Source organism: Phyllostomus discolor, chromosome 11, assembly GCF_004126475.2.
Source record: "Phyllostomus discolor isolate MPI-MPIP mPhyDis1 chromosome 11, mPhyDis1.pri.v3, whole genome shotgun sequence".
In the NCBI taxonomy this organism is placed as follows: Eukaryota; Metazoa; Chordata; class Mammalia; order Chiroptera; family Phyllostomidae; genus Phyllostomus; species Phyllostomus discolor.
The window spans coordinates 94,640,185-94,762,080 of record NC_040913.2 but is presented as its reverse complement, the minus strand read 5'-3'; the positions used below and the strand labels follow the sequence as shown (position 1 = coordinate 94,762,080).

The window sequence follows — 121,896 nt, the reverse complement described above, 5'->3', positions numbered from 1 at the left end:
ATGGGGGACGCGGGGGGGATGGGGAGCTGGAAGGCGAGGCTGCGCCTCCCGCGACATCACCTTCCGGCCCTGCCAAGCCACGGAAGGCCACAGCGGATGTTCCCTGGGGAGTTACCCGGGGACAATGAGCTTCCGGCTCCAGCAAGCTTTAAAAAGCGCCTCGGAAACGTAGGGAATCAGCGCTTTCCCTAAGGCCCAGGACTTGGCGGGACGAGGGCAGGGCACCCTCCCAGGAGCCAGGGCGTCTCAGGCGGCAAGGCGGGTCGAGGAGGGAAGGGGCGGCACCCTGGGGGTGATCGATCCCGCGCCCCCCGCCCACGCGTGCGCGGCCGGGCGGGGCGTTGGGCTGCGGGGTTGGGGGGAGAGGCTCGGGCGGCCACGTGGCCTCTCAGGAATGCGCGGGCGCGGGGGCGGGGCGAGGCCGAGGAACGGGCAGGTACTTCAGCCAATGGGCTCCTGGTATCGTCAGGGCAGGCCAATCACGACGTGGGGGTGGAGCTGCCTCCCTCTGGGCGGGGCCGGAGCGCATCCCCGGGCGGTGGACGCGGGGCGGGGAGAGGGGCGCTCGGAGGTACGGCGGTGGGGGTCCGGGCGGGGTGAGTGCGGGCCGGGAGGGAGGGAGACCGGGAGTCTCTGTCGGTTGGTCGCGGGCTCGGCCCCCCCAACTTTAGTGGGGTGCCCCCTGTTCCCACCAATGACGGTGCAGGTAACGGGGCCGCGAGCAGTCCCCCAACTTCAGCTGGTGGCCCCTGTCTTCCGGGCACAGTGCAGGTAATGGGCCAGGCCCTGGGAGTAGCCCCCCGTTTTTCGCGGGGTGTCCTAGTCCCGCGGGGACCACGGTGATGGGCCCGAGACTCCAAGGACAGTGGGGAACGTGCAGCCGGGACCCGGGCGCTGGAGGCGGGAGGAAGCGCGACCCCACTGACGCGGCGTGGGGATGAGTAGAGGCGTTTGGGTGGGGGGCCGTCCCTGGTAGTGAGTGCCCTGTGAAGGCGCAGCCCGCGGCCCCCCTGAGACGGAGGAGGTAGTTACTGGAACTCCTGCGTGCCAGGCGTCCCCTCCCAGGTACCTGCCGCTGCAGCGAAGGGGTGCAGCCGCTGGCCGGCAGGTGCCCTGGTGCCCCCGCCCGGGCCCTGCGCCCGCTGGGGGACCCCAGGTGTGGGACCTAGAAATCCGAGTGGGCGCCTCGGCTTTTCGTAGGCTGTCAGTGCCCTGCGAAAGCAGCAGCCGTGTTCCGTGCAGTGACCTGTGCAGGAGGTGGAACGCGCTCCGTTCGCCCGTGCAGTGGGCTTCCGTTCCGCCCTCCGGGTGCGCCGCAGAGCAAGCGGAGTCGCCGCGGTGCGCCCGGAATTCCTGAGTGTCCCTCCAGCGGGGCCGCTGCAGGAGATAACGTTTTCTCGGTTCATGGAGGCTTACAATATAGCTTCAATATCTCTCGTGTAGGAAGTGACTCGTACGGACCAGAGTGCTGCGGTTAACTGTTCGTGTACTCTAGAATATAATTTGCCCCCTGAGCCCTGACGGCTGTGTTTGCTTGGCCCTGGGTCATGGCCGGGCGGCCATTATCTGCGGTTCCGGACCCCGTGGCCTTGGAGTCAGACACAGACCTCTGTGCCTGGCTGCTGGGCAGCGAGAGAAGTCGCCCGGCGCCCGTTTTGTGACTGGTGAGCGCCTCCCTCGGAGTTTGTTAGACAGTCGGGCAGGAGGTGCGGTGCACGTACTCACAGGAGCTTTCTATCTTGTGAAAGCTGAGCCTGACTTTGCAGTTTCACCAAACTCGTCATCTTGATATTTGGGGATGCACATTTTTTCTTTTTTGGGAGGGGAAGGGGTTGGGGGGAGGTTAGAGGAAAGTTCCTGGGGAATTCTGGATGGAGGCGGCCTGGGCCCCCCCGGGGGGGGGGTGGCGGCCTGGGCGGAGCACCTGTCACCTCGGGTTGCTCTGGGGTCGGCCGGAGGTCGATGCACGAAAAGGCTCTTCTGACGGGAGTCGCTCGGCCTGAGAGAGAGCAAGAGAGAACGATGTGGTGGTTTGGGCTGTGCCACTCCGTGAAAACGTCGTCATAAAAACTTGGGAGCCCTGTTGTGCGGGACGCTCTCCTCCTGTTGCACAGGATCCTAGACGAGCGCCAGCGCTGGCCCAGGCGGGAAGGCGGTGGAGCGGAGCGGAGCAGGGCAGACGGGGGACGCGGGCGTTAAACATTCATGAGGCAGATCGCCGCCCTGGGTGCAGCCTCCTGGAAGTGTGGTTTCGGGGGAACCAGGGGACGGGGTTCGGGGAGCTTTGTGGGTGAGGGGAATTCCGGGTCCCAGGAAACTGGGCGAGGTCCCAGAGATAAGGCCGAGGTTTCGCTCAGCAAGGGGTGTGGCTCCGGGCCAGGCCCCGGCCCAGAGGGTGGCCCTGCCTGTCCCGAGCCTCAGGTGCAGACTCGGGTGTCCCGTGTCGTGAGTGGGCCCTGCCTGAGAGCAGGTGAGGTGCAGAGCTGGCAAAGGGCCTTCTCTTGCCCCCCCCCCCCCCCGGCCTGTTCTTCCTAACCCCAAGTCAGCCTTTCCAGAGCTGCCAGGCCTCAGGCCTAGAAGGTCAAGTTTGCTTCTTCATTTGCTTTTGTGTGTGAGTTTTCAGAATGACCAGTCGTTTCATGGAGGTGACCGGTCCCAGGGGTGCTGGCCATTCTTCTGCTCCCCACCCGTCTTTGGATCCTGGCAGGTGCGCACACCTGCTAGCAGAGAGGGCTCTCTGTGGGCTGTCGAAGTTTTCTGTTTTCATTAAACAGTGTTTAAAGGCTTTAACATAGTAAAAGGAATTTTTTTAAGGTTTAAAGCTTTTCTCTTCCGTGAACCCTCTTCCGATACCAGAAGTGGCTTTTAAAGTGGACTTTGCTGTCCCAGCTGTGACCACCGAGCACTGCCCTGGCCCGAGGGGGTGTGGAGAGGGCTGCACGTTCAGGGTCCGAGGTCGGCGGGGTGCACTGTGTTTCGGGGGAGCAGCCGGGCACCGGCTTCCCATGGGGCTGCCTACTCGGGGTGCAGTCGAGGCCCCAGGATCTGGACTCCATGAGTCCCTGGGGAAGCAAAGGAACGAGTCCTCCCCACCCTGATGGCCGGGCAGCGAGGCCCCGGGGTCTCCCGGGCCCAGGCTGTGCTCCTGACCCGGGCCAGGCGTGTGGTGTCTGCCGTGGGGACCAGACCCTCACACTGGGCTGTCACTGTCGTTTGTAAAGAAAGCAGTGTGCACACTCGAACTCCGGAGCCCTGTACACACACGCGTGTTGGGCTCCTGGGTATCCGTCACTGGGACGGAGAGAGAGCCGAGCGGACCGGAGAGGCCAGGGCTGCACTTGGTGAGCCTGTGCTGTGCACAGCTGCTGCGTGCGTCGTTTGCCTTGTTTCTCTGGTGGGGAAAGGGCTGCGGCCTCCGCCAGGGCTCTCCCAGGGCTCTGACTGTTGGAACCCGTGGGAGAGTTTGGAGTGAGAGGGTCGACGTAGAGGGGTCCTCACACCCGTGTGCACCCTGGCCCTGGCGGGCCTGGGTCTCCGGAAGCTGCAGTTGGGGCTGAGCACAGGGTGCTGCTTGGCTGGGGCTGATGGCCTTCAGCCTGGGAGTGCGGGGCACCTGCTGAGCAGAGCAGCCAGGACAGGGTTCCCGTGGGGGCCGAGGGTCGCCTCAGCCCAGCGCCGCAAGACGAGCGCAGCAGCTCGGAGGCCAGAGCACCTTGGCGTCCAGGTGCTGCGCTCTGGCGGAAGGCACGCGGTGTGCAGGTCTGAGCCTGGCCCCCGGCCAGCCCAGGCAGCTGCCAGGTGACGGGCCCGGTGAGTGGCGTGCGGCAGGCGGAGTTCAGCCTCCCGTTCGTTCATCAGGTGGCAGCAGCCCGCTGGGCTGGTGGGCGCCCAGACCCAGGCGGGCCGCCCAGGACTCCAGAGCCTGGCCCCACCGGTGCGTGGGGCAGCGTGCAGGTGGGGGGTGGGGTCAGTGCCCTCCCCCCCGGCCCTCTGTGCTTTCCCGCCCGCTGCTGTGCCGTCGGGGTCCCTGGAGGTCCGGGAAGGCGGCCTCTGCAGGCAAGGCTTCGGGAGCAGACCGTGCCGGCCACCGCGGGGAGCTGGGCCGGTGCGACGGTGCAGCCCCGCAAGCAGGGCGCCGCCTGTCTCTGTGAGGGCAGCCGGGAGGGGCCCACCTCCTGCTGACGCAGCTGGCGTCGCACGGACGCTCAGACCGGGTTTCCCGCCGGCATGGGGCGGGGGGATGACGTGCAGAGAAGAGAGGAAGAAGCGGACGCCCAGAGGGTGGTCTAGGAAAGGGGTCAGCTTCGGCTTGATCAGTCCTCACTCAGAACCCACGGTTTCGGTCGGAGGAGGAAGAGGACACAGGTGTCACTTGCGTGCCCCGCTCTCCTCCCAGCCTGGGGCCTGGAGCCGGGCGGAGGAGACTTGGGGGGTGGGTGGGGCAGGGTCCGGCCGTGACCCCGGGGCAGAAGCAGGCCCTGGCTCCCACACCCGGTGAAGGCCAGTTCGGTGAGGACCGGCCGGCAGGACTCTGCCGGGTTTCGCCCCCAGGTTATTTCTGGGGGTTCCCAGGCCTTGTGACCCGCAGGCGGAGCCCCGACCCGGAACCAGCGTCTCCCCCCACGCCCCTGCCCCCGGGCTGTCCCTGGGGTGCTCTGCCGGCCTTGGGCAGCTCCCCGACCTGCTCTGACCGCCTGTCTCCTCCCTCAGGGCTGCCCCAGGCCCAGGCCTCAGAGCCGCGGCATGGACCCACCGGAGCCGCCCACCCCTGCGCCCCAAGGTAAGGACTGCACCCCGCAGGAGGCCTGCCAGCGGAGACCCCGCCAGTGACAGTGACAGTGTGGTGATGGCGAGGGGGCAGTGGCTGTGACGGGAGATGACACGACGATGGCTTCTCTCTGGGGACTCCCTGCCCTTGGGGCAGCAGGCTGTGGGGCTGGCCTGGCTGCTCCTCGTCTGAGGGGCCGTGTCCGAGCCATGCGTCCCCAGCTCTGGTCCTGTCCCCTTGGCCCGCGTGCCTGTGTCTGTGCCAGGACCACATGCAGGGGACGCTGGCACCTCACCCGGGAGCCTCAGAGACACAGGTGACGGGGACAGAGGGGGGTGGCCTCAGAGGGGGCGGCTTTGTTCTGGGGGACATCGCTGTCCAGCACAGGCCGAGGCCACCCCGGTGACACCCAGAACCAGGGGGAGGCCGGGAGGGACTTGTGAGCAGCCCCTTGTCGGGGGAGTGGTGGCAGCTGCCGCCTCTAAAACACTTTCTCTTCTCGTCGTCTTCGCTTTCAAACAACGAGAGACGAGATACAAACAGTAGCCTGCACGGGAGAGAAGAGAAACGCCCTGTCCCAGCTGAAGCGCTCACATTGTAACCACCGCTTCCCAGGCCCGGGAACAGAACGCGCGTCTCGTATCTCTGGCCTTAGCAGTGGGCGTTCTGTCACTCTCTTCTCACGGCGCTCGCTGGCGGCACGTCTCTGGAGGCTGTTCCCGGTCGGGGCGGTCTCGGGGCGGTGCGTGCCCGAGCCCCGCAGCCAGCTCCCCTGTGCGGGGGCAGGCCCAGGTCACTTGGGCAGGCTGGGGGCTGCTGCGGGCGGTTGGAACGGGCTCAGGGCAGAGGATGGGGGCTCGCCCCCCCCCCCTCGCTGCTCCCTCTGCTCTGGCGGCCTGGACTCCTCACAGACTCGCGTCCAACCGGGTGGGAGACATCGCTTTGTGACTTGTGTGACTTACAGTGAGAGGGGAAACCTTTGTCACTGAAATAGGCCACCTGACTTCCTTTCCTTGGGCGCCGTGCCGGGCACACCAGCTCGAAGGCAGCAGAGTGGGTGCCCGTGGGGCTCTGGCTGCACCGTCTCCGGTGTTAAGGGTGTGAGGGAGGGCGGCACCCACGTCCCTGGAGCCACGCTGGGCGCACGAGGTCAGGGTGCAGCTGGCGTGTCTGGGGGGGGAGTGGCAGGGACCGCAGCCTGAGGTGGGGAGAGAACGGGACCTGCAGGTGCGGGGCCGGGAAGGGGGCCCCTGGCTCCAGCTCTGAGGGTCCGTGGAAGGACCGGCAGTGTTGCGGTCTGGAGTCAGGGCCGACCCTCGGAGCGAGGCCCCGTCCTGCCACCTGGGAACATGGGAGCCACACCAGGAGGCGGGGACAGGGCTGGGTGGTTGCTGTGGACGTCACAAGCCGCCAGGCGCCCGAGATGGGGGACTCTCTGGGCATCGGAAGCAGAAGAACCAGTGACCAGCTGATGCCCGGTGCTGGGGCCGCCGAGTCCAGGGGGTGGTCAGGGGAGTGAAGCTTCCGGCCGCCAGAGGAAGGTCGTTCCCGGGAGGGACAGAGGGGAGCAGGCCGTGCTGCCGCAGGACCTGTGGGCCCATCCGGGGCCGCTGGAGGCTTCCCGGTCAGTTGGTCGCTGCCTCCTTCCAGCGCAGCCCCGGGGTCAGCGAGGGCTTCGCCTGTCCCGGGCCGCTCAGCCACATCGGCGTGTGTCACACGCATGATTTGGAAGCAAACCTGGCAGAAAACCCGCTCGCCAAGTGACTGCAGAGTTGCAGGTCCACCGAAAGCCTCCGCAGCAGAGTGGGGATCACTGGCCACCGCAGCGAGGGTGCGCTGCCTCTCTGCCCTCCCGCCTGGTGCTGGCCGTCCACCCTCCGAGCCCCTCGGCCTTACTTTTTACAAAACACGTTTCATAAGAATCACTTTGAGGCTTATTGATGTAATTGTTCAAGTTCGGCCACAAAACGTGACTTCTGAAGGTGAGCGCGTCATTCTGACTCGAAGCCCGGCCTTCGCCGCCTGCTCCCCAGCGGTGCGGTGCCCCGCTGGGATCTGAGCGATCCGGGGTTCACCGTGTCAGCGTCTCGGGTGTGGAGGGGGCTTTTCTGTCCTTCCGCCTCCTTCCTTCCCTGACTGTGAGTTGCAGGCCTTAGGAGAGGAGACCGAGCCGCTGACCGCCAGCCGGACCGGGCGGGCAGTGGTCCGACGGGTGCAGTGGGGCGGCTCTGTCACCCCGTGGAGGCGTTTTTTCAGGAGTGTGAAGATGGTTTTGCTGGTAATGAGTGTGAACCCGTCGTTTCTTTATTTAAACTGTAGAAGATGAAGCCAAATTCGACGCCAACAACAACGAGGAGGAGGAGGAGGAGGAAGAAGGAGAGCAGTTCGATTTCGACAGCGGAGACGAGGCTCCGGAGGCAGACAGGTGCGCGCCGGGCGCCCCTGTGGCCAGTCCTGAGGGGACAGCCGCCACTGCCAGCTCAGGTGAGTCCTGGGGACCCGGCCACCCCCCTCACCTCCCTGTGGGTGGGGCCCCACTGGGGAGGGGGTGTCCCCAGCGCAGGCTGTGACGCCTCGGTGCCGTGGCCGGAGCGGAGGTGACTCCGTGGACCTTGGCGTAGCTTCTCCGACTCAGTGCCGTGTCCAGGATTTTCGTCTCGCCCATGGACCTTCTTTTCTGTTTGGAGGGAACAGGTGTGCCCAGCCTGTCCCAAAGGCGGCCTCAGCAGCGCCCCCCAGTGGCCCCTGAGATAGTTTCAGGCTGACGCGGTTGGAGACGGGTTCAGTGCTGCAGTTCACTTGCTGTTTCGGCCTTGGGGGGGGGCCCGGCGGGCGCACTCACGGCCGATGGGCTGGGCGGGCTGGGCGGGCGGAGTGGCAGCGCTGCGTGCGCAGTGGGCCCTCGGGAGCCAGCGGTCCCGCCGTCCGGCAGCTCTGACGCACTCGTGTCTGTGGGCGGGCGTTCCGGGAGCTGCCAGGCCCGGTGCCCACCTGCCCTGGCGTGTGCCCTCCCCAGAGTCGGGTGCTCCGTCCACGCCCAGAGACCTGGGACCCGCCGGGGTCAGGGGTCAGCGCTGCAGGAGCCGGGGGGCCTGATGCCGTGTTTGCCTCCAGGAGGGGAAGCTGGGACAGGAGCCGACGGGGGCCTGCCGGCGGAGCCGACCAAGCTGGGGGTCCCCGCGAGAGTCAACCCCTACTCCGTCATCGACATCACGCCCTTCCAGGAGGAGCAGCCCCCGCCCCCCTCCCCTGAGGCCCAGGAGGAGGGCGCCAGCCCACCGGTGCCCAGCGGGTACTCCGTGCCCGTGCCCTGCGGCTACGCCGTACCCTCCAGCTTGCCCGCCCTCCTGCCCGCCTACTCCAGCCCCGTGGTTGTGCGCGCTGCGTCCCCGGACGAGGAAGGTAGGCCCCCCCGTCCCTTGTGACCCCTGTGACCCCTGTGACCCGCGCCTGTCCTGTCCTTACAAAGGTGGACGCTGGGCCCCGGCCATTTCCTCCTGGGCCAGGATCACTGTGCAGGGGGTCTCGGAGCCTATTGTGGGGGAAACCCTGAGGCAGAGTCTGACCTGGGATCCCCCCACCCGACCTCCTTGTCCCCCAGGGTCCCCAAGGCTGTGGGCACGGGTGCATTTATCTCCTTTTATTGTAAAGAGTCCTTCTGTGCACACGCTCCCACGCCGGCCCCTGACCAGGAGCCTGCCTGCTGGGGCCGGCCTGCGGGGCTGGGGTCTCCGTTCCCGGGACCTCGGGGCCCAGAAGGCTGGGTCTCCCCCCAGGCCTTCCTTCGGACAGACCTGTGCTCCCTGGGGACACGCCCGGCCACTCAGGGGCCTCGAGAACCATAGAGTTAGTGCCCTAAGCTTCCCGGTGGGCCGCCTGGCAGACCCCTGCCGCCGGGGACAGGTGACCTCACTGGGGACGGGGGCGTCCCCGCGGGTGTGCCCTCCAAGCTCTCCTGGACCCGGGTCCCCTGCAGAGCGGCCCAGAGCGGCCGGGAATGGCTCCTGGCACCGAACAGGTTCCTTCTGAGAGGCCGTGGGACAGCTGCCCAGAGGCTGTGGCAGCCGGTGGGCGAGCACCGCGGCCTTTGTCCCGAGCTGTCCCCGTCACCGGACGTGAGAGGGACTGCGCGTGTGCACGGGTGGGAACGCCTGTGCCTGCGTGGCCATCGCCGTCGCCCTTTCCCGGGAGAACTGCCGAAGCGGGCCAGCAGGGGGCGCTGCTTCCCTCCGACTCTTCTGTCTCGGCTCCCCCTGTGGGGGGTGGGGGGGTACCCCAGAGCACCTCGGATGCCAGTCTGTGCTGCAAGCCCCCGGGAGCACGTTTCGTCGGGACGCTGGAAAACCCCGACGCCGGCACCTCACCCTCTCCTTGCTAGGATAAGCTCATCGTGGACGAGAAACAAAACTCGCGTCGTGTTAAAGAGGAAAATCAACGTGACGAGCGTTCTCGTCGGCACCGAGTGACACACAGTTTTTTCCTCCTGGCAGAAGCCCCCGAAGCGGCAGACGGCGGCCAGTGTCCTTCTCCGAGCTCGGAGGACCCCGCGGCGAACAGGTGCCTGCTGCTCCCACGGGGCCTTCCCAGCGCCCGAGGGTCTCTCTGGAGGGCCGGGCGCTGCTGACCTGCCCTGGGCCCGGGGGGGCGGCCCTCGCCTCCCTGTGCGCCCGGCACTCGCCCCCTCGCCCAGCCCCCGGGGCCCCCCCCGAGCGCCGGGACTCGGAGAGACACCGGGTGACCCCGCCTGGGAACGAGGGATGGGCGCACGGCCCCCCGGCCCCCCGAGTGGAGACGCTCAGGGCCCTTCAACGGGAAGCTCGTCTTTAACTCTGTCGGAGCCGGGGCTCACCTGGGACCCTCGGCCTCAGGGTGTGGGAGCGTCTGCATCCCCTGGGGACAGGCAGCAGCCCGGCGGGGGGGGGTCGCCGGGTGGCGACTGACGGTTTGCCTTCCCGCAGCGAGGACCGGGCCCACGCCGAGGACAGCGCCCTGGCCCGCTGGGTGGCGGACCCGGCCAACACCGCGTGGATGGAGAGTAAGCAGCCCGCCCGGGGGGGGGGCGGGGCCGAGGCGTCAGGGTCCCCGAGGAGCCTGGTGCCCGGAGTCGGGCTCAGCGCTCAGGCGTGTGGGTGTGTTCACCGCACAACTCCGCACGCAGCCCCGGCCCCACCCGGGCGTCCCCCCCTAGCACCCTCCGCCGGCCGAGGGGGGGCGCTCCGAGTTTATTTGAGCAAACCAGCGTCGCACATAACGCAGTTGGGGAAGTTCTGTCCCGAGAGCTCAGCGTTCCCGTACGTCCGTGCGGCTGCCTCCTGGACCTGGGCACACAGCCTCGCGGCCGGTCCCCGGTCTGTGGGACGTCTCCCCGTCACACGGCCGCGAGGGGGCTGCCCCTGGGGGTCTGACACTCCGAGTTTTCTAGGTCAGGACACGTTAATGTCAGGAACGTGAGGGTCTTGAAAGAACCACACACAGAGGGGCAGTCGAACCTCGCAGGATGGCACCAGTCGCCCTGGGCGCCGTGCAGCTGCCTGTTGTTGGAGGCGTTTCAGGGCGGGCCCCTGCAGGGCGGTTTCCTTCGGTCCCAGGGGGACGCCCTGGCCCGGGCAGGGCACCGCACTTTGGGGAGGCCCCCGTGGCCGCTCTGCAGGCCAACTGTCGAGTGACCGTGACGCGGTGGGGGGACGGGCGGCGGCCCTGGGGCGGGTGACGGGTGCTGGGCTGCCCCTGCCCGGTGGTGGAAGCCTCCCTCCTCTCGTTCCAGACCCGGAGGAAGCCGTCTACGACGACGTGCCGCGGGAGACCTCCGACTCGGAGCCAGGTGCGCTCTGCCCGGGGCGAGCGGTGGGGGCCGCCGCCTCGCAGCCGCTCCCCCTGGGCACATGGACACACCTGCGTGCTGCGTGTGTGTGCTGTGTGCGTGTGCGTTACTGTGTCTCGGTGCTACCATGTGCTGTGTGTGCACACACACAAGCGTGTCCGTGTCACAACACTCCATCGAGGGTCTTTGCCTTAGTCCCCCCAACGAGGCAGAAGGACTTGAAGGTACGGCAGGTGTGAAAGGTGAGAGGGTGGACCCGTGGATTCCGGGAAGGACCAGCGTGCGTCTGACCAGCGAGAAGACAGAAGCAGGGATCACCGAGGTTCCCTGGAGTTGAAGGCAGACGTTCCAGGTTGTGGGAGACACTGAGTGCAGCTCTGAAGTGGCTGAGCACCCGTCAGCCCGTCCCCGGGCCCGTGCGCTGGGTGCTCCCGGCCCCGCCCCCACAGGGAGCCCCGGAAAGGCCACAGAGAGGGAGCAGGTTGCCCTCGGAGGGACCGGAATTTGGAAAGACGAGCAGCACCCGGAGGCGGTGCAGAGCAGCGGGCGCATGAGGGGGTGGGTCTGTGGGTCGGTCGGCGGGACCCAGCGCCGAGCACCCAGCAGCCAGGGCCGGGCTCGGGCGGGTGTCGGCGGGCGTGGCGGCTGCCCCCGGGTCCCCAGGTCCTCGGGTGAGCGCGTCCTTCAGGGGGAGGGCGCAGGGCTGATTTTGTACGCGGTCATGCAGGTGTGCGTGTTGCGGGTCATCGCTGAGGGAACGGAAATGGGTAAACTTGTGAACTGGCAGAGCCAAGCCCGGGGCAGACAGAGAGAGCGTGCAGTAGGAAGGCAGGGCGTGTTGTGTGGGAACAGGGCAGAGTTAGCCAGAGGCGTCGGCCCTCACAGAGGCCGTGGACGACGGACCCCAGGCGCCGGCACACGGAGTCCTCAGGTCGGACGGCGTGGCAGCGCCAGGCGTGGGCTGCGGCGGCCGCGTGAGCACACGGGGCGTTTGTGCACGGGGAGCGTGGGCCAGTCCTGCCCGTGGTCCCGCCGGGGAGGCTGTGCGGTGTGCACACCAGACGTCCCCAGAGCCCCCACCGGGGCGTGTCACAGCCTGGACTCGCGTGCACCTGCCGACACGGCCTGGAGCACGTGAGCAACACAGGACGGACGGCGCCGGAGGTCGGTGGGTCTGATGGAAAGCCGTCTCCGGGCCGGGGGTATAAGGTCAGTGAACTTCAGCCGGACACGGCAGGCGGCCCGCGTACAGGCGCACGCAGAGCCCTGCAGCTGGCGGTTCCGGACGCGCAGTTTTCCAAGCGCACGGGGCGCTTCTAACCCCGGCCTGTGTGGCCGTGGGCCCCGGCGCAAGTGCCGACAGGTGCCGAAGACTCACTCGGTGCTCAGGCCTCGCTCCTCGGGGAGCACCCGGCCCGTGAAACTCAGCCCCAACATCAGAAGGTGAGAAGTCAGCCCGACACCTCTCACGGCCGAGGGCGACGCCAGAGCAGAAGCCAGAGAGCGTTTCGACTCGAAGGATCACGAAAACATCGCGTAAAATGTTGTGGGTGGATCTCAGTGGGTAAGGAGCCAGAGAGGTCGCCAGAGAGGTTGGGGCAGCTGCTCAGAAGAGGAGGTGGAAAACCAGGAGCTCAGACTCCGACTCGGCCCGGGAAGAGGAGCCCAGGGAGAGCGTGGAGGGAGGAAGCGAGGGCGACCCAGCCCCAAACCGGGAGGCGGAGCGGAGGGGCCACCAGCAGCGTCAGGAGTGGCTCCCGGGAGGGTGCAGAGCAGAGCGAAGGGGCCCGCAGGGCGTTGGGGGGCCCAGGGGGTCAGGGAGGGGTCGGCCAGGAGGGGGTAGCTGTGGGAGGAGTGGAGGACAACCAGGAGACGGGATTCTGTAAACTTTTTGTGGATGAACCAAAACACTTAGCAAATTAGATGCTTCTTAATGACTCGAGGTGTCGAGTCCACTGCTCGGCCCGTCAGCCGGCAGCCGGCCCTCCTGGACCCGCATGTGGCCCCCCTGAGACCACAGGGTGGGGGCGGCCCCTCTGTGACACCGGCCCCTGCGGCAGGAAGGGGACGCCCAGCCCCCACGTCAGGATGTCAGCCTAAACTTACAAGCCTGCCGCCGCCGGAAGCCTGATGCCGAATTCCCCAGACAATGCCAGGAAGTCTGGGCCAGCGGTCCCCACGCCAGCCCGGAGAGCCCTCTGAGCACTCGGGGTCCCCTGCCCCCACCGGCAGGCACTGTCCACTGCACCTGCAGCGCCCCGGGAGCCGGCCGCCGGCAGGGACCCATGGCCTCCTCCCAGAGTCCCCTGCAGGTCAGGGGCCACTCGGCGTCGGGAGTGCGAGAGGGAACAGCCGGGGAGAGGTCACGACCCTGGAACCTGCCGCAGAGGTCCCGGCAGAAGCCGGTGCCCACCCAGTACTCGTCCTCTGGGGCCTGTGGACGCGGCTGCGCGCCCCCCCCCCCCCCCCCCGGGAGGACCAACACCCGCCCGTGGGCCTCGTCACAGGCAGAACACCCTGCGGCTCGCGGGTCAGCACGCCCCCGGGCGGCCCCCGCCTCTGTGCTGCCCGCGCGGTGTGGGTGCGACCGGCCGGGGAGGCCTCTCCCGCAGAGGGGCGGCGGGGGCGCCCGAGGCCTGGACACCAAGGAGGGTCCCCTCCGTGGGGAGGCCTTTGTCGCCGGGCCTGGCGTGTTCGTCACCTGTTCTGGGGTGACTGGTGCGAAGAAGCTGTTTCGGTGCGGTCGTAGGTCGTCCGAGAGCCTCCGTAGCCCTTCTGTTCATTTGTTTGCACAAAAGCAGAGTTTACTGTTGGTCTGCGGCGAGCCTCTGTTCATAGTTGAGTCCGTCCCCCTGTCCGTCTGTCCCCCTGTCCGTCTGTCCAGTGTGCGTATGCTCGTGCCCTTCCGTTTGTCTGAACACACGTTGTCCTATGTGGGAAGCCCTCTGTGGCTAGCAGGGCGTTTGGCACGGCTGTGGCTTCTGGGGAGCGCTGGGGCCCGGGGGGCAGATGGGGGCGGGGCTCTCAGAGCTCCCAGACACTGGGCCGAGCCGGCAGGCCCCCCTGACGCCCTGCCCTCCGGGGGGGCCGGCCTGAGGCTGCTGGGCCACTCCTTCTGGCTTGCTGTCAGGCCTGCTCGCCCCTCTCGCCCGGTGTGAAGTGACAGGCATGGACGGTGGCGAGTGGCCTGCTCACGGCTGACGGCGCTGTGGCCTTCGCGCACCAGGTGAGCTGATCTACGACGACGTGGAGAACGGGGACGAAGGCGGGGACAGCTCCCTGGAGCGCGGGTGGAGCTCCAGCGAGTTCGAGAGCTACGAGGAGCAGAGCGACCCCGAGTGCAGGAACGGGGTCCCCGGGTCCTTCCTGCGCAGCAGCCACCGGAAGCAGGTGAGTGCGCTGCCGGCTGCGGGCGCAGGAAGGGGGCCGCCCGCCCGGGGGGCGTTGCTGCCCGTGGCGCCTAAATGAGTGTTTCCCGCGGCGGGGCGTGTGGCCTGGGGGAGGCTCCAGATGCCGCGGAGGGAGGGTGCCCACCTCGCAGGGAGACTGTGGCCGTGGCAGGGCAGGGCGGTTCCGCTGTCGCCGGCCGAGTCGCTGGGGAGCCCTAAGGAAGCAGCCGTCCTCAGTGTTTTAACGGAGTAGTGTGATTTTCTGACTGTAAGACACACTTTGCCCCCAAGTTCGGGAGGGAAGGAGGGGGAGCATCTTATAGTCCGAGTGTAGCTTACCTGGCTGGCCGTGGGCAGGGGCGGGTGGAGCGGGGTCACAGGAGGCAGGAGCAGGGTCGCTGCTGCATTTTCCTCCCAAATTTGGGGCAGGGAAGTGCGTCTTATAGTCTGAAAAATACGGTCAACAGCTCTCCTCTGAGTGTGTGCTGTGTACACGGGTCCCACTTCGCACGCCGACGGACCCGTGCTGGTCCGCCCACGACCCCGTGAGACGCCACGGTCCTCGGGGGGGGTGCACCCACGCTGGGGGGTGCCTGGGGCTCAGGGTTTCCGGCACACATGACGAGGTGTGGAACAGAACACGTTACGAGTGCTGGGAAGGGCGGACGCCCCGAGCTGCCCTTCGAGGGGCCGGGAGGGGGCACCCCGAGCTGTAGGTGCAGAGAGGGGCACAGAGGCTCAGCGTGAGCTCTGGACAGGGCGGTGCCCGTCCCCGAGGCTGGCGTCTGCGTGAGGCCCCGGGCCCTCGGAGGGCACTGGCTGTGCCCCCCACGCCGTCGCAGTGGGCCTCGGCAGCTGTCGGGGGGCTGTAGGGGTGTTGGCGTGCTCGGCCCTTCCATGCAGGGTGGGATGGGAGGCAGCCACGGGCAGCCGGGCGGGCCGGGCTGGTCGTGGTGGATGCAGCCCGAGACCTAAGGCCTCGCCATCGCGGCTGAATCCACGCGTGAACTCCGCCCTGCGCGCACTCAGGGACCAGACCTGCGGACTGGTGGGGGCGGCCTCCCGGTGTCTGCCCCAGTAGGCTGCTGTGGGTTGCTCGGCTCCACCCTATCCCAGAAACTGGTTTCACGAACCTCCAGCAGGATCGGGCATGTATGTGGGTGTGGGTGGGTGGGTGTGTGGTGGTCAGTGCGACCCCTCAGAGTTCTGACTTGCCTCTCCCAGGCCCTCAGCTGTCTTCCGCCCCCAGGACTGTCCCAGGTGGGCCTTGGCCAGGGAGAGGGTAAGTGTGGTCACGCTCGGCCCCATGCAGCTGGGCCCCGCACTCTGGGTTTGTCTCGAGACTGAAGGTGACGCTTTGAAGGTGAAACCATCCCGGTTTCAGCGGGATGGAGTGGTCAGTGGGTGCCGTAGGAGGGTGGGCAAAACCCCCTTAGATTTCGTCTTCATCGTCCTGGCTGTCTGTAGCCAGAACCGACTGGGTCAGCGTCGGCCACCGAGGGGCCCGCTGGGTGGTGGTTGCACAGGCTGTGCCCCCCTTGCTGTCCTGCTGGTCCCTGTGCCTGGGCACCCCGCCCGCAACGGCCAGCGAGCTGGTCCTGGCTCCCTGTGGAGGGCACCCACACGGGTTCGGGGTGAAGACGCCGGGTCTGGGGAAGAGAGTGAGGCGCGGGCCTGGGCGGGGCAGCCATGGGGCGGGGGGCCTCAGGCATTGCAAGGCCGCACCTGCCCGAGTCCATCTGCAGGGCGCTGTGGTTCGGGCTGAAGGGTGCTGGGTCGCAGGGGCCCAGGCGGCGTGGCAGCATCAGGAGGGGCCGGGGAGCAGCCCTGGGGCTGGCGGGTGCAGGGGTCCCGCTGGGAGCTGATCACGCTCCGTGGCAGGGCGCACGCTCGGGGGCCGTTCTGGGGCAGCGCCTGCGGCTCGGGAGGTAAAGGGCCTGCCCGGACGGTCGGGCTGCGGGCATGATGTGTGGCGTCACCTGCAAGCTGCTCCCCAGGGGCGACGGGGAGCAAACCGCACCCCTGAACCCACACCTGACCCCCCAGACTCAGGCCGGGACGGGCCACCCTGCACCGCCCGCCCACCGGTCGCCCTGGAGGTGCCGGCTCCTCCCGGGCACGAGGCCACCCGGGCCTCCCCTGGTGCCCCGCACGTGAGGTGTTCTCAGGACCAGAAGTGACCCTGGGACTCGGGCTCACGGGAGGCGAGGTCGGCAAATGCACAGCAGTGGGGCGTGGGCTTCGTGACGCAGGGGCCCCCCCCACCCCGGGGGGGGGGCGGTCTGCCTGGTCGGCACCCCGCCACTGTCCCTCTGTCTGTCTGCGACCGCTGAGCTCTGTCTCCTCACTGCCGTGGGTGCTGGCACTCTGCGACTCAGGCCCTGGGGCGGGGGGCGGGGTGGGCCTGGCAGGTGTCTGCAGGGCCCTCCCTTCCCCGGGCTCTGCCATTGTCACCTGGGGGCGCTGTCTCCGCCCCCACAGGTCTGTTTGTCAGGGCCCCCCCCCCCCCCCCTAAAACAGAGGGCTGAGCTGTAGCGGAGCAGGAGCTTCTATAACTGGGTCGAAGGCGGGCTCTGTAGTTCCAGGCCCCCCCTCCCCCCCCACAAACCCACCAACCAGCCGCAATCCACACACGTGCAGCCACGGAGGCCCCCGACCGAACAGCCAGTGCCGGGGGTGGGCTTTCAGGCCGCACCCCTCGCCCAGGCCCCGCCCGGATGGAGGGGAGGAAAGAGCGTGCAGGCTGGTGCAGAGCCTCGGGCCCCTCACCCCGTCCCCGCCCCCCCCCTCCCCCCCCCCCCCGCAGATGCAGAAGCTGGTGCAGGCCGCCAAGGAGGGCACCAGGGACGGGCTGGAGAGGACCAAGGCTGCGGTGAAGAGGGGCCGCTCCTTCATCAGGACCAAGTCCTTCGTCTCCCAAGGTCGGCGGCTGCCCGGCCCCCACGCAGCGGGGGTGGGGGGGCCTGAGGGGTGGCGGCTGCTGCACTCGCGCCCTCGGGAGCCTGCTCCCCACTGGGCGGGGGCGCGGGGGCTGGGATGTGGGGCCCCGCGTCCTGCCGTTCTGTGGAACCGGTAGTTGACGAGTCTTCGTCTAAACTTTGTGATTTCGGGGGCCTGTGCTTTGTCAGACTCGAGGTGGGACGGGTCGGGAGATGCAGGACGTCCCTGGGGGCTCCTGACCCGGGGGCCGGGTGGCTCTCCGCCTCCCTGCGGAGCCTCTCCTGGTTCCTGGTTGTGGGAGTGAGGTTCGGGAACAACGGGCGGTGGTCCCCACGTGACCATCCGGACATTCCAGTGGCACCTGGGCCCTTTGAAGTCAGACTTGGGAAACTTCAACACCGGCCGGCGCCTCTCTCTCGGGATGTGGGGCGCGATTTCCTGGGCCCCCAGAAGCTGCTCCTCGGCCCCCACCGGGGGAGGAAGCGAAGAAACCCGCGGCTCCTGCCACGAGGGCGTGGGGCGGCGTCGGGGCGCCTGGCCTCCGAGTCAGACCGGCGCCGCCCCCTGTTGCGCAGACCGCAGCCCCGGCTGGGAGGACGAGCGGAGCCTGTTCATCGACGTGGACTGCCGGCACCCGGACGCCGTGCTGACCCCGATGCCCGACGGCCTGTCCCAGCAGCAGGTGGGACGCATGGCAGACCCCCGGGCTTCGCGCACATGGTGCCTGAGCGCCCCTGCTGCCCCGGCTCCCACTCCCCCGCCCCTTCCCCCGGGCTCCTCCCCTTCCACCAGGCTCCTCCCCCTGCCGGTCCTGCCTGGCGGGTGTGGGGTTAACCCGGCAGGGGCCTCGGGCACCCCAGGCCATGCGGGGCCCTGGGTCTGCCCCATCCGGGGCCCTTCAGTGTTTTGAGGGCCGCACCCCGAGTAACTCTGCGTGAGTGTGTGTGGGACTTAGGCTCTGGGGGAGGTTAGTTACACCGTGGGGGGGAGGAGAGCGTGTGTGCCGGATTTCTTTGGCTTTGTTTTTGTGTTTCTGTTAAACGGTCTTACACCAGTTTCAGGTCCTTTGACCCGATGTGTTAGCACTGTCCCAGGACTTTAAAAAATAAGTGTGGCTCCTAGATCAGACCCCCAAGAGTCTCACCCCAGACTTGAGGTAGTCAGCCTGGGACCTGGATGTGGGGGGAGGACTGGCCTAGGTCTGACCCTCTGTCCGTGTGTGGGGAGCGACTCCGGCCTGGGGACTGACTCCGTCCCGGGGGACCCGTCTCTGCCCGAGACCCAGCGAGTGAGGCGGGGTGGGGCTGTGGGGCGCAAGTTATGTGCATGACTTCCAACCCCAGACGCAGCCGCCCTGTCTGAAGGACGCCGGTTTCTTCCCTCAGTGTCCAGGGGCTTGCCTTTCCCTCCACTTTGTGACGGGAGTAAAGAAAAACCCCGCTGCCTTGTCAATGATCCTGCCACTAGGTGGCGCTGGGCCACCGCGAGGGGCAGGCACTCCCGGGGTGGCCGCACTGGGGCGTGGGTGTGTGTGCACGTGTGCATGCTCGCCTGTGCCTGTGCCCGAGCGTGTGGTTTAGCACCAGCCGGGCTGTGACTTGATCCATTTTCCACTCACTGGCACAATGAACCACCACACTGCTCAGCAGTGACAGCAGTGCCCGGTGTCATCATGGGCGCTGACCGGCACCGTGCGGCTGGAGACGGGCGAACTTCGGCAGGGAAATCCGAGCCCAAAGTGGGGTCCGAGTTTCAAAGGCCGTATCTCTGGCGGCCGCGAGCTCCGGGCCTGGAAATGACGTCAGCAACTCACTTACCGAGTTCTCTGCCAGGGGTGGGGGGGGTGTGTTTGTGAGGTCAGAGGTCATCACAAGAGTGCCCCCCCCCACCTCCCAAAAGGTTCTGTTTCCTTGCGGTTCTGGCGTAGTGGTTGTACTGGACAAGTTGTTTCCAACAGCACTGCTCCAGACGGGCAGTTTTTAATGCTTATTTACACATGAACTGTGTAGCGTTGGGCACCTACGTGACAATTAGTGAGTTCAGCTCGTTACTGTTGCACTAGTGAATGACTCCGTTAGGGCCGCTGTGGCCGACGTGTCTTGCTGGTGTTGCAGTTTATAATTTGAGGTTGAAAACTACGTCACTGTAGCAGCCGGAGACGTGCGGTTGGGCCTGTAATGCTGGTTACGTGAGCCTTTGGAGAGTCCTCTCACCTGCTGTTCTGAAAACAAAACCCGAAACACTTCATCACCAAGCCCCCAACGGGAGTGAAACGGACCTGGGTGAGGTCCCGCCCGTTGAGCTTTCCCGCCCGACAGGTGGTGAGGAGATGCATCCTGGGCTCCATCGTCGACAGTGAGAAGAGCTACGTGGACGCCCTCACCAGGATCCTGGAGGTACCTGCAGGCCCCGTGCGCGTCCCGTCAGCCTTTCCTCCCTCGTGTGTCTGCCACACACGTGCAGTTACATGCAGGCGTCGTGAAATGCTGGAATTTGCAGGATTCTCAAATTGTGCCTGTATACCAGGGGTGTCAGACTCACTGTCCCCAAGGGCCCCCACAGAAGCCTCGCGGTCGCCTTCCCACAGCCGAATGCAGTCTTAGGACTGTACGAATGTAACTGCTCCTTAAGGAGGGGCACGGAGCTGGGCGCCGCCCCAGGGTGGAAACAAGGTGCTGGGCGGATACAACGAGGTGGAGGCCTGTGGGCTTGGTGTGTGCCCCCTGTGCTGTGTACTGATGTCAAAGGTCAAGTGATACCCGTGAAAAGTCCACAGGACACGTTCGGGCACAGGACACTGGAGTCGTGAGCGTGTCGCACCCATCTCTGTCGCGTCCTCCGGGAAGGGGCTGCTCCCCCAGGGCCGCGGCGGCCGGGGGCTTCCAGAAAGACTCGCGTGCGGAGTGTCTGTTCTCCCCAGTCTGGGTCCTCGCCAGGCCAACCGGGGGGCCCGACTGTCCCTGCAGGGAACCCTTGGTTTCCATTGGCTCTCTTGTTTTCCCCTTCAAGTCCGACACATTCACTGAAAAACGTTCTGAAGAACGAAACACGTAAGGCTGTTGAAGCGGCTCCCCTCGCAGGCAGGGGCACGCTCTGACCGATGTGCCCGACCCGAAACCTCAGCCAGGGGACGCGAGAGCGACTGCGCCTCGCCCGCGGGTGCCTCCAGGTCCCCTGTCTGCCCCCCCCCCCCAGCAGTACGAGCGGCCGCTGGCCGAGATGGAGCCGCGGATGCTGAGCGACCGCAAGCTGAAGGTGGTGTTCCACCGCCTCAGGGAGGTGCTGCAGTGCCACCGCCTGTTCCAGATGGCGCTGGCGAGCCGCGTGGCCGAGTGGGACGACGTGGAGACCATCGGCGACGTCTTCGTGGCTTCGGTGAGGGAGCCGTGCCCCCCCCGGCCCCCAGTCTGGGCGTCTCCAGGGAGTCGGGGCCCCTCTGTGCTGCCCTGGGGGGGCTGCGCCCGGGGAGCATGGGGCGGCGGGGGCGGGGGGATTTGAGGAGGGGCGTTGCAGCCGCGGTCTCTGCACGCAGCCTGCCGCCGCGGTTCGGAACCAGGGTGCCCGGGGGTGCTGGGGTCGGTGGAGCGCGGTCCCTAGCCACGTGGCACCTCACGGGCTCGGCTGGGCCGTGGCACGCAGCCGGGAGGAAGTTTGTCTCAGGGCCGGCAGGGTCAGGGTCTCGGCGACGGAGGCCGGCTGGGTCGGGCCGGGCCCGCCTGGGCTGCGCGCGGCTGACTCCTCTCGGGCCCCCCCCCCCCGCCCCCGTGCTCCAGTTCTCCAAGTCCCTGGTGTTGGACGCCTACAGCGAGTACGTGAACAACCTCAGCGCCGCCGTGGCCGTCCTCAGGAGGACCTGCGCCGCGAAGCCCGCCTTCCTGGGGTTTCTGAAGGCAAGCGCCACGCCCCCCTGCCCCCGAGGCCCCCGCCCCCACGTGGGGGGTTCAACAGTGTCCGGCGGCAGGGTCCACGTCGCGGCACCCGACGTCTCCATGCGGAGCCTCGCTCCTTGCGAGGACCTCCGTCCCGGCCGTGCTGCTCTCGGTGTCGGGCGGGCGCTGCGGGTGGCCTTTGGGAATGCCCTTTACTGTCACATCCGTGAAATGGGCGGCCAGCTGGCTGGACGGGCACAGAGGGAAGGTCGGACCTCAGGCGAAATGCTGGGGCAGCAGAAGTCACTCTTGGGGTTCCGGTGCTCGGCTGCCGTCCCGGCCCTGCAGCCCCGACCCGGGGTTCTGCGCATCATTTTTCCTGTCCTTCCCTTCCCTCCTCTTCCCCCCCTCCCCTCCTCCCCTCCCCTCCTGTCCTCCCCTGCCGTCCCTCTCCCCTCCTGTCCTCCCCTCCCCCTTCCCTCCCCTCCTCTTCCTCCCCCTTCCCCCTCCCCTCCCCTCCTGTCCTCCCCTTCCCTCCCCTTCCCTCTCCCTTGTCTTCCCCCCTCCTCCCCCTTCCTTCTCCCTCCCCTCTCCCCTCCCCCCTCCCCTTCCCTTCTCCTCGTCACTACGCTCTTCCTGTGGCTGTTGACTCTCAGAAGGGAACTCAGTCCTGAGGGGACCGAGACTAACTCACGAAAGGACAGCCCCTGACACAGCAGTCGTGGCCCCCGTGGCGTGTCGTGTGCCTGAGGGCACGGGGTGGGGGGTGGAGACGTGTGTGCAGAGGTGGGGCGAGGTCCCCCAGACGCAGGCGCGGGTCCCTGAGCAGCACCGCCCCCCCCCCGGAGGCCCCAGTGTGGGCGTCCCCGACCGGGGCTCCCCGCTCCGCTGCCCGGAGGTGAGCGCGGCGCCTCTCCCTGCAGCAGGCCCAGGAGTCCAGCCCGGACCGCGTCACACTCTACAGCCTGATGACCAGGCCCATCCAGAGGTTCCCGCAGTTCATCCTGCTGCTCCAGGTACCGCGGCCCCAGCCCCGCCCCCGCCTGCGTCCGCCCGGTGCCTCAGCTCTGACACAGGCGCCCTGGGCAGCGGCTGGCCCCAGGGCCCAGGGCCTGTCCCGAGTCAGATGCCGGACGCAGTGGCAGGTCCCAGGTTGGCCAGGTCTGTCCAGCGTGGCCACCACGCTGGGGCCCCCACGCCCCTCCTCGGGCTGGAGGGGCTCCCAGAACCCTGGAGGGCACCGACCTTCACTGGCTTGGTACAGAGGCCGCCCCGTGGGGCCACCGGCTGTGTGGGCGGGGAGCGGGCGGGGCCTGCGGCTGCCAGCACCTGTATGGCCCCCCAACCCTGGACCCCCCCAGACCCTTCCTTGTTGTGGGGGCTGCCCTGTGGAGGCGTGTGACTGAGACATAGGTCACTGGCCATGCTGGTCACTTCAGTTCCCCACTGCGCGCTCCCCTCCCCAGACCTGGGGGCGGGGCTGACACTTCAGACCCCGAATCCCCTGGCTGCCAGCCGCACCCTGAAGCCACCTGGGGCCCTTCCAGAGTCGCCGCATCGGCGTCAACTTGGTTGTGGTTGGAAGGGGCCCCTCCCCCCACTGCTGAGAAGCCCCAGGGGGTCAGGGTCTCTGCCTAGAGCTGCCCTGGGGGGAAGCCACGGATGGTTTTTACAGGACGGCAGCTCGGGGCCCCGGGGAGCTGTCTGCACGGGGGACCGGGCACAAGGCAGTCCCCTCCCTCTGTCCTGGCGCAGAGCCAGGTGGGAGGCCCTGCCCCGGGCCTGGCTGACCCGCTGTGCCAGCCGGGGCTCGGTCCCCTGCTGTCCAAGGACTCTTCGCCGCTGGCAGTGCCGTGCGGTGTGAGGTGGCTTTGTGCTGCGGAGGGAGCTGTCGAAGGGTTCAGCCACGTCACGTTTCCTTCAGCGTGCGTGCTCCCCGGGTGTGTCTGTCTTTCCCAGAAGCAGCTGAGACATCGTCCCCGTCCTTGGCCCGCCAGGGCGGCTGGTGGGGCCGGGGGTCTGCAGGGCAAGACAGCGCGGCCCCCCACGGGCGGTCACCACTGCCTCTTTCTCCCGAAGGACATGCTGAAGAACACGTGCCCGGGGCACCCGGACCGGCTGCCCCTGCAGATGGCGCTGACGGAGCTGGAGACGCTGGCGGAGAAGCTGAACGAGAGGAAGCGGGAGGCGGACCAGCGCTGCGAGGTCAAGCAGATCGCGAAGGCCGTCAACGAGAGATACCTGAACAAGGTTGCCGGGCGTCCGTCTCAGGGCGGGGCTGGGGCCGGGGTGAGGCTGGGGCTGCTCCTGCTCACAGGCCGCTGACGGCCAGCCTCCGAGCGAGGGTGGCGGTGGGGGCTGGCTCCCCCGGCCCAGGGCCCCCGGGGCCGCTGGGGCCGCAGGCAGGTCCCGGCACCAGGCATGGCTTCAGCTCCAGAGTCTGTGGGTTCCCTAGAAGAGGAGGGGGTCACGGGCTCGTCAGCTCCTCAGACGGACCCAGGACCCCCGAAGGGTTAAGAGCAACTCTTTCGGCCAAGTTGTGCACTCACATGCAGGGCCGCCTTTCAGATGCTCACGAGTAACGCATCATACAGGTTTCACATTTTTTATTGGCACCTGTCGGTGCGCGGGGTGAGTGGACTGACCACATGAGGCTGGGCGGAGCGCAGGGCGGACGCTGGGGGCGAAGCTGGGCGCCAGCCTCCTGCTCGCAGAGCCGCTTGTCAGGGCAGTGGCCCGACTTGGGGCCGCTTCCCCGTGCTGTTCCCTGGGCCTCGGCGGGGAGAGGCTGGTCTATCTGAGCTGCTCTAGATAATGACACGGAATATCCACTATGGCCGAGTCACCCTTGTCTTTTGTCACTGGGTTCACTTCCGACCACGCAGTGACGCTCAGCAACGTAAGAGCTTTAACGCGTTCGGAGCCAGAGGTGATTCCGGCAGGACTTTTTACGAGCCGACGCTCACATCCAGCGGCAGTGTCTGTGCAGCCTCGCGCCGCCCCCCGGTCCTGGGGCGTCGGGAGGCCGTGCGGCTGAGAGAGGCTCGCAGCACAGGGGCTCGGGGGCCCTGCAGGGTGAGAGCGGGAGGTTCTGCCCCGAGTGAGGGTCTGGACTTCCTGGGGGGCCACCCTGTGCCAACAGTCCGGCCCCTCCATGGTGTGCCGTTGAACCGGTGAGCGCGGAGCACCTCCCCAGAGCCCAGGGTGTGTGGGGGCTCCGGGAAGGAAAACAGCTCACGGGTGTGGGCCGAGGGCCTTGGCTCAGGGCCGTGCCGTCTGCGGGGAAGGGAGAGCTTTCGCTCTGAAATGTGTTACAGAGTGGGGGGGGGGCGGGGGGTGCCTCAGCCGCGGGCCAGCGGGAGGAAGGGCCAGTGTCCTCGGAGCACCGCCCGCGTTCCAGGGACGGAGAGCAGGGAGTTCCCTCGTCTGGGGGTCGGTCGGCTCGGCCTCCGAGTGTGCTCGCAGGGAGTTAGGTCCCGCCCGTCTGGAGTCAGCGAGCCCCTGCCCATCAGCTTCCCGTTACAAAAAGCCGCCTTCCGAGCTCTCAGTGGGCTGTGGGCGGGAGTGGTGGGTCGCGTTACCGGAACCCTGGCAGGCGGAGGTTACGGGGACTGTGCCGGTCCTCTCGCGCTTCCGGTAAACTCGCGGTGGTGGTGACGACAGTGTCCGCCCCCCAGCTCCTCAGCAGCGGGAACCGGTACCTCATCCGGTCGGACGACGTGATCGAGACCGTGTACAACGACCGCGGGGAGATCACCAAAACCAAGGAGCGCCGGCTGCTCATGCTGAACGACGTGCTGATGTGCGTCTCGGCCGGCGCCCGGTAAGGACGCGGCGCCGCCCTCGTGCGGTCCGGGGGGGGGCTTCCCGCACCATGTGCAGACGCAGGAACCAACCCGGCTGCGACGGAGGGCAGACGCCCGAACCAGCCGGGCTTCTTTCCAGGGCCTGGCCGGGGTCCCCCCGTTCGTGCCGGCCGGCAGGACCCAGGGGCGTTCCGGTGGTTTCTCTGTAAACGTGAGGCTGGGGCTGGAGCCGGAAACCGAGTTTCCCCGTGACCCCGCTCAGCCCCCGTCCCCTTCCCCTTGTCCTCACCGTCCGTCCGGGCCTCTCCTCGGCCGCGTCTCCGTAACGGCGGTGCTCGGTGAGTGTGTTTCCCACGGCACCAAACTGGGCACGCTCACACGCGTGTAAGCCAGGGAGTGAGCACGTGCCCTTCGGCAGACCTTGAACAGGACACAGCTCCACGGCTGAAGTGTTCTCCGGCGCACAGGGCGCTGTCGTCGGCAGGGGCAGCTGAAAAGTCTCCAGATGTAGGGGAGCGACAGGGGATTCGAGGAGAACGGAAAATTTCCTGGTGCCGCCTCGGGGACCCAGCCGAAGGCCATTAGGGCCCCACAGGACGGTGGCGAGGGCCAGCTCCACGTCCAGGAGCTTTGGGAGCCGGCTGCTGATCCCCAGGGAGTGTGAAACCGCCTCCAGTGGGAGGGTTTACGCCGTGGGAGCTGGCCACCAGGCCGGTCGAAGCCCTGGGCTCCAGTGAGAGCCGCTGGTTGGGCGTTTTCACCACCGAAAACACCCTCACTCCCCTGCTGCCATGCAGACCTGGCCTGCCACCTGCCACGGTGGTGTCCAGTCGTGATGGCGGCCAGTCACCCCAAGCAGCTGGGCTTCTGAGAGTTTGATTCCAGTGCCCCCTTCCCGTGACTCTGTAAAAACGGTCATCCAGCCTGGGGGGAGTGGAGACCCCGGAGCCCCCCAGGCACAAGGCCCCTGTTCATGCAGGAGGAAGATGTGTCTGTGGGCAGCTCCGTGTTGGAATAAACACACACGCTCACACTTGGCCCACACAGCCCGGGCTCCGTGTCTGAGTGGCTCCTCCCATGGACTGGAAGTGGCCCTGGAAGCCGAGCCCTGCACTCTTGGGGGGTGGTGGCCGGTGCCCAGGGCTCCCAGAAAGTCAGGGGTTCTGGTGTGCAGCGCCCAGCACAATGCCTTTCTCTCTACGTTTTCATTGAAACACACACACCTTGAAGAGAAATCGGGTGTCGTCGTCACACGGAGAAGGAATGGAGGTGTCTCTCGCCCGCCTGGGGCCCCGCCGGGCCGTCCAGCGAGGCTCGTGTTTCTCCGCTTGCAGGCCACAGGAGAAAATGACCTGTGTGGGCCGTGGGACCTTTTTCACTTAATTTCTACGCTCTCGATGCGTACCTTGGCCACAGTAGGGTTTGGTTTTATTGTGAGGGCTGCACTGTGCCCGGGAATGAAGAAGGGACCTCAGAGTTAACCCGTGGGAAGCAACCCGAGACCCACTGTAGCCACGCTGGGGAGTTCCCATCAGCAGAACTGGCTGGGGCCCTTGGCGTCCGCTCAGACAGCCACCGGGCAGCGGCCGGCGGGTGCCCCTCGAGCTCTGTGGGGGGCGGGTCCTGCCAGCTCCTCTCCTGCGTTCTCTGGCACAGACGGTGGACAGTGCTCCCCCCGGCTCCTCTAACTGGGGGCCACCCGTGGGCAGGTGGCACGCCCGTGTCCTGGGGAAAGTGAGAGGCGTGAGGATTGGACAGCTCCCAGGTTCCCACGGGAGGTCGAAGGTCGGGGAGTCCCGTGTCTTCACGCTGTCGCCCGTGGTTGTCTGTCGCAGCACCTCGCACGACGGCCACACTCTCCTCTCGGCCGGCCAGAGGCACCTGCTGAAGTGGAGCGTGCCCCTGGGACACGCGGCCGTCGTGGAGTACGGCAGCCCGGAGGGCCCGGCTGAGCACCCGCCCGAGAGCCTGGCCGTGGTGGCCACCGCGAAGCCACGTAAGTGATGCCCCCGATGCCCCCGTGGTGACCTGGGACAGAGGGAGCCTCTAAGGCTGTCTGCAGACCCCGTGAAAGTGGGGAGCTGCGGGTGGCCCCGTCGCCACCGTCTGCTGGCCTTGTCACGGGCCGGGGGGGGGTGGAGGGCAGTGGGCACCCTTGGGTGCAGTGCCCTGCACCTGGCCCGGTTCCACTTCCCCAGTTCTGGTTCTGCCCTGAGGTCCCGTGAGCAGTCAGGAGCCCGGTCCTCGTCCCGCGTGCGCACTGACGGTGCAGGGCGAGGCCTGGGCCGCCCGACGCCTTCTCTCCCTCACCCGGCGGCGGCGGCCGTGACCCTGACGAGGTGACGGGAGGAGGGACGGGTGTCAGGGGACTCGGAGGTGCCTCCACAGTCGCCCCGAGTTCACGGCTGCAGACCGCCTGGTGCAGTGCCCATCACCCCCCTTCTCCGCCCTCCTTCCTGCGACCCAAACCGGACCAGGCCGGTGTCACTCCCGGGGGCCTCTGCCCCTGCGGCCCGTGAGGTGCCGTGGACGGGAGCTCCCCGAGGAGCGTTACACACTGGCAACAGCGTGCTCGGCGACCTTCCGGGGGCTGGGTTCTGCGTGCTCAGACGGCGCCGGGCAGACCGTCACCTCGCCCCCTCGGGGGCGCACTCACCGGGACTCAAGGAAGCCCGGCCCAGTCTGGGGTCCGCGGGGCCCGGAGCAGAGGGGCAGCAGAGTGTCCGGGGCTTGGTGCGGGGAGGGGGTGGGAGATGGGACGGGCACCTTCAGAGCTGCGGTCCCTCCGGATTGTCCGTGGGGTCCAGTCCCGTCCGCAGGAACGTAACCAACACCGAGGGGCTTCTTTCTCCCCCTGGGTCACGTGGGGCGGCGGGGGGGGGGGGGGCTCAGCCCTGCTCTGGCCGACGGCCTCGCTCTTTGGGGAGGGACGGGAGCATTTGAGCGTCTGCGTTGGACTTCCCACCCCGAGGCCCCCTCCAGCCTCGGTGACCCCTGTGGTCCACACTGGGGGCGGGGGGGGGGGCGAGGGCGGGGCTGCAGGAGGAAAACATGCGCATCGCGAGGCCCGTGACCTGTCTGTGCGGGAAGAAGAGGGCAGAGTCGGGGCTGGGGGTGGCGCTTTCCCGGGCAGGCCCGGCAGACGGGTCCCTGGTTGTCGGCTGGTCCTTTAGCGTTGTGGGGGGTCAGTTTAAGCTTCTAGACCCCCCCCTGCGGTTGTGTTGCTAAATGTCGTGCGTCTTCTGGAGCGATTTGAACTGTTCCGCCGGCCTCCTGAGCTGGGGCTGGGCGGAGAAGGCCCTCCCGCTACCCCAGCCCCCGGCCTTGTCAGCACCTTTGGGGGGCGGCCTGTCTCTTCCTGGTGGAGCGCAGAGGTCTGCCTTTCAGGGGGGCGGGGGCGGGGGTGGGGCACTCCAGAGGAATGCTCCTGTTTCTGTGCGTGTACAGTTATTTCAGAATAAAAAGTTACTAAAAAACTCCAAATGCTTGAGAACACCCACTTCTTAAGACCCCGAGGCTCCCTGGAGTTCCTCCCTGGGCTGCCATCCCCCCGCACCCGCCCACCGCCGGCGCGCGGGCCTGAGCGCGGCGCCTCGGTGTGCTTGCTCACAGACAAGGTCCACGCGGGGCCGGGGCAGCTGTACCAGGACCTGCAGAACCTGCTGCACGACCTCAACGTGGTCGGCCAGATCGCCCAGCTCGTCGGGGACCTCAAGGGGCAGTACCAGGTAGGTGGCCGCCGCCCAGCCCCTGGGCCCCGCGGGCTCCCGCTGCCTCTGGCTCAGGGTCAGCTCCCGTTCGCGCCGGCACTGGATCCCATTGTGTTTCCTCCGTGGACGGGGCGGGACGACGTCTCGGTGGGACCTCCCGCCCTTGCGCAGGCCTGGCTGGGTGCGCACCGTGCGGCCCTTCCCCTGGGGAAGCGGCTCTCTCGTCCTGGGACACGGGGCGCCTGCCGCCCCCGCCCCCACACCCTCCCTGTTCCCTCCGCAGAACCTGAACCAGGCCGTGGTCCACGACTGGACGGCCGGGCTGCAGCGGCTCGTCCTGCAGAAGGAGGAGGAGATCCGTGCGGCCGACTGCTGCCGGCTGCAGCTGCAGCTGCCGGGCAAGCAGGACAAGTGAGTGCCCGCTCAGAGCGGCCCGCGTGGCCCGCGGGAGGCGCTTGCTCACGTGGGTGCGGCTGCCGGCCTCGCATGGCAGGCGGGGCCCGCGGAGGGGAGCGGGCCCCTGCAACACAGGCTGTCCCTGTCCGCAGGTCCGGGAGGCCCACCTTCTTCACCGCCGTGTTCAGCACCTTCACACCGGCCGCCAAGGAGTCGTGGCTGAGCAGCCTGCAGCTGGCCAAGCTGGCCCTCGGTGAGAGCAGCCCCGCCCCCCGAGGCGGGCGTGTGTGCGGGCACGGGCACGCCTCAGACCCTTGCAGGGCTCCGCGAGGGGCGGCCTGTGTGCCCCAGAGGGCGAGGGAGGTGGTGCCGGGGCGGTAAACGGACAAGTCGGCCCCGGGGCCGAAGAACGCTTTCCGACAAGGAGGGTGATTCCAGCACGCGGGGTCGGCCGGGGTTTGTGTGGTGGTTCACGGGGTGCAGGGCGAGGCCCGCCCTGGTACTGCAACACAACGTCCACACCCACGGAGGCCGCGCACAGCCAGGAGCCCTGGGCCCAGCGGGTCGGGTGCTCACACCCGAGGGCCAGGGCTCGTCCCGGCCTCTGCTGCCCCCTCACCTGTGTGTGAGCCGAGGGGCAGGTGGGGCCGCCCGGTCCAGCCGCAGTGGGCTGGCTCCGTCGTCACGTTCCTGCTCCCACGTCCACTGGCCTTGTCCTTGTGTGGGCAGGTGCGTGGAACAAGCTGGTGTGTAGTGACTGACGTGTTAGTTCTGTGATTTGTACTCACAGACGTGAGTGCTCGGGACACCGGGCGTGTCTGCGTGTGCGTGTGCGGGGTTCTCTCAGGTGCCCGAGTCACACGCACTGGTAGTGAACTACTAACGGAAAATGAAGTCCGGAGAGGCAGGGGCCCTGGGAGCCGTGGCCAGTGGGAGGGACGGCCACAGGCCCCTCCATCCCCAGGACAGGTCAGGGCGGCACCAGCCAGGCTCCCGCGGCCCAGCCAGCAGGGGCCCGGCCGCTCTCCGAGGGGGGTCAGTCGAGCCTGAAAATAAGCCCCCTTACCCTACACGGATCCCGGGCCGGCAGCTGGGAGGGAGAACCCGCTTGGCGGGGGAAACCTCATTCCGAGTTAGAAAGCAGCTCTGAATGTAAATGTGTCCGTCACTTTACAAAAACGAAAAAGACTGAAGTAGCCCTGGGCATTCACGCAGCGAGGTCAGGGCCCTGGGTGTCCCCTGTCACTCCCAGTGGCCACGGCGCTGTCCCAAGCCGGGTGGCAGTGCACGTGGTGCGTGGCCTGTCCTGGAAAGGGGGGGCTGTCGCTGCTCCAGGGGCAGAGCAGCCCTCCCACCTCCCGCCACGGGGGCCGGTCCCCGTGCCCCCTGCCAGTCACTGCTGCCCCTGCTCCCCTCCCCTTCGCACGCGGCCAGAGGAGGACAACCACATGGGCTGGTTCTGCGTGGAGGACGATGGGAACCAGATTAAGAAGGAGAGACACCCCCTCCTCGTGGGACACGTGCCCGTGACGGTGGCCAAGCAGCAGGAGTTCAAGGTGACGGGCGGGAGGTCCTCGTCCAGCGGGGGAAGCGAGGGACCAGCGAGGGGCGGGGCCCCTCCTGCTCTGGGTGGTCAGCTACAGCCAGTGCTGGGGCCATGCATGAAGTGGGCGCGTGTGTGGAGCGGGGCGTGTGGGATGCGTGTGTGAAGCAGGTGAGTGTGTGAAGCAGAGTACACGTCACGCCGTCAGTGCCACTGTGTGAGTGGCGGGCAGCTTCCAATTGGCATCCAGGTGCCCAGTTGGAGGCCTCGTGTTGTGTGATGTGCCTGCTGTCTCCAGGGCGGCGCTTCCTTCACCTCTCTGTGTGAGGGCTCAGGCGCTCAGTGTGTCTGCAGCACGTCCCCGTGCGAGGGCTCGGGCGCGCAGTGTGTCTGCAGGAGAGAAGAGGTGTGAATTCTCCCTCTGCTCGGTGGCGACACCCACGCCCGGGGGCGGAGGGGCCCCCTCCCCGAGGGAGGGGCGGGTGGCCGGTGGGGGAAGGGCCGGGGCTCGCCCCCTCCCTCCCTCCAGGACCGGAGCCGGGTCCCACTCTGGGGGCCCCCCCGTCCCTGCGGGCTCTGGGGTCTGGAGGTAAAGACACTAAACGCGGAAGCAGCTCACTCAGGCGTTTGCGCCTGAAAATCTGGTTTCTGAGACCCGCGCCTTGCTCTCTGTGTCCTGGGGTTGGGTCAGTGGGGCCCCAACGCGGGGACGTCGTCATTTGTTCACACGCTGCGTCTCGGGCGCCTCCTCGTCCCGTTCTGACGCGGCCGGTGCCTCCGTGTCCCCGCAGATCGAATGTGCCGCCTATAACCCCGAGCCCCTCCCGGGCCGGGGGGCCCGGCCGGACCCGACAGCCGCCGCCCAGGGCTCCCTGTGGGTAAGTCGCCCGCGCTCGTCCCCCCGCGGCCTCGGGGGTCGGCGCCTGCCCAGGCACGGGGAGCCCAGGCCTGGCGCTGGGGCAGCCACCCTGGCTGACGTGCCCCAGGCCACATGTTTAAACTGGAGGTCACAGGCCCTGACGCGGGGGTGGGGGGGAGCTGTGGCTGTGGGAGAGGAAGTGGGGTTCTCGGGAATCAGCGTGCAGTTCTCCTGCTCTTCCCACCGGGAGCTTTGCCAGGCGAAACTCGGCCCAGAGACAGCCAGTGTAACCAACCAACGGGAGAGCCGTAACTTCGGTGTTTCCTCAGCTGGGGCGGCTCAGCTGCACGGGGTCCCCCGCCCCCGCGAGGCCCGGCTGGCTTCTCACCCTGGAAACTTAGCCGTGAAGTGGATTCGTTCCAAATAAAACACTGCCCTTGAACTATGCCACGTCGCCAGTGGGCATTTCTGGTTGGCGCCCCCCAGGGGTCCCCCAGAGGACCCTCTCCCCGAGGACCCCCGTGTCCTGCCCCTCGGCAGAGCTCTTGCAGGGTCAGGGCTGTCCGGTGGGGGGGCAGGAAGGAGTAACCTGTCACCGAGGCTGCTGCCTTCCAGCGAGAAGGGGGGTGGGCGTGCTGCCCTCAGGGTTCGGGACTTTCAGGAGGGACGCTGCCTTCGTGCATGGCCTCTGTGACTGGGGCCCCTCCCCCTCCTGGCCACACCCCCTGTCGCCCCCCCCCCCCCCCCCCATGCAGTGTGCCACCCTCCCCGGCACGGCCTCAAGGCAGGAAGCTTAGGCTCGGTGAGAGTCGGGGGGGCGCCACCACACCCCCGGAACCGGCTGGCCCTCGGGTCAGACTGCGCAGAACAGCCACGCCCCAACCCGCAGCCCCCTCGCACCCCAGCTGGCGCTGTCCTTCCAGAAACAGTCCCTTCTGTAACAGATCTGACTCCGCCCCCGTGGGAGGGGTTGCATCTGAGCTTAATGGCCTCGGTGACCCAGGGGCTCGGGGTCATGGGCCCTGGGCGGCAAGGCCCGTGGGGGAGGGCGGGCAGCAGCACATGGTGGGGCAGGCGCCATGGCCCCGCGGCCCCTCGGGGAGCGTCCCTGCCGCTAGCGCTGGGTGCTCTAGGGGGAGGACCCCGCGCCGACACCAGTCCCTGTGCGAGACTCTGCCCTGTGTCTGAGCACCCCGTGTAGGGCGAGGAGTGTGGTTTTTAAAGCATGTAATACTCGATTCAAAAAAAATCAAAACTCTGTTTTTATCAGAACTAAAGGGAAAACGGGACCTGATTAGAATGTGGAGAAGGGGGCTCTGAGCAGATTGTTTGGGCCTCCCTTCCGTTCCGGCGCGGCGGCCGTGTCGGGGCCTGGCGGGCCCTGCGGGGCTTCCTCGGCCATGGCCCACCTGCGTGCCTCCCTCCCCGCCCCACCCCCCCGCCAGGTGGGGAGCTGCGCCGGTCAGATGGGCCAGATCGCCGTCGTCTCGCTGCACAGCTCCAGCCCCAGAGTCACCGAGTGCTTCAACGTGGAGTCGCGCGTCCTGTGCATGGTGCACGTCCCTGCACCGTGGAGCCCGGAGCCCAGCCCCGCGGCGGAGCCGGGGAGCCCCACCGGGAGCGGGAGCGTGCTGGGCGTCCCCACCGTCTGCCTGGGGACCGAGGAGGGAAGGTGGGTCGCAGCCCCCGGCGCTGGCCCAGGGCGGGGCGGCAGTCCCTTCCGCCTGAGGGGCGGGCTCAGGGAACGGACCTGGCGGGCCCCCCACGTGCTGGCGAAGAGCGTGGCTCCTGCGTCTGGGGACGGACGGAGTCGCAGCCTGGCCGTGACCGAGCCCCACGGACGCGGCTTAGAGGAGCCGACGTGGTTTTCCTGGCGTGAATTTCCCCGTCCGAAGGCAGGACTCGCGGCTTCATGGCCCAGGGTTTTTCCTTTAAGATGCAAGGAAGAGGTCAGAGGGCGAGAGTGTCCAAGGGGCAGCTGGAGTTTGTGCCAGGACGGGGCGTGCGGTGCAGGGTGGGAGCAGGGCCGGCGGGCACCCCGACCGGAGGGTGCGGTGCCGGCAGCAGGCGGCCGGGTGCTCAGCCCGCCCCCCTCTCGCAGCATCTCCGTCTACAAGAGCAGCCCCGGCGCCAAGAAGGTGCGGCTGCAGCACTTCCTCGCCCCCGACAAGGCCGCGGTCCTGAGCCTGGCCTGCACGCCGCGTCGCCTGTACGCCGGCCTGGTCGACGGGGCCATGGCCATCTATGCCAAGGCACCAGGTGAGGGCGCACACGGCCGGGCACTGGCACCACAGACGCGCTCTGTCACAGCTCTGGGCCTGGGCGTCACGGGTGCGGGTGCCACGGGCGTGGTGTCTGGCCAGGCCACGTCCTGCCAGCGGACCGGCCTTCTCCCTGCGTCCCCCGGTGGCAGTGAGGGCTTGGTCTCCTCCCGTGCACACGAGGGCCCCCGTCCCTCGGTGGGCCCTGCCCTCGTGACCTCCCACGGCCCCCTGTCACACCACACAGGAATCTGGGGCGCACCTGTGGCCTCCGGGACCCCCTCCCAGAGTGGCCACGGCCAGGCCTGCTGCCCCACCCCTCACCCAGCCGTCTGTCTGGGCCCCCACCTGACCCTGAGTGGACTGTGGTGGTGCCGTTTCCAAGCTGGACTCGCGGCGCCTCCCCTGCCCACTGCGTCCAGCCGTCCCCCTCACCTCAGCAGCTGCCTTTGCACCCAGGAGGCCTCCTCACTCCTGCTCTGTGCCCCTCCTGTCCCCGACACCCTCCCTCTTCTGTCAGGAACGCCCACCCTCCCCCCCCCCCCCCTCACGCACGCAGATGAAATCCCACTCCTGTGCCCCCGCGAGCTGCCCGGGTCTGCCCGGCTGTCCCCAGCCGGGCTGGGTGGAAGGTTGCGAGCAGAGAAGGGACTCCCGGCCTGGGGACTGGCCCGTTCTCCCGGCCGGAGGGGCAGGGGGCACTGGTGGGTGAGTGGCCAGTCGGCTTGTAGGCACAGTTGCTTCGTTAGTGGTTACTGGGGAAGTTAGAGATTGATGTTAATGATTCTCAGGGCAGTTACATCAGCCACTGTTAGGATGTGTGTTAAATCTCGGTCTAACTAGTTCCGCGCTGCTCTCCGAGTTGCGCCGTGCTGGCCCGCACCACATATGAGCTGATAAACCTCACCGGCGGATCCCTGAAAATGCTCTCGAACCAGAGCGCCCACCGTGTGCTGGGCTTCAGGGGAGGAGCAAGCTCACGGTTTTCAGTGAAGCCCCGTTTCCCCCGTACAACACGGTGTACATCGAGGGACACTGTGAAGTACAGGCCGAGACGGGGACACTGAACGGCTTGCCCGGTCACTTTGGGTGCGAGTCCGTTAGTGGCGGTGACTCGGTCGTTCCGTGCATTGTTACCGCGAACAACAGGGTTCACCACCCTCTGGCTGCCAGGGGCTCGGCTGGGCTTTTAACCGTGTCTTCACGTTGTGAGTTCTCTCGGCCCCCTCTGAGGCTCGCGGCACCCTGGTCCCCCTTTCGCTGAGCAGGAAGCGCAGGCTTGGGGTGAATGATCTGTGCGGGGCGCACCGAGCGCGGGGCGGGGGTCGGCAGGGCTGCTCACCGGGGTCTGCGTGCCCCGTCGCTGGGTTGCCGGGGAACCCAGGACACCAGAAGGGACCGGAGCGTCAGAGCCTCGGGTGGCCCCCCGGTCGGTCATCTGCGGTCCTTCCCGGTCCCTGTGCGGCGGGGTGACCGCACGTGACGAAACTGAAAGAGGTGTTTCCTTTGAAGACGGGTCCTGGGAGCCCGAGCCGCAGGAAGTGGTGAGGCTGGGCGTGCTGCCGGTCCGGAGCCTGCTGACCACGGAGGACGCCCTGTGGGCCGCGTCCGGGGGCCGGGTTTCCATCGTGGGTGCGGAGACGCACACCGTGGAGGTGAGTGGTGGAGCCCCGGGGCCTGGCCGGGTCGCCGTCCAGGGCTGGCGTCCGCCTCTCTCTGCTTGCGGGCCCTTCAGAAGGGACGGTCAGAAGTTGCCACTTCCAAGCAGGGGCTGACAGACGGTAACGTCGGTTTTCACCGTCCTTTGGGAGTTTGTAGTTACATCGTGTGCTTTTTTATTAAAAGAAAGTTTACAGAAGTACCTAGCAGAAACGTAGCCTTCAGTGGCTGCTACTCATTGGTGCAACGAATGATCGTTTGAACAAGTGTAACACTCAAGAGCCAGAAATAGTGCGTTCGCCTGCCTGTGGTTGGGTTTCCTTTCACAGAGGAGAAAGTGCGATACAGTGGTCTGTCTTTGAGACGCTTCTGCAAAAACAGAGCCGTGGTTTTCCCACAATTCACGCCAAACAGCCGAAGGGCGGTTCCCATCCCTCCCACCGGGGCGCTGCCCGGCGGACGGAACGTTCCACCGTGACCTTATTCTAACCCAGACGGCACTTCCTCGGGCCCCAGGGGCTTCCCGCGTTGTAAATCTCGAAGACTCGGAGGGAATCGCTTTGGCTCTGAGTAAGAGTCTCCTTTCTGTGCAGCTTTAGTGCTGAAACGAGTGAGTGCGTTTAGGGAGGGAGGAGCAGAAAGCTGCTCCTCAAAAACATGAAATTTGTGGTGAGCCCCTGTTGCGCAGGGAGAGCTCCACGCAGGGGCTGGCGCAGCGTCCCCACGGGGGTGGGGGCGCCGTGGGGGGCGGGGCCAGAGTGGCCCCAGGTGGAGCGGGAGGCCAGGCGCCAGCACTGCTGGAGGCAGCAGCCCAGAGCGTGAAGGTGTCGGCGTGACTTCGTCCCAAGCAGCAGGTGGCGCGTCACAGTGGGGATGTGGGTGTGGCCCGCAGCCCTGGGCCCGCCACCCGGAGGTGCTGGGTCCGGCGGGCCGTTCGAGCCGGAGGGCAGGGGTGAAACTGGGCAGGGGCGTGCCTGCTCCTCCTCCCCGCGCCCCCGTCGGGTCCACAGGCGCAGACGGAAAACAGGGAAATGCTGAGTTGTCTCGCGACGACAGCTTCAAGCCCCCGGGTTTGGGGGGAGGGGACGGGGCTGCTGCTTTCTCTCCCGGCTACTTACGGCTGTCTGCCCTGGGCTCATGCAGCGCCTTCCTTCAAAAACAAAGTGCCTGAGTTAAAACACGGGTGCGTTCCGCAGGCACCCCGACATTCAGGAAGAGCCCTTCTTCCGGGTCTCTGGCGGGTGCCGGGAACAGACGGCGTCCCTCACACAGAGAAAGGCGCTGGACGCGTCCTGGGTCCCAGTCGCCCCGTGGAGCGACCTCGGCCCTCCTCTCGTGCGGCTGAAGCGCCGCTTTTCCAGCTGCTGGTCTTCCGGGGCGGGGGGGGGCGATGAAATGAGATGGGTGTTGTGTTTCCATCTCCTCGGAGTGCCGGGTTGGGAGGGCGCCCCCCCGTGGAGACCCCCGAGGGCGCGTGGACAGTGTGGGCGCCCGCCAGACACTGCCTGTGGGCAGGCAGGAGAGTCGCAGGAAGGACCTGGGCTCCACGCGGGTCAGAGGGTGCGGGGCTCGGCCGGCCGCCGCGGTCCAGTGCCCCCGGTGCCCACCCTCCCCTCTGCTCGTCCCCCCTGCCCCAGGGTCAGCTGGAGGCTCACCAGGAGGAGGGCATGGTGGTCTCGCACATGGCCATCGCTGGCGTGGGGATCTGGGTCGCCTTCACCTCGGGGTCCACGCTGCGTCTGTTTCACACGGAGACCCTGGAGCACCTGCAGGACATCAACATAGCCACCCCCGTCCACCACATGTTGCCAGGTAACCGGCAGGCAGGACCCGGGGGGGCGGGGCCCTGGCCCGGGGTCGGGGGCTCAGGCTGTCTGTCGGCTCTGGGTGGGGCTGGGGGGCTGGGTTGCTCCGCGTCCTCGCGCCCAGACGCAGTGTCCACCAGGCGGCTGTGGGCCGTGCAGACCCCACAGTGAAGCGCCGTCCCCTGGTCTGGCCCAGGGCACTCCTCGGCAGGCAGGCAGGCTGGCCCTGGGCAGGGCCCTGAATTCAGCTGGAGACAGGCCAGGGGGCCCCCTGGGGCAGGCACTTGGGTCCCCGCGTGTCCCAAGGGTGCCCACACGGGTGGTTGTGTGTGTGGCGACAACACAGAAGCTGTCCTGTGGCCTCTCGCCGGAGGGCCAGGTCCCAGGAGCTCCCGAGAGGGCGGCTTGCCCAGCCGGAAACTCCACACCAGCCGGGCCGCCCTGCGTGGGAGACCTGGGGTGGGCCTCCCTGTGGAGTTTCGTTCTGGAAGACTCTGCCCTTTCGCCCGGACTGCAGCGGCCAGAGCAGGCTCAGCGCGTGCCTGTCAGCCGCCCCGTCTGTCCCCAAGGGCTGGGCCCCGGTCCAGGGGCAGGAGCGGCTCCAGCCGCAGACAGCCCCGGGGACGTGCGTCAGGGCCCTGCTGTCTCCTGCCTCGGGGTGTGGTTCTGAGAAGGGTCCTTAAGGGGGACGGGCCGGGACCCCAGTTAGAGGAGCCCCTTGGCGTCTGCTCTGGTCACCCTCTTCCAGGGGAGGCGGGGCTGGTGGGTCGGCCAACACCTCTGTCTCTCGGAGACCAGTGGAACTTTTCCTGGTAGTGAATTATGACTCCGGGAGCAGTAGCCAGACTCAGAGGCACGACCCCTGGGCTCCCAGCGCCCTCCTGGGCTGATAACCCAGGTGACCGGCAGCCCGGCTGACCAGCTCCCTTCGCTGTGCGTTCAGGGTGCGAGCAGGGTTCCCCAGCCTCTCAGCTCTGGTGCCCCCGACGGCAAAGCCCAGAGCCGCGGCCGGGGCCAGGGGTCAGACCCCGTTCGTCTGTGGGTGCAAACGTGCGAGGCACGGAGGGTCACCTCTGGAATATGCTCTGAACCGAAGCAGCCGGGTCTTATCCACGCTGTGCCGCACCCGCGTAGGTGTCCCCTGCTGGCACAGGACCGGCAGCCGCACACGCGTGTGTCTCTGTGTACACGTGTGGGTATGCCTGCACATGTGCAAACACATGAGTGTGTGCTCCCGTGCATGCCTGCATGCATGTGCATGCGTGTGCACCCAGGGCTCCGGAGCTGAGCAGGGCAGAGCAGACGGCCCCCCGGTCTGCTGTCCGCCGAGGGGCCGTGCCAAGATGCACCCCACCCCCCTCGGCCTGGCCCTCCTCGTCCAGCCGACGGAAGTGCCACCGGGGCGGGGGGCTCTGAGCTCCGGCGACCCTGCTCCCTGGGAGGCTGCCGTTGGCCTGAGCTCGCGGGCCGGGTCTGCTGTGGTTCCGGACGGCACGCTGGCCCCTGGCCCCCGGCCCAGGCTCTGCCTGTCTGCCCCGCAGGGCACCAGCGGCTGTCTGCGACCAGCCTGCTCGTCTGCCACGGCTTGCTGATGGTCGGCACCAGCCTGGGGCTCGTGGTGGCCCTGCCCGTCCCTCGTCTGCAGGGCATCCCCAAGGTGACAGGTAAGGAGACGCCTCCCGGCTCCGACCTGGGGCCTCCTTGAGCTCCTTGGCCTGGGTCCTGTTACTGTCCAGGCAGTTGCTTAAACAATTTAAATCAGTAACATTTTTCATCTACTGTAAAGATCACATCTGTTCATTTGAGCCACCTTTTCCTATTTTGTAGCGTCACAGAATACACGCTGTAACTTACGGCGGAACGGAAGAGGCAGGGTCCTCACTGCACGTGTCATAGTGTCATAACGTCTTTGTTCCCCAGTCCTCCCCCGCCTCGGCGCCCCCGTCTCTGTGGGTGGTCCAGGGAGACGCACTCACCTTGGCTAGTGTCCACCTGCTGGTGTCTGCGATCAGACACGGGCTGGGAGCAGAGGCGCGGCCGCCCGTCCCCTTTCAGACCACCCTCGTGAAAGCTTTGTGCGCACTAACTGAAAACCCCCGAGAGCGCAGCCTGGCCGCCGTTGCTGTGTTAACTGTCACTCAGTGTCAGGGTTCTCGGCAGGATCTTGTCAGCCGTGCGAGCGGCAGGTGGGCGGGCCCCGTCCCCCCTGCCCGCGGCCCCCCGCAACGCTGAGCCTTTCCCCCGCAGGGAGGGGCATGGTGTCCTACCACGCGCACAACGGGCCCGTCAAGTTCCTGGTCGCGGCCACCGCTGCCCCCGCCGTGGCAGACAAGGACAAGCCCGGGGACAGCCCGCCCCCCGGCGCGGACCCCCAGGATGAGGACCGGAAGGAAGCGCCCCCCAGCGAGGGGGCCAGGCCCTGCCAGAGCCCGGGCAGCCCGGACGCCGTGTGGCTGGGGGCTTCGCCGGGCTGCGCGATACACGGCGCTGAGCTGTGCCCGTCCTCCGGGTCCCTGGAGCCCAGGCCCGAGGACGGCGTCGTCTGTGACCTCCTGCGGCACCCCAGCACCAGGCCGGGCCCCGGGCGGCGGGCCAGGACAGCGAGGGCCAGCTCGGTGCTGGTGGCGTGCGGGGGCCAGGGCCACCGGCGGGTGGGCAGGAGGGCCCGGCAGCCGCGGCCAGAGGAGCTGGCCTCCTCCCTCATGGTGTGGCAGATCCCCCTGCTCCATGTGTGAGGCCAGGCACCGGCCACGGCCGCGCCATCCAGGGACCGCTCCGCACGGGCTCCTGGGAAGATAGGTGCAGTGTTGCCGTGATGATGGCGTCCTCTGTCCGCGTGTCCTTCTCCCCGTGCGGAGCACCGGGCGAGGCTCCTCGAGGGGGCGGAGACGGCGATGCCCGAGCTGCCGGGGGCCTGGCCGCTGCAGCCCTGCCCCGGCCCGGCGCTCAGGGGGTCTGCAGCCACGGGCGTGTGGGGCACCAGAGCACGGTCAGCCCTGTAGGGGTCTGTCAACGGCCCTCAACACGCCTTCCTGACGCGGGTCCCCTGCGCGTGGTATTTATACCGTGCGCCCTCGGTTCCAGAGCAGCATTCGCAACGGTGAAGGAAGCCGGGTAATGGGGCCGTTGGCGGGTGTTACGGGCTGCCTGACATGAGCTGGGTTTCCCAAAGCGACACAGTGCACACGTTGTGTATTTTAACAAAGTAGTATTTTTATACTGCGTTTTCTCTATTAAAAATTAACAGATAATATTTTAGTCAACATACTATATTTTGTAAATGATGTTGGCCTTGAACCAAAACGCCCAGTGCCTGCCCCCATTCAGGCTCTGGAGCCGACCCCAGGTGTGCCCCCATCGGGCGGGCGTGGGCCCCCCCACCCCCCCGTCCAGTGGGTGAGGTGCCGACGGTCGTGGCCAGGTCTGCAGTGCCCTCGCCGGCGCCTGTGCGCCCGGAATGCCATGTGCTCTGCAGGGGGTGGCCGTGGGGCGCAGGCCCAGCCCCTGCCACCCAGCGGCCGGCTGCAGTGTCTCGGGGGGCGGACAGTCCGTGGGGGCAGCCGATCCACGTGGGCTCGGCCGTCCGAGTTCTGTGCACTGGACGACGGAAACACGGATGCGGCGTCCTCTGAGCGTCCGAGCGCCAGAAATGCGTTTCCTCTGAGCACTTTACAGCGACTAAACCCGCTAACCCTGTGACTGCGCCGGACACTTCCGAGGTGCACCTGTTGTTTGTGTGGCAGAGCCGGCCCCGGCCTCCCCAGACCGTTCGCTGCTGCCTTCCTGCACAAATAAAGCCTTTCCACTTGAAAATGCAGAGTCCGGGTTGCCGTTTCCTCCCACGAGACGCAGAGGGGCAGCTCTGCCCTGGAGACCCAGGGGCGGCCTCCGGTGCTTTCGGGGCCGGCGTCCCCGTCGCTGGGCTGAGGGGTGCTCGGGGCACAGCCAGCCCCGGGGGTGTGGAGCGGGGCCGGGGGGGGGGGGGGCGGCTCCAGAGACGCAAGCCCTCTGCCCCTCGGTCCCTGGGGCCTCGGGAGGGGAGCCGGCTGGATGTGACGCACGGACGGGTTTTCAGACGGAAGCCGGCGGCGCCCGTCTTCTCTGCTGGGCGAAGCCGCAGCCCCCGAGGGGGCCGTGGTCCAGGGGGCGGGGAGGGGCGGGTCTTCACCGGTTTCTCAGGTGACGGAGTCCTGAGAGTCAGGAGCTGTCCCTGCCCACACGAGGGCGCCTCCGTGCTCCGAAGGGCCTGTGGCCCGGGAGCGGCCGACTGTCCCTGCGTCTCACACGCACACACACGCGTGTGGAAGCCCTGCCGAGCCCCGTGCCCGCAGCAGCGCCCTCTGGGCTGCCGCACGCCTTCCTCCTGCTCGGCCTGGGCTCCTCCTGGGCAGTGAGAGCTGGGGGCCCTGGGTGGGCCTTCGATTGAGGAGCCCGGGGCGGGTGTCGCGGGGCCCCGTCCTGCTTGGGGGCCCTCGCACTCGGCAGGGCCCAGGTCCGAGCAGGGTCCACATGGGCGCCGGCTCCTCCCACCACCCTGTGCCTGAGTGTCCAGCAGCCGATGGGGTCAGCACCCAGCGTCCCGGCAGCAGCCTGGACAGGTGACGGCAAAGCCACGGCCGCAGATGAGCCCGGGGCAGTGCGGTGGGCCGAGGCGCCCCCAGCTTCCTGCTCTCCGCCCGGACGGTCGCCCAAGGCCCTGGGGCCTGGAGGCGGGGCCCCCGGGGGGGTGAGGTCCTGCAGGCGAAGCCCCCCCCCTCCAAATGGGGTCGACGGCCCTTGTACAGGACCCTCCCACCGTGGGAGGCCACAGGAAGCCCTGCCCAGACACCCAGGCTGCTGGCCTCCGTCTGGACTTCCAGCCCCTCCGTCACCACCGCTCTCGACCTCATCGGAGCCCAGGGACCTCCCGGGGGGCGGGCACCCCCGGGCGGGGCCTGGACGTGCTGCATGGGGCTGGCTGTTTCCCCGGGATCCAGGGCTGAGAAGCAGGAGCGTCCCGTCGACACCGAACGCCCGCCAGGCACTCAGAGGGGCGGGGTCCCGGGGAGTGACGTGGAGGTCTCTTGGGGGGTGGGGGGCGGCCCTGCTCCCTCTCTGAGAACCTGAGGGCGGGCTTGGAGGAGGAGGCGGTGTGGACGCTGGGGCGGCCCCTCCAGGCTGGCTTCCCGGGGGGACTGTCCTGTGAGCCCGGGAGCGCCCATTCGGGGCCCACAGCCCTTCAGGCTCCTGCTCAGAAGCCACTTCTGCCAGGCTCACTCGCGCTCACAGTCACAGTCACACACACACACACACACACACTGCTCCGGGCATCCTGCCCCCCCACCCGCCCCCCGCGGGGCCGTGTGGACAATGTTCATTCGGGTGGAAGAGGCAGGAGACAGCTGGCAGGGCCCGGGCCTGGCTGCCTTGGCTCCCCGGGCCCAGCGCCAACACGCGGGGGAGAGTTAACCCTTGCGCAGCGGGTTGGAGGGCGAACGGGGGGCCGCTGCCCTGTCTCCGAGTGGGAACCTGCAGGGCGGGCAGGAGGCAGGCACATGGTCTCCGTCACCTGCACCCGAGGGAGGGTGGCTGTGTGCCCCGGGCCCTCCTGCCTCCCGGGCAGCCCCGCCCGCCCCCAGCCGGCCCCTGTCTCACCGTTGGACGGTGAAGACAAGTTGGGTCCACGTGCTCTGCTCTGCTCGGACCGCTGCCCTGTGGGGTCGCTGCCCCACTCTCCCGTTTCACGCGTGGGGACACGGGCTGGGCGTCGGGCCCCTGGTGACTCTGTCAGGGAGCGGCGATGCTGGGAGTGGCGGCCCTAGGCAGGTGGCCACTGGTGAGCCGCTGATGTGAGGAGTGTTGCCCGTGCGTGCGGTGCCAGCCCGAGGACTTGGAGCCAGCCCACGCTCATGGGCAGAACCGGCCAGGATCCGGAGGACAGGCCGGGCCTGCAGGTGGGGTGGGGGGGTGTGGGCTGAGACTCGGACCCCGTGCTGGGTGCTGGCACTGGGGCCCCGGCCAGGGTTGCGTAACCGAGCGGTCTGGAGCCCAGCTGGCGGCTGAGGCAGACACACAGAAAGGGCTCCCAGGAACCGGGGTTGGGGGTGTCCTGGGGAACGGAGCTTTCCCGCGGGGTCGACCCAAATCTCAAGGACGACGGACCTCAAGGCCCAGTTGTCTGCCGGCTGGAAATGGGGGGCCAGACGGCCCACCCGTGAGGTCTGGGGGACCCCATCATCCTGCCAAGAGGAGACCCCTGGGGGCGGGCCGCCTTCTGTCCCGGCATGCTGTTCGGTGGCCGCGGTGGCGCCGGTGCCGGAGGGCGGGAGGGCGAGTAGAGTGGAGACCTGGAGCCTCCCTCCGTCCCTGCCCCCCGCCGCCCCGGGCTCCACGGAGGACGGCGCAGGTGGGCGCAGAGCCGGGAAGCCAGGGGACGGCCTTGCACCTGCGCGGAGGACCTGCCGTGCGCGGGCGGGTAAGTGAGAGGACTCCCCTAAAAATAACGGCTTGCTCTTTTCCTTCTTTCCGTTTCTCTGGTGCTGACAGATGGGCTCCTGCTCCGACTGCCTTCAGCTCCGTCGCCGTCCGCCCTGGCCGTGCCCCTCCCCCCAGGGGCAGTTACAGTGTCTGGGGACACGTGTGGTCGTCCGTCCCCACTGTGCGCACCGGGAGCTGCTAGTGTGGGGGCCGGGAGGCGGGCGCCCCCCGCAGCGCACGGGCCAGGGGCACCGTGGGTCCCCAGGGAGGGGGCTTGTGCGCCTCCTCCACGGCACCCCGAGAAAGGCCCGAGCTGGTGCCTCCCCGGCGTGAGCACGGCGTGCCCGCACCCGCAGGTGCCCTGGGCTTCTTCGTCTGGGCCTGGGCCGTGGCCGCACCGCTGGGAACACAGGTGTGAGCCAGGCCTGTGGCCAGAGCGCCCGGTGTGTCTCCCGGGCCGAGGTGACCCGTGGACCCTGCTTCCCGCCGCCTGTCTCCCCCAAGCGGAGTGCCCCCAGCGGGGTCCCCGAGACCACCTGAAACCGCCTCCCTCCTGTTCACGCCGGTGGTTGGTTCAGGGCCGAGGTGCCATCTGCCAGCCTGCCTGCAGGGGCCGGGCCGGCGCTGAGAGGACAGCTTTGTCTTTCCTGGGATTTTACAAGTCGTTTCGCCTGTGCAGCAATTCACTCCTGGGGTTGCAAGCAAGAGAACGGTGAACTGGGCATCAGAACAGGTGGTGTGAAGGCCCTGTCTCTACGGAAAAGGTGCACCGCCTTCGCACCAGGGTGCTGGGGCCGCGGTGACGAAGGGCCCAGGGGTGGGGGCGGGGGGCTTCAGACAGCAGGGCCGAGTCCTCTCTCTCTCTCAGCCTGGGGCGCAGGCTGGAGGTCCGGGTGCCCGCCGTGCCCCTCGGCCCTTCCGCAGGCTCCTCGCTGCCTTGGGCTGCCGCGCCCCTCCGCCCTTCTGCTGTCCTTGGCTTGTGGCCATGTCCCCACAGCCTGTCTCCACGGTCACACGCGTGTGTCAGCCAACTCCCCCTTCTTACAAGGACACTGGTCACACGGAGTGAGGGTGACGGGGGCCCTTACTTAGCGTGTCCCTTTGAGAATTTGCTGTTCAGAGCTGGCTGGGAAGAGAGCCAAAACGCTTTGAAAAACGCAGTCCCACCCGGGGACTCGACGGCACCTGGCCTCGTCACACCCCGGACTCATCGCGTCTTGACGAGGAAAACGAGTTTCAGCTCTCGGCGCTTGCCCGGGCCTCGTCCCACTCACTGGGACCCGTGTGAGTCACACGCCGTCCCGCCAGGGACGAGGCTTCATTGACACTCCTCACGCGTTCCAGGACGAATTCATGATGAGTGCTGAGGTGCCACTTTAGTGTAAAAACTATTAGCTTTTTGAAAAAACTAAAAAATATATTTTAAAAGATTTTATTTATTGATTTTTAGAGAGGGAAAGGGAGGGAGAAAGAGAGAGAGAAACATCAATTTTGGGTGCCACTTGTGCGCCCCCTACTGGGGACCTGGCTTGCTACCCAGGCATATGCCCTGACTGGGAATCGAACCGGCGACTCTCTGGTTTTCAGGTTGGCACTTAATCCGCTGAGCCACACCAGCCAGGGCTGAAAACTATTAACTTTTTATTTTCATTTCTTTTCAAAGAAGGTTCATCAGATCGACACCAGGGAACTGACGGCCACACGGTGGCCGTATGTTTGCTCACGTGACAAGCATGCGTGGCCTGCTGGTGGCTGCCGTCAGGTGCGCGGCTGACGCTGGTCCATGGAGGACAGGGGCTGGGACGACAGGAGGCAGGCGGCCGGGCAGGCGGTCCCCACGGCCGTGTGCCCCCTCACCCCACGACCCCCGAGCACGCCTGTGCTGCCTCTCCACACGGGCCCGGGCTTCCGGCCAGCAGGCGGCTCTCTGGTCTCCTACCCAGACCAGGGCCGCGGGGCCTCCCTGCCCCCGTGGGCCGCCCGGGGTGGCTGCGAGGTCTCGGAGGAGCAGAGCCCTCTCCTGGCAGGAGGCTCTCGGCCCAGGGCTCCTGAGACTTTTGGGACGACTCGGACACGAGGGAAGAGCCCAGGGTACTCAGGAAGCAGCTCGCACGGGGCAGGGGCACCTCGAGTTCGTCAGCGCCGGGGGAGGGGCCTTGGAGGGCCGAGCCGAGGGGACGATGGCCTTCCCTCCACACAGAAAGGGTCGAAGTTCCCGGCGCAACAGTGAATGCTGTTCCGACGCCAGCTCACAGATAGCTAATGAATTTTTCATGCCAAGAGACTCGAAGTACTTTGTAGCAATTGGACCCGTTCCTGACAGCTACTGGATTTAATTGCTGCTTTTTGGAAGGCGGGGGGAGGGCAGAGGAATGGGTAGGGACTATCAGCAGCTTCGGGGAGACTTCCCAGTGCTCTGTGTTGGGCCCACAGGGAGGCCCGCCAGGCTCAGAGCCAGGGACGGTGGCTGACCGGCCGCCTCCCTCCCATGCGTCCCCGCCTGGACGTGCACGTGAACTCTGAAGTCCGTGTGCGGAGGGGACCATGCCTGCGGCCCCTCCCTCGGGGGGCAGTGAGTGACGAGACCGGACGGCACCCACATGTCACCCTGCCCCAGTTCTGGGGTCCTTGGCTCGAAGTGGGGCGCCTGCACCGTCTCGGCCCCACGGGGAGGGGGCCCCCCCATCCCCATCCACAGAAGAGGGTGGCTGGGCACGGAGAGGTTAGGGGTCCGAAGTGCACGAGACTTGCGAGTGGCGACACTGTCTGCCGAGGTCCAGAGCGGGCGTCCTCCACGCCCCCCTGCGGCCTCCAGGCGGGGCTCAGAGTCCCGGGACCCGGGCTGGGCCGCTGGACGGCCACACGTGGGGGTGGTCACTGCCACACCAGGACGACCCTGTGAGCATCCGTGTGGTTTGCACGCCGGCGTGTGCACGCGTCTTCCGGTCAGCGGGGCATTGAACCAGTGAAACGTCGGTACTGTGAAAGACTGTTGTTGACCTAGCTGTCACTGGACACTCTGGACACTGGGGCTGGACCCTTCTCCTCGGCCTCGACTCCCGGCCCCTGTGGCTCCCGCGGGCTCATGAGGCCACGGACGCTCCCCTGAGGCCCCCGCGGCCCGCGTCGGCACGCAGCGCACGCACCAGTGGAGCCTCCGCGTCCGAAACCAGATGCGGGCGTCCTGCTCTCCTCACCTACTGGGCGGAGCCGCGGTCCAGGCGACTCCAGGCATCTTTTCATTCCCTCTGCGAATGCTCACCGAGAACCTGGAGCGTGGCCAGCATCGCAAACCCAGTGGGAAGGAGAGTTCACTGTGACGATTCCCTGTGGCGGGTCGCAGAGGGGCGGAGAAGACGGGCCAGGCCGGACGGCACCAGGACTGGGGACAGCGGAGGGGCCTTGGAGGCTCACCCCCGCAGAGCGGGGCGGGGGACCCAGATGCAGCGGGAGGCTGTGGGTCCACCCAGACAAGGTGCTCTGGAAAAGGACTGGGGGGTGGGGGCGGGGGTGGAGGCATGGCTGGGAAATGGCTTCGAACGCCACCCAGGCCCTTGCAGTCCCCGGTGTGGGGCGACGGAGCCACAGGCAGGCGCGGGTGCGGGTGCAGGCACTCTGAAAAGGCCCCGGGAGACCGTGAAACACTCGGGAGGAGAAAGCCTGGAGCTCGAGGGGAAACCTCCTGGCTCCTGAGGGGGTGTTTCTGCTGGAGCAAGCTGACCGCTAGGCAGGCCCCGGCGCGCAGAGGTGGCCCACAGGAGTCCGTGTGGGACCGACGTGCGGGTCAGGCCTCCTACAACAGGTCTGTCAACGCAGAAGATCGTCCCCCGCAGCTGTGACCCCCTCTGGCCCCCTGCATGCACCCCAACAATTGGGCAGGTTCTGTCCCCGTGAACCCAGACTCGGGGCGAAGAGCCCCACTGGGCAGCTGAGCGAACACGGCCGTGCGGCCGTTCTCAGGACACGGGGGGCCGGCCCCGGGGGTTAGACGCAGCCTAGGAAAAGACAAAGTCAGGACTCCGCCCCCGTGAGCCTGCGGGACCGATTGCTTTGTCGGACACAACGTGTGAGAACCGCGTTTACCACCAGGGTCCAGCCTGAGACCTGGACCGGGGAGCCCCGGCCCGGAGCCGGGGGGTCTCTGGCTGCGCACGGGTGTGCGGGGCCTGCTCCTGCCGGCACTGGCACCGGGTCCCAGGGGACGCGGTCACCCGCGGGGGGCCGCCGGAGTGGAGGCTGCATTTCCAGAACCAGGAGCAAGTTCCGATGTGCGGTCCATTTTCTTCTTCATTCTGGAATCTGTGAGGGCGCGGGCAACAGGTTTCTAGTCACGGAATATGCCAACAGCGTAGCGTCCGTCCCTGGTTTTACAAACCTGTATAAACCGGGAGCTCGCTTACTTTGCGTTTCTTGGGGCGCAGGGGTGGGCTGCCGAGGCGGGGGCGGGGCGGGCAGAAGGGCAAAGCCATGGGCAGGGACATCCTGCCCTCCGCGGGTGGGGGCTCGCGCGCGCGGTTCGCGGGGGAGCAGGTGTTCAGGGTGACGCGCCGCGGGCGGGCGCGCTCCCGCCTCGAGCCCCCTTCCCGCCGGGCCTCAGCCGAGGCCACCCCACCCGGCCCGGACCAGCCCCCGCCCCCGGCCCGCGCCGGCGCGCTCCACTCGGAGCCGCCCCCCGCGCAGCCTCGCGCTCCTCCCAGCGGCTGGGCCTTGGCGCGCGCGGGTGAGTGCGGGGTCCGCCGCGGTCGCTTTCCGGGGGCGAGGGCGGTTGGGGGGCCAGGAAGGTGCGCGGACCGCGGGCGCTCGCACAGGTGCCGGGCGGAGGCCTGCGCACGCGCACGCGCACCGGAGACCCCAGTGAGAGGCGCCGCGTCCCCAGCTCAGGCGAGACGCTGGGCGGCGAGGTAGGAGGTAGGGGTGGCCACGGGGGAAGCCGCGGCGAAACGCCCCGGAACCCGAGGACAGGGGAGCGGGGGCGCGGGAGGGTTGGGGTGACGGTAGGGGGGTGAGGGAGCGCCGATGGGGGCGGGGGCCGCTCAGGCAGGGAGGCGGCGGGGGTGGCGGTGCGCGCGTGGGGGGAGATCAGGGGGTGCGCGGACCTCCGTTCTGGGCAACCTGGAGGTCCTGCAGTGCGCTCGGCGGGATTCGGGGACAGCCAGCCTGCAGGCGTGCCGGGGGGGGGGGGGGGACGGGCGCCCCCGCGGCGACTGCATCCGAAGACACCGCCGCGGCCACCAGCTGTCCCACCACGGGTCGCCTGTCACTGCGCCCAGCCTATCTGAGCGCAGCCCGGAGGAGCCGCCCCGCACCCCGGCCGAGCGTTCCCGGGCGGCCGGGCCAGGTTTGTGGCCGGCGGGCCGCTGTTGTGCCCGTTCTGCTCGTGATGCCCGGGCCCGGACTGTGGTTGTCCGTCTCGGGGCCACGGAAGTGGGGGTGAGAGGCCCCTCCCGGTCCTGGGCGACGTCTTGGAGTCCGTGCGTGCAGAGGCCGACCTCTGCGCCCGCGGGCAACGCGGGGGCTCTCTGCCCTCGGCCCCCCCCCCCCCCCCCGGGATCCCGGCCCCTGCTCCCCCAGCTGATGCCCCGGATTACTCGGGGCTCCTGCAAACTGAAAGCTTTGTTTTTGGGGAGCCTTTGCCCCACCAACCGCGTGGATGGCCGGTGGCGATGCTATGGCGCGTGTGCACGTGTCTGACGTCACGGTGGCACGGGGTGGGGGGTGGGGGGGCCGAGAGGAGCAGCGTCGAAGCAGCCCGCGAGTGGCCAGCCCAGCGTCACTGCACCAGGCCCCGGAGTGCGGTTCAGACGCATTTTTCTGCGGCTGCCCCTCAGCCCGCCCCGCCCCCACGTGCGGGCGAGGAGGGGGCGTGCCTGCTCCGTGGTCAGGGCAGGGTTTCCTGGGGTCCCTCGCTCACGCGGGACCGCTGAATCTGGAACATTACATAAGGGAGGTTTTAAAAATTAACCATCCCTTGGTCCTGGCCGGGTGGCTCAGTGAGTTAGAGCGCCCTCCGGTACCCCGGGTTTGCGGGGTCAGCCTCAGGTCAGGGCTGGCAGGCTAGTCAACCCGAGACGCATCAGCGAGCGGAGCAGCAAATCCCCGTTCTGCCTCCCTCTCTGCTGCTCCCCCTCCCTTCCTCCCCCTCTTTCTCAAATCAATAATAAAACAATTAATCACCTCGCAGCTTCCTGCACAGCCGTCCTCTGGGCGTCCACCTTCCCCCGAATCTGTTCTGAGGGGGGAGAACAAGCCAGTGCCGTGGGGGGCCTCATGCACCTCAGGAGGCCACCTTCGGACTGTGGGTTCCTGCCCCTCCCGTCCCCCCCCCAGCACTGAGGGCCAAAGGGTTGCCTGCCGGTGCTCCGAGTCTCACTGAGGGGCAATCACTGGGCCTCTGATCGGGATCTGGGATGGGGGCCCCGTGGCCCCACGCCTCCCCCCCAGCTCTCGGTGTCCTGATCCTCGAGGCCCCCTGCAGGAGCCGAGGACGGCCCAGCGACTGCCCAGGTGGCACGTCCGTGGTACTTGGCATTCCGCTCGTAACCGAGCAGCCGCCGTGACCAGGTGGGAAGTCCTTTGAGCGTCCGCTGTTCACGGCTCGGCGATCGAGAGACAGGGCCAAGTGAGCGCCAGCTGCAGGGTTCGAGTGCGGTGCAGACGGCAGCCTGGGGCCTGGGGGGGTGGGGGGCCGGGGGGGACGGAGAACCGAGCTAAAGGCCGTCCATTTCAGGCTGCAGCCGGAGCCGGAGGCGCTCCGGGGTGCGGGTGTCCTGCCCACCTTCCCGCACTCTGCCTTCGCAGGGAGCGTCCTGCCTCCGATGCCCCGCATGCACCTGGCCTGCCACCGGGAGGAGGGAAGCATCTGGAAAGGGGGCAGCCGGGCCCGGGCCGCGCTCCCGAGCGCCCACCCCCACGTCCCCGCGGCCCCTGCCTCCTCCACCCCCAGCTTCCGCGTGAGAGCAGTTGTCGCTGTTCGGCTGGGAGAGCATGCGGGGCGCCTTTGTCCCCACACGAGAACAGAGGCCCCGCGCACCACGGACGCCTCCGCGCCTCCGTTGTTTGCTAAATGCCAGCAGCTGCTCGCGGCTGAGCGGGAAGCTGCCGTGACTCAGGCAGCGGTGCCCACGCCCCGCGGCTCCGAGGCCCGGCCGCCCGTGGGCTGGAGTGGGCGGCCGATCGGGGCCCAGCCTGGCCCCCCTGACAGCACACTTGCCCCTGGTGCCCGAGGGGGCGGCCGCCCCGCCCTGGAGCTGGAGGGACCGCCGTCTCCTCGGTGGCCTTCCTGGACTGCGGTGAGGCCACAGCCCTGGTGCGGGCGCCTGGCGCGGCGGCAGAAGCGTTGACAGGGAGGATTAACTCTGAGACTGGAGCAGGGACTGTGAGCAGCTCCTCTCTGCCAACAGCCCAGCCTCTGCCGGAGAGGAGGCCGCGGAAACACGAACCGACGCCCACGTGGTTCCGGTGGCTGAAGATTCATCTCCTCCCGTCACAGACGCTCGCTGAGTGCCCACTGCCACGGTCGGGCACACGGTCCAGGGGCCGGGGTGCCGGCGGAACAGAGCCAGCCCCGGCCCTTGCAGCTCCGACTCTGACCAGGGAGGGGTGTCGGGGTGCAATCCAGTGAACGCCCAGGTCGCCCCAGCCGAGACAAGGTTCCGAGGGCCTGGACGCGGAGGAGGGTATGGACCTGCAGAGGCCCCGGAGCATGGACCGGGCTCCCTGGAGAGCCGACCGGGGCCCCGCAGCACCCCTGGGGCAGGGGCGCAGTTTTAACTTGGCCTCGTTTTTATCCCTAATTATCGTGGCTCTCTCGTGGTGCAGGTGCACGTGCCAGGGTGTGAAGGGTCACACAGAACGTGGGTCGATCTTGCAGCACCGAGGCCTCTTCCCACGGAGGGGTGCAGGCTCGCTGCCTCGGGAGCGGGTGGCCCTCACGGTGCCACTCTCCGACACCATTGTTACCATCTCCCCCTGAGTCTCAGAGCCTCAGGGCACCTCTGAGTGGACGGCCCCGAGCCTGCCGCCTTTGCCCCGCCCCCTCTCTGCGGCTGCCAGGGCTGGGGCTGTCTCCTGTGTGGGCTCGCGCGTCACTGTGGTCCCTCGATTGGGTCCCGAACTGGGGTCGGAGCGGGCTGCCCAGGGCTCCCGTCGACACAGGAGAGCGCCCCTGAGACCGTGGCAGCAGCGAGAGCCTGGCCCGTCCCGCCCCCAGCGGTCCCACAGTCCACGCACCCCAGACGGAAGGTCTGCGGCCCCAGACACGTGTGTGTGGAAGCCGAGCCCCCGTGTGCAGTGTCGGAGGCGCCCTGGGGAGGCGAGTGGTGGTGCAGTGCGTCCGATGCTTATGAAAGACGCCCCTCTCTGGTCCGCCTCCCCCAGGCGGTCGAGGCGAGCCCTCGGGGGACCCGGGTTCTGCGGATGCCCAGGTGCCGGCCGTCCAGGCTCCCGAGCTGAGACGCAAACGAGCGTGTGAGTGCGGCTCGAGGCCGCCTGCACCGCTCAGACCGGCGGGGACAGTGATGTGACTGCCTGCTAGTCTGCAGCCTGAGGGGTCCGGGAGGCGGGCCGGGGGTGTGCAGCTCCTGTCAGCCCCTGGGTCGCCGGAGGCTTGTCTGAGGGCCCCGCTGGGCGGCCTAGACACTGGCCCCCCCCACCCCCGAGCGTCTCTGTCTCCCTGGGGTCCCTGCGCTGGGTGAGCCGAGCAGACTCAGGACGGCCAGGCCTCTCCCCTGGGGAGTCTGGTGGCTGAGACGCTGTGGACCGGGGGTGGAGGGGGGGCCACACCTCCTCCCCAACTCCCCTGAGAAGTCGCACTGTCATGTGTCCCCGTCACAGTGAGGAGGTCCTGCTGAGGGGGACACACCCTGGTGGCCTTGGGGGGCTCTGATGCCCTGTGCCTGGGCCCCTGGGCTCCCTGCCCCCCGGCCCTCCTGTGGCCCGAGTCCCCGTGCCAGGTGCAGCGTCTCGTCTTTGGAATCGGGTCTGGGTGCCAGTGGCTTGTGGGCGTCCGTCCCCGGGCTCAGTGGCCTGGAAGTGAAGACCCGTTCACCGAGGAGGGACGGCCCCGTCCCAGCCACCCAGCACACGCAGGGACAGGCAGGGTGGGGCGGCTGCCACGGAGCCAGGTGTTAGAGCCGGGAGGACGTGGGTGTTCGTGCACAGGGAGGGGGTCAGGCTGCAGGGTCGGCTCCTGCAGCCGTGGGAGCTGGCGAGCCTGACACCACCAGGGCAGTGACCGGCAGTGCGCTCCCTGGAGGGCTGGCGCAGCAGCTGCGGCCCAAGGCATCTGCAGGCCGAGTCCCTGCTCCTGGGGATGGGAAGGGGGGTTAGGGTTAGGGGTTCCTCGTTCAGCTCCTTTCTCTGTTTCTCTGTCATTGGTCCAGTCCCTGGGGGACAGGTCGCCAGACCCCCTGGAAGGCTGGGACCGTGCAGGTGGCCCGGGGAAGGGAGGCCAGGCTGGCTGACCCGGCCGGAGACAGGTCCCCACGCACAGCGCTCCTCCCTGGGCGGCCGGCAGCGGCTGTCACCGGCCCCTACTCTCACGTGTGGTCGAGTCACCAACCGAGAAACGTCCGAGCCACACAGCCCCACACGGCTCTCAGAACTCAACTGGACAACGTCCGAGGTCCGGGGAAGGAGGCGTGACAGCCAGCTCGGCAGATTTTCACGGCCCGCTGTCCAGCGGGACGTGCCCTTAATCCCGCTGCCCTTCCCAGCCCTCCAAACAGCTGGCGACGGTGGTGGCCGAGGGGGCAGGCGGCACGGAGACTGTCGGAGCCCCGGCGCGGCCGACCACGCAGTCTGGGGCTCACGTCCCTCCCCCTCAGCCGGGGGCCTTGGGCTGGAGTCCAGCAGTGACACGGGCCACCGCTCACCGCAGGACGCAGCGCCCCGGAACATTCTCCATTGCACAGTGCCCCCCTCCCCATCACCTCTGCGGGCTGGTGCTGCTCGGGGTCCAGCAGGGTGGACACGGCGCCCTTCCTGCTGTGAGACGCACGTGAAAGGAAGGGGGCCGGAGGCGGCTGTGCAGTGCAGTCCACAGGGCGTAGAAGTGGACGGGCGTCTGGTGGGAACGAGCGTGTGTGCCCGTGTGCACGTGTGCGTGGGTGTGTCCGTGTGCATGTGTATGTCTGCGTGTGGGCGTGCTGCTCGGAAGGTCCGGTGTGAGCACCGCGTGGCACCACTTCTCCCCGGCAGCGCCATCCTCCGGGGGAGCGTGGGGGCCATGGTGGGAAGGTGCTGGTCGCCCCCCGCACGCCTGTGGGGCCCGGCCGGCCGACGGCTCTCCGGCCATGGCTCCCGCACTTGCTAATGAGCCACAGCAAAGAGAGCACGGGAAGTTCCGGGACCCTGGCCCCGGCCAGAGGGAAAAGACAAACACCACGTTTCCGGAGGCCCTCCGAGGGCTTCCGTGTTGTGCAGGAGCGTGGGGGGGAGAGCCGGGTGACAGCCCGCTCCCGGGTTTGTCTCAGACGCGCGGGGCCGTGCACACTCGGGGGAGGCAGGTGAGCGGGGCTTCGCTCGTGCCCGGCTCTCCCGAGGGTGGCTCAGCCGAGCCCTTGGGACAGTGCCAGAGGCTTTGTTTGCAAAACCCCCGGAGGTTTCCGGCTTGTCATCACATTCCGCCGGCGCCGGGGGCCTGTGCTCTCTGCCCTTCCAGGGACGCGGCCCCCGGGGGGCTGAGGGGGCAGCGGGGCAGCTGAGTAAACAGCCTGTCCTGTCCCGTCCCGTCCCGTCAGCAGCTGCTCAGCATCTCCCCCCTCCCCCCGCCCCCAGGGGCCCGGGGTCACTCTCAGCAGTTCTCACGGTGCTTCCCCGGGTCCCCGGGCAGCGCCTCCCTCGAGGATGTGCCCCGGAGATAAATCGTTCCAGGCGTCGGGAGGGGCGGGGGGAGTGCTGAACATCTCACGCCTGAGAATGATCAGCGAGAGGTTTTCACTGACCCTGTAGCAGGGAGAGCTGGGCAAGCAGATGCACATGCACACGCAGGCACACACGCAGGCATGCACACGCCCGGCTCGGGCGTCAGGTCACAGCATGAAGTGTGAGGAGCCGGGAATCGGCAGGTGTTGCAGGTGGGTGAGCGACATCCCGTCTCCTTTGGGAGGCGAGCGCATCCCCTGGGGGGCCGTGAGCCTGAGCCCTGGGGGGCATGGGTCTTCCCTCTCCCCCTTCCTGGGAAAGCTGGGACGGTGGGGCCCGAGGCCGCCGAGCCCCTGCCCCTGCGGAGTCTCCACGGAGGTTCGGCCAAGTTGTTTGGCTTTTCCTTTGCTGCACAAGAACTTTTTGGAGAGTCGCCTCCCCGAGGCTCTCCACACCCGTGAGTCCAAAAGCGAGCAGGCCGGCGGCTTTGGGGGCAGACCCGCCCCCGCACCTGTCTCCCAGTCCTCACCTGCCTCCAAATATTTGTCCTGCCAGAGGCTAGATAAGGGCTGGGGGAGAATTCGGGGGGCGTGCCCCGGGGCCGTAAAACGGTGAGGTGACTGGGACCGGCTGTGCTGTTCAGGCACGCACGCTCCGTTTCCTGTTGTGTGTGCTTCACTGGGGGGAGACTGGGAGACCGGACAGTCGCCTGCTTTGTCCCACACGCTGGGTCGCGGCCCACAGCCCAGCCCGGTGCGTCGAAGCCCGGCCGCCTGAACTGAGCTCCCCCCACAGGCCCCCACCGCCGGGGGAGGGGCAGTGAGGGGCAGGTTTTTAGATCCCTGCTGCTCAGGTAGGTCTGATCGCCGAACCGTCCAGAGGAAACGCCAGGCCCCTCCCACCGGGCTGACCTCTGTGACCCGAGACCTGCGGCGGGAAGTGGGACGAGAGCCACCGGCACAGCTGGTCCCCGGGAACGCAGGCTCAACATCCTCTCTCTCCCCGACCCACAGGAACCGACGGCGAGTGACGCGCACTGATAAGGGAGCTGCTGACCGTCCGGCGGAGGAAGTGACGCAGCGAGGCCCCCCACTGAGCAGCGCCGGGCGCGTGACCCCGGTTTTCCAGCACGCACCTGGCAAGTGGGGTGCAGACTCGCGCAGGTGAACGGCCGACCCCACCGTATCGCCAGAGCCGCTGACGGCGGGACCCACGACGGACACGCCCCTTGCTGACTTCTCATAACCCCGAGTGACAAGTGGGAGTCACGAAAAGGGGCAGCACCCTGGGGTGGCTCTTCACGGAAGAGGGAGCTAAAGTCAAGGCCCTGAAGTGTGAGGTCCCGGTCTCCGATCTGCGGGTGCCAGGGGCACCCAGGTGGTGGAGTGCAGACTGGCACGCAGGGAGAGGGTGCGCCCTGGTGTGTCCCGTGCCCCTGAAGCCCGGCTCTGCAGGGAGGCAGCCGCCACACGCCCAGCGGGGCCGGCTGCAGGGCTGCCCTGGGGGCCGACAGAGGCGGCGCCACCCGGCCTGGGGACCAAGCACCGCGGCCTCAGCACGTGGCCAGCCAAGGGTGACGCCAGCGGGTTCCCTGGGTTCTCGGAGAGGCACCCGGGGCTGGCGCGCCCTCTTCCCAGGAGAGGAGGGTGGGGAGGGGGCCAGGGGCGCGGCGTGTGAACAAAGCCCCGAGAGGACCCAGAAGTAAAATCCGATCCCTTGCCAGGAGAGGCGTGTGAGGCCCGAGGCCACAGAGGAGACCCTTCGACCTTGAGCAGCCCGAAGTCATGGTGGGCTCCTGAGGGGAGGGCCGCGCTGCCATGGAGAGTCCGGTGGCCCCCTGCGTCCTCTTCCCGGGGGACGACGGCGGCCCCGAGCCCCGGGGCCTCTTGGCCCAGGGAGTGTGCGGCCAGGCTGGGGGCGGCGGCGCGCCCGAGGCTCCGGGAGAGGGCAGCCTGCAGCCGCCGGATGCAGCTGCGGGGGAGGGCGCTGTGTCCCCGGCGCAGTCACCCTGCAGCCTCAGCGCGTCCCTGTGCTTCAGCTCCGGGGACGAGTCCCCGCCGCAGTCCCGCGCCTCCGCTGCGGAGGGCGCAGCGGCCTCCCCGCCCTCGGGTCGCAGCGGCCAGCGGGTGGTGGAGAGGCAGTGGGAAGTCGGCAGCTCCGGCGCCCTGTCGCCCGAGGACTCCGAGGAGACCGCGTTCCCGGAAGAGCCCGCGTCCCCGGAGGAGCCCACGTCCTGGGAGGAGCCCGAGGACCCCGCGCCCGTGCCCCCCGGCGTCGGGCCCGCGCACGGGGAGCCGGACCTGGTCATCGAGGTGTCGGGCCGCCGGCTGCGGGCACACAAGGCTGTGCTGGCGGCGCGCAGCGACTACTTCCGTGCGCGCGCGTCGCGGGACGTGCTGCGGGTGACCGGCGTGGGCTGGGCGGCGCTGCGGCTGCTGCTGGCCTACGCGTACAGCGGGCGCATGGCGGGCGTGCGCCCCGACAACGTGGCCGAGGTGGTGGCCGGCGCGCGCCGCCTGCAGCTGCCCTGCGCCGCGCAGCGCGCGACCGAGGCCGTGGCGCCGCAGCTGAGCCTCGCCAACTGCCTGGAGGTGCTGAGCACGGCCAAGAGGCAGCGGCTGACGGAGCTCCGCGACGCCGCCTACCGCTTCATGAGCGACCACTACCTGGAGGTGCTGCGCGAGCCCGCGGTGTTCGGGCGCCTCTCCGGGGCCGAGCGCGACCTGCTGCTGCGCCGCCGCCTGCGCGCCGGCCGGGCCCACCTGCTGGCTGCCGCGCTCGGGACCGCCGGGGAGCGCGCCGGCAGCCGGCCGCAGAGCCCGTCGGGGGACGCGGAGGGCCGCGGGGACGCCGCCGTCTACTGCTGGCACGAGGAGGCCGGCGAGTGGCGCGAGCTGACGCGGCTGCCGGAGGGCGCGCCCGCGCGGGGTTGCGGCCTGTGCGTGCTCTACAACTACCTCTTCGTGGCCGGCGGCGTGGCGCCCGCGGGCCCCGACGGCCGCGCGCGCCCCTCGGACCAGGTCTTCTGCTACAACCCGGCTACGGACCGCTGGAGCACCGTGCGGCCGCTGCGCCAGGCGCGCTCCCAGCTGCAGCTGCTGGCCCTGGACGGCCACCTGTACGCCGTGGGCGGCGAGTGCCTGCTCAGCGTGGAGCGCTACGACCCGCGCGCCGACCGCTGGGCCGCCGTGGCCCCGCTGCCCCGGGGGGCCTTCGCCGTGGCGCACGAGGCCGCCACCTGCAACGGGGAGATCTACGTGTCCGGGGGCTCGCTCTTCTACCGCCTGCTCAAGTACGACCCGCGGCGCGACGAGTGGCAGGAGTGCCCGTGCAGCAGCAGCCGCGAGCGCTCGGCGGACATGGTGGCGCTGGACGGCTTCATCTACCGCTTCGACCTGTGCGGGGGCCGCAGCGACGCGCAGGCCGCGGGGCAGGCCGGCGGGGTCAGCGTGCTGCGCTACCACTGCCTGGCCAAGCAGTGGAGCCGCTGCGCCTCGCACCTGCGGCCCCCGGGCGCCCCGTCAGGCCTGCAGCCCTTCCGCTGCGCGGCGCTGGGCGACAGCATCTACTGCGTGAGCCGCACCGGCACCTGGCGCTTCGTGCCTCCGCGGGACCGCGAGCCCGGCGCGGAGGAGGGTGCGGGAGGCAGCTTCGAGGCCGAGGCGCTGGGCGCCCCCCTGGATGTGCGGGGCGCGCTCTTTCCCTTCGTGCTCAATCTGCCGGAGAAGCCAGACAGAGGCGAGGAGGGCCCCGATTAGGGCGAGCTGGGGTGCCCCGGGCGTCCTCTCTGGCGGCCCCGGGATGGGGAAGGCCTCCTGGGAGGGGAGGATGGGAAGGGCGCCAGGGAGCAGAAATCAGAGTGCAGAGTGTCCGCACTGGGAAGGGGGGCGGAGGGAGCGGTGCAGGGGAGGGGGAGAGTGGCGGGCGGGCTGAGGGCCACCGGGGCATTTGCGGCTTTGAGGGTAGAAGCTCGTGCTGGGGCCTCCCAGGCTGTTCGAGGCACTGGCGGAAGAACCGCTCCGCGACCTCGCGTGTTCCTTTTCGCTTCGCTTTGCTTGTCGGGTAGATGGTGTGAGACAGGGGATGCATGGGGACAGGTACCCTGGAGTGGGGAGGGGTGACCAAAAGAAGCAGCCTCAGGGCGGGCAGGCGGGCCCACGGACGGGCACTCGGGCCCACGGTGCATCCAGGAGAGTGTGGAGTGGGGTGCGCAGGCGGCCAAGTGGGGAGCCCTGTGGGGCCCGGGAGCTCACCGGCCTTCAGCAGGCCGGGCGGAGCTGGTGCGGGGAGTGGGCCTAGGTGAGCTCCATCAGCAACCGTGGGGATCCGCCCACGTCCTGGCTGGAGGGTGGAGATGAAGCAGACCCCTCCCACAGCCGGAAGAGGAGGCTCCTGCCCCCACGTGCACGGGCTTTGGCTGGCTCAGCTCCAAATGTGTCAGCATTCGAGGTAAAAACCTTTGGTGACCGACAGGAGCTCTCGTCCAGTAAGCAGCAGCCGCACGTTCTCCGCCGCCCGCTGGTCGCAGGTGGGGGCGGGCCCACCCACGCCCCAAGAGGCTTCAGCTCGCTGTCGACTCAGGCGGGTGTCACGTGTTTGAGTTCAGGCGTGTTGATAATCACACCCCGTGGTGGAGCGACGATGGACTGTTGCTTGGATTGTAAATCTTTGGAGACGGAATGTTTCCCAAAGAGCATATCTGGGCGAGGAAAGCTGGCAGCAGCCAGGGTGCTGGCCTGATTTAACCGTTGGCCAGCGGGGAAGAGTCCCCTCACTGGCACACTTCATAATGGACTCAAGGAGAGAAGCACTCCCCCCGCCCCCCCGCCCCAGAGAAGGTTAAACTCACTCACCGCTGCTGACGGAGCTGAAGGCGAGCTCGCTTGGAGCCCCCGCCTCTGCTGTGGCCAGCAAGCATCGTGCGATTCTGGTGAGGGCAGCGCATCTTATACGATACCCTTCGAAGAGCACGTGGCAGAGTGACATGGGGACACCAGGGGACAGAGCAGGCATGCATGATGCGGTTCGTCCGGTCAACACTGTGTGCTCCCGGCTGTGAGTTCCGAGGTGCCGTCACAGAGTCAGCACGGAACTGCCTTGACGGGGCACAAGGGCTAAACACAACCGGCTCGCCCCCCTTTGTTGTAACGCTGTGCGTTGCCAGTGTGGACCCCCGGGGCTTACTGATTGTTCAGAGTTCAAGGACACCATGCGTGCTCACAGAGCCACCTGGATCCCGCGCCCAGTCCGTTCTGCTGACACTGGGCACCGCACGGTGGCAGTTCCCGGGGCGAGACCGGGCGGCGTCACGCGGAGCTTCCTGTCTCTCCCTGGTCCGTGCCGCGAAGGGGGCCCTGCGGCCGCGGGCAGCTGGGGACCGGGCTGTGCCCCGGACAAGGCGTCTGCGGTCGTGAGGGTCCCCGTGACGTACGTTTGCAAGTGACCAGCTCGAGCTTGATGCCCGGGCCGGAGGGACGCCGCCCCTCACAGTTTCGGGGGCGTTCAGAGGACTCGGATGTTGCTGGCTCGTGACCCCAGGAGGAGATGGCTCAGCAGGTGGGCTCCTCGTCTGAGGACCGGAACAGGCCTCCTGTCGCAGGAGACGGGGAGTCCTGGTGGGAGGGGGGCTCGGAGCCCAAGGAAACACATCACGTTCCTTTAAAGTAAGTGTGCGTTCCGTGTCACGGTGCAGGTGTCTGCAGACTCTTATGATCTGGGCCAAAGTGTTCAGAGGACGTGGAACCGGGCTGAGCTTTTCGTTGCTTGAGTGTCAGGTGTGAACTGGTGTCACTGTGATTGCACCTGGGGAATCATTCCCGTGGTGGTTACCATTTCGGAGAAAGTGCTAGATGTCGGGTGTGGGCGGCCACACCTGTCTGGATGCACACGGACACCTGGTGGGGCGGGGACAGGACGTGGGATGTTCTGTGTCACACGTCTGCATAGAATGTCACACCCAATGCTGGAGGACCGGCAGGCCACGGGGACCAGTTTGTTCTGCTCTGCGGGCCAGTTCGGGGAGAAGCCACGGGGTTGGCACCAATGACACGGATGGGAGAGCAGCCGGAGCAGGACTGAGGACTGGACAGGCTGGGCAGGGAGGGGCCTGGGCACCGCTGTTCCGCGGAAGGACGTTCCAGGCTGGGGTGGTGCTCTCAGTCCGCACCGGGCACTGCGCTGGGACACGGTTGGTGCAAAGCGGCCTCCCCCTGGGATCAGCCGGGGAACGAAGTGGATGCACTCAGGACAGCCGCCCCCGGCCCTCAGGCAAGGGGATACGGGGGTGCAGGAGGGCTTGGTCTCCCGGTCCGAGCACCAGCGGTGACTCTTCTGGGGTCGACCGAGGTTCACGTGGAACCCAGGGGACGGCCGGAGCGCCTTCTGTTTCTGTCGAACGGCCCCCGTGCTGTCGGGAACTTGGCGGTTTTACTCCTGAGTTTCTTTTCCTTCAGGAGAACCAACGCTGCGGAAATCCTTGGGCTACTTAGTTGCAACGGTCACCTGCATCAGCTTCGTTACAAATACCTGAGAACACAACCCTCTGGTTCCTTGCCACTCGCTTTGCTGTCAGCGCTGGTAGTTCTGGGAGGGGCGGCAGGCAGGTCGCGGGCGGGTCTCCCGGGTAACTTCCTCTGAGAACTTTGGAAACGGAATGCTCTTTGGGTGTCCCCCTCTCCCTGGGGCTGGGAGAGTTCCAGCCTCCTTGTGGTAACACCTCGGCGGGGGAATGTCAGCAGAAGCCCTACCTTGTGTTCTGTCTTATTTCAGGTGCCTTCCTCGCTTACTACGGAATGTTTTATTTTTGCATTAAAAAGCGGATGTTCTCCTCCCCTCCCCTCTGCATTATTGCTGTGCCCGAGGAGAGGGCCAGCGCTCAGAAGGGGCTGCGTGCGCACGCCTGTCCGCTGCGTCTGAATTTCTGTCGGGGGGCTGCGGCCTCTCCATACCGGACCCCAACAGCGACGCCTGTCCGCTGCGTCTGAATTTCTGTCGGGGACTGCGGCCTCTCCATACCGGACCCCAACGGCGGCGCCTGGATCACACGTGACCCCAGCCCCCCAGCGCCGCCCTGGCAACCGGGCGCTTTCCTGCGGCGGAGGGGCTCCTTTGAAGGGACGCCGAGCGGAAGGCGCGCTGCGTGCTACGGCCCTGCTCACCCTGCGGTGTGGCCGCGTAGGAGACTGACCGGCCTGTTCAGGGCGCCGCTCCGGCGGCCGCCGCTGCCTGCGCAGGCCACGCGCCGACCCCGTCCCACGCTGTAAATCGTGTGTGTCCGTTTCCCCCGTGAATAAATCCTTGGAAAATGCCAGCGCTCCTGAAGTCTGTGGATGGCTTGTCCCTCCCCGGGCCCGAGGCAGCGCCCCGGGCGAGGCGTGCGCTAGGGAAACAGGCTCAAGGGTGGGGGGGAGGCGCTGCCAGCCAGGGTCCACCCGCCCACCCGTGATGAGGACGCTGATGAGGCCCGAGGGTCCTTCCGGCGACAGCTGCTGAGTCACGGGGACTCGGAGTCCTTCTGAGGGGCAGAGGGTCATGCCTCGGCCCGCCCCTCCCTGTCCCCGCCCCCCTGTCCTGCAGGGGTGCCCTTCAGGCCCCGACACCCAGCGCCCCTGCGTGCCCACGCTCAGCCTCCCACCCACGGGCCGTGAGGTGTGTTGAGCCACACATTCCTTGTCCCAGTTTGCACTCAGCAAGAGCAGGGGCCCCGGTGTTCCCGTGAAGTCATAAAGGTTCTTCGCACACTCACTTGTTTTCCTCTGAAACCCTTCTTCATTCACGGCAGGGGCGGGTGGGGGAGGGGGTGTCCCTAAGAGAACGCTCTTAGGCCAGGTGGAGGTGGGAGCTCAGCGGCCTGAACTGGCTGCTTCCCATAGTTCGTCCACAGCGTTTCCTGGCGAACGTGTGATTAAGTCTGAACGTTCCCGTGGCCTCAGCGCTCCTCTCTGCCGAGTTTGGGGGTTTTCACGGTCAGTCGGAGTGCGGCCCCGGCCTCGGGTCCTTGGGCGCAGCTGTCAGGGCGCAGAGCGCGGGAGCTGGTGAGGCCAGCGAGGTGTCTCCCGCTGGGGTCGGGGCCCCGCATGGGAGTGGGAGGAGCGCACCTCACCTGCGCGGGCGTTCCTGTGTTCCGGGGGCACCGCGGTGTGGACTCTCCGGGCACACTGACTGGTGTTTGTGGGGAGGAGTTCGCGGTGCCCGATTGTTTAGAGGCCCCCTTCCTTCCGCTCCGTGAAGATCTGGGCCTCGTCCCGTCCCCCGTGTCCCCAGGTTCTCGGCCCGTGGCTGGGCCACGACAGGCGCCCACGGGGTTGCGGGCAGCGACTCCCCAAGGCCCGGCCGGAATCGACGGAGAAGCACCCGCGGAGGGGGCGGAGGGGGCGGAGGGAGCATCGTCGCGGAGAAGGTTCCAGACGGCCCGCAGCAGCGCCGCTCACACGCCCTCTGGTTCCTCTCCAACGCCCGCTCTCGGGACACCGCAGACGGGCACAGGAGCAGGTAGAGCGCCCCGCTCCCGGGCGCGGGCCTGGCTTTTCGCAGAGCGTTTGCCCCGACCCCAGCTGTCTCTCGCACACCCAATCCGGGCTTTCATTTCCCTGCCCCCGCTCTCCCGACCCCGTGTGTCCACCGTCCCCAGGGTCACAGGCCGGCCGTTCTGCAGCACCTGACCCCGCGCAGGCGCGTCCGCGAGGAGCGCAGAGGGCGGACGCGCCCCGGCGCGCGGTGAGAGTTCAGGGCGCCCCGGCGCTGTGACGTCCTCACAGGCCCCGCTTCGCCGGGACTGGGCGGGTCCCCGGAGCGGGCCGTCCGGTCGCACCGGCTCTGTGGTCGGCCGGCGGTGTTTGCAGACCGCCCCCCCTCCCCCCGCCCCGCTCTGCCCGGAGGATCGCGGCGCCGCGTTTCCTGCGCAGCGGTTTCCATTCCGCGGGGAGACGTGATCGCGTTGTACCGTAAACACAATCACAGGGGTGGAAACTTTCCAGGCCGTAAATCTGGAAAACGTTAACTGTTCTCCAAAGCGCAAACCCTCAGGGCCTGATGGGAAACGCTGCATGTTTTACGGTACCCGGCGTGGAAGTGCCCAGTACGTGGGGAGAGAAGCCTGGCCTGAGTCCGTTCGGTGGATGCGGTGGGGCGGGAAGTCGGCCACACCCCGTGAAGGAGGCGTTTTGACGGCGGGTGGCCCTGGGCTGGGCCGTGAACCCGCGGCCAGGGGCACCGACTCAGCAGCCCAGGCTCCTTGTCTGCTGGGCGGTCGCCACCCACGGGCAGTGTCCCCGTGCAAACGCGTGCCCAGCCCCCTTCCGGGCCGCAGGAAGCCCACTCTGCAGGTACGGCAGCCCCGAGGCTTGAGTGTGTGGGGGGGGCAGACGGGGGAGGCCCCCTGCCCTGACCCTCCGGCCTGCCCTCCCAGCCGCCTCCTCTCACCTTGGTGGCTCCTGTGTGAAATGCGGTGGGAGGGTGGTCACTGAGACCAGAGAAGCGCAGCCCAGACCCGGACCAGGGCGGGAGGGCTCAGCAGGGCCAGGCGCCTGCCATGCAGGGCGGCTGAGCATCCCCGGGGTGCAGACCAGACACAAGGCCCTTTGCTCCGGAACCGAGAACCCAAGTCCCCCCCTTCTCCACCTGCCCCGTCAACACGCGTGCACATGTGATGTTCTGCACAGAATTTAACATTCAATGTCTCACGAGTCAGCGTGACTGACTTTGTCAGACCTCGGGGACAGAGGCTGCAGCCAACCTCCTCCTGGGGCGGAGGCCCAGCTCGCCCCGGGTGACTGCTGCCTCCTCTCCGTCTGTCCGTCCGTCCCTCTGTCCCTCTGTCCCCACGGGGCTGGCTCACGTGGAGGACCAGTGTCCGTGGGTGTCACACGGGGGGCGCAGGTGGGCGGAGCTGTCAGGTGTCTGGTGTTTGCCCTTCTCATCGTCCCTGCCCCGTGGGGGGGTGTCATGTGTTCCCCGTGTGCGGGCTGCGGGCGGCCGGCTCTGCTGTGTGTGTGTGTGTGTGTGTGGGTGCTGCGCCTGCAGCGTCCCCTCCCACCTGACGGAGCCGCCGTCCCGCCCAGTGACCTGCCGCCCAGGTAAACGGGCAAGCTGCCGCCTCGCCTGCTAGTGAGATTCAAATCCAACCCCCCCCCCCCTTTTGTGTGCAAACGGACGGGCATCTCCCCTGTGCACCGGAGCACACTTCCTTCTGCGGCCGCAGCACAGCCTGGAGACCAGAGCTGGAGCAGCCGCGCTGCGATCGGGCCCCTGGGCGCCACCCGGAGAGGAGTGTGGACTGCACCCAGAGTCCGGGCCCCGGAGGGGGGCTGCCCGGGCAGCCTGGCCTCAGCGCCGCGAGGTTGAAAACGCCGTTTCCCTGGGAACTACGGGGTCAAGAGTTAGGTTCCTCTTTCAGTCGAGTCCCTGCCTGACAGCGGTTGCTATTTGCACGTGTTTACTCTGAAAAATGTGACTCTGAGTCCAGCGGGGACTGGGTTTGACCCCCAGACGGTCAGGGCCGCCTCTGCGGCCCTGAGCTCAGCTTCTGGGGTCGTCTGGGAGCCGGGCTGTGTGGGGGGGGGCCTTTGCGGGACACCGCCCCCTCCCCTGGCGGAAAGGGGCCTGCCGAAGAGCCAGGGGCTGGGTGGGGGGCGGCTGGGAGGGAGGCGGGGGTCATCCCCCGAGGGGCAGCCCCGCCCTGGGAGCGTTCTCACCGGGGTCCCAAGCCCCGGAGCAAACCCCGCCCTCCAGCGGCCGAGGGGGGTGGGGGGAGGCGGTGCTGGCCCCGCTCACAGCGCCCAGCGTTTCCCCTGCGGCCGGCTCCCCCTTTCCCCGGGTTCGGTCCCCGCTTCCCACCGGGCAGGACTCCGACAGCCGATCGCACTGAGCTGCCGGCCGGGCTCTGCGTCCAAGACGCGTCCCTCCCCTCTGGCTCCGCAGACGCGGAGGCACAGAAAGGACAAGTGTCCGTTGTCCTCCTGCGTGTCTGACAGTGACCGTGGGAATGAGCCGGGACACACAAAGGCCCTTTCTCTCCGCTGACCCCGCGCCCCGGGGCTGCATTCCTCCCCGTTGCCCTGGCTCCCCCGGGCGGGCGTCCAGGGCGCGGCCGGGAAACGCACAGCGACCTCTGCTGCCCGGAGCGGGCGTTGCAGCGCAGAGAGAACGTTCCCTTCCCGACTCCCACACTGCTGACCGAGGTCACGGGCCCCTTCACCGAGCTCCTCGCGGAAACAAGGCGCCTCTGAGCGCTTTCCGGGAGCTCGCAAGTCGCTCTCCGTCCCGGGCCCCCAGGAATGGACCCCCCCTCCCCCCGTCACTCTGTCTCCTTACCGAGCATTCCTTCATCACGGTTCGAATGCCCCGGCACTTGGGGTACACGCATGAGAGAATCGGGGGGTGACATGAGAGTGTGGGTCTGAGAAGTGTCCGCTTCTGACTGTCTAGGGGGCGGGGTGGGGGGCAGCGAGGGGCAGAGCCAGCCCAGGAGGGCGGCCGCGAGGCCCGGGTGCAGAGCTGAGTCTGGGTCCCCAGGGGCAGGTCACAAAACCAGCCGTCACCGGGGCGGATACACGGAGCAGCACAGGGCAGCCCCGAGCCGTGGGGGGGGGGGGGGCCCAGGCAGGCAGGCTGGCCCTGCAAGTGGCGGGAGCGCAGGGACCGGCCCCTCCCCGGCCGGGACTGCTGGGCGGTGAGACGCAGGCCAGGTGCTCCCCCTCGTGAATGCCACCCGAAGGCTCCATGGGAGGCCGTGCACCCACGCGCCTACCCACTTTTCAAGAGAGTGTGCCGGGGGGGGGGGGGGGGCTCTTGTTTGTTCCCTCCCGTTCAGGTCAAGTTCAGACGCCCCCGAGTCCCAGTGCAGCCCTGCATTTTGGGCCTGGAGACCAGCTGTGTCCCAGGGGGGCCAGGGGTCTGACTTCCGCTCCCCCAGATCCCCCGGGACCCCAACCACACACCCGTCCTGGCCCGCTGTGCGGCCTGTGCGGGGCGTGCCCCACACCGCCACCTGCTGGGGACAGGACACATTGCACGCCCCGGAGACTGGAGGAGGGAGAAGTCCCAGTTTCCCTTCGGGGCTTTGCTGCCCCTGGGAGGTGGTCAGGGCCGCAGGCTGGACTCACTCAGACCCTTTCACCGCGTTTGACTTCGCCCTCGATGCGCGTGCACGCGGGAAGCGCCTGCTGTTCGAAGAACTGAGCCGCGTTTGTGTTTCCGGGGGGGGGGGGGTGTGGCGGGCCGTGACGCGGGCACATGCCCCGGTGACACACGCCTGTGCCCTCGAGGTCACGCAGGCGGGCGCCGTTCCCGCGAGCCTGCTGGCCTGTGTTCTGGGTCACTGCGGCGGCCGACCAGGGTGGCTCCGGTGACCCAGAGCAGGGGGCTCAGCCCCTGGAAAACCCCAGCCCGGCCCGGGGATGAAGGACAGTGAGAGAAGTCCCGTCTGGCATTTGCAGCCTAGAAGTGATCCGCCTGAGAGGGAGCAGCGTCATCCCCCCCCCCCCCACAGGTCCCTGTGTCCCCGCCCTGCTCCGTCCCACCCCCTGCCCCCGCCAGTGCAGGGCACCTGCCGTGGGTGGCCCCTCCTGTGAACGACCTTGGAGCCCGGTTCCTGGGACCCGGCGGGGCTGGACTTGGTGCTGTGGACGCTGACCGGCTGCAGCCCGGAGCAGCACCCGCAGGGCGTGGGTGTGTGACAGGGCGGGTGCCTCGGGGCCAGGTTCGGCCAGGTCCCTTCGGTGCGTCCCCCAGGGCTCCTTTCCCGGCCTTGCCTGCACCCGGCAGTCCCACGGTCAGGAATGCGGGTAAAGATTTACCAGAAACGGCTAACTCCCAGCAGAGGGCCCAGCCCCCTCACCCCCCAGCTGACGGTCAGTCTGCACTGAGCCAGCACTGATTTCTGAAAAGTTTCCAACCAGGGTTAAAAGTGAGGAAGTGAGTGCTCTGGCGCATTTCTGTGGCCGCCTGACTTCCTGCGGGAAACGTTGAGGCTGTTCCTCAACTTGCTACAGAGTTGCTGTGTCTGTCTGTTACCGACGTATAGGAACTTTGTAGGCAAATGTCACATATTAGCAAATACATCTGTATAGTTTATACTGCACTTCCTGTCTCAGTTTGGAATGTTGTAGAAGCATTTTCCTCTAAAAAACTTCCCTTTGCACGTGTGAACTCATACCTACCCATTGTTTTCTGCCACGAGGGCCTCGTTGGTTTGTAGATTTATTTTGAGAGGCCCAGTGTGTGGGGGGAGGGCCGCAGACCGCACCCGGCTTCCCCCGCCACCCTGGGCTGGGGGTGGGGGAGCAGGACACCCAGCTGGAGCGAATGCATCTGCTGTGGGGCCTGAGCTCTGCTCCTTCACACAACAAGCTTCCGTGTCCTGGCGCCATGGGCCCTGGGGTTGGAATGCCTCACTGTCCAAGGAGGAGCCAGGAGGCGCCAGGTGACAGGGAAGCCCAGGACGGGAGGGGCACCGCTCCTCGGGCGGGGCGGGGCCCAAGGACCAGGTGAGCCTGCCCGGTGCCCCTTGCCCATGACCTGGGTTTTTGTGCCCACATCGGCTCCCGCCCCAGACTCCTCCCATGTGTCCTCTGCCGGCGGACAGCAGGCTGCTCCTGGAACTGCAAACTTTTTGCACCTCCCCCAGAGCCAGGGAGTCTCCGCCCCCTGTGTTTGGGTCCCCCGCAGCCGCGGCCCGCAGGCTCTCCGTGTGGAGGGCCGGGCAGCGAACGCTGCGGGTCAGGGCCCCCGCGGCTCCTGCTCACTGACGCCTTTTGTTTCCGCTTGGTTTCGTGTTCACAGCCGCTGAGAGTGCCAGTGCTGCCCGTCTCCAGGGCCGGCCTGGGCCCCGGGGCGCTCGCTCCTCTGTGTGCGCCGGGCGGGCCCCCTCGGTCCTCTGCGGCGGGTCCCTCCCGTCCTGCAGGAGGTGAGACCCCGCGAGTGGGCGGGGGCGGGGGCCTCGCTAGCTGCCAAGAACGTCTCTGTTCGCCCGATTAAACGCTGTTCCCATGGAGCCCGCGCACACGCACGGGCACAGGGCTGGCCTCCTGCGCCCCGTTCCTGTTCTCTGTGGTTTTTGGAGGTGGCCTTTCCCGCGGGGCCTCTCCCAGTCGCGCCGGCTCCGTTACAGGACATGCTCTCTGGAGTTCCGGGCGGCAGGTGCTTCCCTGCAGTGTGCATGGGGCTCGTTCTAGAAGCTTCTGTCGTCCTGAAACTCTCTGCCCTGCGGGTGACCCCTGCGGAGGCTGTGAAGGGAGGTTCAGATTCCCTTGGGGTTTGGTCCCTGTGGCTTCTCCCCGATTGGTTCAGGGTGGAGCCTTCCTCTGTCCAGCGTGGACGCTGGTCACATGCTGGAACCCGTGCACCCCCATTTCTCAGCAGCTCTGGGGCGCTGCGTCGTCTCCTCACACTTCGCCTCTGGCTGCTGCTCTCTGACAGTGTGTGCTAGACGGTCTCACGCTGCTTTCACAGCCCTCACACTTCCTCTCCGTATGTGCAGCGTGTCTGTCTCTGGATGATCTATTCCGACGCATACTCCGGTTCTTCCAGCTGTGCCTGCAGTTACATTCATCCGCTGTGTCTTTGTCTTTGCTTATGTAATTTTTGTTTCTAGAAGCTCTCTTTAGTTACTTTTAAAATCTTGGTAAATCCTTTCTGTGGTTTTGTATTATCTCAAGTATTGCCAGAACTGTCTTTTACCATGTCACATTTTAACATGTTTTGCATTCTGTTAAAGCTTGGTGGAGGTGTGGCTCACACATGAGGCAGCCCTCCTACCGAACGCCTGCCGCCCCTGGTTTCAGTGTATTCACAGGGCCGTGCGGCCACCACGCAGTCTGAGAAACCTCCGTCGCCCCCCAAAGAACCCCGAGCCCGTTCGCAGCCACTCCCCCACTGAACGCACCTGCACACGAACACCTGGACGGGTGTGTGAGCAAACCTCTGGGCACACAGGCCCCACACCAGTGCACACCCATGCAGACACACGCAGACGCACGTGCACCCACCCACACAGAGGCCCACGCCTGCAGACTTTTGAAAACTCGTGTTGATGTCAGCGTTGTTACAAGTAACCAAACCGCCTTCACCCCTCTTGGGTCTTTTCACCCTGCGTCTGGGGCGATACAGTTACTCTCACTGGGCTGAGCTGGAGCCAAGTTCGGATTGATGCAGTCTTTGCCAGAGTTGCAAAAGGTTATGGGTAGCGCAGTTAGTTAAAATTGTTTGTAGTGTTTACTGCCTCCTGTAAAATGCTTTCGAGTATCTTCTCCAAGCTGTTTTTAGCAGAAGATTTTCCCCCTTTCGGGGGAGGAAGCCGGCTCTGCGTGTCCCGTGCGCCCTCTGGTGGCAGGAAGCTGAACGCTCGCTTCGGGAAGAGCCAGAAGCCTGAAGGTCAACCGCGGAGGTTCCGGGGTCGTGTCCCTGCGACCTCCGACGGACCCCCGGAGTCTAGGGGTGGAAACGGGCCTCATCACTGAGGACGTCGTGGCTGTATGGACCGCACGGGCTCTTGCTGTCGTGGGGCGGCATTCAGAAGGCCCGTGTGACTCAGGGACCGCCGTGTCCCAAAGGGCCGGGGCGCGAGGTCGGGAAACCGCGTGTGGGAGCAGGACCGGCTCCGGGTGCAGGGCGGATGGAGGAGGGGCCTACGGGACCGGGGGAGGGGGGACGGGAGGGGTCCGTTGACATGGAAACCGATCTGTGCCTCACGCTCCCCGTCAAGCTGGCCAGCGGGGGCCGCGGGGGCCTCGCGGGCGCGGCCTGCCTCTCAGTGCTGTGCGGGTCCACGCGGCTTCGTGGCGTCCGGGCCTCGAGGTCCAGTCCGGTTGCCCGAGGGTCGGCAGGCGCACTCGAACGGGCAGCGGGCCAGGACGCCGGGTCAGCGCCCCTGGGGGCGGGTTGCTGCAGGACCTCCAGGAGGGGGCGCTCTCCGTGCCCCGTCCGGCGGCTTGGACCGGATTTGGAGGCGCCCAGGCGCCTGAGAAAGGATGGGGAGTGGGCTGACCCCCCTCCAAACCCGAGGGGGTGTGGAGAGCTCGCCTGTCTGCGGTGAAGGGTGAGTGTGTTCTTGGCCTTGGGCTAACCCTGCGAAGAAAAAAAGCACCTTCCCCTGTATTGTGGGGCTGGCTGAGGAGCCGTGGCTCCTGGCTGCACTTGGGGGAGGGGACGCAGTCCCCGAGTGACGGGCGGGTGTGCCAGGAAGACTGGGAGAGCGAGCCAGCGCACTCTGGGTCTCGGGGGAACCGGGGCCACGTCAGCTGCTCAGACGCCAGTCGCTGGCAGAGCGAGTCCCTGGTCCCAGGTCTGGCCCCGAACCCTGCCCCCCACCCTGCCTGCTCTCGGGAAGGAGGGTGCCACACACCTGTGACTAGAGTCTCGAGCGAGGCCACACGGATTCGGAGCCTGTTTCCGACCCCGGTGTGCGCAGGGAGGGCGTGACCCCGGAGCCCTGTGTGATGCGCCCGGCCAGGAGCAGCAGCTCAGCAGACTGGGCCCCGAGGACGCTGCCCGGGACTCCCCCTGCTGCGGCCGCCCGACCCCCAGTGGGGTTTGGGCTGAGTCACGTGCTGGACTGGATGCCAGCCTTCACCCTGACCTTGACCTTGGCCAGGCTGCGAACTCCCCCTGGGGAAACCAGCCCCTCTCTGGAGGGGAAATCAGGAGGCCTGAAGGGAAGACTCTGAAGGTGAGTTGGTCCAAACCCACTGCACCGTGGACCCGTGTCACCCTGGCCGATCGGCTCCCCACTTTGGGCCTCAGTCGGCCGGGTGTCCTCTGGGCTGGTGTCCCGGCCGGATCTGAGAGGCCTGCAGGGACTGGCCCTCGGCCTATCTCTGCCTCCCCAGCACGCCCACCCTCTCCTGGGACAGGGTGCTCTGCCAGTTGCCTGCCCCCCACCATCTGTGTCTCATTCCAGCCGCTCACTGTTCTCTGGAGCACATGGCCCGTGGCCTCGGCCGTAATCTTTGGGCCTTTCAGCACCGTCACAACGGAATCCTGTTGGCACGGCCGGCCTGGGCTCTGGTTCCTGCGTCCTGGGTCTGACCCGGAGTGTTAATGCCCTGTCCCGGTGCCCGGCCTCCCAGAGGGGAAATTGCAGCGTGTGGGGACTCCGACGAGGACCCTCTGACCCAGCGCTCACCTCACAACCGGGGCCGCCCAGGCCCAGGGTGGCCGGCGGAGGGGACCGTGCCGGGGTCACGCCGCCCCAGCCTAACAGACGTGAGACGGGCCGTTGCCAGCGTCCTTAAACTGCAGCTCTGGGCCGGGGCGGGAGGAAGCTCCCGGGGCCTTGGCGAGGCTGCTTAGTGACACCGCAGGGACAGGCTGTCAGGTGATGGGGGCCACATCTGCACCCAGAAACGAGGACGGAGCCAGCCCCTGCCTGGCCCAGAGGAGCCCCCCACTTCTGAGTAAGCCCCTGTCCCCGTGGCCTCGGCACGTCGCTCCCCACCCCCACCGTGTCGGTGAGTCCTCGGAGGTCGTGCCAAGCACGCACCGGCCATCTGCAGGGCCCGGAGCGGCCGCGGCTGCCAGGTCTCCCAGGACGGGCCGGGGTTTTCAAAACACGGAAAAACTCCGGGCTCCGTTACAGACATGCCGAGTCACCTTGTCACCCTGGCGTCCGGGGAGGACCGCAGCGTGGCCACTGCCCAGTTTCCAGCCCCCGTTGCAGGAGGCCCTCTCGCTCACCTGTCGGCCGCGTGCCTGCCGGGCGCACGCGCTGCTGGGAGCCTCTGCGGGGGGGCGGGGGGGGGGCAGCGCCCCCGGGGCTGCGTGAGCGGCCGACAGCGAGGCTCCGGGGTTGGTCCGTGAGACGGGTGGGCCGGACGCTCCCCGGGTCGGGGTGGGGGCTGCGTGCTGCTGGTCTTCCACTCACGGTGTAAGTGGCTTCAGGGGTGGGGGTGACCGACCAGAGTGGCACTTACTTGGAGAGGATGTGGCCCAGGAGGGGAGAGGGGGGTCCCCGCCTGGACTGGGAGTTGCCGAGAGAAGGCCGGGGTTGCGGGTGTCCGGGAGGAGGAAGGGTCAGGGTCCCTGGGGCCCGAGGGAGGTGACCGCTCAATCACAGCGTGGGGGCCAGCGGGCAGAGACCGGGTGGGGAGCAGCGGGGAGAGCCCGGACGTCGTGTCTGACCGGCTGCTTGCCCCTCAGCAGGGGGGCCGCGGCGGCAGGAGAGAAGCCCAGCTTGGCCCGGGCGTCTGCCCCCCCCCCACCATGGGCCCCCCATGGGGTGTGATGTCGTCGGGGGTCCAGGGGACACAGATGAGGGGAGTGGTTGAACAGGCCGGGTGGCAGCTTGAGCAGGGAGCAGGTGCCTTGCGGCTGTCGGGGGTGCCCTGGTGGGGTCAGCAGGGGGTGTGCGGGGCTGAAGGGACGTGTGGACGCGGGAGCTGCCCCCCCGTCCAGCATCGGCCTGGGAAGGAGTGGCGTCGGCTCGTGGCCTGGACCTGGGGGCTCTCTGCCGTGGCACCGAGCCTCGTGGGTCGTCCCGTCAGCCTCCCGGGGCCCCTTGTGGCTGCCCGGGAGGCACCGGGGCCTGGGCCACTGCTGCGTCCCCTGTCACCCCCCCCCACCCCCCCGCCTGGTTGCGTGGGTGCGGAGAGGGCTCCCTGGGTTCTCCGGGGGGTTAGTCTGTGGCGGCAACGATAGAGGTGCTTTGCCGACGAGGCAGGGGCCCCCTGATAGGCAGGCCCGTCTCTTGGACTCCACCCCGGGGTGAAGCCGAGCCCCAGCCAAGTCACTTCTGAGATTGAGGCGAGCTCGGGAGAACGGGCCCGGAGGCCCCCAGCCCGGCGCTGCGCCGCCGCGGGAGACCGCTGGCCGGGCCCCTGCAGGTGCGCGGCGGCCTGCTGCCTGCACAGGTGGGAGGTGCGTCTGACAACTCAGGTCTGCACGCTCTCGGGAGTGGACTGCCCTCGCCCGGCCCCCTCCCCGGGTCCCCGCAGGGGTGCCACCGTCTGCTGGGGGGGAGAGAGGAGCAGGCCATGACGGTCCCTTCTCCGTGTGACTTTCTCCGGCGGCAGCGGGGCCAGTCCCGCCCCGACGGGCTGGGATGCACGGCGTGGGCGTCCGCCTGGGCCGGAGCCACCGGTCTATATATAGCAGCCCCGAGGCCTTAAATGGGGCGGCCGGGCTCTGCCAGAGACCGGGCTCTGCCTTCCTCCCGCAGCCGGGCGAGCCGGGGCGCTGCCTCCCTCCCTCCACCGCGGTCCCGTCCTCTCGGTGAGTGACCCCCTCTCGGCCCCTGGCTGATGCCAGGCTCCGGGGGTGGGGAGGCCCCCGGGCACAGGCAGGCTGCGCCCGGGCTGCACCGGTTTCAGCCTGAAGAAGCCAACCTGTGCAGGACAAACCCGGGTCACCAGACCCGAGGTCTGCGTGTCTGTGGTCCCCATCACGGGGGGGGGCTTCGTGCTTGTGCTGCCCCGCACCCCTCCCTCGCAGCCAGCGCGGCCGGGGAACCCGACGGTGGGCTCTCCCCGCTGGTCCCCGGTCTGTGACGGGCGCCTGAGGTTTCTGTGAGTCTCGGACGGACAGGAGTGTAGGCGTGCGAAGCTGTGAACTGAGGCTGGATACTTTCCTAAGAGAGCGAGGCCCTGGGGTCACCTGTGGTAGCCCTGGAGCGGGGGGCGGGGGTGTAGAGGAGAGGACGGCGCTGCTGGCCATGTGTCCAAGTCCCCCCCGCCCAAGAGGTCGGTCCTGCGGCTGTTTCCTGCGGACCGGCAGCCACCCAGTCAGGCCCCCCCCCGACTGCTGGCTCCCCGGCTCCCCCCGCCCCCGGAGGTGGGGTCCCCCGCGCTGGATGGTGGGGCTGGGGGCGGCTTCCCGTCCCTCCCCCTGGTCTCAGGCTCCTTCCTGCTGGGCGGGAGCCGGGCACCGAGGAGCAGGGCGGCCCAGAGGCCTTCGGGCCTCCAGCCTGCGCTGCCTTCGAGGGGACGCCCCTGCAGCTGAGGTCGAGCGGGGGGGGGGGGGGGGCGCCCCCCCCCCCCAGGGCTGCTTCCGCAGAGACCAGGAGACGCTGTCTGTGTGCGGTGGGGGGGGGGAGGGGGACTTAGAGAAGGAACTGCCGCTGTGACTGTTGATCTGGTCTTAATTCCCTCGGTGGGGGAAGCCAGCTGGTTGCTGGAACCCTCTCCCGTCTGGGAAGCCGCCATCCCCTTCCTTGTCTGAGTTGATCCCTTTAAGCCTCAGTGAGTGGGGCCCTCAGGAGCCAGGCGGCGGCTCTGTGGCCGCGCGGAGCTGGAGCCCAGACAGCCTGGGCCGCTGCCGGCCTGGCCTGGCCCTGGGCCCTGAGGGTGACAGGGGGAGGGGGGGGGCGGGGGGGGTTGGGGGGGAGGAGGAGGTGGGGGAGGGCCTGTGAGGGAGCGGCCAGAAACCGGACCGCAGGCTGTCCCGGACTTGGCACGGGCGACGGTTTTTAAGTCCCACCTTGTGCTCCTGGTCTTGTCTTTTGGGGGCTGCTGAGGGGTTTGGGGAATCCTCAGGGGCGAGCGGTTCCCACCGTGAGGTGAGCGAGCCCCGGGGAGCCCTGTCCCAGGGGAGCCCTGTTCCCGGGGGCTGGGGGCCGGGGCCTGCCTCCTGGGGACGGCCCCTGCAGGCCGCTCACCCATCCCCCCCGTTCCCCTGGAGCAGCTTTGGTTCGGCGGGTGTGTGGACTGAGAAGCCCTTCGGCCGCGGCTGCTCCGGTGTCTTTGTTGGGTCGGAGCGAGTGCGCGGTGGCCGAGGGGCATGGGAGCCCTTGTCAGTGCCAGGAAGACGGGCTCCCGTCCTGCGTCCTGGGAGGGATCAGGCCCGAGCTGGTGGCAGGCACTCTGTGCCGGGATGTGAGGACAGGCCACCCGCCCCCCCCCCCCCCCCCCCCGCTGCTGCCCTAAACCCCAAGGTGTTGAGGGGCAGAGGGAGGAGGGGTCAGGGTGAGCAGACTGGGTGCCCGGGGCAGGGGGGCGAGAGGCAGGGACTGGGCAGGTGGGTTTCCTCCAGCCGGGACGGAATGAGCCTGTTCACTGTCAGATCATCGGGGGAACTCGGGTGCAGTTTGCCGGAAACAAACAAAAACAGCCTGGGACGGTGGGGTGTCGCCTCCGACGTCTCCCACAGGCTCAGTGGGACCCACACCCAGCTGCAGGAGCTGACTCACCGGGAGCCCCGATTCTCGGTGGGGCGGGCGGGGGTGGGGGCTGGAGCTGGGTGGACGGCCACCTGGCCGCTGACTCCCCCCCCCCCGCCCCCGTTCTCAGGGGGACTGGCGCCCAGCGCTGCAGGTGCGGGAAGGCTGCCCACCTTGTGCTGCCGTGTGTGAGTGCGGGGGGAGGAGACTCATTGGGGGGCGGCTGTCCCGGGGGACGTGGACGTCAGGGGTTCTGGCTGCCGCTGGCCCGTCGCTCCCTTTCTCTCCGGCGTCATCCGGAGCTCAGCGAGCTGGCCGGGTCTCCCCGTGGCCCCTCCTGGTGGCCTTCTGACCCCAGGGCTTTCCGGAGAGCTCGCCCGTCACCCCTCCTGGGCGCCGGGGACAGCCGGCAGCCCTGATACGAGCGGTCCTCCCAGGAGCGGGGCCTAGGAGAGGGCGTGTGGCTGCCCGTCCTGCCGCAGTGACGGGTCCAGGTGGGGGTTGGAAGTCGGCGCGGGCCGGTGGCGTCGAGGACGCATCCGCACGGGGACACGGGAGCTGCTGCCGTCCGGGTGAGGGCGCCCTGAGGGGCCCCATCCTCGGGGTGCCGTGGTTCCGGGGCCCAGGCTGGGCCGGACCAGGGCACGCACCCCACGTGTCAGCGGAGTGACAGATGGGCAGAGATGAGCCCCGAGCCCCGGCTGTGGGCGGCTCTGGGCACGGTGTTCCGTGAGTGGGCTGCGGATGGCAGGTGGGGGCACAGGGTCATGGGGGACACAGCTCAGGCAGTCTGGAGGCGGGGCGGAGGCCCCGAGTCCGGCTCCAGGCCCTGATTGCCGCAGGGACCCCTCCTCTCAGTGGTGCCGGGATGTCCTGGCCACGCAGCTGTGCGCCAGGTTCAGCCCATCCTGGGCAAAGTGTGCCCAGGGCGCTGGACAGGACTCCGGGTTGTAGGCAGGGACAGCGGGCCGCTGGGGGGGCCGCCGGCTGTGAGCAGTGCCGGCCTCTCCCCCAGAGCCGCAGCCCGGGTCCCCGAAGGTGTGGACCACCCCCCACGGGGGGCCTGGCGGCGTTGCACCCCAGCTCGGAAGTTTCATGGTTGCACAGCACCCTCCCCGGTCCCCTCGGCCAGTTTTGGATTCTTCCAAACCCTCACGGATTTGAGGGTTCCGTGAACCAGGTGAGGGGACCCAACCACCGATGGGGGCGGGGGGGGGTGCTGCATTTCTGCGGCGGCCGCCCCTCCCCCCGTGAGCGCAGGTGCGACGGCGGAAGCCCAGAGAGGGAACCGGCCTGGAGGGGCGCAGTGTGTCCCCCCCCCCGCCCCCGCCGGGGTCTGACGTCAGGTCCCTGAGCCCCGCCCGCACGGCGTGGACGGTCCCAGCTGGGCGTGGCGTGCCCTCAGTCCCTGGAGAAGGCCCTGGGATCCCCCTCCCAGGCCGGTGGGACCCTAAAAAGCGGCCGAGATGCTTTTCCAGATGCTCGGAGAGTCGACCGCAGAGCAGCAAGGGGCCGCGGAGCACGTGCTGGCTCGACGGAGGTCAGAGGGAGGTGGGGAGGAGTGCCGCAGCCAGCTGGTCCTGGCCCATCAGGTGTCAGAGCTCTTGACCTTGACCTTGGCACTGGCTGCTCCACTGCACGCCGTATTCTGTGCTATATTTATGATCAGCCCTGCGCCAGCACCGTGCAGAATGCGCCGGGCCCCTCCGTGGGGGTGGGGGTGGGGTGGGGGTGGTGGCCGGCCGGTGGTTGTTGGGAGGAAATACCGAGATGAGCTAGCCGGGGGCAGGGGGGCAAATAGAGGCCTGGTGGTCTCTGGGGCCCAGCCCTCCCCTCCCCAGCCATCCTGCCCCTGCCCCTGCCCTGGTGCACGGGGGCCCGGACCCTCCCCACGGCCTGTCTGAGCTCTGCAACCCTGTGGCTCTGGGGTCTTGTGGCCCAGAGCAGACTGACCCCGAGGAGCTGGCTGGGAGCCCGAGGCGTGTCTGGGGAGGTTTTCTGACCCCGGAGTTCTGTGCCCTGGGGGGCGGGAGGTGGGAGACGGCCCCTCCCAGAGCAGTGCCGGCTGCTCATCTCCGCCCTGCCCTGGGGGGTGGGTTGCATGCCCCGGGGGTGGGTCGCAGGGCCCTGCTGTAAATCGGGGCAGGTCATTGCAACTGAAACACAGGTGGCAAGGACGGAGCTCAGATTCGGAGGCGTCCTTTCACTTTTTATTTGAGAAATCCACAGTCTCAGAGACGCGGGAACACGCCCTTCTCGGGGACGGCCCACGGCCCAGGGAGCGGGCACTTTGCCTAGTTCGGGGGGAGCGGGTGCAGCGGCAGGCGGCACATCTTAACACCCGCACTGCTGTCAACTCCGAGGTCCCCTCCTGGATGGAGCCCGGCTCCCTCTCCCGTGGGGAGAATTTAACCACGTCCTGCTCACTCCCCCCACCCCGTCCCCCCACCCCGTCCCCCGCTCCCCGCCCACCCCAACCGAGCGGGCTGCCGGTGGCCGGCCCCTTTCCTGAGGCCCCCTTGGGGGCAGGGGTGACGCTGAGCTCTCGGGCGGACACGGAAAGTGGTCACACGTGGTCGGTCCCTTCAGAGGGGTCTCTCCTCAGGCCACCTGGACCGTCGGAACCCCTGCCCCCTGCGTGTGTTTGGGGGTGCCCTGCCTCGCACCCCCTCCTCCGCCTGTCCGCAGGGGACCCTCCGAGGTCTCCCGAGTGCTTCTACCTCCCCACTCTCGTGGTCGAAGTGTGTGTCCACGTCGCTAATCTGTGCTCCGATTATTTTTGTCCTCGCCCCCGACCCTGCCTGGGACGCACCCGGTGTTCTATAAACACGTGCTGGGCTCCCGGCTGTGGGAAGCGTGGGGGAGCCCGGCCGTCGAGTTGTGGGGAAGCGACTAAAAAACGGAACTGGCCCCGGGGAGCCCAGCCGTCCCCGGGCGCCTCGTCTGAGGTGACCGCCACGTCCGAGGTCGGCCACTCCCCGCCCGGGGCTCTTGTTGATCGGAGCTGGTCTCCCCGCTGCGCCGCTGCGCCCCATTGGGCAGGAACCCCAGGCCGCGCCCCGGAAGGACCTCAGCACGGCCCCCCTCTCCCCCCGCAGGCCCGCCCCGCGATGTCGCTCGTGGCGCTGCCCTTCTACCAGAAGCGGCACAAGCACTTCGACCAGTCCTACCGCAACACGCAGGCGCGCTACCTGCTCAGGGAGTATGCGGCGAGAAAGTGAGTGGGCGCCCGCCGGCCGGGGGCGCGGGGCTTCGGCCGTGGGTGTCCGGCCTTCACGGCCCCCGAGACCTGGAGACCCCATTCGGGGGTGTCCAGGGGGGCTCTGCTCCCGGAGGGGCCCGTGGGTGCCCCGCTGGGCAGCACACCGTGTGTGGGGTGGTGCAGAGCACCCTGGGGTACCCTGTGGGACCCCGGGAGAAGGCCCCTGAGCCCTGGGTCAGAGCAGAGGAGGGGGCGGGCACTTGGCCAGCCCAGTGCCCGTGTGCACTTGACCGCTGTCCACACGTCTGTCTCCCAGAGCGGGAGTTCGGGAAGTCCCCCCTGAGCCAGGGGGTGGGAAGGGGCGGGAGGGAGAGGTGTCGGTGGGACGGGCATTATGGGATGGCAGGGGAAGGTGGGGGGAGCCGGTTCGGGGGAGACTTGGCTGCGCTCCCAGGGAGCGCAGCGAGAAGTGAGCCGAGTCGCTGAGTCTCACTCAGCCCGGGCTCGGGCCACGCCTCCTTCCTTCCGGGACGTTCTCCCGAGCTGCGGTTTCTCCACAGGGGCCTGGGGCCCACGCCCCGGGGGTGGTGGGTGCACTGTCCTGGGTGCCGATGAGGAGGCTGGGTGGAGGTGCGGAGGCGCTGCTGGGTGGCGAGCTCCATCTTCGGAGCGGTGACGCGGCGTCTCTATATTTAGAGGTGCCCCTGGCCCTCGAGTTCTGCCAGCACCCCCACAGCAAACGAAGCCAAACATTCGCAGCCCCTCCGGCGGCCCTTGAGATATATATACCCGTGGCGTCCGGCCAGGGCGGTGGACCGTGCAGGCTGCCGCAGGGGGCGGGGTCGGGGGGGTGGGGGCGCCCCCTGCAGACGGGCTTGTGCAGAGGGGGCGCCGGGGTGCGGAGGGACGTGGGTTGAGTGTGCGTCCATGCACACCCGTGTGTGCGTGTGCTCACCTGGGTGTGTGCATGTACGCGTGAGTATGCACACACACGTGAATGTGTGTGACGCCACGCACTGTACAGGTGAGTGTGCACACGCATGTGAGCTGCATGTGAGTGCATGTGCACACGTGTGTGTCACAAGGGTGGGTGTGGCGTGCAGAAGGGGGAGGGTGCCTGCTACGAGGCGTCCCCGGGGTCTCTGAGGCGCCGCACGTTCTGTTTGGCCCCCCCCCCCCCAGGCGCTCCTCCACCCAGGCCTCCTCCCAGCAGTCCCTGGTGCAGGCGGCCTCGTCCCAGAGCGCGGCCGGCCGGACGACCTCGCTGTCCTCGGGGGCCACCGTCTGCAGGCTGTGCGCCAAGAGGCTGAGCTCCGCCCAGGAGGAGCGCGAGGAGGAGGAGGAGGAGGACAAGAGCAGGTACGCGGCTGTCCGCCCTCCTCCGGCCAGGGAGGGTGTCAGGGGTCAGAGTTCATCCCCCAGGGGTCAGGGGGTCACGGTGCATCTCCCTGTGGGTCAAGGGTCAGGTTGTCACAGTGCATCCCTCAGGGGGTCAGAGGTCAGGAATCAGGGGGTCACAGTGCATGTCCCTGGGGGACAAGGGTCAGGGGTTCACAGCACATCCCCCTGGGAGTCAAGGGCCAGGGGGTCACAGTGCATGTCCCTCAGGGGGTCAGGAGTCAAGGGGTCACAGTGCATGTCCCTGGGGGTCAGGGGTCACAGTGCCTCCCGCGGGGGGGACAGGTCAGGAGGGGTGTGCAGGCGTCTGGCTGCATTGCTTCCCTCACCTTTGCATCCTTCTGGGGTGCAGACTGACTCCCCTCTGTCTCTGGGTTCGGAAGCCGCTAACTCCGCCTCGGACTCACCGGGAGGGGCCGCCTGCCCGGGACACACGTGGCTTCTGTGTGCAGCCGTGCAGAGCGAGGCTCCGGGCCCGGCGTCCTAGTCTGTCTCGTGGGACCTGACAGATCTGAGCCCTGGCCCGGGGCCTGACCAACGAGTCTCAGGCCCGAGGCAGCCACCGCCGCCGTGCCCTGCCGTCCGTGGGGGCAACCGTGCCTGGCAAGGCTGCGTGACGGGCTCATGGCCGCCTGGTGGGCACCGAGCAGCTGCCGTGCGTGGGAGGCCCGGAGGACGAGAGCAGCCCCGTGTTTCAGGAGCCCGTCTGCGGACCGAGGCCAGGGCCCGATCGTCGCTGTGGCCCCCGCGTGGAGGGAGTGTCCCTTGGGAACACCCCAGGCGCGGGGCTGGGGGCCCACGTGGCCGCTTGCAGCCGCCGTCCAGGGCGCAGGGTCCCGGGTAACGGTGACTGTCCCAGGAGGGCCGGGGCGTCATCGCGAGTCTGCCTCGTCTGAGAACCGCGTCCCGCCCTCTCAGCACCCGTGGGTGGTGCTCACGCAGCCCGGTGCACCCTCTGAAGGGAGACAGAGACACAGGGGGTTCCGGACCCCAGCGACCGCGGCCTGTCCTCCTGGGGCCACAGCGGCGGCGTCCCCGCTGCTCTGTCCCCGCTGCTCTGTCCCCGCAGGTACCGGTCCCTGGTGGCCTCGTACGCGGAGACCAAGCGCCGGCGCTTCCTGGGCGAGCTGGCCGACCTGGAGGAGGACGTGCGCCTGGCCCGCACCCAGGCCCGGGGCACGCTGGACAAGTTCTCCATCCAGCAGATGGTAGGCGGGGCCCGCGGGGCCCGTCAGTGGGGGGCGGCCGCCGGCCCTCGGTGTGTCCACGCGACGGACCGGCCTTGTGTCCGGGGGCAGGTGGAGGACAAGCTGGCCTGGCTGAAGGAGCAGGACACCTTCTCGGACCGGACGCGGCGGGCCCCCGAGATCCTGGTGCGGCTGCGCTCCCACACCGTCTGGGAGAGGATGACCGTGAAGCTCTGCTTCACCGTGCAGGGCTTCCCCACGCCCGTGGTGCAGTGGTGAGTGGGCCGGGCCCCGGCGTCCAGGCACGGAGGGCATGCGGTCTCACAGCCACTCCTCGCTCGGCTGAGCTCGGGACCACGGGGGGTGGGGGGGGACACATTTATCACACTCACAGGGAGCAAAAGGGAGAAAAAATTATAAATAAGTCAAACGTGCAGGGTCCAGTGTGACTGCGCCCAGGCCCTCGGCCTCGGTGAGGCAGGGGGCTGGCTGGGTGGCCAGAGGACGTTTGCTCTGAGTGACCCGAGCTCCAGTGGCTGCTCCCAGCTGCACGGAGACCCCCGGGTGGGGCCTGCACTGCAGGCGCTGGGACCACCGTGCACCGTCACCAAGCCCCGGGTCAGTGCAGGGTCACATCTCGGAGCCCCTGGTGTGTGGTCCTGGGGTACGGCCTGCTGTCCTGGGCAGGTGGGGCGGGGTGGCCAGCTGCCCTCAGCCAGGATCAGGGCGGCTGGACCTTCGAGCCCCGCTGTGTGTCCCCGAAGTGCTGGGCCCGGGGCGGCTGGGCGGGGACCGGCCAACCTCGGTCCCTCCATTGAGTTTCCTGTGGAGGGCGGGTCCTGAGTTCCCTGTCCCGGGTCCAGGCGTGACTGACAGTCGGGGCTCAGCCAGAGCTGCTCTCCCCTCACAGGCCGATGACTGTGGGGCTGGGGTCCCCGCTGCCCCTCGCCCCCCGTCTGAGACGCAGGAGGCACGTGCGGGGGCAGGGCGGTGGCCTCCCAGGGGCTGGGGGGGGCGGCTGGGCCACCATCCCTGCCTTTCCTGCACGGACCCCGGTGCCCCCTCCTTCAGGTACAAAAACGGCAACCTGATCTGCCAGGCGGCGGACCCCGGCAAGTACAGGATCGAGGGCATGTACGGCGTGCACACGCTGGAGATCAACAGGTGAGGGGCGCGTGCACACGCTGGAGATCAACAGGTGAGGGCCACGTGCACCTGGAGCCCTACAGGTGAGGGTCGGGCGCACACCCTGGAGATCAACAGGTGAGGGCCGTGGGTGCACCTGGAGAGCTACAGGTGAGGGTTGGGTGCACACCCTGGAGATCAACAGGTGAGGGCCGTGGGTGCACCTGGAGAGCTACAGGTGAGGGTCGGGCGCACACCCTGGAGATCAACAGGTGAGGGCCGTGGGTGCACCTGGAGAGCTACAGGTGAGGGTTGGGTGCACACCCTGGAGATCAACAGGTGAGGGCTGTGGGTGCACCTGGAGCCCTGCAGGTGAGGGCCGAGTGCACACCCTGGAGATCAACAGGTGAGGGCCGCGTGCACCTGGAGACCTGCAGGTGAGGGCCTCGCCCACGGACCGTGGGGAAACATGGAGGACGGTGGGCTCCCTCACACCTGGTCAGCAGCTGGCCGAGCCTCGCACCCTCGAGATGTGACGGCCACGGGCGTGGGTGGTAGTGATCGTGTCACTGTCTGGCTCTGTTTGCACCCCTGGGGGGAGGCCCAGCCTCCGGGTGCCCCCGCCCCCGCCCCTCGCCCGCAGCCCAGGCCATGCCCCCTCGGGGGGCGTTGCTCCCCAGTGGCGCCCCTCCTCCTGCGGCAGGGCCCTCGCCTCCCCTCAGCCAGAGACACAGCCTCACGGGGGGCTCCGTGGGGTTCCCACCAGAACCCCACCTGCAGGCCAGTCGGCACAGGCGTGGAGGGGCGCTGACAGGCGGGGTTCCCTGCACCGTCTGCAGAGAACCTACCGAGTGCCGGCCGTGGGGACCCCGGGCCCTGACTGAGACCCCGACTCGGGGGTCTCACGTCTGACGTACGGCGGAGGTGAACCAGGAGCCCCCCACAAAGTGAACTGTCCAGGGAGCCAGAGGCTGGGTGCAGGGGTGGAGAGCGGGTCGGGTGTGGAAGGGAGCGGTCAGTCGGCCTGCCTGTGAGTGGGCCTGGGGGGGGCAGGTCTGGGCAGAGGCTCCCGGCAGCAGCCTCAGGCCTTGGGCTGCAGAGGTCGGCGGGGGTCACAGGGCAGGAGGCCGGAGGCCTAGGCCAGGCCTGCGGTGACCACGGACGCCCTGGGGCTGTGCGTGGACATCGGCTTCTGCTGGAGGGGGAAGCGGAGACCCCGGAGCCGGGGAGCGACGGGTCCGACCTGGGCGCTGAAGGGCCCTGAGGACAGGCAGCCGGGCAGGGGGCAGCCGGGGCTCTGCTCAGGCCCAGGCCCGGGGTGGGGGCCCCCCGAGAGGCTGGCTCTGCACAGACCCGAGGGCATGGCCGAGGGCACCGGTCGGGGGTTGGACTCGGGCTGTGAGTGACAGGGGACGCCAGGAGCAGCTGAACTCTGGGGCCCAGCCGGGGGGGTCTCCTCCCGCCCCGCGGCCCCTTGCTGCGCTTTCCAGCGCATGTCGCTGCCCTTTGGCTCCCAGGGGGGTGGGCACGGTCACAGCCCCGCTGCCTGCAGGGGGGCACTGGCCCCCGTTTGGGAGAGTCTGTTCTCCGACCCGGGCTGCCCGGGGCCGTCGGGGTCGGCTGGGTCAGCTCTGGTCAGCGAGGGAGCTGTCCCCAAGCTGTTTCAGTGATGGTTTCACAGAGAACGGCCGTGTCCCTGCCCGAGTGTGGGCGACCGGCCTGCGGCCAGGGTGGGTCTGTGGAACCGGAGGAGCCTGGGGCCCCGGGCGCGGGGTCGGGGCCCGGGTCTGCCTCAGGCCCTGGGGTTCCCGAGCTGTGCCGGGACGTTTTGAACATGGGACCCGGGACCACCCTTCGGGGAGCGGCCACGGGGGAGCCCACACCGGCTGCCGCCAGCTGTCGGTCCCCGAGTGCTGAGTCCCTGTCACCGGATCCGGCGGCTCCCTCGGGGGCGGGGCGTGCTGCTCGGGCAGGAGCCTCTCCTCCGGTTACGGGGTGACGCACGTCCCTGGGAATGTGCTCTGGCCGGGTCCCCGGATTCTCGAAGTGCCGAGGGCGGCGCGGGCCCGGCCCGCGGGGCCGAGAGAATTCCGGCCGAAGTGCGGGCTGTTCTGAGTGCTCACAGACACCCTCGGGGGACTCTCGGGGGGCGTCCTGTTTCTCCGAGGAATGTTAATGTGGCGCACAAGTGCTCCCGGGGGAGCGGAGGGCCGCGGCCCCGAGTTTTATCGGCCACACCGGCCCCCGCCCTCGCCGAAGGCCCGTTGGCCTAACCCTCCTCTGGAGCTTTATTTTTAGACTGCGGCACTCAAATTCTAACTAGAGTGAGGTTTTGAGTCCAAGGTCAGCTTCCAGCCTGAGGACACAGGGCCTGACTCCCCGGGAGGAGGGCAGGAGGCACACCAGCCCGCGCCCTTGGACAGGGGCAGGGTGTCGTCAGTGGTTTGCCCCGGGGGCTGGTCTGGGGCTCTTCCCGGGGCGACTCTGGGGCAGGAGGGTGCCCGGGGGGGTGGGGCAGGGGTCTGTAAACAGCTGCCTCCCTGTTCTGGGGACCCCTCGGGACAGGAAGGGAGACCCTCTTCCCCTCGTCACGGGGTGATGGAGCAGAGGCTCGTGCGGCCCGGGGAGGGAGAGAGCACAGGCCGCACAGGGACATGGCGAGGAGTGGGGGCCCCCCTCGTGCGTGTGTAGGCTGGTGTGTCGCCACCTGTGCGTGTGCCCCGTGCCAGTGCACCTCACACCGTGTGGCACACGTGTGCACGGAGGAGAAAAGCTGATGGAGTGAGCTGAGCGGGACCGCACCCAGGAGACAGAGCTTCCCTTCACACCCCGAGCTGTTGGGGGGACAGGGGTGCCTGCTGTCAGTCGGGGGGTCTGTTGACCTGGGGGCTGTGGCCCGGTTCCCAAGGCCGAGGGGAGCGGAGGCCGGCTCCTCCTGGGCACACACACACCCAGCCCAGGGGACGGGCGGGCTGTTCCCCCCAGCCCTCCAGCCCTCCTCCAGCCTTCTGGCCCGCGCAGCCCCAAGTGCTAATTGGTGAGCCGTCCAGTGCTGAAGTGTGAGGCCGCTCCGCAGGATGTTAATGAGATCTAATTTGTGAGTCAAGTGCAAAGCAAGGTTCCAGTCCCCTGGGAGGAGCTGTCCCGGGCCTTGGCAGGTGGACGGCAGGCCAGGCGGCCCTGCTGCTCCTGCTGGCCCACTGTCCTCGGCCCGCAGCTCCCCCCAGAAGCCGGTGCTGCTCTGTGGGGGGGTGTGAGGGCGGTGCGGGAGGAGGCGGGGCTTTTTGTCCGGGAGTGTGGCGGGCGAGTGTTGTACTGGGTGGGCCCCATGCAGCGCTGTGGCGTGCCAGAGCGTTTTCCGAGGCGGCCTTTTATCTAGTCACACGCCCCCCCCCCCCCCCCCCCCCCCGCCAAGGAAGCGTAGGCGCTCCCTGGGTGCAGCCGAGCAGCTTCACGGGCAGGCTGCTCACTTACTGAAAAGTCACAGCCAGGCCCGGCTGCTGTGGCTCAGTGGATTGAGTGCCAGCCTGGGAACCAAAGGGTCACCGGTTTGATTCCTGGTCAGGGCACGTGCCTGGGTTTCGGGCCAGGTCCCCAGTAGGGGGCGCATGAGAGGCAACCACACATGGATGTTTCTCTCCCTCTCTTTCTCCCACTTTCCCTTCCTCTCTCCCTAAAAATAAATAAATAGAACCTTTAAAAGAAATAAAAAATAAGTCACAGGAGGAGGCCTGGCCTTGCTGTCTCCTGAGCAAGGGCCCCAGGTCACAGGGGCCGCACTCAGGAAGGCTCGTGTCCAAGTTCGGGTCACGGGCTCCCACGGAGCAGCCCCATAGCAGCAGGTGCGGGACCCTCGTCCGCTTTCTCCCCCCAAGGGCAGACTTCGACGACACGGCGACCTACTCTGCGGTGGCCACCAACGCGCACGGGCAGGTGTCCACCAGCGCGGCCGTGGTGGTGAAGCGTGAGTTCGCGCCCCGGGTGGGGGGGTGGGGTGGGGTGGGGGGTTCCAGCGGGGCCCTGGGCTCTCCCGGCCGCGCTCACCCCGCTCTCCCGCAGGGTTCCGCGGGGAGGAGGAGCCGCTGCGTTCCGTGGGACTCCCGATTGGATGTGAGTCGACCGTTTCCTTCGGGGAAATGTGTTGTGGCGTAGCATGTAATCACAAAAGTTATTTTCTTTTAAGGTCAAATCCTTTTTTTTGTTAAGCCCAAAGGGCTCCCCTGGTTTCCCCGGCCAGAGTCGGTCTGCCGACAGTCCGTCCGGGTGTAATTCCTTGGCGAGGCGGCATTTAGACATTTAAACACTTTTCTCCTTCACCCACACCCTTGGGGGGTCGGGACGGGCTCTGACCAGCTGAGCCGCCCGGCCGGGGTCGGCGAGGTGGGGACTTTAGACGCCGGTGACCAGACTTCCCATTTCCAGTTGGGGGGAGTCCGTGAACCCTCACCCTTGACCGGAACGTGGGCCGTTGCAAGGACAGGCCTCCTACTTCCCTGAGGGCCCGCTCCCTTGTAAGGAGCAGCCGTGCAGACCTGGGGTGGACGCCAGGCCCGCCCCATGGCCACGGGCCTCGCCCTGCCTTGTGGGCACACCCGAGTCTCCGCCTCCCATCGCCACTCCCCCCCACGTTGTTCCCCTCCCCCCCCCCCCCGGCCGAAGTGCCCGAGTGGCTCTGTGCTCCCCAGGTTTCCTGGCGCCCGGCGGTGGCTCGTGGGCAGGGAGTCCGGTGTCCCTCCCAGTCTCAGAGTAGGTTTTTTAATTTATTTTTTCGTGAGCACCAGGACCAACGATGGTCAGCTGCCCAGGCACCAAACAGGCTTCTGAAATCTCCTGACGTGGATTCCGCACGGGCAACCGCGCGTGCCACTCGAGGCGGAAGCCCTCTGCCCCGGGCGGGTTCCGACCCCACGGCCCAGGGGGCCGGCCTGTGACCGCCCCGCTCGCTCTCTCTGCGCAGTGCCCTTGCCCTCCGTCGTGCCCTACATGCACTTCGACGTCCAGTTCTTGGAGAAGTTCGGGGTCACCTTCAGGAGAGAGGGCGAGACGGTCACGCTCAAGTGCACACTGCTGGTGACGCCGGACCTGAAGAGGGTGCAGCCGCGGGTTGAGTGGTACCGGGACGGTGAGTGCGGGGGCCGTACCACCCCTCCCCCTGCCCCCACCGAGACCTCCCCCTCAAGCTGTGAACTTGACCTTGGCCACTTTGGGCAGAATGAGCTGTGACATGTTAACTTGGCTTTTCTCTTCCTGCTGAGGGGGCTGCAGGAGACAAAGCCAGGAGAGAATGTGGGGTCTGCCTGTGACTTGAACTTTGCCCTGGGGGTGTGGGGAGGCTCACAGGGGAGAACTTGATGAGTCACCGGGGGTTTCCGTAAAGAGGGTCCCTGTGTGGGGAAAACGACTGGAACAGCGGGCCAGCGTCCGTGGGAGCCGGGCCGGGCCGGGCTGGTTCCGAGTGGGACGGCTCAGTCTGCGCAGGAACCAGCGACGTCAGCTCCCGTCACGGGTGGGGGCGGGGGGCCCCTGCTCAGGCTCCTGCCAGGGCGGGGTGGTCCCACTCAGGCTTGCGCTCCCCCCCACAGCCTCCCCGCCCCCCCCGAGTCAGCCCAGGCCATTCTGTGCGCAGCCTGGGCCAGGAGACGCGCCCCTCGCCGCCTCTGGGCTCTGCCTGCACGGGCGGCTGGGGTTCTGGGGTCAGGACCCCACACAGGTGGCCAGGTGGCACCTGCTCCTCCCGCTGCCCAGACGTGCGGGGTCTCGGTCGGGAGAAGGGGCAGCGGGGCGGGCTGGCCGGCGTCTGCTCACAGCGTGAGGGACGACTGGGACCGGCCGTGGTGCTGGGCCAGACACAGGCGCTGCCAGGTGCACCGGCCGGGGTCGGCCCTGGGCGCAGGTCGGGGTGAGGGGGCGGCCTCGGTGGTCGGGAGGGCTGTCAGCTGGGGGCGGGTGCGCCCTGTGTGCTTGGCAGAGGCGGCAACGCGGCCGGCCCGGGGGCTGCGGTGCAGGGGACCGTGGGAGGGAGAGCCGGCCGCTCCGGAGGAGATGGTGGGGGGGTGGGCCCCGGGACCCACGGCCCCCCGTGGGGCGAGAACACGGCAGTCCTCCCTCACGTGCTGGGAGCCCCCCGCTGGGGCCAGCAGGCAGGGTGGGCTGGGGGACGGGTGGGCGGGGCGCCCTGGGGGGCTGGGAACCGGCCATGGGACTCCCGGAGGGGAGCTGACGGGTCTGGCGTCTGCCCGGGCGTGCACGCCGGCCCGTGCTGCGCTCTGGACGCGCCTGAGCCGCCCCCCCTCCCCCCCCCCGCCTCCCCTCCCCGCCCCCGCCTCCCCCAGACGAGCTGCTGAAGGAGTCCAAGTGGACGAGGATGTTCTTCGGGGAGGGCCAGGCCTGCCTGTGCTTCAGCCGCCTGAGCAAGGACGACGAGGGGCTCTACACCCTGAGGGTCGTGTCCCGGGGGGGCGTCAGCGAGCACAGCGCCTTCCTCTTCGTCAGAGGTGCGCGGGCCACGGGGCTCCGGCGGGACGAGGGGGGCGGGGTCCCGGAGGGCGGGGTCCCGGAGGGCGCGGGGTGTCGAGATGAAGGGGATCCACGCCGTGTTTGCGTTTCTCGTCACCGGTGACGCGTCACAGTCGAAGGACAGCCGTGTCCTGGGACGTGAGGAGCGACGGGGGTCCCTGCGGGCGGCGGGGAGGCCGAGGGGGGCTCCCCCACAGGGACCCTCACCCGGGCCGTGCCGCCCCCCCCCCCCCCCGCCCCCCCCGCAGACGCCGACCCGCTGGTCGCGGGGGCCCCCGGCGCGCCCATGGACGTGCAGTGCCGTGACGCCAACCGAGACTACGTCATCGTCAGCTGGAAGCCGCCCAACACGACCACCGGGAGCCCCGTCCTCGGCTACTTCGTCGACCGGTGAGAGCCCGCGCGTCCGTCCTCCCTCACGGGGCGGGGACCGCCCTGGGGCCCTGGGGCCTCACGGTCAGCGGCGCTCGGGCGCCTCCCCAGGCTCAGGCTCAGGCTCAGGCCCAGGCTCAGGCTCAGGCTCAGGCTCAGGCTCAAGACTCGGTTCTTGACGGGTGCCAAGTCCTTGCCGTTCGCTTGGTGAGGCTCCCGACGGTCGCGGGCGGCACCGAACAGGCGGGGCCCTGCAGCCGTCTGCGTGGTCACCTGTGAGGCACCTGGTGTCCCATCCCGTCCGGCGGAGGGTGCAGCCTGGGCTGGGGCCAGGCTGGCCGGGCAGAGTCCCTCTGGAGGGCCGGGCACCGGGCGGGGTGGAGCCTGGGCTCACGGCTCCCAGCACCCCGCCGATGCCCCGCCGGTGCCCTGTTCCATGAGGGTTTCTTCCGGCCTCGAGTGAGAAGGCCGGCACGAGCTGGGAAGGTTCTTGAGACGGAAACTGAAACGTGGGTCACTAACCCGGGGACGTGTGTGTCCTCCGGTCCCTCCCCGGGCGTGGGCCTCGCAGCCCGGGCAGGCCTGGAGAGAGACCGGAGTTCCCAGGCCTGCGTTTGTGCCGGAAAAGGACCTGCCCGCCACCGCGGAAGTGACAGGCACGGGGGCCGACTTCTCGAGTGAGACCGGAGGGGCCCGCTTGTGGGCTCTGAGCGGGTGAGGGGACCGGAGAGTGTACGTGTATGAGGCACAGCGACGTGAGATGGTTATTTGAGAAAAAATATCAACCATCCCTTTTTTTTGGCATTCTGGCAGTTAGGTTCTTTTTGCCCCAACAAAGCTACTCGTTTAGCTAAATTGCTCACGTCCAGGCAGTATTTCGATAGGCTCGAGTCAGACCGCAGAGTGGTCGGTCGGGGTCCGTCAGGGTTTAGCTGGAATTAAAAAACAAAAAACAGAAGCTGATTTGTATTTCTCTGCGGCATTTGGAGATTTTTCAGCCGTCTGGCCGAAGGGTGTCAGGCACCGCCTAGGTTAACGATCCCTCCCCCCTCCTGGGAGAGAGGAAAACACGGAGCAGGCTGCCAGGGGTGGGGCAGAGACTCCCACGAACAACTCTGGGCAATCAGGAGAAGAGAGCGTGGATTCTTTCTGAGACGACCGTGCAGTTCTCCGAAAGGCTGATGTGCTCCCTTTGCTCTCCTCTCCCGGGAATCCGACAGGAAGTGTGGTCTTCAAATACCTCAGCCTCTGAAACTGGGGGTTAGACTTGAGTGCGTTCCCAGAGTTCTGGCCAGGACTTAGCATTTTCAAAGACTTCCCGATTGCACGTGGGAACCACGCGGAAAGGAACGTTGAACCGTTATCAGGGTAGACGGCGAGCCAGCACCCCGGGGTGCGCTCCTGGGCGCAGAGCCGAGGGCGGTCCCCCTTCCCAGCCCGGGCGGCTGCGGGGGTCCTTAGGTTTTGCGACGTGGCCTGTTAAATAACGACCACGGACGAACCTGAAACGGCTCGTGCAGGAGGTTTTCCCCAAATGGGTCTGAAATCAGGACTTAACCTCAGCCTGCAAAGGGCAAGGGCCTGGGAATACGTGTTTCCTCAAGAGTTGCCTGTCACCGCTTGTTCGTGTGGTTTGTGTCGGTGTTCCGGAGGCGCCGGGCTCACCAGTGCCAGACCTGCTCCCGTTGTAACGGCTGTTACACACTACGTGTGCACAAACACGTGTGTACCCGCTTCACCCTCTTCCCATGACAACTGTTACACACTACGTGTGCACAAACACGTGTGTGTGCCGCCCCCCCCCCCCCCCCCCGGGCACCAGACTGAGCCGCTGCCGCTCTCTGGCCCGCTGCCCCCGCAGGTGCGAGGTGGGGACGGACAACTGGGTGCAGTGCAACGACTCGCCCCTGAAAATCTGCACGTACCCCGTGACCGGGCTGTTCGAGGGCCGCTCCTACGAGTTCCGCGTGCGGGCGGTCAACAGCGCGGGCGTCAGCCGGCCGTCCCGCGCCTCGGAGCCCGTGGCCGCCCTGGACCCTGTCGACCTCAGGAGGTTACAAGGTGGGTCACGGGCGTGTCCCGTTCCGGCTGGGCCGGGGCTCGGGGGTCTGCTGTGGGGCGTGCTCCTCCCCCTTTCCCCCCCTCAATGGTACCCGAACCTCCTGGGCCGCGGCCCCACCATCAGCGACCCCCCCAGGGGTGGGCGGTCCAGGCGGAGACTGACCCTCCCGCGGCTCTTTGCTGAGACCCAGGTAAACTGGTGCAAGATCGGACTTTCCCTGGCCCGTCGGTGACGTAATTCCAGCCCCTCCTGGGAACCGGGAGGCTCGGAGACCCCGCCGGTCAGTGCTGGGGTGTCAGCCTCGCGTCCCGCACGCAGATTCCGCCGTGGGGCTGGGCCGCGGGTCGTGGTCCTCAGCGGACACTCGGTTTTCCGTCCCCGCGTGCCTGCGTGCCGAGAAGCGCTGGGCACCGTCCGGACCGTTTCCTAGGTGTCCGGGTGGGCCAGGCCTTCAGGGCCAGGGGTGGGGGGGTGGGGTTTGCGCTGGGAGCACCACAGAGCGGGCCAGCGGAACTCCCACGCAGTGGGGGGGGGGCGCTGTTCTTGGGACACGCTGGGTCACGTTCACCGTCCACCTGTCTCTCGGCAGCGGTGCGCTTGGAGGGAGACAAGGAAATCGTGATCTATGATGAGGACCTGGAAGGTGAGTCGCCTCCTCCCCAGGCGTTTGGGAGATGCGGGCGGGGGGGGGGGGGAGCCGCTGGGACAGGGGCGCCCTCTACAGGTTGAACGGGAACCGTGGGCAGGCGGCGAGCTCGGGGTCTCTGCAGTTCAGGAGGAGAAAGGCAGGACAGAAGGAGGGGGCGGGGCAGGAATCCCGGTGCGGCCGCGCCCTGGGCGTCACTGTTTTCACGTGGGGTCCGCTCGGGCGTCCTTTTGGGGACCGGAGAGCAGAAGCCACACCGAGTGCAAGACCCGGTGGCCGGCCGGGGCCAGGCGTCTTTCCCACACTTCCCGCCCCGAGGGCAGGATTTGGGTTCGTTTAAGCAGAAGTGGACCGAGTCTCACCTGCCACACAATGCCCTGCCGGGTTTCGTGACTACGTCCTACCATTCCTGCCAGGGACACCTAGAAAGAGCGACTCGCTCAGGAGGAGAACCTGGCGTTGTTAGCCAGAAGTCCGAAGAGTTTCATGGGATTTATCATTAGAGCTCACGGAGGCCAGCGAGTAGAAATTTGAAAATAAAGGGAGTTAATTAGCTTGGGGCCGCCGCCCAAGGAGGTGCTCTGGGCACCTCCTCCAAACCTCTCCGTCCCAGGAGTTTGCCCCCCCCCAACCCCCGAGAGCCGCACATGCAGGAGAAGCCCGCTGGCCGGTTCCCATGTCGGTCCCCAGACGGCCCCCAAAATTGCATGTAATGCCCCCGTAAGGGTTTCTCTCGGGTGTCTAAGAAAGTGCGTGTAACCCTCCTGGTACACCCGTTACGGGGTCTGGTGGTGAACCCCCGGAGAACTCAGAAACCAGGGCGGCGGGTGCTGAGAAATGTCGAGGGACTGGGGTCCGGGGAAGCCGACCTGGGGCCCCCCTCCAAGCGCAGACCCAACGGGTGCGGACGGCTCCCCCGGCTCCCGCTGCGCCCGCCTCTGGGGCGCGACCCCTTTCCTGGGGAGCGGCTCGTGTCACGCTCAGGAACTCGGGGCGATCTCTGGCCGGGCCCCCTGCCGCCTCTCCCCAGGTGGCCTCCAGGTGCCCGGCGCCGGGCGCCAGGGTGGGTGGAGCCGAGGGCTGGCCTGGCGTCACCCAGCCTCACGCGGCTCGCCCCTCCGCAGGCGATGTGCAGATCCCAGGACCCCCCACCAACGTGCACGTCTCCGAGCTCTGCAGGACCTACGTGGTGCTCAGCTGGGAGCCCCCGTCCCCGCGTGGCAGGGAGCCCCTGTCCTACTTCGTCGAGAAGGTACAGTGTCCGTGGCCCTGAGACCAGCGGCTCCGCCACGTGTCCCCTCAGTCCCGGGGTGCCCCCTGCGGAGGAGCCGCTCCCGCACCCCCATCCAGGCTGCCGCGTCACCACTGAGGTCACAGGAAGGAGGCTGCAGGCGCCGGCTGCCCAATGAACAATCAGATGAGCTCACGTTGGCATCCGGGAGCTGTCCCGGCTCTGGCTCTGCCGCCCGGCGCCCCCCCCCCCCCCCCCAGGCTCCGAGTCTTGCTGCACGGAGGGCATTGCACTGGCCCTTCCCGCTGAGGTGCTCTGGGCTCCGGACCTGAGGGCTGTGGAACTCGGGGGATGGGGTGATGCTGGCCTTGGCTGCCCAAGCTGCACGGCCCTGTGGAGGGGCCCCCTCTGCAGGCAGCCGAGGGTGGGACCATCTTAGTTCTGGGTGCCGAGGAAACACCTGGTGTGTTGCGGCCCTGGACGCGCAGCCCCGTTCTGCCCACCCAGATGTCCCGATGTCCCGTGCCCCGGGCACCCAGATGTCCCGCTGTCCCGTGCCCCGGGCACCCAGATGTCCCACTGTCCCGTGCCCCGGGCACCCAGGTGTCCCACTGTCCCGTGCCCCGGGCACCCAGGTGTCCCACTGTCCCGTGCTCCGGGCAGACCCCCCCACCACCCGCCCACGCTCCTGCAGCCCCTGCGTGGGTGACATGTGCTGGGGACGTGGTCGGGCTCCAGCCTCCCTGGGGCTCCTGGGGTCCGGGCAGTAAGTCCCTCGCAGCTTTCTCCTCCTCGCTCCCTGCCCTCCCTCCCCTGACAGAGGGGCCTGTCCTCCGACCCCCCAGCCAGCCGTCACCCCCTCCCCAGAGAGAGAACGCACACACGGGGGCCCAAGGGATCGCCTGCCGGCTCCAAGAGGGGGCTTCTGCTGAGCAGGAGAAACCCTCCCTCAAACAGGAGTTGGACCCCGGAACCTGGATGGTCACTGGAAACGCGTCCATAGGCTTCTCAGCAGGGTGGCGGCCACCCGGCCTCAACTGCCTCTGGGTTCCTTTCAAAAGCATTTTTTTTTTCTATAGGGAAAAAAGAAACATGTAGTTGAAACTTTAAAAGTAATTATCAGTGACAGAAATTAATCACACAGTATAGAACATTTGAAAAATACAGACACACATAGAGTAAAATTAAAACCACCACCAATCCCATCATATAAAATAGTCACTATTGAAAAGAAATGGTATGCATTTATCATCTTTGCCTCTGTAGGGTTTTTTTTTAGATTTTATTTATTTATTTTTAGAGAGGGAAGGGAGAGAGATAGAGACAGAGAGACAGAGAGAGAGAGAGAGAGAGAGAGACATTCATGTGTGGTTGCTGAGGGCCATGGCCCTGCAACCCAGGCATGTGCCCTGACTGGGAATCAAACCTGCGACACTTTGGTTCGCAGCCCACACTCAGTCCACTGAGCTATGCCAGCCAGGGCTTTCCAGTCTTGTAGGTTTTTATATACATGACTTATCATGGATACAATCTGCATCCTTTATTACATTTAACAGAATGATGCAATTGTCATTCTATTAAAGCTCTTCACATAATAAAAGGGTATATTTTTAAATGCGTGACTGCTACAATGCATCCTACCCTGTCGCTGTTACTTGGATGCTGCCACATGTTACCACTGTCGCAGCTGCGAGTAACGGCTGCGAGCCCAGACGTGAGCAGTTGGGTCACGATGGCGTTTCGTGAACATCCTCCCGCGTTGCCTTTCACCTCCTCACCGTTCACCGCTTTGCACTAAACCTACCACCTGCGTGCTGGTTCCTTTACGTTTCCTGTGGTTTAATTATTCCCTTTCGAGAGGAAACTTCATCAGTTAGCGTTTTCAACTTTAAGTGATTTCTTACCCTTTTCTCCCGATGGGCCTCCCCTCTGATGGACTTCGGAAGAGACCCCTGGCTGGCCTGGGGCCCGGGGTGCCGGACGGACCCCCACGGTGCGACTCTGTCGGCCCAGACAGGCTCCCCCCGCACCCCCCCCCCCCCCCCCCCCGCTCGAGCGGGGCCGGTTCTCAGGCCCCGCCTCTCTCCGCAGTCCGTGGTGGGGAGCGGCAGCTGGCAGCGGGTCAACGCCCAGACGGCCGTGAGGTCCCCCCGCTACGCCGTGTTCGACCTGGCGGAGGGCAAGTCCTACGTGTTCCGCGTCCTGTCTGCCAACAAGCACGGGCTGAGCGACCCCTCGGAGATCACCGCCCCGGTCCAGGCGCAGGACACCCTGGGTGCGCCCTCGCGGCAGGCGGGCGGGACTCGGGGCGGGCCCGGACAGGGAAGGTGGCGCTGAGCAGTCGGTGCCTCGTGTCCATCGACGGAGACACGGAGGCCGGCCCACGGGGGGCTGACACGCAGAGCGCCTCGAAATCCCGCCAGCCGCGGGAGCGGACGGCCCCTCAGCAGCGGTCAGGTCTCAGCGCCCCCCGCCCCCCGCCCCCCCTGAGGTTCGTCTCCTTCTCATGAGACGCAGCCCCACGTCAGAGACATTCCCAGGCAGCAGGCACTTAAAACAACGCCCCCCTCAGATGCCAGGGTTTCTCCCCGGGGAGGCTGAGGTTCCGCTCTGGAGACGTCCCAGGCTGGGTGAGGAGACCCCTGGTCACACCAGGATCTGACCTTGAGCCCCTCGTGGAGTCTGACGAGTGAGGGAAATGCGGTTTCCTTACAGTCGGCGATTTTCTGCTCCAGACAGTTACTGCCCCTCAGCCCTGCAGGCGTGTCCCTGGGGGTCTTTCTGGGTGGTCCTGGTGCGGGTGGGGGGTTCCGGGGGGTTCTTCCTTCTGTGTGCAGTCCGCTGGGGCCTCGGGTGGCCAGCGAGGACTGGCCAGCAGCCCCGGGCCCCGTGCTGGCCCATCCGCCCTCGTCCCGCTCCGCCTCGTCCAAACTCCGCCGTCTCGAGGCCCAGAGCTGGGCGGCCCTTCCCTGCGGGTAAAGGGGCTCGAAGACCTTCAGGTGTCTCTGCAGCCCTGACATCTGACCGTGTGTGTGTGACTGATTGTGTCTCCCCGCCCCCCCCCCGAAGTCGCCCCGTCTGCACCGGGCCAGGTCCTGGTGTCCCGGGACACGAAGACCTCGGTCGTGGTGGAGTGGGACCGGCCGAAGAAGGCGGACGACCTGCTGGGTTACTACGTGGACTGCTGTGTGGCCGGCACCGGCCTCTGGGAGCCCTGCAACCACAAGCCCATCGGCTACAACAGGTGCGGCCCCTCCCCGCGCCCTCGGGCCCCAGACCGCTGCCCGGGCAGGTGCAGGGCAGGTGCAGGGCAGGTGCGGAGCTGGAGTGGGAGCCGCGTGGCCCCGAGAGCGCGCCCCCGCGGTGGACGCACACCTGGGAAGTGTGCACACGAGTGCCGGTTTTCTCGCTCGCACGCCGGGGTGCGGGGGTTTTGGGGCCGGCGAGCTAGTTCCCCTGCGCTTGGCGGAGGGGGCTCTCCTCAGAGGGAGGGGAGGTCCGGAGCTCTGGCTCTCCGACCCAATCGGCGTTCCGGACCGACCTCGGGATGGAAGGCTGGCACACAGGAGGCATCCTGAATTCTCACTCGGGTGGTGACGGAGCACCCCCCACGGGCAGAGCATTTACTTAGCTTCCCTGGTGGTGCTGGTGCATGTGCCGGGGAGGGGGGCAGCCCTGAAGTCCCGTCCCAGGGGGACGCGGTCCTGTACTGAGGTGACGTCGGTGGCCGGCATGGTGTCTGTCGGCCGTGGAGGCCTGAGCCGGGTCTGACTTCACTGTCTCGGCCCGTGGTCCTCCCGCGTGAGGGCTTCTCTCTGAGTTTGCCTCGCGTGGGGTCGCTTTGCAAGGAGTGCAGCAGCGGTTGTGACCGGCCCTTGGTCCAGACAGACGCTGGACACGCGGGAACGCAGGGGGCACAGGGCGGCCACTCTGACCCCGAGCGAGGGCCCTGGGTGTGGCCAGGGCTCGGCCTCCTGCTTTCTGCCCCCACGCGCTGGTTCCGGGGGTGAGCCCGCTGGGAACGGGCCGTGGACGTGCTCGATGCCCACTCGAGGCTCTCTGAGCAGCCCCTGGGGCTGTGCTGGGGGGCAAGGCCGCCCCTGGTAGCCGGGTGCCTGCGTTGCTCCCCAGGTTCGTGGTGCACGGCCTGACGCCCGGTGAGCAGTACATCTTCCGAGTGAAAGCCGTGAACGCCGTGGGCACCAGCGAGAACTCACAGGAGTCCGACGTCATCAGGGTCCAGGCCCCGCTCAGTAAGTGACCCCCCGCCCGGCACCGGCCCTGGGCCCGGGCGTGTGCCCTCTGCACGAACACACCCTCGGGGGGGCCGTGGGGGGCATCGGAGGAGGAGGAGGGGTGAGCCGCCCCACGGAGGACGTGCGGTTCTGTGGAAGCTTCTCGCCCGTGGGTCCTGGTCCTGGACACGCTCACGCGGGCCGGCGGGGGGAGTGGCAGCTCTGGTGTCACTGAGGCTGTGGGAGAGGCACCCTTGGTTGCCGTGTGCAATGCGAGTTTTTGCCCAAATTTCCGAGGGAAATATAAGGGTGTGCATTATACGTAGGTAGGACTGACTCCGTATCCATATGAGTGTTTTTCAATTCTTTTATTTAGGTTGAGGCTTAGGCTTTTATAATACAAAATACTATAGAATTCTTCTGTCACTCATAAAACAAGTATCAAAATATACATAAATAAATCATTGAACTAAAAAACTAAAAGATCTTTTTCCCTGAAAGTTGGGGCCCCAAACGTGGGTGTGTATTATACACGGGAGTGCGTCATACCCGGAGAAATACAGTACTTAGAAATAGCCGTAAACAGACACAAGTTTTCAAACTTTCTTAAAAACGGAGATGCAAATGTGGACAGTTAGCAGGAGGGAGGGGCCGAGGGCCCAGGCCTCCGGCTGCTGCACCCCGGGCTGCCCCGTGGGCGGGGGGCAGGACGGAGACCAACACCCACTCCCGTGTTCCCCCCCCCCCCCCCCCGCAGCCGTCCCGTCCCACCCCTACGGGATCACGCTGCTCAGCTGCGACGGCCACTCCATGACGCTGGGCTGGAAGGTGCCGCGGTTCAGCGGGGGCTCGCCCATCCTCGGCTACTTCGTGGACCGGCGCGAGGCCCAGCACCGGGGCTGGCATGAGGTCAACGCCACGCCGGTCGTGGAGCGCATCCTGACGGTGGGTGTCGGGGCTCCCCCGGTGACCCCGCACGGTGGGCGGGGCCTCCGTTCCAGTGGGCTGGGGCTCGGCCACTGGAGACGGTTCGGCCCAGGAACAACAGCGGGTTTCAGGGAGTCACAGCCTCGTGGGGTCCCGGGGCCCCAGGACCGAGCAGCATTTTTCTCCCGAGAAGCAGGGGAGAGGAGGGCGGGCGAGTGATGCGTGGCTGGCGGGTGTGGCGCTGCTGTGGCCGGGCCGTGGCCGTGGGCCCCGGGCAGGTGGGGCCTTTCCGTCCAAGCCCCGTGCTCAGGGGGCGTTTCGTGACGAAGGTGTGGCCGCTGCTCGGTGGCCACCCCCCCCCCCCCGAGAGACGCTCGTTGTCCAGGCCTGTGGGAGAGTCCCCTGTGGAAACGTGTCCGGGTGGGGAGAGCAGAAGGAACCTGGGTTTGGGGTGAGGAGGGTCGGAACCAAGGCCAGATGCGACGCGGCTCCGGGAGCCTTCCAGAACCTCCGCGCCCCGTGAGCCGTGGGGCAGGAGGGCTGTCTGCCCCCAGGGGCCCACCCCCCCTCCCGGGGCAGAAACACGGGAGGGGGCTGTGAGGGCAGCCCTGGGCTCACCCCCCACCCCAGGGAGCCACTCGAGCTGGGGGAGACGCTCTCAGGGCCCCCTCTCCGCCAGCAGAGGGCTCTGCCTCCCCTGGAGTTCGTCTGGAAGTAACATCTGTGCTGATCACACGCTTCACACGTGTGTGTGACGTGTGGCCTGGACTCAGGCCGAGTGTGGCACGAGGGAGTGTCCTCCGTCGACCTCTGACGCTGGCAGCGCCCGCCGTCCCCTCCCAGGCCCATGGTCCCGAGAAAAGTGCCTCCTCCCCCCACCGAAGGCGGCCCCCCCGGGAGAGGGTGGGGCCTGTGCAGGGAAAGCAGAGGGTCAACGCCACCGTGCAGGTGGGGGGGCCCTCTGGCTCCTGGGGGGGGCAGGGCTGGCGGATCCGGTGAAGCCCCCCCCCCCGTCTTCCGTGTGGCCCAGCAGGCAGCGAGGGCCCGGGAGTGGCTGCTGGGCAGCCTCGCCCCCACGGGACCTGTGGCCCGTGTGCCAGGGAGCAGGTGTCCCGTGTCCCCTCCTGGGACGGGCGTCTGCCGGGGGGCGCGTCCCGCAGGCTCAGGGTCCCCCCTTTGCCGGGGGGACGCCCCGTCCTTCCTGTGGGAGCGTCCACGGGGCGGCTGCCACAGAGCAGGCCGGCGGAGGACCTCCTCCCGTGAGGCCTCACTCAGCCACGAGGGCCCTCCCTGCTGCCGTCCTTCCACAAACTGGCCGCAGGCCCGCAGGCCCGCAGGCCCTCTGCCCCGGGGACGGGAGCCGGCTCCCACGTCACGTGTCAAACGCGGTCCCACAGGTGGACGGCCTGACCGAAGGCTCCGCCTACGAGTTCAAAATCGCCGCCACCAACCTGGTGGGCGTCGGGCAGCCCTCGGACCCCAGCGAGCTCTTCAAGTGCGAGGCCTGGACGGCGCCCGAACCGGGTGAGGGGCCCAGCGCATGTGCCTCGCCCCCCGGGGACCGCCCCACGCCCATGCAGCCCCCCGCAGCGTCGGCAGTGGGTCCACTGGGCCAGGCTCCGGGCGGAGCTGAGGGGGCCACGGCAGTGGGGGGTTGGCCGGCAGGGACAGACAGGCGCCCGCCCAGGGGTGGGGGGCAGAGAGCCTGCCTCTGCTGTGCTCCTTCTCTCTCTGTGACGTGCACCTGCTCCAGGTGAGCGCGGTGGACACGGGAGCTTCCCCGGGGAGCCCCTCGGTCGCAGGGCTGCCTGCCCCTGGGGCTGCAGGACTCTGGCGGACTGTGCCCCGCCCCCACCCCGGGGCTGTGCTCAGGGGCCCCTCCCCCACGCGCCGGGCGCTGACGGGAGCCCCATTGCAGGCCCCGCCTACGACCTGACCTTCTGCGAGGTCAGGGACACGTCGCTGGTGCTGCTCTGGAAGGCCCCGGTGTACTCGGGCAGCAGCCCCGTGTCCGGGTACTTTGTGGACTATAGGGAGGAGGGCTCCGAGGAGTGGACCACCGCCAACGAGGCGGCCACTGCCAACCGTTACTTGAAGGTGAGCGCTGACCCCCACCGCAGACCCCGGGGGCACTTGTCAGGGGACGTGGGGGGCCTCAGGAGGCTGCGGCCAGGGGCCGTGGCGACACGCCTGGTTTCTCCCCAGCACATGGCCAGCCGTCCTGGACTGCGCTGAGGTGGCCAGGCGGGCGCAGTCCTGCATGGTCCCCCCCACCCCCACCCCACCCACCCGAGGGTGGTGCGTGTCCAAGTGTCTTCCCCGGTGCAGGCCCCACGCTGTGCTCACTGAGTCCTGGGGGTCGCTACCTGACAGCAGGCGTGCACACACCTGCACGTCCGGCGTTCCTGCTGCTGACAGAGCCGTAGAGGGACGTGCTCTGTTCTCTCTCCAAATGTTTCTGCTTCTGCCCTGGAGTTGACCAGTCCCTGTGGCCGGCTGCGCCCGCCGATCCTGAGCCCGTCTCCCTGGCTGGTGGCCCCACGGAGACCTCCTCCTCTGGGCCCTGACCCAGGGGACCGGCGCCCGCCCCCACCACAGAGCCAGGCCACGTCCGGCCGGGCCCCTGGCAGCCGGGACAGGGAGTGAGCGGGCAGCCGCCCCCCGGGAAACAAGACCAGTTTTCTCTGGATGAGCGATAACCCTGCTGCTGAGGATCGAGCCAAACAAATGTGTCAGGAGTGTGTCGAACGTGTGTGTTCTCGGTGGGTGTCAACGCGGGTCACAGCAGCACGGCCCGTGAAGGGGCGAGGGGACCTCGCTCGAGTCTCAATGTGTCCCAACGACGGGCCCACAGTCCTGCACAGCCCGGACTCCCCTCTGGGACGGCCGTGTGGAGCCCTGAGGAAGGGCGTGCGGTGCTTGCACACACGAGACCTGGAGCGAGGTGGTGCGGTTTCGGCCCCGCCTTCACCCGTGCAGAGAGAGAAGAGAAACGGACGGAGGGAGTGTCAAAGCCTCCAAGGATCTGTTCACTCCCGCCCAGTCCGGCCCCGGGTGTGGCCCGTCCCAGCGCGGCACCCACAGCCACTCCGACCGGAGGGGAACGCTTCTCTCTTGAAGGAAGGAAGCGTGTTCGTCGTGAAACGTGAAAACAGCGAGCACCTTCACGCGTGCATCCGCGTGACGTCCCTTCCCCCACTCGCAGGTGTGCAACCTGCACCACGGGCAGAGCTACGTCTTCCGTGTGCGGGCTGTGAATGCCAGCGGCGTGGGCACGCCGTCGGACGCGTCCGAGCCGGTGCTGCTGGAGACCAGGCCCGGTGAGCGGGGCGGGGGGGCGGGCGGGGGGCAGCCGTGGTGCTGGGGGTGCGAACGGCCCGTCGGCTTCTTGCTCGCTCCCCGCATGGGACAGGGCCAGGCGGGTCCCCGGGTGCGGGCAGCGGTGGGGTCTTCTCAGGGGGCAGCAGAGCAGCGAGCACAGGGCTGGTGGCCTTCCAGCTCCCGGCTGGACCTGGAGCAGGGAGCTTCAAGGCCCTGGACGTCACTTTGGCCGACAGGGGCGTCCTTCTGGGGGTGGAGGGGTGCTCTCCGGACCGGTGGAGGACGCGGGACAGGGACGCAGAGACGCGGTGACTTAACAGAACGGGACCCCTCTGCCCCAGCGGGCTGTGGGGGCTGCGGGGGGGTGTCGGCTCCCCACGAGTCCCGGAACACCCGAGGGGCATGGCGGGGGAGGGGGGGCGGGCGGAGATTCGGGAGCCGCCCGCGGGCCGGTGCCCCCGCCGCCGGGCTCACTGTGTCCCCGCTCCGCGACGCAGGCACCAAGGAGGTCAGCGCCGGCGTGGACGAGCAGGGCAACATCTACCTGGCTTCGACTGCCCGGACGTGACGGACGCCTCGCAGTTCACCTGTGCAAGTCCTACGAGGACATCGCGGGCGACCCGCGGTTCGAGGTGGAGACCGTCGGGGAGCAGTGAGTGACACTGGGCCGCGGGCCTCGGGCGGGCGTGGCCGCTGGGAGGCGCCGGCAGACCAGACACGGAGGGGCTAACTCCCCGTGCGCCCCCTCCCCGCAGCTCGAAAGCTGTACCTCAAGAACCCGGACAAAGGGGACGTGGGGACCTACTCGGTGTCGGTCAGCGACACGGACGGCGTGTCCTCCAGCTTCGTCCTGGACGGGGAAGGTGACGTGCGGTGGGATGCGGGCGGGCCTTCCGGGGCTCCCCACGCTCTCCGTGGTCGGCCCTGGGGGCTGTCCGCCTGGAGAAGGGGCGGGGGGTCTCGGGGGGCTGGCCCCGAATCCTGCTCTCCCGCTGCCTCTTCCGACCCTGACCTGTGGGCTTCACACAGTCTTTTTTACCCTCAAACATCCTTAAACGATTCTTTAAATCGTCACACTCTTCTGCACCGTCGTAAAGGCTGCAGATGACGTTTTCACTTTAGTTTTAAATCGTGGCGAAGGGTGAACACTTCCAGCGTGTACTGTGTGGAAGGTGGGCCTGAGGACCTTCAGTGTGCGTTGGGCTCCACCCTGCACGCACCTGCGGCAGGAACCCACGGGTCTAGGGGAGTTCCGGCCGTCGGGTCTGGGGGGGTCCGTGCCTGCCGCCCGAGTGTCACCTGGATGGAGGCCACGTCCTGTCAGGAAAAGCCTGACTTCGCTTCTCGGTTCAAACAAACGTGGTCACACATGGCTCTGTGACTGCCGTCTGAGTTCTGGGTTCTCGCCCTGGGGAGGAAGGAAGGAGAGAAGGAAGGAAGGAAGGGAGGAAGGAAGGGCTCAGAACCTTCCATTTGTGTTCGGCTGCTCTTGGGACTCCCTGGGGAGCAACTTGTCCTGCTGTGGGGCTGGTCTTCCTCTGGGCTGACCCTCCACGGAGACGTGCCGGGGTGGGGGGGGGGTGACACACTGGGGAGGAGTGTGTGTGTGAATGACACACCGGGGAGGGGGGGTGTGCGAGACACGCTGGGGAGGAGTGTGTGTGAGTGTGACAGAGATGCGGAGGAAGGACGTCCTGACCGGAAGGGGCGGCAGCCCCAGGCCACCGGCCGCCCTCAGCCGGGCCCCTGGAGGAGAGAGTCCCCCATGTGGCGTGTGGGGATCTGGAGGCAGACCTCCCCTCCCGGGGGCCCACCTGCCCCCACCCCCGACCCAAGACCTCTGCCCTAAGGCGTCCTGTATGGCCCTATTAGTAATTAGTGAGGGGCGGCCCTCTGGTTCACCGGAGACGGTGCTCCCGGGTCAGAGTCACCCTGCACCCTCTCCCTCCTGGGGGTGTTTCTCTCAGGCCCGCAGTGCTGCCTGGAGACGTGAGCCCCCGCCGAGGGTCCCCGCCGTGGGTCCCCGCCGCGGCCACGGGACTGTCCACCAGCTTCCGAGGGCGCCCGGGGAACTCAGTGGACACGTGTTTCTCCCTTTCAGAGCTTGAACGTCTGATGGCGCTGAGCAACGAGATCAAAAACCCCAGTGAGTGGGCCGGGGCCTGGCGTCCAGATGGCAGGGAGCAGGCGGGCCGGACCCTGTGCGGAGCTCCAGGGCGGCCCGAGGGGAGGAGGGGCCCCGCTCCCGCTCCGGCCCCCAGGCTTGCCCCCTGTCCATGTAAAGCAAGTGCTTGCTGACATCTTCATTGCCTGGGCGTGATCTGAATTTGGGGGTCCGTGTGGCTGCCTGTCAGATGGGACCCCCGTTGCGGAATCGTGCTGGGCCCAGGGGGAGAGCTGGGTGCTGCACACCCAGGTCCCCCAGCTCCGGCTGCAGACGAGACAGGCTGCCGGGTTTCATCTTTTTGGGGGGGGTTTATGATTCAGTGTTCTGGGGTCCCCCTGCTGGAAAACTCTAGTAACCAGCATGGATGTTTCCCACGGCGCCCCCGTCCTGTCTGTCCCCCGGGGCTCCCACCTGCTGACCCGAGTCCCCCCGCCCCCACCCTGCAGCCATCCCCCTGAAGTCGGAGTTAGCCTACGAGGTGTTCGACCACGGCCAGGTGCGCTTCTGGCTGCAGGCGGAGCACCTGTCCCCCGACGCCAGCTACCGATTCGTCATCAACGACAAGGAGGTCCCTGACAGTCAGGTGCGTTCCTGGGCGTGGGGGTGGGGCGCCCGGCTCCCTGGAGCACGGCCCCGGCTTTGCTGTGGTGCCGCTCATGTGCCCTCAGCACGGAGTGTGCTCTGGGCCCCGTCGACCCGTGGAAGGCGGGGGGTGGGGGGGGGGGGGGAGGAGGGACCGCAGGGGGAATGAAGGGGGGGCACTCGGCACGTGCGGAATGACCCTGGGGTCTCCGACGGGGCAGGCGGTGTTTCTGTGTTTGCCAGGGGTCCAGGCCTGGGGCGGGGGCGGGGGCTTCACGCCCCCAAACCCTGGAAGTCGTCTTTGACGACACAGGACTGGGGGCTCCCAGTCGCCCCCCTGCCCCCCCGGGGACTCGGAGCCCCGTCTTCCTCTCCCGGTGGGGGTGGGTGTCAGCCTCTCTCCCGCCCCCCGGTGCTGATTGTCCCTCGGATGGTCAGGGAGATGTGAGCGTGGCCTCGTGGTTGTTGTCTCTGAGGTGAAGAGACCCGGGTTCAGTCAGGGAAGGACGCGGGGACCGTGGAGGCACTGAGGGCGGGCGCCGGGTCAGTGGGGGCGGAGGGCGCCGGGTCAGTGGGGGCGGAGGGCGCTGTCTGAGCCCAGAGGGCGCTGAGATCAGGAGACGCCGGCGGTGCTCGGAGGGATCTCAAGGGAGGCGGCTCGGGGAGCGCGTCCGAGGAGGGAGAACAGGGGCGCGGGTGGGGCACAGGCACCCCCTGTCCCCAGGCGCCCAGAGCTGGCGGCCAGTCCCCCGGCCTGGACGCGGTAGGAGTGGGCAGCGGCCGCAGGCTGCGTCAGGGAGAAGGCCGGCACTGCATTCGCTGCTGTGGGGGTGGGGGGCTGTGGTGGGAAGGCGGGGTGAGAACCGGCCGGCCTCACTCAGTAGCCTCTGGAGACCCGGCCAGCCTGGTGCCCTGGACGGCCCGTGGGCAGGTCTGCAAGGGTGCCGTGCGGGTGACACAGCCCCAGTTCCCGGGGACACGCCCTCCAGCGAGACGGGCGGGAAGCAAGACGACGACCGGACCGGCGTCCTGTGGGGGGGGGGGCGGGGGCTTCAGGGGGCCCGGGGGGCGTGTGCCGGACCGAGGTCCAAGGACAAGTCCAGGAGCGACCCCTGGGGCTCACCCGGGGGCACAGGGCTGGTGTTCCGGTGCAGCCGCCGGGCGTCGGGTGCCGGGCAGGGGACCGTGAGCTGGGGCTCAGGGACCCGGGAAACACTGGGTGTGACAACCCTGGGAGGGTTGGGGGTGGAACCGTGTGCACCGTGGTCTCCGTGTGTAGAACCCCCCCCCCCCCCCCCCCCCCCCCCCGTAAGACCCGAGGCGACCTGGCGGAGGCTCCAGGTGAGAGGTGAGCCGGCCGCAGGGGCCTCACTGTGGGACCCCCCCCCCCCGGCCCCCAGGTGCACAGGATGAAGTGCGACAAGTCCACGGGCGTCATCGAGATGGTGATGGACAAGTTCACCGTGGACGACGAGGGCACCTACACGGTGCAGATCCAGGACGGCAAGGCCAAGAGCCAGTCCTCGCTGGTGCTCATCGGGGACGGTAGGCGGGGCCGGAGGGCGGGGCCTCGTGCCCCCCCGCGGAGGGGGCCTCCGGCGGGTTCTGCTGGCCAGAGACACAAACGTGCTTCCTGTCTTTCCCCCTTACGTGTCGAATTCAGCCTTCAAGGCCGTCCTAGAAGAGGCCGAATTCCAGCGGAAAGAGTTTCTCAGGAAGCAAGGTAGGCGTGAGACTTGGCCGCCCCCCAGACGCCCGGGGCCGAGACTGGGGCCCTGGGCCTGCGTTTAGGGCCAGCCCTCCCACCCCCTCCCCCCACCGCAGCTCAGAGTGGGCGATCCCGCAGCCACCACGGTCCCCCCCCACCTCTGGCTCCCCTTGCATCCGTTTTGACCTTGAGCACCTGGGCCTCTTGCAGCATCTGTCGAACACCTCTCGTAGGCGGAGCTCCGTTCTTACCCGTGAGCTTGGGGGGAGCCCACGTTACCACAGGGCAGGGGTGAGGGCAAGGCCCCCTCAGGCAGGTGCAGCACTTTGGCAACAAAGGGGAGAGGACCGAGGCAGGTGGTTGGGGTCGCTGGCGGGCTTTGAGATGGGGACAAGGACACAGGAGCTATTCCAGTCGCCAGGCACTGGCTGTTCTACTCAGCGTCCTGGGACTGTGTTAACTTCTAGATAGTTTAGCTGTTTGACTGCAGACAACACACTTTAAATACACGGTGTTTTAAAATGCACGCTCACTAGATACAAAAAAAAAAGGATCAACTCTAGAGCCTGAAAAAGTAGCCAAGGGCTTATGTTTCTGAGACTTTTTAAATATGGGATTTCATGCCTTCGGAATAATTCAAATGGGGATTATAAACTGTAATCTCAGGACATTCTTTTTACTTCTGTTGCTCTTAGTTATTTTTGTTTCTAGTCGTCAAAGATATCTTATGTCACTCATTTCTACATTATGAGTTTCTCAACTTCATAGAATACATTCACGTGAAAGAAATCAGTAGGAACTTTAAAATCGCCTCATCCTTTTGTGTCGCGTGAGTGAGCTCAGGACGCTGCCACCAGCATGGGATTTGCCTCCGCCCTGGCTGGGGCTTCAAAGCCGCATTCGGGCTCAAGGTGTCACTCGTTTGCCCAACTGTCAGGCCGTGTGGCCTGCCCCCTGCCCCCTCGCTGCTCCCCGTCGGAGGTCTGTGCCGGCTGAGCCTTGGGGGGAGAAGCAGGACCCTCCCCTGAAGGCCCAGAGGCGGGCCACGGCGGAGGCAGACCAGCCGGCGGGCCGCACCCGGGACGCGGGTCCCAGGCAGCGTCAGGGGCCACACTCACGTGTCGGTTTCAGGCTGAGACCGGCTGTCGCGGTTCTCGCAGCCGCAGGGCGGCGGTTTCCTTTGGCCTGGAACACGCACAGGTCCACACACGTGCATGTGCACATATACATGCAGACACACACCCATGCCCACATGTGTGTATACACACATGCACACACTCACACATGCATGTACTATACATGCATGTGTCCATGTGTCTAACACATACTGCTCCTGTCTCACTTCCTCACACCCCCAACCCCCCCCCTAGGCCCTCACTTTGCCGAGCAGTTGCGCTGGGACGTCACGGAGGAGTGTGAAGTCCGGCTGGTGTGCAAGGTGAGAGGCGGGTGGGCGAGGGGAGGCGTGGCGGGCTCGCACTGTGTGTGCACCCCTGTGGGGGCCCCGGGGGCCGGGGCGTGGTGGTGGGTGCGGTGTGGGTGGACAGAGTGACTCCTGGGCCCCGGGGACGGGTTTGTCCTCAGACTCCCAGTCCTGTCTGGGTTCCCAGGGCCGGTGACAGGTGCCTTGTTCAGGGGCACGAGGACCCCAGCGACGGGACAGACATGTCCGTCGGGGACACCTGGTTCAGAGAACGGGCGTGCGGGCCGCTGGGACGGTGTTTCCCTGGTGCCCGGGACCACGCAGTGCCGGGTCACGACCGGGAACAGGCGGGTCTGGGTGGCCGTGAAACAGGCACAGGAGGGAGGGTTTTCAAATGTTGGGCTCCAGGCCCCGTCGGCTGGGACCGTTTGGGAACAGCCCGTCCTGCAGTTTCTCACCAAACCACCACCGGACCGAAGTTCTGATGCTCGGAGGAAGATCCGTCCGACTCCCAGGCCGGTGGGGAAGGTCCCTGCACGGATTCCCACACACTGTGGGACTTACCTCCCCTCCTCCATCCGGTGTGCGGCCATGCCCGGGGCACACGTGTAAGACACACAGAATCACACCTGTCTGGGGGCCCCGTGCCTCTGCTGTCCCTGCCTGCACGCACGGCGGAGCCACACGGAAATCTGCCGGGTGTTTGCACCCGCTTTGGCCCTCACGGTGTGGAGTCCTGCGTGGGTGGGACTGCAGGGTGCCTCAGTCCCGCAGAGTCCAGTGAGGTCAGCACTGTCCACTCAGGCAGAACCGGGATTTCCTCTCTGCTGCTGGGCGTGTGCCTCAGGGTTGCACACACCTGAGATGCCGCCTGCCTTTGGAGCTCTGTGGGGTTCAAGTTCAAGTCCAAGCTGACGTCAGAGATTCCAGTGGAAGGGGAGCTCTCAGCCCCACTGGGCTTATCTCGGGAGAAGGCGTCTTTCCTCTCTTGTAGACGCATCTGAAATGTCACGCCGCCCCAAAAGCAGCCCCTAGCCCTGTCACGGGCCCCTGAGAATATTTCATACTGTTTAAATTTTGAAACGACGTTGCTCACAACTTGTTTTTGTTACCGACGTCCCGTGGGAACCAGAAGCCCCGCCCGATTCCACGGGCTGCAGCGTGCCAAGTCCTCCTTGTGTGCGTGAGCGAGCTGGACTGTTTCAGACGCCGGGGCTTGGGAAACTGTTTGCCGTCGTCACGCCCAATGACTTTTCCGGGAGCCTCTGTCGGAGTGTGTCTGTAGTAGAAGCCAGTTCTGTCTCAGGGCTGTGCTTTGATATCAGAGGAGACTTTTTTCTTAGGCGCCAGGGTGGTTCCCATACCAGGCCTACGGTTCCTGTCTTCCAGGTCGCAAACACCAAGAAGGAGACGGTTTTCAAGTGGCTCAAGGACGATGCTCTGTATGAGACCGAGACCTTGCCGGACCTGGAGAGGGGCGTCTGCGAGCTGCTCATCCCCAAGGTAGGCCAGGCCACGCCACGCCACGCCACGCTCTGTGCACACCGACCCGGGGCTGGACCCAGCGGGGCGTGCACAGGGCGTGTCAGGCCTGCGTCGCCTCCCAGTTGGCACCCCGAATTCCCGAGGTCTGCAGAGAAAGCGTGTTGTTAGCGTGTGTCACGTTTTACCCACGCATGGACGCGCTTCCTTTGCAGCTGTCCAAGAAGGACCACGGCGAGTACAAGGCCACCTTGAAGGACGACAGAGGTCAAGACGTGTCCATCCTGGAGATATCCGGCAAAGGTAGCCGACCCTTCCCCGTGCCGCGGAGGAGTGGCACGTGTCCTGTGGCGTGTTGGTTTAGGCGCGCGTGCACGGGCCGCTCTCCGAGGGACTGACTGCGTGCGGTGACGCTGCGTGTGCTCTCTCCCCCGCAGTGTACGAGGACATGATCCTGGCGATGAGCCGAGTCTGCGGTGAGTGCTGCCTGCTGGTTCTCCAGTCCCTTCCGGGGCCGCCTCCCCCGGGTCCCGGGGCGGGTGGGCGTCGGCCACGCGGGGGTCGGCCACTCGGGGGTCGGCCACGCGGGGGTCGCTGGGCTCGAGGGGCTGCCCCCCCCCAGGGCCCCGATGACGTGGCGGAGCGGCCACCTGCCGGCCCAAGTGGTGGTTTGTGACGGGCTCTTCGGCGTTCCGTTGGCGGGTGTCTCACCAGCCTTGCTGGCACCTCACACGTCCCGGGGGCGTGAGTGTGCCGTTTCCGTCTCCACGCTCACCTGTGCTGTCGTGCGAGGGAGAAGCGGGGGGCCCCAGGAGCTGCCGGGCGTGTGCGGCGTCCCCTGAGCCAGAGCTGACTGGGACGACAGGGCAGGTGGGGTGGACAGTGCGCCGATTTCCGGGGAACCTCAGAGGAGACCCCGCTGAGTGCCCTGAGGACCAGCCGTGGTGCCGGGAGAGGCCCAGTGTGTCCCCCCGCCCCGCCCCTCGGTGGATGCCCAGCAGGTCCAGAGCCCCTCCTGGGTGCTGGAAGTCTCGCCGCCCCTCCGACAGACTCAGGGATTGTCCCCAGCCACGCAACACGCGTTTCTAAGCGACTATTGCTCACACTCCCCTCTCCCACCGTGAACGCCCCCCCTCTGCCCGTCTCTGCACCCGCTGCCAGCAGGACAGACAGCTCGGGGGGCGGGAAGCTGGGTGGCCTGCGGTGGGTGCGGCCCCAGGGCCTGGGAGCCCGGCACCACGGTGTGGAACCCTGCCCTGTAGTGTGTAAACCACACTCAGTGTCGCCAGCACCCACACAGCGCACGGCTGTGGGCACAGACGGGCCTTTTCAGTGTCGGGGAGTCTCCTCCGGCAGCGCCCCCCACAGTGCGACGCCGGCACCTGGTGTGGGCTCGGGGAGCCACGCCCGACACGCCCTGGGCAGGCGCTCGCTGCAGTCAGGGATCAGGGAGCGGGCTCTGAAGAGCCCTCCTCTGTCACACCCGTGTCCACGGCTCGTCACCGTCTCCTGTCCCTTCCTCTTTGCCAGTTCTGCACGCGTCACCTTCTACGTGAGGGGACACTGGGGCCCTGTCACCTCCGTGCAGTTTCACACCCGGGACGCACCCCGGTGTAAGACCAGGGCTTTGGCCGTAATCGTGGGCTACTTGTTAATGGTCTGGTCTCCTGACCTCCAGGCCCCGCCCCCCAAAACCGTGCACCCCAAGCAGATCAGTCTACCCTCCACTCCACACTCGCCCACTGAGTTCTCAGCAGGGACGACTTCCTTTGTGCCGGTGGCTTCTCCCGCCTTCCTTCCTCCTACCCAGTTTCTACCTGCGTTGTCCTGCGTCCCCTGGACCCCTGTGTCCTGGGTCGTTTCTGCTCCTTTGTCCCCTCCCTGTTGCTGAATTTCAGTCTGGGGTTCGGGGTCGGCCCCCACGGGGCTCGCTGGGCCACAGCGCTGCCCCCACACGGCCCCGCCTCCTCGGAAGTGCAGCTGCCAGGGCAGGTGTGGGTGCTGTCTTCAAAGCGGCATGTCCTGGACAGCAGTCAGCAGGGCTTTCCAGATCCTTCCGGTGGCCGAGCCTGTTGAGTGCGAGAATGTGATGCGGGACCCACGTGAAGGGTCTGTGGCGGCAGACGCGGGGACGCTCGGGGGTGGGGTGCATTCCTGGCGAGCTGGGTGGAGGTGGGTCCCGGAGCTGAGTGTGCCCCCCCCCCCCCCCCCCGCAGGCGCGTCGGCCTCTCCGCTGAAGGTGCTGTGCACGCCCGAGGGCATCAGGCTGCAGTGCTTCCTGAAGTACTTCACCGAGGAGATGCGCGTGAACTGGTACCACAAGTGAGCACCCAGCCCCCGGCGGTGGGCGGCGGGCACCTCAGGGCCCCGCAGGGCCCAGGGCGTCCGGGCTCCAGCCTCCCGAGAACGGGCGCTCTGGCGGGGAGGGCGGGGCCCAGGGGACGGACCGACCTCCCCAGGGTCTCCTGGGCACCAGGGTGGCTCCCCAGCGACAACGCCCCGTGTCCGGAACTCAGCGGACAGCCACCCCCGAAACCTGCTTCAGAGGCCGCGCCCCAAAGGTGGGGTCTGCGGTCTCCCGTAGACTGGGTTACCGGGGAGGGTGTTCCTGGCGAAACTCCCCCCGGGGGGGGGGGTTCCCTGAGGTCTCAGTGTGGAGCTGAGCGGGGCGGCCGGTGCTGGAGATGCTGACCACGTTCCCCGCACCCCATGTCCCCTCACCCCACGTTCCCCTCACCCCACGTTCCCCTCACCCCATGTCCCCCCCCACCCCATGTGCCCCCAACCCCCCGCCCCAGCAGCGCACGTGTCCTTAGCGGGTTGCATTTGCGGCACAGGCTGCAGCGGGGAGCGCTGAGGGACGTGGTCCCCAGGCTCCTCTGAGCGTCCTTGCGGCGCGCCGCCCCACAACCTTTTAAGGCCGAGCGAAGGGAGGGACCCCGTCTGTGTATCCATCCGCGCCCCCCCTCCATGGCGTGGGCGTGGGCGTGGGCGGTGCTTCCCCCTGCTGGCCGCCGTGCTCAGCGCAGCCGTCCCTGCCTCAGGTCCCTTCAGGTTTACGGCCGCAGGGGCCGCAGCTGCCGGGTTACACACGATTAAACAATCAGTGTCCGACGGCTGCAGCACTTTGGAGCCCGTCACGCTGGGGCCAACTCGCGCCTGTTAGGAAACGGCGTGCCTTTAGAAACCGCGCGTCGGCTCAGATGCCGGAGGCTCCCCGGTCGGAGCTCCGGGTCGGGGAACACGCCGCGGACGCCCGGGAGAGCCTGCTGCCCTCGGAGGAGGAGGCCCCCAGCCCCCGGCCCCAACCCCAACCCCAACCCCAGCCCCAGCCCCCAGCCCCTCGCCCGAGGCTCCGAACCCGACCCGACCGGCCGCTCCCCCGCTCCCCAGAGACGCCAAGATCTCGTCCAGCGAGCACATGCGCATCGGGGGCAGCGAGGAGATGGCCTGGCTGCAGATCTGCGAGCCCTCGGAGAAGGACAAGGGCAAGTACACCTTCGAGATCTTCGACGGCAAGGACAACCACCAGCGCTCCCTGGACCTGTCTGGGCAAGGTGAGGGCCTGGGGGGGTGGGGGGGAGGGGAGACGCTCGCCATGCCACGCGGAGAGGGAGGCAGCGCGGGGGGGGGGGGGGGGTGCTGTGATTCCCCCGGGGGAAAGGGCCCGCGGAGGGCAGCACGCGTGCGTGCGCCAGGCTGCGTCAGGCCGATCCGGGGAGCCCCCCGCCCCGCCCCCTGCACTGTGGGGTGAGCACCGGCCCGGCCGCCCTGTCCCTGACGCTGACCGTCTCCCTGCAGCCTTCGAGGACGCCTTTGCGGAGTTCCAGCAGCTCAAGTGAGTGCGCGGGCTGGGCGGTTGACCCTTGGGGGGCGCTTCCGTGGCCTCCGGTTGTTTAGGCCGAGTGTGGGGGCCTCTGGGGCGCCTGGGCGGCCCAGGGCGCGTCCCTTCCTGGGAACCGGGACAACAGTGGCGACCGCAGCGGCTCCGCGGGCGGGGGGCGGCCTTGCGAGCCGATGGTGAATGTGTCAGTTAACTCTCCGGAGTCCTGATGACCCGCGTGGGCTCGCGTGGTTGAAGTGACGAAGTTCCGAGAAAGTCGTGATTACTGCAACACGTTACGGAGGGCAATTTTCTAGAAAGTTACATGTTTAGGTTCTAGTCAAGACTTTGCTTTTTAAGAGCATTTTTAGCTTCAGAGCGAAACTGAGGGGAAGGTACACGCCATTGTCACCAGAGTCCACCGGTGACATCAGGGTCACTCTGGGTGCTGCACATTTGGTGGGCTTGGACAAGTGCAGGATGACACGTGTCTACCATCACAGCATCCCACAGAGCAGACTCGCTGCCCCAGACTCCCTGGGCTCCCTTGTGCACCCCTCCCCCACCCCCATGACAACCCCCGATCTGTCTCCGTCCCCACAGCCTCGCCTTCTCCAGGACGTCTCGGGGCTGGGCTCACACTGAAAGCGTGTGGCCTTTCCAGACCGGCTCCTTCACTCGGTCACATGCGTGTCAGGCTCCCCTGCGTCTCTTCCTGGCTCGAGAGTTCATTTCTTCCTAGTGCTGAGTAATATTCCATTGTTCAGGGCAGCTTTAAAAACATAACTTCGAGTTTTTAAGTGTGTGTTTGAACTTGAGAGCATCCAAAACAGAACAGTCATGGGCCCGCACGGCGTCACTCAGTAAATGTCCAGTGAACGAATGAGTGACACATTAGAAACCAGTGTTTTCAAAAGTGCCTAAAGCTGTCCCGCGCAGCCTGGTGAATTGAGTGAGCAAGAAAACCACTCCCGCCTCTGAGCCTGAACCCTAAACTCCTCTGTGGGTTCCAGCAGCCGGAAGACGGGGCGTCCCCTCTCAGATGGGGCAGCGAGGGCTCCGGGGAGACGCAGGTCGTCCCCGGGAACCAGGGCCCAGCCTGCCTGCTGGTCCTCCTGGGAGAAAGCAGGGGCTCCCCTCCCCTGCCCTTCTCGGCCAGCCTGTCCCCTGCAGGGTGCAGAGGTGCGGGGTGCAGGGGTGCGGGGTGCCCATGCGTTTTCTCACGGCTCCTTCTGTTCTCTCCCGTCTGCCCCTCGTGCATCCAGGGCGGCTGCTTTTGCGGAGAAGAGTGAGTACCCAGGGCTGGTTACCTTGTGGGGCGGGGTGATTCGGAGGATCAAGTGTGCGTGGGGCGGGGGGGGGGGGTGCTACCAGCATACGGCCCTGCCCCCGCCGGGCACCCTCCCCACCTGTCCACATCCGCCCCTCTGAGCACGCCCCTTGGCCACCTCTGTTCCTCCTGTGCTCGCCCACCTGCTCTGTGTCAGTGGACGAGACGGCCAGTTGGGTGCGGCCACGGGAGGACACACAGGACAGCCTGAGACCAGGGCGTCTCCGACACGTGTGGGGCCTGAGACGTGCCGGCGGTGCTGGGCAGCGCTGGGCAGCACCAGGGTGGGGTGTGGTTGCGGAGGGAGGCTTCCCAACTGAACTGCAGCTCCAGCTTCCCCTTGTGGTCGGGGGGTGCGCCCTCCTGTGTGCAAAGCACCACTCACCCCCCGCCCCTGCACAGACCCACCCCTCCCCCTGCCAGGCGCGGGCCCACCATGTGCACTGTCCACCGTGGGGTCGGCGGGGGCCTGCGGGGGGCATCCCCTGGTGGAGGCCGTTCTCAGCTGACCCCCCTCCGTGTTGCAGACCGCGGGAAGGTGATCGGCGGTTTGCCTGACGTGGTGACCATAATGGAAGGCAAGGTGAGGACGGACAGACAGACAGCAGGACCCCGGCATGGCGGGGGAGGGGCTCGGCAGGGCATGCAGCCCCCGGAGAAGGGCTGCACGGGGACCTGGGAGTGGGGGCGAGTCACCATTCCCGGGGGACTGGGGTGCCCCAGCCACGTCCTGCTTGTCCCGCTGCCTCTGGTAACCCTGGTGTTTCGTGGTCTGCCTCCACGACAACCTTTACGGCCCTGGGGACACACTGTGTGTCTCAGGCACCGCTCAGCTGCGTTGGGGCAGCTGCCGGTCCCGTCCCAGGGCGTCCACCGGGGTCTGTTGTCCCCGTCCCAGGGCCGGCCAGGCGGCTAACTGACCGAGGGCAGGGGCCACACCCACAGGACACGTGGCCTCTTCCAGCGAGAGAGGAAAAGAAACCTCTCCCCAGGACTCGAGCCCGATTCGCAGGCGATGCTGGGAGCTCCCTCCTGGAGTTTTCTCGTGTCCCCTGTCGGGGGGGTTGCTGATGCCGCGTGCCCGGGTCCCTGGGTGCACGAGGTTCTAGCTCGACGTCACGGGACAGGCACTGAGGGGTTTTAGTATCCGGAACACAGAAGTTGGTAAACCTTTCCCTCAGCAGCTAGAGAGAGCCCAGCACTGACCGGGGCCCGTCGGTCACAGGCTCGTGGCCGAGGCGTCACTGAGAAATCCGTGGCGGCCAGACTGGGCCACAGGCACAGGCAGAGCGGGTGGGACTCGGGTCCCAGGAGGCCCCCCGAGTCTGGTGGGAAGGAAGCTGGGAGACCAGCGGCATCTGACTCCCTTCCAGGTCTCTGGCTGGCACGGCCGTGGTCACAGTGGAGGAGGCGTGGAAAAGTCACCGCTGGCTTGGCCCCGGCCTGCACCCTGCTCTCCGGGCCCCAGGGTGCCTGGCGTGGGTGCTTCTGCACGTACAGGGCCCGTTGACTCAGGGAAACCGTGCGAAGGGCCAGCAGGGACCGTGGAGAGTGACCAGGCCCGTGCCGTGTGGGGCCCTGACCTTCATCTTTCTCGCCCTCCCGCAGACCCTGAACCTGACCTGCACAGTGTTCGGGAACCCGGACCCCGAGGTCGTGTGGTTCAAGAACGACAAGGACATCGAGCTCAACGAGCACTTCTCCGTGAAGGTGGAGCAGGCCAAGTACGTCAGCATGAGCATCAAGGGCGTGACGGCCGAGGACTCGGGCAAGTACAGCATCCACGTCAAGAACAAGTACGGCGGCGAGAAGATCGACGTGACGGTCAGCGTGTACAAGCACGGCGAGAAGGTCCCGGACCTGCAGCCGCCCCAGCAGGCCGCGCCCCAGCGCCTGCCCCCGGCCGCCGCCTCCGCCCCCGCGGCGCCGTGAGCACGGGGGGTGCCCCGACGTCCAGGCCCGTGGAGTGCTGCTGTGTGCGGGGCGCGGGGTCCCCTGTGATGCTGTTCGCCTGGGCGTGGGTTCAGTGCTAGTGTAGGTCCCTGGGCGGACGGCGGGAGTTCTGGGCAGCACCCTGTCCTCCCCCGGGCCTGGCCTCCCGGGGCCCACGAGGTCCTGGCTGGAGCCCCGTGGGCCGGTGTGACCCGGTCACTGTGTGTTCTCTTGCTTCCAACGAATAAACCTCCAAGAGGCAGCTTGTTGTGGCTTCTCCTGTGCCGCGTCGTGTGAGCTACACCCTCTTCCTCGCCTGGTTGACCACGGTCGTCCCACGGGGTCACGGCGGGGGTGGGGGGAGCTGGGTGGCCATCTGCCCTCTGGACAGGCCCCTCCTAACCTTGACCCCTCACGGCTTGGTGGCAGGGTGACGGGACCTGGCCCGAGGGGCACCCACAGAATGACCGTCCCCAGGAAGCCAGGCAGCCTGTGCAGACGGAGAAACCCTGAGCGGTGGTCACGGTGCAGGTCCACAGTGTCTGGTGGGGAAGACCAAACGCATCCACCGCCGATTCTCAGCCACTTTCCATTCTTCAGTCGCAGCCGACGCCCTCGGTGCCCTCGCCTCAGGGGCACACCCCAGTGGTCAGATGGCGTGTAACATGCTACACGGTCGTCCCCACGGTCTCGTCCCCGCCTGACGCCCCGCAGGGCTGTCCCAACGTCACTGACTCCGTCCCCTGTGCTGGATGGCGGCGTCCTGCCAGGGACTGCCCGTCCTGAGGTCTCCGTCCCTCCCCTTCGGCCCCAGCCCCGGCCCCGAGCCCCCGCAGCCTGTGTCCATGCCGGTGAGTCCGCCGCTGTTCTGCTGCTCCGTGTGTTTGCCTTTAGGTTCATTCGGTGACGTGTGTCTATTGCCCGGTTACCGTTCCTCCTCCGCCCCCAGGAAGGCCTGCTAACACCCCATCCCTTTCCCTGCGGCCTCTGTGTGTCTTCGCTCGGAAGCCAGTCCCGTGTGGACGGCTCCCACTCCCTGGGGCAGCAAAGAGACCCCGGGACGCAGGCTCTCGTGCGGAGGGCAGGGGCAGCGGCCGAGGACCTCGGGACGGATGCTGCTGCCCCGCTTGTCTGCTGCGCAGGGAGGGCGAGCCGAGTCCGACTCCGGGAGGAGGCGCGGGGCGTCCAGACGGGTTTTCTCTGTCCGCCCGGGGGGCAGCCGCTCAGAGCTCACCGACGCTTCCGCTCGGAGCGCAGGCGGCAAACACGAGGCTGCGGGCTGTATCCGGCCTCCACCCTGTTGTATGCGGCCCGGCACCTGGTTTCCACCGGCGGCAGCGCCGAGCTCCCGGCCCCCGGTTAAGGAGCAGTTCCGTGTGCTACGGCCCTAAAATCCCGTTTGGCCCTTCGAAGGCAGCCGCGAGGCTGACGCGGCCCCGGGGAGAATGAGTCTGGCGCCCCTGGTTCAGACCGTGGTTTGGAGCAGCAGCGGCGGCTCGAGGGCGAAGAATCAAACGGCGCCGCGGTCACTCAAGTCACGTGACTTCTGGGCGCCTCGCACTTTCTGCTGCAGAGGAGACAGCGGGCCGGTTTGCCGCCGGGCACGCGCCGTCCTCTCGGCTCCGCGGCGGGGCCCTGAGCTGGACGCAGGGCGGCTGCCCACGCCCCTCTGCGCAGGCCCGGAGAGCAGGCTGGTGCCCATGCGGACGGTGGCAGAGGATCACTCACGGAGCCGGTCCCCCCACCCCCTCCCCTCCCCTCCCCTCCCCTCCCCTCCCCTCCCCTCCCCTTCCCGCCTTGTCTCTTCGATGCCCTCTGTCACCACGATGGTGTCAGTAGCCCCCACACATCTCGACCCCCTGACCTCGTGGCAACAGAGGGCAGGGGGACCCCTCCGCGGAGACTGGGGTCGCTGCCGCTTCTCCATGGAAACCTCCCTGCGGAGGCCGCAGGGCTCAGGCACCCCTGCCTGCTCTGGCCGGGCCCGGGTGGCGGGTGTGGGGGGGGGGCTGCCGCCCTCGTGGTGCTGCCTGCTGGCCGCTTGTGTCTCTGGGCCGCGGACACATTATTCCGACCGTGGGTCAAACGGGGAGCAGGGGCTGCCTCTGCGGTGAAGCCGCGGGGCTGGGTATCGGGGTCGGCTGAGCACCAGGTACATCTAAGTCTGTTCGCACGGACCAGGGGACGGGAGGGCCCTGAGCGCAGGTGCCGCAGGGGAGATGGGGGGAGGAGATTTCAAACCGGGCCGTGGGGCCGCTCAGAAACCCCAAGGGGAGCTCCCTGGGGGCGCGGCCCACCAGGGGCCGAGGGGCCTCCTGCTGCCCAGGGCCCTGCGGCGGGTGCGAGCAGAGGCTAGGAGCTGGGTCCTCCGAGCACGGAAGACCGGCTCCCTCCCACTCCGGCCCCTGTCCGGCCCACCTGGGCTGGCCGGCACCTGCCGAGTGAGTGCCGTTTCATCTGGGCCTGGGGTGCGCTCCGCCTGGTGCCCCCTGTCTCACGTGTGCACACACTCAAACACACAATGCACATGCACACGGACACACATGTGCACAGACACGAGTCACACACTTGCACACACTTATCCACACACACACACACACACACAATTCTGTGAATACTGTCTTGGCAAACTGGCTTTCCAGAGCTTTAATTTGTTCCCTCCCCAACCATGTATCTGAAGTTTTATTTTTAGCCACATGATTGGCAGCCGCCGCCTCTTGCTGACGCTTCTCCCTCCCTGCGGGTGCAAAGGCTGCCGGAGCCTCGACCCTGTGAGGTGCCGTCAAACTGCTGCTGGTGTGTCCAGCTGGATAAGTGCGACTCCGGTGACGCCCCCGGAAATGTGGGCCTCGGTTCGGGCCGGGGGCAGGGCCGGTGCCGGCCACTAACGGCCAGAAAAGCCCCGGCAGGTGTTTGCACGTGGGGGCCACAACAGTGGCCGTGTTTCCAGTTTATTCCACAGTGTAGTCAGGCCTTCCCTGCACATGCCTGGTCTGACCCTCGCAGCAGGCCGAGGGGGGAGAGTCGAGTGTCATCCCCGTTGGGGAAACGGGCAAACAGAGGGCCCGCCACCACCAGACGCACAGGCAGGCGGCTCCGTGTGGGGCGGCTCTGTCTGTGTCCACAGGCCCCCAGTCCCTGCTTCCCCCCTCCCCTCGTTTTGCCCTGAGCGTGTGTTACTGGGAGAAGGAAGCCGGCAAAGTGGTGTGCCGGCAAAGTGGTGTGCGGACTGGAATTCATTACCTGCACAGGTGTGCTGCACGTGCATGCACACCACATACACCACACACAGAACACATGCATGCACACACGTGCGCACAGAACACAGGCCGTGCAGCCACACCGTGGGAGGGGCGGGCCTGCTGCTGTGCCTCAGGCCAGTAATCCCAGGGAACCAGATGTCTCGTGGGCCGGACAGGGGGAGTCAGAGCGAATGGACTGTCCTTCGGGCTGTCCCCCTGCAGGGCAAGGCCACGTGGGCAGCGGACGGTCCCACGAACGCTCTGACCCCCAGTCTGCAAAGCCACCTCAGGCTGGCGTGTCTCTGCTTCGTTTTGAAGACGAGACAAACGCCCCCTTTCACGTTCTCAGACAGTGCCTTTCACTACTTCTGCGACGACGGTGTGTCGTTCGACCCGCTGGCTGCAGGGTGTCGTGGTCTGTGACGCGCCCTTGGGACTCACAGATAAATAGGTGGTGGACGGAGGCGCAGGGGGACACGCCGGCGGGGGTGGTCTTCTGCCCCATCGGGCTCTCTGATGAGGCTTTTCATTCATAGACGGAAGGAAACAATGGACACAGTTCTTCAGGGCGTTGAAGCCAGCAGTGGTAGCATGGACTCAGAACGTGACCCCGAGGCTGGAACCGGAGAGCGGCGGCCCGGCCGTTCTTGGCGCTCCCGGTGCACGGAGGTCTCCTGGAGAACGCGGCGCCCCGTGCGCAGCAGCGGCGGCAACAACAACCGATCCCGCCACTAGATGCCGCTGTGGGCCCACGTTTCGGGCTGAGCGGCCGCGGCGCGGGGCGGCGGGGACCCCGCGGCAGGACCGAGACTTCCCGGTCCTCCGGGCCTCTCTCTGGAATCGTGCGCCCCGTCTTAGCCCGTGCGCCTCCGTCCCGGGGCGACCCCAGCGAGACGCTTACCTCGTTCTGGGCGGCAGCGCGCCGCGCCGCGGTGACCCCTCCCCCGACACTCGCGTGTTTGGGCAGGAGACCCACAGGGCCGGTTTTCGCTTCCTGCCACGTTCTCCCTTTTGTATATTAAACTATAGGTCTCGGAGAGAGCCCTCTTTCTCTGATGAAGTTTAAGCAAAATTGAGGTTGCCAAGGGGTTGTGGGGAAATGATGCTTCAGGGAGGTTTCCGAGCTGGCCTCGAAGGAGCGCAGCGCCTCCTGGCGGTGTTTTGCGGGATCGACGGTCGGCACCCGGGGAAAGGCGTGGGGGGGGTGGGGGGCTCAATTCTGTGGCTATCAAGCCCCCAGTCCAGACGGGCCTGTGCGCCACGCCTGTTCTTTCTTCCCTTCTGTGAACACGAAAGCAAGGCCGCGCACGCGGCCTTCCGCGTGGGGGGGGCCTTCGTCAGAACCGTGTGCAGACGAAACGGGACTGGGACGTGGTGGCTCGGCCTCGTGGCTCGTGGGGATGTATCTATCCTGTGCGGCTGTGGCTCCTCAAAGAAACACGCTCCGGGTCAGCGTGGGACGGTCAGGGAACCGCCTGGTCGCCGTGCGCCCTGTGCGCTGGGGTGGGGCCCCTGGTGGTGCTGGCGTTTGTGTGGGTTGGGGCGGCCGGAGAGCGTGCGGTCGGCGGGCGGAGGCTCGGTGCTCGCCTTAACCGGGTCAGGGACACGTTTCTCTTTTCCAGCCCAGACGGTGGGTGATGATGAACCTTAATGAGAGGGAATTTGCTGCGGGGTTTAGTTTGAAAGCCAGGCCGTCGGCCTCCGTGGGGACACGGGTTTGCGATAAGTTATGGCCACTTTCCTGGCTGTTGTACCAAAAAACGAGGATTTGAAGATGGAGCTACAAGCTATGCTAACAAAAAAGTGTGATGGCTGAGGCTGGTTTTGAGTTATCACTGAACCAAAAAGCATTTCAAGGCAATAAGTTCTTTTTCCTCCTTCCTCTACCTTAGAACGGGGCTGTATTTTTTCCCATTTGGAAGAAAGAATGCCCTGGCTGCCACCCCCCCGCCCCGCCGTCGCCGAAAGCTCATTTTCAGAAGTGATGTACGGGCCCCAGAAGGCTACCTGGGAAAGGTCCCTGCGGTGTTCAATGTCCTATTTTTTTTTTTCTGGATTACTTTGTATCTGATGCAGACAGTTATGACTTTCGGCAGGGGAGTTTGCATGCAGATCGGGGCCTGCTTTGAAACCTCCCCCCACCCATGCATATTTCATGGTTGGAGGCCTCGGCTCTCACAACCCGGGGGGGGACCCCAAACCCCGTGCCCCCGTGGGCTGCTTATTAAACGAGAGGTAGACAGATTCAAGGCGCCGTCCCTTCCTGTAATGAGAAACACTTTTGAAAACAGAGCTTGAAATAATTGAAAATGGCACAGAACAAAAAAAAACCCACTAAAGGGAAGAAGATTTAATTTTTAACTGCGAACTTTTTAATGAGACCATTTCATGAAGAGTGACTCTAAAGACTGTGGTTTAAAAAATCGCCTCCTTTCGGCAGACATGCCAGGCCTGACGCAGCGTGGACCGAGAAACACAGAACAAGCTCAGACACGTCCGAACTCGGCGCGACCTTCTGTCAACCCCGGTCGGCGGGCCCGGCGCTGGTCATCGTCCGGCAGACCCGAGGGTCTCTGACGGGCGAGGCTTGGGCTCTCACAAGCCCCCCCTGTCCCCGTCCCCAGGTGCTTCCTGCAGGGCTGTAGGCGGGACAGGGGCTGCCTCCTCTCCCAAAGCCCCACCTGTGTTCTGAACACCCGAAGCGGCCCCCTCCGCAGGCGGTGGGCTTGCCCACGGCAGACGCCCGGCTCCCGAG

The 121,896-nt window shown here is 67.4% G+C and overlaps 3 protein-coding genes and 1 long non-coding RNA gene across 10 annotated transcripts; 3 read left to right on the top strand and 1 right to left on the bottom strand.

Annotated features, from left to right (window-relative positions):
• The first annotated feature begins 545 nt into the window (after positions 1–545).
• On the top strand, positions 546–40,082 carry ARHGEF10 (Rho guanine nucleotide exchange factor 10). Of its 7 annotated transcripts, none has more exons than XM_036011800.1 (28): positions 546–571; positions 4,711–4,780; positions 7,091–7,252; positions 7,883–8,170; positions 9,259–9,325; positions 9,727–9,803; positions 10,533–10,589; positions 13,816–13,979; positions 16,785–16,899; positions 17,494–17,600; positions 19,237–19,314; positions 20,114–20,293; positions 20,692–20,808; positions 21,711–21,803; positions 22,867–23,037; positions 24,465–24,610; positions 26,429–26,589; positions 28,206–28,321; positions 28,587–28,714; positions 28,852–28,952; positions 30,134–30,255; positions 31,034–31,120; positions 32,547–32,773; positions 33,203–33,360; positions 34,875–35,017; positions 36,659–36,833; positions 38,368–38,490; positions 39,074–40,082. In XM_036011800.1, the coding sequence occupies exons 2-28, from the start codon at positions 4,744–4,746 to the stop codon at positions 39,559–39,561; spliced, it is 3,888 nt and encodes a 1,295-aa protein (XP_035867693.1). In that variant the 5' UTR covers positions 546–571; positions 4,711–4,743; the 3' UTR covers positions 39,562–40,082. The 7 variants fall into 7 exon arrangements, with proteins under 7 accessions (XP_035867693.1, XP_035867691.1, XP_035867692.1 ...); XM_036011798.1 differs by having other exon boundaries at positions 7,088–7,252; XM_036011799.1 differs by having other exon boundaries at positions 560–596.
• Positions 40,083–43,251: 3,169 nt separating this feature from the next.
• Positions 43,252–58,017, top strand: KBTBD11 (kelch repeat and BTB domain containing 11). The gene is made up of 2 exons (XM_028526724.2): positions 43,252–43,280; positions 55,159–58,017. Exon 2 carries the CDS (start codon positions 55,963–55,965, stop codon positions 57,901–57,903), a length of 1,941 nt encoding a protein of 646 aa, XP_028382525.1. The 5' UTR covers positions 43,252–43,280; positions 55,159–55,962; the 3' UTR covers positions 57,904–58,017.
• Positions 58,018–60,624: 2,607 nt separating this feature from the next.
• LOC118497468 lies at positions 60,625–61,536 on the bottom strand. The gene is made up of 2 exons (XR_004899990.1): positions 61,144–61,536; positions 60,625–61,075 (listed from the first exon to the last, which is right to left on the bottom strand). It is a non-coding gene; the product is annotated as an uncharacterized LOC118497468 (long non-coding RNA).
• Positions 61,537–73,279: 11,743 nt separating this feature from the next.
• Positions 73,280–116,161, top strand: MYOM2 (myomesin 2). The gene is given in 39 exon segments (XM_028526896.2): positions 73,280–73,348; positions 78,329–78,447; positions 79,615–79,791; positions 80,900–81,038; positions 81,129–81,292; positions 82,089–82,181; positions 86,018–86,106; positions 86,202–86,252; positions 87,100–87,264; positions 88,475–88,636; positions 88,907–89,048; positions 90,892–91,091; positions 91,682–91,735; positions 92,863–92,990; positions 95,061–95,244; positions 96,039–96,213; positions 97,101–97,222; positions 97,962–98,149; positions 99,529–99,655; positions 100,050–100,228; positions 101,337–101,451; positions 101,950–101,994; positions 101,997–102,038; positions 102,041–102,104; positions 102,209–102,315; positions 103,554–103,598; positions 104,066–104,202; positions 105,602–105,746; positions 105,865–105,924; positions 107,280–107,347; positions 108,722–108,835; positions 109,030–109,117; positions 109,252–109,290; positions 111,031–111,136; positions 112,208–112,371; positions 112,616–112,652; positions 113,903–113,925; positions 114,495–114,550; positions 115,576–116,161. Coding segments are annotated over 38 exon segments (4,425 nt in total). The 5' UTR covers positions 73,280–73,348; positions 78,329–78,340; the 3' UTR covers positions 115,900–116,161.
• Positions 116,162–121,896: the final 5,735 nt, after the last annotated feature.

Coding starts and splice junctions, on each gene's coding strand:
- ARHGEF10 (XM_036011798.1), top strand. CDS start 4,744: ATGGACCCACCGGAGCCGCCCACCCCTGCGCCCCAAG. Junction 28,715..28,851: donor CTGCCGGGCAAGCAGGACAA/GTGAGTGCCCGC, acceptor CCCTGTCCGCAG/GTCCGGGAGGCCCACCTTCT. Junction 31,121..32,546: donor CCGCCCAGGGCTCCCTGTGG/GTAAGTCGCCCG, acceptor CCCCCCCGCCAG/GTGGGGAGCTGCGCCGGTCA.
- KBTBD11 (XM_028526724.2), top strand. CDS start 55,963: ATGGAGAGTCCGGTGGCCCCCTGCGTCCTCTTCCCGGGGGACGACGGC.